The sequence below is a fragment of the Monodelphis domestica genome, chromosome 5 (assembly GCF_027887165.1).
Source record: "Monodelphis domestica isolate mMonDom1 chromosome 5, mMonDom1.pri, whole genome shotgun sequence".
Classification (NCBI taxonomy): domain Eukaryota; kingdom Metazoa; phylum Chordata; class Mammalia; order Didelphimorphia; family Didelphidae; genus Monodelphis; species Monodelphis domestica.
This window is the reverse complement of record NC_077231.1, coordinates 228,608,558-228,752,736: the sequence shown is the minus strand read 5'-3', so window position 1 is coordinate 228,752,736 and position 144,179 is coordinate 228,608,558. Positions and strand designations below refer to the sequence as shown.

General features: G+C 37.4%; 2 protein-coding genes across 6 annotated transcripts in view; both read left to right on the top strand.

The window, feature by feature from the left end:
* PRKAG2 (protein kinase AMP-activated non-catalytic subunit gamma 2) overlaps positions 1-4,014 on the top strand; it is a 463,538-nt gene extending 459,524 nt beyond the window's left edge. For all 4 annotated transcript variants that reach the window (XM_007504639.3, XM_007504638.3, XM_016426254.2 and 1 more), the window contains one exon: positions 126-4,014. In XM_007504639.3, the coding sequence (XP_007504701.1) occupies positions 126-157 (32 nt within the window). In that variant the 3' untranslated portion in view covers positions 158-4,014. The remainder of the gene's footprint in view (positions 1-125) is intronic.
* A 52,881-nt stretch (positions 4,015-56,895) lies between these two features.
* RHEB (Ras homolog, mTORC1 binding) lies at positions 56,896-122,894 on the top strand. 2 transcript variants are annotated; one of them, XM_007504631.3, is made up of 9 exons: positions 56,896-57,046; positions 57,315-57,431; positions 85,912-85,983; positions 99,939-100,006; positions 112,211-112,293; positions 116,927-116,983; positions 117,093-117,140; positions 117,836-117,917; positions 122,385-122,894. In XM_007504631.3, the coding sequence occupies exons 2-9, from the start codon at positions 57,380-57,382 to the stop codon at positions 122,475-122,477; spliced, it is 555 nt and encodes a 184-aa protein (XP_007504693.1). In that variant the 5' UTR covers positions 56,896-57,046; positions 57,315-57,379; the 3' UTR covers positions 122,478-122,894. The 2 variants fall into 2 exon arrangements, with proteins under 2 accessions (XP_007504693.1, XP_056655910.1); XM_056799932.1 differs by having other exon boundaries at positions 56,911-57,052.
* The last annotated feature ends 21,285 nt before the right edge of the window (positions 122,895-144,179 follow it).

Genomic DNA, 144,179 nt, shown 5'->3' with positions numbered 1-144,179 from the left:
GCTCCAAGTCTGAGCCTGGGTGCCTGGGGAAGCAAAGGTGTGTTGTAGGCATTCCTCCAGAGAGTCAAATGATCATTGATGTTCCCATGGTGCCACAAAACTCATTTTGCCCTGTATGACAACAGGTGCCAAACAAAAGGAAAGTGAAGCAGAATGACCACGGTGAACACAGAAGCCTTGAGTGAATGTAGGAGAACGTGAACTAAGTTTCTGGGTCAAGTTTTTGCCTCACAAACACTGACTGCAATAGAAGAGAGTAATGGTTATGAGAATGTCGATCGCAATAGCGTGATGGGTAATGAATCTATTTTCCCCAGTGATGTCTAAGCTAAGCATGACAAAGAGCTCGATTGGTTTAAAGATTGTCTTGTATTAAAAAATATATATGCATATATATTTCCAGACCTTTTCTGAAAGATTTAACATACTGTTGACCTCTCAATTGTACTATGGCCTGAAATTCTATCACTTTTTGCAATTGAAAGAGCTCCCTGATAGCCAAGTGACAGGTAAATGTGACATAAGGTGAGTGTATGGCATATTCCTAACCCAGTGCCTTATGTCAGATACAGCAATATGTCATCACTGTTGCCCATCACTGTTGGAGAAAGTATTTGTGTGAAGAGAAAACTCTGTTTGAATGTGAAAGTCTTTGAACCTATTACCAAATCAGTTTAAGTTTTCATTAGATTTGTCATAAAAGCTATACTTTGAATATAAATAGATTTACTTTAATGAGTTTTGTGTTTAAATGTTGCATTCTGGACTAAGATGTAAAACAAGACTGATTTTAAAAACAGCTTTATTTATTTTTACTTTCATGGCAATTTTTTACACATCTTTTGGTGGATAGTTAAAACTTCACCATATCCATTAATAAACTGTTGATTGTTATACAAAAAAAAAGTGGCAGATTTCTCGTTATTTGTTTGGACCTGAAGAGGATATGGCTTCCGGAAGTTAAAAGTTTATAAAAGCATGCATTGAAACCTATTACTCTCTACTGTATTGTAAATAGGCAGCAGTCATTGAGGAAATGAAATGCCAGAGAAATGTCTATTTTTTTCTTGTGTATTGCAATGTAAAATCATGATGTTTGTATGACTGCTGATACTTCTTTTTTTTTTGTAAATTTTATTGTGGCGTATACAATATTATCATACAGTTGCAAGGAGAAAGGAACATTTCCTAATGTAAATGCTCTAAAAATGTTGAGACTATATAATTGTAGCTTTTCCTTTGCAGATGGAAGAAATTAAAGCAAATCCTACTGTCTATGATTTTGTTAGAGTTCTTAAAAAATAACACGTATTTCTGCATGTATTGAATAAGATTCTACATGCCCTTTTTCACTCAAATATTTCTCGCCCTTTAAAGCAGACTGAGTCCTTTTGTCCTCGATCCCAGCATCAAAGGAATCTTTGATTAATTCCTTAATTCAGTTTCTTTACTGCCCCATTATCAAACATGACTATATTTAATTAAAATCTGCCAAGAAAATATTCTTGTAATAAGGGGCCAGTTTTTCTTTTCTCAGTAGAGCAAATCTTGTTTGTGGCTCTGTTCTGTGTGTTGGTCTTTGCACATGTCTTTGTGCATGTTTGCTCTCCCCTATGCATTGATGCTTTGGAAAATAATCACAGCTGTTGAGGCCGAATAGTAGTTGCCTCACGTTATCGCTCATCTTGTGGATTACAGAATACCTGTGCCACTCTTTGTGAAGAATACCATTTTTGTTTGTACAATCTGGCAGAGGCTGTAAGTATGATCCATCGTTTAAATGTTGACTTTCCTTCTGTGAGAAATGGCAGAACTATGGTTTTTAAAAAGAACTTGATTTTATTTTATTTGTGGAGGGAAGCGAGAAAGCTTAGGAAGCTGACATTCAACAACACGGTCTTGAAAGCCTGGACAGTGCCTTAATCCAGATTTATTTCTGTGACAGCATTACAGTGCCCCCTCACTCCCTGCCCCATGCCCCTGATTTGACCATTTCACAGAGCCTCTAGTTCTTGTTTTTTAGGGAAGAACCAAGATGATTTCCCACAACTACTAAAGTAGGGAAGAGTTTCCATTTCAGAAAACAGCAGTTTGAGCCATCCAAAAAGAAATCTCTTAGCACTGACACTTTCCTTACCTTCCTTTCACATGTTCATCTATCCGACTCAGCACATTGAGCAGAGGGCTCTTATCCTTCTGCTTAAAGCACTCATTAGCTCCGGTAGTTAAAAGAATGTCGAGCATAATGAAGATTTACAGAGGTTACTAATTAAGAATGGTTTTCAAAGTGAAGCATTTTTTTTTATCATTAAGGTCCATATTACTAATAGCTACTGCTTTCTTTCTTCCAGAAAAGTAATAAATAGGCCACATAAATGGTAAGGCTAAGGCAATTTAGTCCTCTTACTTACCTGTGCATCTCTTTGGAAGTAAGATGAGTTTGTAAATATTTATCCCCCCCCCCAAGATTGTTGGAGTTATTTTGATTTATGTACAGCCCTATGCCCTTAGCATGACCAAAATGCTGTTTGTGTGTTACAAACAATAGCTACTTCCAGGTTTGAATTTTTTATTTGATTTTATCATCACCTTCTTAAGTGACTAGGCCGGGGTTCATAACACTCTTTGTGTGTTATGACCCTTTTGGCCGTCTGATTAAGCCTATGGATCCCTTCCCAGAATCATGTTTTTAAATGCATAAAATAAAACCATATCAGCTTACGAAGGAAACCAATTATGTTGAAATTTAGTTCTTAAAAGGTTTTTTTTTTTTTTATCAAGTTCATGGACCCCAGGTTTTTGCCCCTGTTCTAGGGTTCTAAAGTGCATATCTATGAAGACTTGGGCAAAACAGGTTCCATGTGTATCAAATACATTCTTAACCACTCCACAAAGCCAGGCCCCAAGAGAGCATTTGAAGGCCAACTGTTGCAATTCCGCAGTGAATCAGGGCTAGGGCGAGGGTCAGCCAAGTTCTTGTTACCTACCCAGAAAGTCAAAGCCCCAACTCAAAAATCATCTTTTGCAACAGAGCGCAGTGAAACAGGCATCAGATAACTCATGTGTCTTCTTGCACCCTTTCTAACCTTCCTCTTCTCTCTGAGCCTCAGTTTCCCCTTCTATAAAATGAGAAAGTTGTACTGGACAACCCCCACTGTCCATCCCCACTTTACAGGTCTGTGAATTCTGTGAATCAATGGGGTCATAAACCTCAGTGTTCTAATAATAGTTTTGATAATACACATCAAATCAAAGTGTTCTTAAAATAACAATAAAGGGACACATACAAAGGGACACCATGACTTTCAATATAAAAATCCCTAGGCAGTCTCTGAGGAATGAGGTTGTACCCTAACTACTCAACTGAAAAATTCACTTACCCTTAGAGGGAGAATGTAATCAGATAGCCTTTAGAGGAAATAAAGTCATTTGTGGGAACAGGCCAGAGATGAACTCTCGGTGTCCACAGAGGCACAACCCTTATGTGCTTTCCTATTCTTTAAGGACTTTCACAGGATTTCTACTCTATGCATTTCTATATACAGACAAATCTTGCCCTTTTCGCATGGACACACTCTAAAGAGAAAATTTCCATCTGCAGCCAAATCCTCTGGGAAATATCTGGAAAATAGATAGCAAATTCCACTCTAGAATATTTTTGCCTTCATGGAATACTACAAAACATAAAGATTGTTCTTTTTCACATGAGATTGCATTGTGAGAGTTTGGATTTGCTAATTTTTAAACAAAATAGACTTGTACTTGCACGGCATACTTTTTAAAATTTCAAACGAAATCTCTTGAAGTTTTTTCTTTTGCATAGTAAAGTGATAACCATAGTTCCCTTTAATAAAGGATCTTCATACTTCTTGGTTATGTCATTTTTTTCTTTCTTGCACAAAATAATATATTAATTTTTTTTATCTTTTGATGGCCCCATTATTGTGATAATTGCTTCAAAATTATATTGTACAAATATTCACTAATAAAGTAGAATGAGTTAAATTATGGTAAGGCTTGTTTGGATTAATAAGTGTGAACAAACATTTTGAAGTGACCCCCACAGAAGGTATCTAGGTTCCTAGAGAGAAGGTCTCAGTAGATGGGAGAAGACTTCAGAAGGCCTTTAAAAGGTCCGATGTAAATAGTAAAAGGTTTTTTCTTGGTGTTCATTCCTGAGAAAAAGCTCAGGTTATCAGCCTTGGACATTTGTAACCTTCTCTTAGAAAATGGGGGGTGGTAAAGTCATATACTATTCACCTGTTAAATGAAGTTTATTCTTCTGGTAAGCATCTCTTGGTTACTGCTCAATGACATTTTACAAAGTCTAGGTCCATTTTGTATCAAAATACTTTTCACTTCATCTCAAGAGGGAACATGTTTCAGATATTCCTCATATTTCTCCTTAGGTTCTCAGTGTAAATGTTTAATATTGCCAAAGAAAAGGTGATGGAAATCAGGACATCTTAGTGAACTGGTACCAACTACACAGAATTACTTTCCCAGGAAACTTTTCATTTGAAACCAGAAGTTAAAGGGGAAAAAAAGCATGAAAATCTCAAGAGAGTGATATTCAATGAAAAATTTACCTGAACCATGGGAAAATATTCTAAATTAACTTAAATTTAAAATTTAAAAAAATTTTACCTGGCTTTCTCAGAACTAGAATACTCTGGAGTGCCTAAAGCTCTCTGACGCCAACATCACGAGGCCTGGGAGAAAGGGGCATGCTTCCTGCCCCAGCACTTGCTGCTGGATTTCTGGATGACCCTCCTAAACCCACACCTGTCCCCCTACCCCCAGTGGCTCTCAGGCCAGCACCACCACATTTCCCTCATGACTCGCGCCATAAAGAATGTACAAGACAAGTTCAGAGATCACAAAGATGCTGGCCACACCAGATGCTACCTTCTTTCTCCCTACAACCCTAATAGAAAACCTGCTACTACTCTACCTTGTCCTCTCACCATATTAGTGCAATGAAAAGATGATTGGATTTGGGGCCAGAGAATCAAATTCACTTGCTAGTCGTAAGCAAATAACCTTTTGGGGACTTGGTTTCTTTGTTTATATAACAAGAGATTTACAGTAGATAACTTCTATGATCCTTTCAACTTTTGAATCTGTAATCTTAGATCTCTTTGTTCCTTCCATATTCTGGTGCTCCCTGAAACTTAGCTTTCTCCTAAAGAGACCACATTTTGGAGTGCTAGCACCTTATCAGTTTTACACAAGGCCTCACATGTCCTCTTATTTCTATTCATGCCACAACCCACATAGTTCAAGCCCCCATCACCTCTCCTCTGAGATAGTCTAGAGCTTCTGGTCTCCATGCCTCAGTTTCCTATCTATCCTTCACACAGCTGCCAAAGAGAGATTCCTTTTTAAAAAATATATATTTTTAAATATCTTGCCATGGTTCTGTGATTCATTTTCTCTCCCTCTCCCCTCCCAGAGCTGACAAGCAATTGCACTGGGTTCTACATGTGGTATCAGTTGATACCTATTTCCATATTGTTCATTTTTGAAATAGAGTAATCAAAGTGATATTCCTAAAGCGCAGGCCATACATACTCTATATACCACCCCCTGCTCCAAAAGTTCTAGGCACACCCTGTTACCTCTAGCATAAAATAGAAATTCCTCTATTTGGCAATTTTATTCCATCTTCCTTTACTAAGATGTTATACACTGACACAACCACCTTGGTGCCTTTGCACAGACTTTCTCCAGTGGCTGGCATGTGCTCCTTCCTTACCCCCAGTGCCCGTAGAATCCCTCCCTAACTTCTCCCAGAGTTCAGCCCAGGTGCCTCTCTACCATCCCAGAAAACCTTGTACTGACTTCGTATATATTTTGTGTTTACTAATATGTGTACATGTTGTCACTCCCTGTATAATGGAACCTCCTTTCATTCTGTGCCTTTTATCCCCAGCAAGCTGGCTAGGTGTTTGAAACGCCTACTATCTAGTTTTTAAATGATTCTTGATTCATTAACCCAATGCTAATTGCTCCTTTTCTCTCACACCCACAGCCCCCTCCCCACCGTAATGGCCTGGGTCAAGAGGAAAAGTTAACATATTCCTTGCTTCTCCTCTATGGCATTTTCGGACCCTCTACCATCATGCCCCAGCAAACACCTTTCTTCCTTTAATACTGTAATACAAATCCTGTCGCTCTTCTCTCTGGACCTCCAGGTCATGGTTCTCAACCCAGGAGTGAGCCAGGTCAAACCAGATCTAGAGACAATTATTAAATTTTCAAGGAGAACATTGACACTTGGGAAATTGACAAATGCTATAAATCAGGACTTGATGTATTGTTTTTGTTGATTTCTAGACAAGAATGTGATGAAGAAGATGCAAATACTGTAGATTAAACTTAAAAGTACATCATGCATACATGGCGGGGGGGTGGGGGGGGTTAGTTGTCTGACGTTTGTCTTCACACCATCTCAACCACACATGGGAGTTAGTTATACCTCAGACACCACCACTGTCCCTTCCAAGCCTCTTCACTAATTTGTCCCAACTCCCAGAATTCCTAATTACAGCCCTGAGGCTCCAGCATAAAAAGTCTGACCTACGCCTTCTACACAGATAAATTGTGCATAGTCGAGGAAGGAAAGAAAATCACAGACTCACCTTGTGTAAGGAAACATTCTGTGGGGAAGAAGAGGGCCTTTGAGATTAGGGTCATGGACATTTTTGGCCTGTTCAATTCCTGAGACTAATCTCAGCTTTTCCTTATCAAAGTCTGGTGCCAGATTTAGAAGTACAGCGGGAAGGGGCCAACCCTGCCTCACTTCCTGAGGAGGGGAGTGGGAGTGAATACCACCCCCTATTCCAGGTGAAAAAATAAAAAGTGGGCTTGAGTTTGGAAGACAGGAAGGCAGAAATGAAGCCTAAAAGCTCCAACAAGAAGTGGAAGATTCAAAAGGACACAACTGACTTCCAACCCTAGGTTTTTTGGGAAAACAGTAGCATGTATATACATCTCTTTGGTTTTATCCCCCTTCTTGCTTCCTTTTTCCTAACCTTCCTATGTGCCTCCTAAGAAGCTCATTAGCGATGGAGATATATTCTCCTCAGAAGCATGGGGAAGGAGGGGACAAAGTTAAAGGAGAAATCTCTGAGGTTTTCAAGAAAAAGAAGAGTGTCCTGGTGAGATTTCAGGAATTTCACCAGCTGGGGGCCATGGCACCACTTCTCTGTTGTTCTTTACCATTCACCACCAAGTTGGGCCAAATAAAAACAAACTCTCCATCAATCAATAAGCATTTGTTGACCTCCAACTACATGCCAAGCATTGTGATGGGTATTGGGAAACAGGTCAAAATAAAACAGTTCTTGCCTTCAAGAAGCTTACATTCTATCATGGCTGCACGTACAAAAGAATATACAAAAATCAATCTATATACAATGTAAATACAAGGTAATTTGGGAGGGAGGGCATGAACAGCTGAGGGGGACCAGGAATAACCTTGTATGGAAGGGGTCATCTAATCCCTCTGCATTCTCCTTAAAGTCCTACTTATTCTTTGAGCAAGTTTAAGTAGGAGGAAGTATCATTGCATTGACCTAGATTGTGTCTCATGACTCTTCCAAGAATCTCAAATCTAAATTCTGACAATAGAGGAACCAGATCAAGAAAACAACAAAGGAAGAAGCATCTTTGGATCTGAACTTGACTATATATAGGATTTGGAGAACAAGAGAACACAGGTTTCTAATCAATCTAACCTCACCTTCAAAAAAAAGTTTGTAAATTAGTCCTGAGTTTGCAATTAATAACTGACTAGAGGAGAGTGAGGCTTTGAGACTTTCCTGTAATAGTGAGCATTTCTGTCTTTTCTAGAACCATGAAATACCAACTCACATTTATATAGAGGTTTAAAGGGGTTTTCCTAATAACCCTCTGGGTTAAGGAGTGTTAAAAATTTGGCTTGATAGATGGAGAAACAGCCTCAGAAGAGGCTCCACCAGAGCAGCTAGGTAGTACAGTGGATAGAGACCCAAGCCTGAAGTCAGGAGGGCCTGGGTTCAAATGTGACCTCAGAGACTTCCTAGCCATATGACCATGGGCATGTCCCTTAACCCTGTTTGTCTATCCCTTTCCCTTCTATCTTAGAGTCGTTACTAATACAAAAAGTAAGGGAAGTCAAAAGAAGATGACAAAGAAGAGGCTCCATGATCTATCCAGGGTCACACAGCAGTAGGTTTCAGAATTCAGACTCAAGCTCAAGTCTTATGTCTGATCAGATAAATTATTCCTTTAGACCACCTTGAAAGGAAAATCGTATATTTCCTTATTTTAAAATTCTTACTCTGTTAAATCAGGGATGGAATTCTGTCCTCAAGAATCACATAGTTTAGGTTGATTCAAAGTAATTATATCATACATCAAAACATTTTTAATAAGGAAATAATCTGGGTATACTATAAGACCACACACCTGAAAATTCTCTTACTTGTCCTGTAAATTAGGTCTGGTCAGCTTTTTAGAAGAAAGGTATGTATGGGCTTCCAAGTCTTATTTTTGAAATGGGTGCAGGATGTACTTTCTCCTAGTATTTGCACTAGGCGTAGGGAAAAGGACATTGCTTTTTTCCAACTGTGGTAATAAAATTATAGCCTTAGTGAGTAGGGAACAGACTCCGGATAAGATAATGAGATGCTGTTCTAGACAATTGTTCCCTCAATAACTGTTTCCTCCTGCTGCTGAGATTGCTGCCAAAGCTGCAGCTTGATTTTAATTGAGTAATTATTTTTAAATGTGAGCTCTGCTAATCTTGGATATAATTCATTCAATAATAAAGAAACATTTAATATGAACACTTTTGTATGATCTTGGATAAGCCACTTCATTTCTCTAGGCCTTGGTTTCCTCATCTGTAAAATGAGAAGGATGGACTTGATGGCCTCTAAGGTTCTTTTCAGCTCTTAGATTTAGAATTGAAAACTCTCTCTAGGTACAAGGCAAGAGGCATTGTGCATGAGTGACAGCCTCAGATGGACAGTCAGCCTCAGAATCAGGAAGTCTTGGGTTTATTGCCTTTCTCTCACACACACAGTGTTCTTAGATAAGTCCCTTAATCTAGTGTTACCTCAAGGTAATTCCCTAAAATGGAGCAATTTGGCAGAAGGATTTTTCTCACCAGGAATTCCCTTGCCAATGAACATTAGAAATGCTTAAGGCCTTAAAGTTGGAAGGAAGGTAAATGTGAGCCAGGCATGGCCCCTGCCCTCAAAGATACCAGGGAGCACTAATAACTAGAATGCAAAATAAAGCTCAGAATATACATACGAAAGATGTGAATAAGGGATCCTAAAATGCTGAGGGGGAAGAAGCCATTTCTGACTACTGAGACCTGGGAAGGCTTCAAATCCATGTAATATTTGAGCTTCGATTGGAAGGATGGATGGAATTTCAGCAGACAGAAACAGGAGCAGGGACAACATACCAGGTATAGGTAAGGGCATGAGCAAAGATAAGTAGGTGGGAAAGCACGGGACCTGTTTGCCTCGTTGCCAATAGTCTGGCCTTGATGAGGTAGAGCCTATGTGCAGGGAAGTCAAGGCAGAAAAGACTAAAAGAGTTAGTTGGAGCCAAGTATGGACAACTTCAAAAGTCAGCTTGAATTAGCATTTGGACCTCATTCAGTAGACCAAAAGAAATCACGAAATGCTTTAAAACAGAAGAGTAATAGGCTTCAAGACATGCATTAGGAAAATTAATCTGGCAGTGGGCATAGAGCTAGGAAGATTGGTTGGGAAGGATGGTAAGAGTCGACATGATGGCTGGATGGGAGGGATGTAGTAATAGTCAAAAATGATTCTGCTAACCTCAGACATTTCCCAGTTGTGTGACAAGTCACTTAACCCCAATTGCCTAGCCCTTGCCACTCGTCTGTCTTAGAACTGATTCTATGGGAGAAGGTAAGGGTTAAAAAATGATTCTGAGCCAGGGCACCTGGGGAAAATAACAAGACCATTCACAGAGACGGGGAAGCCAAGAGGACAAGCATAGGCTTTGGAGGAAAGATGAAGATCTTTGTCTCATAATATGCAGAGAATGAGGGGCCAATGGGCTGACCAGGTAGGAATGTCCAGGAGACAGTTGGAAATGGAGGAGCTTTGGTGGAAGATTCAAGAGATCCATTTGGAAATCGTCCGCTTAAAGCCATAAGAACAGAACAAGTTGATGATGAAGCCATGATACCTTGGGAATATCTATGACATCTGTAATGGCAGTGAGAGATGGGGTGGGGGGAGAAAAAAGAGGGAAGAGGAGGAAAATGGTGTAAACCAGGAGACTACAGTGTCCCAGAAGTCAAGAGAGTACCTGGCATTCAGAAGGTACTGGTCCATAATGTCAAATACTATGAGAGGTGAAAGAGAACAAAGAAGGAGAAATGGTTGGTTCTTTGGAAGTTATTTTTAACCTTCAAGAGAGCAGATTTAGTCAAATGGCGGTCATGGAAAGCAGACTGCAAAAGAGTTGAGAAAGGAATAAGGAGTGAAGAGGTGGAGGCAGTGTAGCCATCTCACAAGAAATCTGGAGAGAAAGGAGGGAGAGATGTAGGACAATAGCATAAGGGAGTAACAGCCAAGGGCAGATGTTTTTAAAAAGCTGTAATTACCTGAACAGACCTATTGATGGAAGGCGAAGAGACCATGGAGAGAGAAAGAAGATGGAGAAAGGAGAAGGGATATTGATAGGGCCAGGGCCTTGATGAAGGTCCCAAAGGAACTAGGAGGACATGAGTTCCAGGGGAGAAGTAAAGAAATTAGCCTTGGGCAGAAGAGAAAGAAGATAGAGTCAGTAAAAACACAAAGGCAGCTTTGAAGAAGGGGGTAGAGGGATGACTTTGGTCTCAAGTAAGGTGGAAAAGACTTGTAATAATAAGAGCTACCATTTTACAGAGGGAGAAACTAGATAGACAGAAATAAAGTGACTTGCCCAGGGTCACACAGCTAGTTAGTGACAAGCTGGATTAGAACCACTGTACCACTCGGCTGCCCCAGGGATGTTGCAGCGATTCTGATGGAAACGTTGGGGGCAGGAGTAGGATTGAGGTTCTTAGGCTAGAAGAAAAGGTCTAGAAAAGGCACTGTAGAAAAGGCTAGGACCAGAAAATTGGGCAATAGCAAATTTCCTTGCAGACTACATGAGCAAAATCCTCTATACCAAGTTGAAACTCAGGTTTGATGCTGATGCCTTATCACAGCAAGGAGGTGGTCCCAAATTATCCGAGCAGAGCATAATCTCTGGCAGGTCCTACCAAGCTGTAAAGCTTCCTCGTGTGGGCATGGTAATAGAGGGTATTTCCATGATCCAAGGACCAGGCTAGCAAAGTTCAAACTGTCTTATTACCAGAAGTTTGTCCAGGATCTTATAAAGCCACTTTCTAAGTAAGGCATGGAGGCCATGTCATCAGTTTCTATGGAGAAGAGAACTCCCATAGATGAAGCCACACGTCCTTGGTCCACTGACATTTTTTAAATGCCTAACAATATCTTGTGGGCCTGGAAGTCTTCCTGACCCCAGCTCAACTGATAAAACCCCAGAAGAGAGCAGGTAAGAGAGATGAATTTTGAATGTATTGAAGTGAAAAGGCATGTCTATACCCTGTGGTTACCCTTTCCCAAAGGTAAAGGAATTAGATGGTTAATTTGCCTTTGGCTGGCAAAAGATTAGCCATTCTTCTGGTGACCTTAAAATCAATCTTGTTGAGGCATTTGGTAATTCAGTGGATAGGGAGCTAGGCCTCAAGATGGGAGGTCCCAGATTCATCTCTGGCCTCAGACACTTCCCAGCTGTATGTCCCTGGACAAGTCACTTGACCCCCATTGCTAGCTCTTGACTTGGAGTCGGGAAGAGTCGAGTTCATCTCTGGCCTCAGAAATTTATTATTTGTGTGACCTTTAGTTGTCTGCCTCAGTTTCCACACAGCAAAATGAGGATAACAATAGCATCTACCTTCCAGGATTGTGGTGAAAATAAAATGAGATGATTAATTTCTGCCTTCTGCCCTGGAACCAATATTTAGTATAGATTCTAAGATGGAAGGTAAAGGTGGATTTTGATTTTTGTTTTTTAAAACAACATCTTGCCAGCCCTGAGGTTCAATGGAGGCAGGAAGCTTTGTGGACAGTTACTTTGTGCCTCTATCTCTTTCCCATTCATCTCATAAATAATGATGTCTTACACAGGTATAATTGGACCAGTAGGAGACACTATATCCAACACAAGTCAGAGGGAAAGGGAGGAAGGGAGGGATGGATGGCTGGGAGAAGAAGGAGCAGAGCAGAGCATTTAAGAGAGAGCCTGAATACAAGTTAACAGTCACAGAAACACTGACACCTACCCTGCGGAACAGTCCCAAGGATCAGAGGTGATGGCTCCAAAGAGAGAGACTGTGGGCATCCAAGAAAAAAAAACAGTTACAAAAGAAGGAGGGAGTAGCTGTGTGAGCTGTGGAGAGGACAGGCCAGTGGAGCCCAGCTGAGAGATCTGCCTGTCAGAGATGCTACTTCCAGGGGGAAGTAATGTGAAGACCCCCCAAAACAGAAAGAACTCTGGGGCCCTTGTGCTTGGACCACATTATCGGTACACTCTGCCCATTCATCCCATGGAGAGACACACCAAGATTTGGAGGTTTATAGGGAGAGTGTTTTATAGCTATTGTTCTTTTCCTAACCAATGCCTGTGCTTTGAACTCTTTGTGTCATCTGGTGGTTAAAGGTAGGTACACTATGGATGGAAGACACCCAAAAGCAAGGACACCAGGGTACCCCGAAACCTGGAAGGAGAAGCTTCTCTGGACACCAAGCCTTCAGCCTATGAGTGCCATCTTGAGGGGCTGCCCTTCAATTTGTCACTTGATTCTTTTCAAAGCACTTTCCTTCACACCATCTTCATTCCCCAACAAGCCTGGGAGGTAGGCAGGTCAGGGATTACCCCTGTCCTTCTGGAGAGGAAACTGAGGCAACAAGTGACCAATATCCCCCAACTTGGGATCACCCCGGTCAGGCACAGATTATTAGAGCTGGAAAGGATCTTAGAGATCATCCATCTTACATGTAAGGAAAATGGAATTTGCAAAGGTTAAGTGACTTGCCCAGCACTTAATTAATTTAATGGCTGAACAAAGATTAGAAGCCAGGTTTTCTGACTGAACTAGTGTTCTTTCCATATACCATGATGCCTCCTCACTCCTACCCAGCCCGAGGTCTTCTTACTCCCAGCCTTCTCTTCTTTTTACTATGGCACCCTTAGATCATTTAGAATTAAGCTACATATTATTAAAGGCTTTCAAAATACAGCTCTATTTCCAATTTTCTAGAAACCAATACCTTCAGCTACTCAGAAACAACATGGCTTCTTTGGACAGTCAGCTAGTATGACAAGTTTTTGCTCTGTCCCATTTAGAGGCTTCCAAGCTTAATAAAACCGAAACAGAAGGCAATTATGATAGAAAATATAAAGACAGTAGAACTACTGTGTATGGGCACGTGTGCTGGTGGAGGAGGGGAGAGCAAGGAGGGCTGTTCGTGGACTTGAGTGTTGTTTGATACAGGCTGACTTCACACCCATGGCACAGAGTGGGTCTTCTACCAGGATGACTTCTTAATACAGCTGGCAGCAGAGGAAAATACCCAACTTGGAGATAGGGCAAAGAGGGAGGGGAAACTTAACAGCTAATCAGAGGGGAACTATGAATGGCAGAAGAATTTGCCTGGTGTGAGTCATCTGAACTTTGTCCACTGAGGCTCTCCAAATTTGGGCTCATTGATGGGAGACCAAATGTGGTATTTCAGTAAAAACCCAGAGGTAAGAATGTGTCATAAGACTGACAATCGAATAGCTTTTTGCCAGAGCATTTGTTTAATTAGACTAAATTAGTAGAATTAAAGCCTTTCTCGTAAGCAATGATAAAGCTGTTTAAAAGGTGAGAAGAAATATCCTGGGAAATGAAATTTGGAGGTCTTTGAATTTAGGCAATCAGGTCAGGCTGACCTCTTTGTTATTAGTTCATTTACTTTTTATTTATTGCAAATTTAAAAATATTAACCACATTTGCCTTCCCCAAAAAAATATTTCTTTTTTTTTTAAAACCTTTGCCATTCCAAGGTAAGGGTTAAGTGACTTGCCCAGGGTCACACAGCTAGGATGTGCCTGGGGCCATATTTGAATTCAGGACTTCCTGTCTCTAAGCCTGGATCTCTGTCCACTGAGCCACCTAGCAGCCACCCAAAATTTCTTTCTGAAATTTTATCCTTTGTGATATATAGGAAGAGTCTCAAACAACTTTTTCCATCTATAACCTATAGGCTCATGTAGACACACTTTTATTTCCACTCTCATTCCTTCCAAAATCAGATTATATCTAACAGCATACGTTTAAGTATACTCAATTTTTTTTTTGACCTTAGGAAATCTCAATCTCAGTTCTAAGTCACTACCATCTCTGTTTCCTACACACAGGCATGTTAACTGAGTATGCCATTTCTTCTTCTCTCTGTCTCTCTGTGTCTCTGTCTCTTTTTCTCTCTCAGAAAGCATCATGGCATTCTACTAAGAGTATTATATTGCTCTCTAGGTTTCTAGTCCTAGCTGTCGCCAACAAGTCGAGTGTCCTTAGTTGGTCACTTCAACCCTCTGATCTTCAGTTCCTTCATCTCTAAAATGAGGGGATTAGACTCAAAGAATAATTTCCTTTTTCAAATCAGAGACCATTGTGAAGAACTGCTCTGCTGCTACAAATCCAACCATTAAGGGGGGAATGCTGTGCTTCCTCACTTCTGTCTCCATCTTTCCTTGGTCTTCTTCAAGTTTCAGCTTAAATCCTGCCTTCTGTAGGTCTCTCCCACCCTCCCCAATAGCTGATGCCTTCTCCACCCAGACAACTTTCCATCTACTCTGGATGTATCTGGCATGTACCTTGTTGTCTCTCCCATTGGAATGCAAGCTCTTTTTTTTTTTTTTTAATATATTTTATTTGGTCATTTCCAAGCATTATTCGTTAAAGACATAGATCATTTTCTTTTCCTCCCCCCCCCAACCCCCCATAGCCGACGCGTAAGTCCACTGGGCATTAGATGTTTTCTTGATTTGAACCCATTGCTTTGTTGATAGTATTTGCATTAGAGTGTTCATTTAGAGTCTATCCTCTGTCATGTCCCCTCAATCTTTGTATTCAGGCAGTTGCTTTTTCTCGGTGTTTCCACTCCCATAGTTTATCCTTTGCTTATGAATGGTGTTTTTTTCTCCTGGGTCCCTGCAAGTTGTTCAGGGACATTACACCGCCACTAATGGAGAAGTCCATTACGTTCGATGATACCACAGTGTGTTTGTCTCTGTGTACAATGTTCTCCTGGTTCTGCTCCTCTCGCTCTGCATCACTTCCTGGAGGTTGTTCCAGTCTCCATGGAACTTCTCCACTTTATTATTCCTTTTAGCGCAATAGTACTCCATCACCAACATATACCACAGTTTGTTCAGCCATTCCCCAATTGATGGGCATCCCCTCATTTTCCAGTTTTGGGCCACCACAAAGAGCGCAGCTATGAATATTTTTGTACAAGTCTTTGTGTCCATTATCTCTTTGGGGTACAGACCCAGCAGTGCTATGGCTGGGTCAAAGGGTAGATATTCTTTTGTCGCCCTTTGGGCATAGTTCCAAATTGCCCTCCAGAATGGTTGGATCAGTTCACAGCTCCACCAGCAATGAATTAATGTCCCTACTTTGCCACATCCCCTCCAGCATTCATTACTTTCCTTTGCTGTTATGTTAGCCAATCTGCTAGGTGTGAGGTGATACCTCAGAGTTGTTTTGATTTGCATCTCTCTGATTATAAGAGATGTAGAACACTTCTTCATGTGCTTGTTAATAGTTTTGATTTCTTTATCTGAGAACTGCCTATCCATTTCCCTTGCCCATTTATCAATTGGAGAATGGCTTGATTTTGTGTACAATTGATTTAGCTCTTTATAAATATGAGTAATTAAACCTTTGTCAGAGGTTTCTATGAAGATTTTTTCCCAATTTGTTGTTTCCCTTCTGATTTTAGTTATATTGGTTTTGTTTGTACAAAAGCTTTTTAGTTTGATGTAGTCAAAATTATTTATTTTACATTTTGTGATTCTTTCTATATCTTGCTTGGTTTTAAAGCCTTTCCCCTCCCAAAGGTCTGACATGTATACTATTCTGTGTTTACCCAATTTACTTATGGTTTCCTTCTTTATGTTTAAGTCACTCACCCATTTTGAATTTATCTTGGTGTAGGGTGTGAGGTGTTGATCTATTCCTAGTCTCTCCCACACTGTCTTCCAATTTTCCCAGCAGTTTTTATGAAATAGTGGATTTTTGTCCCAAAAGCTGGGATCTTTGGGTTTATCGTATACTGTCTTGCTGAGGTCGCTTTCCCCCAGTCTATTCCACTGATCTTCCTTTCTATTTCTTAGCCAGTACCAAATTGTTTTGATGACTGCTGCTTTGTAATATAGTTTTAGGTCAGGGACTGCAAGGCCCCCATCATATGTGTTTTTTTTCATTATTTCCCTGGATATCCTTGATCTTTTGTTCTTCCAAATGAACTTTGTTATGGTTTTTTCTAAATCAGTGAAGAAGTATTTTGGTAGTTCAATGGGTATGGCACTAAATAGATAAATAAGTTTGGGTAGGATGGTCATTTTTATTATATTGGCTCGTCCTATCCATGAGCAGTTAATGTTTTTCCATTTGTTCAAGTCTAGTTTTAGTTGTGTGGCGAGTGTTTTGTAGTTGTGTTCATATAGTTCCTGTGTTTGTCTTGGGAGGTAGATTCCTAGGTATTTTATTTTGTCTAAGGTGATTTTGAATGGGATTTCTCTTTCTAGTTCTTGCTGCTGAGCTGTGTTGGAGATATATAGAAAAGCTGATGATTTATGTGGGTTTATTTTGTATCCTGCAACTTTGCTAAAGTTGTTGATTATTTCAATTAGCTTTTTGGTTGAATCTCTAGGATTCTTTAAGTAGACCATCATGTCATCCGCAAAGAGTGATAACTTGGTCTCCTCCTTGCCTATTTTGATGCCTTCAATTCCTTTATCTTCTCTAATTGCTACTGCTAGTGTTTCTAGTACAATGTCAAATAGTAGAGGTGATAATGGGCATCCTTGTTTCACTCCTGATCTTATTGGGAATGCATCTAGTTTATCCCCATTGCAGATGATATTAGCTGTTGGTTTTAGATATATACTGTTTATTATTTTTAGGAATGACCCTTCTATTCCTATGCTTTCTAGTGTTTTTAATAGGAATGGGTGTTGTATTTTATCAAAGGCTTTTTCTGCATCTATTGAAATAATCATGTGATTCTTGCTAGTTTGCTTGTTGATGTGGTCAATTATGTGGATGGTTTTCCTAATGTTGAACCAGCCCTGCATCCCTGGTATGAATCCTACTTGATCATGGTGAATGATCCTTCTGATCACTTGCTGGAGTCTTTTTGCTAGTATCCTATTTAAGATTTTTGCATCTATATTCATTAGGGAGATTGGCCTATAGTTTTCTTTCTCTGTTTTTGACCTGCCTGGTTTTGGAATCAGTACCATGTTTGTGTCGTAAAAGGAGTTTGGTAGAACTCCCTCTTTGCTTATTATGTCAAATAGTTTGTATAGTATTGGGATTAACTGTTCTCTGAATGTTTGATAGAATTCACAGGTGAATCCATCAGGCCCTGGGGACTTTTTCTTTGGAAGTTCTTTGATGGCTTGTTGGATTTCAATTTCTGATATGGGATTATTTAGGAATTCTATTTCCTCTTCTGTTAGTCTAGGCAGTTTGTATTTTTGTATATATTCATCCATTTCTCCTAAATTGGTGTATTTATTGCCATATAATTGGGCAAAGTAATTTCTAATGATTGCCTTAATTTCCTCCTCATTGGAGGTGCTGTCCCCCTTTTCATCTTTAATGCTGTGAATTTGCTTTTCTTCCTTCCTTTTTTTAACTAGATTGACCAGTACCTTGTCTATTTTGTTTGTTTTTTCAAAGTACCAGCTTCTTGTCTCATTTATTAAATCAATAGTTCTATCACTTTCGATTTTATTAATTTCTCCCTTAATTTTTAGGATTTCTAATTTGGTTTTCTGCTGGGGGTTTTTAATTTGATCGCTTTCCAGTTTTTTCATTTGCATTTCCAATTGATTGATCTCTGCTCTCCCTTGTTTGTTAATATAAGCATTCAGGGATATGAATTTACCTCTGATTACCGCTTTGGCTGCATCCCAAAAGGTTTGGAAGGATGTTTCGCCATTGTCATTTTCCTCGATGAAATTATTAATTGTTTCTATGATTTCTTCTTTAACTAAACGGTTTTGGAGTATCATATTGTTTAATTTCCAATTGGTTTTAGATTTGGTTTTCCATGTACCATTACTAATCATTATTTTTATTGCCTTGTGATCTGAGAAGGCTGCATTCATTATTTCTGCTTTTCTGCATTTGTGTGCTATGTTTCTGTGACCTAATGTATGGTCAATTTTTGTGAATGTGCCATGTGGTGCTGAGAAGAAGGTGTATTCCTTTTTATCCCTATTTATTTTTCTCCACATGTCTATTAATTCTAATTTTTCTAAGATTTCATTCACTTCTTTTACCTCTTTCTTATTTATTTTTTGATTTGATTTATCTAAATTTGATAATGGTTGGTTTAAGTCTCCCACTAGTATGGTTTTATTGTCTATTTCTTCCTTCAATTCTCCTAGTTTCTCCATTAGAAATTTGGGTGCTATATTATTTGGTGCATACATATTGATTAATGATATTTCCTCATTGTCTATAGTCCCTTTTAACAAAATATAATTACCTTCCCTATCCCTTTTGATCAGGTCTATTTTTGCATTGGCTTTATCAGATATCATGATTACCACTCCTGCCTTCTTTCTATCAGTTGAAGCCCAGAAGGTCTTACTCCATCCTTTAATTCTGACCTTGTGGGTGTCAACCCGCCTCATGTGTGTTTCTTGAAGACAACATATGGTAGGGTTTTGGATTCTAATCCATTCTGCTATTCGTCTACGTTTTATGGGTGAGTTCATCCCATTCACGTTCAAAGTTATGATTGTCATTTGTGGACTCCCTGGCATTTTGATTGCCTTCCCTAATTCTAACCTTTTCTTCTTCGGCTCTACCTTTTAGTCCAGTGATTTACTTTGAAACAGTCCCCCTTGTCCCCTCCCTTGATGTTTCCCTTTTTAGTCCCTCCCTTTTTGTTCCCTCCCCCTCCCCCCTCTCTTACCCTCCCTTTTTGTTCTCCCTCTCCCCCTCCCCCCCTTGGTTTTCCCTTCTCCTTACCCTTGTTGGGTAAGATAGAATTCAAGATCCCAATGGATCTGGAGGTTTTTCCCTCTCAGAGCTGATTTCCCTGAGATTGAGGTTTAAGTAACCCCCCCCCCTCTCTTCCTCTCCTTCTTATAGGAGTTTTCTTCCCCTCCCCTTCCCATGTGAATCTTTGTGTGAGAATGATTATTCTATTTGGTCTTTCTTTACCCCCTATTTATACATTACATTTTCCCCACATGTTAGTATACATAGGTTGATATAAATGTAGTCCTTATAGAAGAGAGTTTGAGTAAAAGAAGAAGATAACATTTTCCCCTTTCCTTAATGTTTACCTTTTCAGGTATTCCTTGCTCTTTGATTTTCGGTATCAAACTTTCCACAGAGCTCTGGTCTTTTCTTTGCAAAAAGTTGGAAGTCTTCTATTTTGTTGAATGCCCATACTTTCCCTTGGAAGTATATAGTCAGTTTTGCTGGGTAGCTGATTCTTGGTTGGAGACCCAGCTCTCTTGCCTTTCTGAAGATCATGTTCCATGCCTTACGATCATTCAGAGTAGAACTTGCAAGGTCTTGGGTGACCCTGATTGGCATTCCTTTATATCTAAATTGTCTTTTTCTGGCTTCCTGTAGGATTTTTTCTTTTGTTTGATAGCTTTGGAATTTGGCAATTACATTCCTGGGAGTTGTCTTTTGGGGGTTTAGTGTAGAAGGTGTTCTGTGAGCTCTGTCAGTGGCTGTATTGCCCCCTTGTTCTAGGATCTCTGGGCAATTTTCTTTGATTATATCTTGTATCACCATGTCCAGTTTGGTGTTTATTTCTGGCTTATCTGGGAGTCCAATTATTCTTAAATTATCCCTTCTCCCCCTATTTTCCAGATCTATCACCTTGTCGGTGAGATATTTTATGTTCTCTTCTAATTTCTTGGTATTTTGGCTTTGCTTTATTGATTCTTGCTCTTTTACACGATCGTTGTCTTCCAGCTGCCTGATTCTGGCCTTTAAAGCCTGGTTTTCTTTTACAGTTTGGTCAAACTGGTTTTGTAGATGCGTGAATTTCTTTTGCATTATTTCCAACTTTTCCTCCCAGAAGGCTTCCATCTTTTTGGTCATTTCTGATTCAAATTCTTCATAGGTTTGTGGAGAGTTTCCATTTCCTTTGGAAGGTTTTGGAGCATTTTCTTTTATATTATCTTCTGTCTGCTCTGTATTTTGTATTTTGGCTCCATAGAATGTGTCCAAAGTCGCCCCTTTCTTCTTATTTTTCTTGGTATTTTGGGGCTTCTGTGGTTCTGTGGAGTTTGTCATCTCTGAATGTGGAGGATTAGTTTTTCTTGTCTCTTTCTGGTGTTCAGAGGCAGTCCTGGGCAGATAGTTCTATGGGCTTTCCCTGGGTTAAACTGAATATGCCTCACTGGAACTGGAATGGAAGGGTCGGACCACGAGGCCACACTCTCCCCCCGGCTCGCTTTCCGGAAGTTGCCTTCAGAATCGCTGGCCGTGAGGCTGTTTCGTCAGCCTGCGGGGGGGGATGGGCTGCCGCTTCCCCAAGCTCCGAGAGCACAGACTTTCACTGAGACTTGGATAGCAGGATCCAGCCTGTGAGGCTGTCTTGCCCACCCTGAGGGTTGCTGTTGTTTTGACCAGCTCTCTGCAGCGGAAGCCCCAGGCAGTAACTTTCACCGGGACTGTAGAAGGCCCTGAGGGTTGTTGTTTCCGAGGACCCTGCTCTCTGAGCCGGCCGGGCTGCGGCTTCCGGGAGCCTTGGACTCTGCGCTCCTACCCCTGAGGTCCGAGTGATCTCGGGTTCTGGCTTTTAAGGGGAGCCGTACCTTTTGAACCGGGTCCAGGTCCAGGAGGAGGGTTCCCAGGGTCTGTGCTGTTGATCGTTTTGAATTTCGGCGCCTTAGGAGCTTATCGTTTGAGATTGGTCGGGAAGGGTTTTCCGGAGATCTGAGCTTTAGCTTTCTCTAAGCCGCCATCTTAACCGGAAGTTGGAATGCAAGCTCTTTGAGGACTGTTTTGGCCTCCCTTTGTAAATACTTCCTCTCTGCCCAAATAGGGGAAAAAATGGAAACTTTAGGAAGAATGCCATAAGATGATCATAGAATCATAGATTTAGCATTACAGGCTCTTGAGAGATTCCAATGTTCTCATTTTACAAATGAGAAAACAGAGGCCCAGAGAGAATAAGTGACTTGTCTGAAGTCCCACAGGTAACAAGTAACAGGGCCAGTACCACTACTTTCATATTCATTCTTAATTATTTTTTGCTTTCATTTTTTTTTTGCTTTCATTGTATGTATATGACTTTTTGAAATCTAATTTGATCCATGAATTCCCTTTTAATGTACATTGTTTTTTTAGACAGTTCTCCCTGCTCTTCTTCACTGGAATCTTCTGGTTATTATCAGAATCCTCTGTTGAAAGAATCTCATCCTTCTTGGGGTTACTTTTCTGTAAAATTTTAGGCCATGGGATCCAATTTACATTTCTTTTAAGCTCTTTGAGAGTCTTTCTCCCAAAATCTAGGGTACATGTCAGACTATGTCCACAGTTCCCCTCTTTATCCCAAATTCTAAAGTGGAGTTTCTGGGTGATACAGTAGGAAAAAGTACTAGATTTGGAACTGGAAAATGCCTGGTTCTAAAACCTGGCCCTATCTCAAAAATTCCCAAAATAATGAGATAAAGTAGAAGACCTATTTAAGGTGTCAGGTCTGGAAAGCAGCTGTGAGTCCTATTTTCTACTGCCAGGGTCATGAAGTTCCAGTACAAATGAAGACTCAGTTATTCTCAATTGAAATGACTGTTCCACTTTATAAACTTAAGTTTCATAACAATCATATAATTTCAAAGCTCTCCTTTTTGATCTCTTCCACTGGTTTATCTTCATCCTCCCAAAACTCTAAATGTAGCTGATTCCCAAGGAGAGATCTTCTTCCTCTATACTCTCTCTTGGGAATCTTATATACTCCCAGGGTTTCAATTAGTATCTCTAAGGAAACGATTATAAATCTATAATTCAGTCCCAACCTTTCCTCAGAGCTCTAGTCCCACGTCTCTAACCATGTGCCAGATGGCTACACCTGGGCTTCCTGCACACATCTCAGATTCAATATGTCCAAAACTGAACTACTCATCATAAACCTGTTCCTCCTTCTCATTTGTCTATTTCTGTTGCTGGCATCTGCCAGCATCCTTCCTAGTCACCCAAGGCCCCAAATGGATCATCTTTGACTTTATCCTCATTCTCACTTCACATACTCATGATTATTTGTTGATATCAAATAGTCAGGCAATCTCAATTAGCTTTTAGAAAGGGGTTGTTCTTTTTTTTAATTGAATTTATTTTTTCCATGGTCACATGATTCTTGTTGTCTCCCTCCCCTTTTCCCTCCCCTCTCCTGGAGCTGACAAGCAATTCCATTGGGTTAAACATGGATTATCATTCAAAACCTATTCCCATATCATTCATTTTTGTAATAATCTTTTAAAATCAAAACACCAAATCCTATACCCATATAAACAAGTGGTAAATCACGTTTTCTTCTGGATTTCTATTCCCACTGTTGGGAAAGGGGTCATTATTAAAGTGATGGGAAGAGCTGGTATAAAACACTGCCTCAGAAGATGATCCACTCTTCCACCAAGACACAGAGTCCAGGGCAAAGGGGCTTAAAGAAGAGGGTATATGAGGCAAAGGGGTAACTCATAGCTCTTTAAAGGTCTTTCGCTGGAAGATCAGGAAGTTGCCCTGGAGTATATTAAGTAAGGCTTTTCCACTGGGCTCTTGAAGGAGCTTGGATTGTGCTTTATTCATCTTTTGAAGTCTATATTTGGCCACCAGTGCAAATGCTGCCACCAACTATTATAGGAACACTGTTTAGGATCCTGGTGGAAAGATGGAAGGTTCAAAATCCAGTGGACCTTTCTGGGCTCACAAGGTCTTCCTCTGTCCAAGGAAGTGAAGAGGTGGCCATGGGCCAGGCGATTCTGTTTCAAAGCAGCTCTCTCCTCCTCATCACTAGACACTCAAATCTTGATTCTACCTGGTTTTTATGCAGGCTCCAGAGGACAAACAACAAGTCTCTCAGCAAGTCTTATCACCCAGGGAGGAGACCAGGTTCTGTTCATACCTCGTGAACATAACATATGAGTTATATTCCCACGAGGTAAATGTATCAGGGCTAAACAGGGTAGAGGAGTTTCAACGGTAACCTTAACAGAAGTACAGCTGGTCCCTCCCACATTGCGACTTGCCCTATCAGGGGTTGGCATAAGAAATTAAATGGGAATTTTGGCGGAGCTTTGTGGAAGTCACAGATGATGCACGAAGGTCAGTAGATGACACAGAAAAAGTTTAGAAATTCAGAAATGCATCAAATACATGCATAGTATTGTATAATGTCAATAAGTTTTATCATTTAATACCATAATTATATATAATTTTCCAAATTTTACCATAAGGTATTGCAAAACTCCCATTATAAGAAAAAGAAAAAATTCAGACTTTTAATATAGAGAGAGCACCAAAAAATTTTACTCAGATTTTCCAGATCAGGGTACCACATCCCTAAGCCCCGTGATATGGGATACTTATACTATATATATAGATTCAAGTTATACCTAGAGAGTAAGGCAGCTAGGAGCACCATGGTGCACAGAGTACCAAGTTTGGAGTTCAATCTGAATTCAGTCCAGCCTCAAACACATCCTAGCTCTGTGATTCTCGGCAAGTCACTTAACCTGTTTGCCACAATTTCCTCAATTGTTAAATGGGGACGATGATGGCACCTACCTGCTATAATTGTGCTGAGGATAAAATGAAATAATGTTTATAAAGCTCTTTGCAAATCTTAAGGCACTTTATAAATACTATTAATGTTACTTCCAGAAATGGCATAGGGAATAGTTAAATAGAGATGTTTCATTTCTTTTTTTTTTTAAACCCTTACCTTCCGTCTTGGAGTCAATACTGTGTATTGGCTCCAAGGCAGAAGAGTGGTAAGGGCTAGGCAATGGGGGTCAAGTGACTTGCCCAGGGTCACACAGCTGAGAAGTGTCTGAGGCCAGATTTGAACCTAGGACCCCCTGTCTCTAGGCCTGATTCTCAATCCACTGAGCTACCCAGCTGCCCCCCTAAAATATTAGCCATCTTGAAACCTCCTGCTTACCTTCCCAATTTCTTTGGTGTGCTTACTGTTTCAAGCCACCTCCTCCTACGGGTAATGAAAGGGATTATAGGAGGTATTATCTCCAAGAAGGATCACTCTTGGAGTCAGGAACTGCAGACACTAGGATGCAGAGGAAACCAGGGAGAAATGCCAGGGGTTGAAATGGTCTCTGAGCCTTTGCCCCAGTCACTGCAATTTCTGAGAACTATCCCTGTTCTGTCTCCAGCCAGCACTCCACCTGCTGGCTCCTTATTGACTGTTCTAGTTCCTAGATCCAACTTTCTAGTCAAGGGGTTTAGTATAGACCAGACTGCAGAAAGGACCACAAATTCTAGTAGTAATTGCAGTGAGGCAAGAACTCCTAACTGGAGTACTTTTGCTTTCCCTGTCTCTGTACTCAAATGGTGGCAAGAAGTCACTCTTGGACTGAGTCCTGATTCCCAACATTGGTGACTGTTAGTCCAAAGGGCCATTCTGTGACTCACCATCACCCAGAAGCAACCAAGTACATTCATATCATGCCTCCACATCCCAGGCAGACTCCTCACCCCAGGCAAGAAAGAAAATACAGTTCAAGTCTCAAGGGGAAACCAAGGGAACATTCAATCTGGGTATACCCACATCGAGGCTTTGACAGGACTCTCACACAGTTTTTGGTCAACACTCAGATCTCTTCCTCTCCATCTCTGCATGTGTCTCTCCCTTACACCATCCTTTCTCAAGAGTTGTGCCAAGGCTTACAATAACTCTAAGGCTTTTGGGTGGCAGGGAAAATATGACACCAGTCAGAGACCAGACACCCGTGGGTGGAGGGAGGGAAAGGGGTGATCCTTGGGAGCATCTGGTCAGTTATCTGTTTCCCTAAAACGACTATCAGCTGAGGCCCTGGGAGAAATGATTATTAGAGAGTAGATAAGGAATCCTGGCAGGCGCATCCTGGCATGGGCACCAGTTAATAAGAGTAAAGCAGAAAATTAATTACCTCCTTTCTAGAGAAAAGGGAGAAAGTCCTATGCTATTCATAGAGATGCTCTGCATGGATTTTCTTTTTCTTCAATCTATGGCATAGAGGGAAAAGAAAAATAAAAATACAAAGATTCAAAAAGAGAAACAGAGTTTGTTTCTTCTTATGGCAGAGAAACAAATGTACCTCTGGTAGCTGAGGAAGAATAGCACCTGCCAGCAGCCCAGGAAAACAGAAACAAGTACTTTTTTTTAACCCTTACCTTCCACCTTAGAATCAATACAGTGTACTGGTTCTAAGGCAGAAGAGTGGTGATGGCTAGGCAATGGGGGTTAAGTGACTTGCCCAGGGTCACACAGCTTAGAAGTGTCTGAGGTCAGATTTAAACTCAGGTCCTCCTGTCTGTAAGCCTGGCTCTCAATCCACTGGGCCACCCAGCTGCCCCCTGCAAGTATTTTTAATATCAAGTTGGTCTGAAGTCTCAGTCTTCTGTATCAACTCCAGGAAGATTTGACTAGAAGATATGACTGAGAGTAAGTTTGAAAGAAGTATTGTTGTAAAAATCTGGAGTTATCTTGTATTACAATACAAGTCTGGAGCAATTAAGTGGTGTTTGGTAATGATTATAGATTAGTAAAAATAAGTACTAAACTATTTGGGTGTTAATTTTTTTAAGTTTTTGAAATTATTTGTTTGGCTGTTTGATATTTATAAGCTTGTTTCAAATAGTTATATTTTTAGGTAGCATTTCCCTTTAAACTACTCCCCCAATTCTCCAGTTGGGCCCCAGACTGCTACCCAGAATTCTAAGAGTAAACCTTTGGGACTACACTTCTAACACTATATAGTTCATGAGCCACCACCAGTGTGTTTTCCATTTACAGTAATTCAGTTAATTCAATTAGCTCTGAGACAAATAAGAAAAGTCATTTAAATTATTCTGTCCACACCTCCTGCCCCCAAACTGGGGACACTTCCACAAATATAGAACTCATCCATGGAAAGAGTGAGCTAAAACTCTAAATTCAATAGTAGTGAGGGAGGCCCCACATACAGGATACATATAGAAAAGGCAGATCACAACTCCTGATACTGCAGGACCTGAACATCCTTTCTCTTTTTGTAGAGTCCTTGGGGTACAGCATTACTGGTGAGCTGCTTCTTGGGGACCATTCTTCTCCAGTCTGACTCTGCTCTGCTGCCAGTGATCATGTTGCTTGAAGCGGTTACCATCCTTGATGTCTTTCTCTCTGTATTCATATCTGTCTGAAGTAGCTATCTTTGCTCCCTTCTGGATGCAGTGTCTGAAAATGGTCCAGCAGCTTCCCTTTCCAAATTACATGGCCAAGAGGCAGGGGAAAAGAGGAGGATTTCCTTCTTCCTCTCACAGAGGTCTCAAGACCTCCTCAGGTAGCTTCTGGCTTGCAATCTCTCCCACTCTCAAACAGTTTAATTTTAGTAGTGTTTAGCTACTTCAGGTCCTCAGAGCTGTAGCTAATGTGTTTCATGAGCCAATCATATCTCTCCCTTCTTGACTTGGAGAGAATCCATAGTCTCATAAAGAGACCATAGGGTACTACTATCCTCTGTTAAAATCTCAACAGTGAAAGAACGCTATCCACATCCCAAAAAAGAACTGTGGGAGTAGAAACGCAGAAGAAAAACATTTGCTTGATCACATGGTTCAATGGGGATATGATTGAGGGTGTTGACTTTGAATGATCACACAATTGTAAATATTAATAATATGGAAATTGGTTTTGATGAATGATACATGTAAAAGCCAGTAGAGTTGCCCATTAGCTATGGGAGGGGAGAGGAAAGAGGTGTAGGGAAAGAACATGAATCATGTAACCATGGAATAATATTCTAAATTAATTAAATAAATAGATTTTTAAAAAATAAAATAAAATCTCAATAGTATGGCTATATTCTATGACTATATCTACTGGGGTGGGGTTGAAATAAAGAGAATAATCACCTCCTCCTTTCCTCACATTTACAGAAAAGAAACTGTTTAAAAAAAGAGAGAGAAAATCTAAGTTGAAATCTGAATTTCAGATAAAGCATATATGTTGAAGTTCAGAGTTGCTGGAAATAGTAATCCAATAGACTATGAATTGTTGCTTGGAGGGACTCTTATATTTCTCATTGTATACTCAGTGCCTAGTAGACAGTTCTTCACATATGGCAGGTACTCAATAAATGTTCATTGAGTTGATTTAGTTCCAACACCCACAAAAGTCCTGTTCTGTTTTTCAAGAGTATTTTATTTTTTCCTCATTTACAGGAAAAACCCAACCCTCAAACTTCAAGAAGTCAGCATGGATCAGTGGAAGGAACACTGCTTCTAGAGTTGGAGGACCTAGGGTTAGACCCTGTTTCTCTACTTTCTGTTGGGTTAGATCCTGTTTCTTCACTTTCTGTCAGGTTAGACCCTGTTTCTCCACTTTCTGTTGGTGTAACCTTGGGCAAGTGATTTAACTTTTCTGGTTAAGTTCCTCCCTCCTCATCTGTCAAATGAAGGACTTGGACTGGATGGTCTCTGAAGTGATGCAATGGATAGAGTGCCAGTACTAGAGTCAGGAAGACCCAAGTTCAAATATAACTTTATATATTTACTAATTGACCTCACTTGCACAATGGAGGTAATAATAGCATCTCCTTCCAGGATTATTATGAGGAATGAATGAAATAATAATTGTGAAGCACTTAGCCTGACACAAGGAGAGACCAAACCAAATGGACAACTTGGTTCTGCTTAATTAATATCAAACAAGGTATCACACATGGACAATACACAAGCTAAAGGTGTTCGCCACTGATATAAAGTAGTTCATCTCTGAAATGTCTGCCTGTTCCTGTTCTGGAAAGATATTATAAAGTCCCAGAACATGACAGAACTCCTTCAAAGAGATTCACTCAAAAGAGTTCAACACAGGAAAAAACAAATGGAAGACAAATGTTTATTGCCTACACTATAAAATGCAGTTAGATTGATAGTCCATTGAATGATGCTATCAATACATTTATCCTGGGCAGTCACTAATAGTGGAAAATGGACTCAGAATTGAATAGAAGGAAGAAAAGTCACTGGATTGCATATCAGAAATAACAGTAATTTTAACCTAATATATGCAAAAAAATCTTTTCAATAGCACATTTTCCTGGTGATGCTATATGGCTATGAATCATGGAGAATCATTTGAAGAATTAAGCTGCAAGTGATCTAAAGGGTCAGAGAAGAACGGTGGTTTTCAGCAGGTTTCTGCACATTACCAATATTGTCTTGCTTGGAAAAAGTGCCTAAAAGATATCACGTAGAAAATGTATGGTTAGAAAAGAGATGGATTGGTCATTTAGCAAGAGAACAGTAACAGACCAAGTACCACTTTGATACTCACAGAATATCAAAATGCCAAAAGTAAGACCTTCAGAAATTGGGTAAATCTTCCACAGAGGATTTATGAGAGGATGTAGACAAGAATCACCCGGGATATGTGGCAAATTGTTCTAATCTGCATTGTTGCAAGAACTGCCTACATGGATGAGATTGGACACCCACTGAAGTGCAGAGAACTTTCCAGTGGATTTCTGTATCTAAGCTAACACTGAGCAGCATTTTTCCTACTGGCTTTACGATTTAAAACTCTCTCCTGATTCCAAAGGGATTTCAGGCAGTAGAAGAATCAAAGGATATATCTAAATTTCAAAATGAAAATACAGCAGGACAAAAAGTAGTCCAGAGAAGCTAAGATGTGTATGACAGATTCCTGGAATGAGTTAGTTGTTGCAACTGAATACTGAATTTAGCTTTGAGCTTTCTGGAAAAGGACGAAAGTTAGATTATATAGTTTTTATTACTTGTTAAAAAGAAAGCATACAAGGAAGTTCATCTGAGAGAAAAGCTATCTATACATACTATCACACCGTTCAATGGGGGAACAAAATTTAGTAACCAAATTCCCTTGTTCAAATTACTTTACAGCTCAATAACTTATATAGGCTCTTTTATGGCACCACCACATGCCAAATTTTCTGGAACTATAGACAGTTGGCTAATATTTTGCTTGCAGTTAATTTGAAAAGTTGAATCTTTTTGCGGATTGACAGTCAAAATCTTCCTTTACACAATAATAGCCATTCTATAATCTCTTATTTGAAGCATATATTTTAAATTAAACTAATATTTTATCTCTTCTATTACTATATCAGGGCATATCCGTACTTTCTATCCAAAACCTGTTCCTTGTCTGACCTTGACATTGCTAATCCTGGCATTTGACTCACAGGGAAGATTTACAAAGCCAGCTTGGATCTGCTCATTTCAATGGAAGGCTCTTTGTATAGCACACTGAAGTCACACGGCTTTCTTCCACTGACCTTGTACTGTCTCTAAGACATTTCTTTGGTTTCTCTCCAGTTGGCTGTACCGCTCTCCCCTATAGCTGGCTCTCTTTTCTTCTGGACTACTTCTTTTAAGGTCAAGGCGGTAAGAAACCTTCTATCTTTACTAATATAGGTTGGGATGTACAGTTTTTCCTTTGGAATCAGAGGAGTGATTGGTATCTCTTTTGTTTTGTTTTGAATTTAACAAGAGGCTTAGGCAACACTTTCTTTGCCAAAATCAAAGGCATAAAAAACTTTTATACACTAATAAAGCACTTAAACTTGAACTTAAACACACGCCTTGGAAGACAAACCGACAAGAAATTAGGCATGACTGTAAACCAAAGAGAATTAAGTGACACAGACTATTTTGAAAACCAAGTATGGAGGAGATCTCAAAATCACAGTGTTATCAGATATACTGTCTCACCATTAAGAAGAATTCATACATGTAAATCAAACCCTTTTGGCCTCTATTCTAACCATTTCTGAAAAAAATCCAAGGAAAAAGTTATGACCTTTCTAATAAAGTGTTTTGTGAACTTCACTGACATAACCGTCAAACTTTTGTTTCAGTGTTTAAAAACAAATACCTTTTGTTGAAGTTTGAACCTACAATATCTTGTTCTTCCCTTGGACTTGGCAAATAAGTGACAAGCTTTAATCCTATCCTGCAAGAGCAAGGGGTGATGCCTGACTACAGGCTTTACAAGAAAACTCTCCTAACAAGAGTCTGTAATAAAAATCTCGACAATTAAGTTCCAAATGAAAATGAAGAATTCCACTTGATGTTTTTTCCGAACTCTTTATTGCAACTGTTCCAACTTTGCTTTGAAAATACAGATCTGAAGACAATTAGCTTCACATTCCAATAATTCCGGGGGACCATTATACTAGGAATTTGTTAGCTTTGCTAGTTTTATGATCACAACTGTACTGCTAAGCCTAGGTCACAAAGACCTCTAGGTGAAAGGCTATGGGAGGATCAGTGCAAATATGGTACTGCTATTAAGAAAGCAAATGAAAGATTGCTGACTGATAAACATCATGCTTTTATTATTTTTAACCCTTGTCTTTTGTCTTAGAATCATTATTAAGTATCAATTCTTTTTTTTTCTTTTTAAAAAAATATTTAACTTTTGTCTTAGAATCAATGCTAAGCATTAGTTCTAAGGCAGAAGAGGTGAAAGGGCCAGGCAATGGGGGTCAGGTGACTTGCCCAGGGTCACACAGCTAGGGAGTGTCTGAAGCCACATTTGAACCCAGGACCTCCCATCTGTAGGCCTGCCTTTCCATCCATTGGGCCATCTAGCAGCCCCCTAAGTATCAGTTCCAAAACAGAAGAATGGTTAGGGCTAGGCCACAGGAGTTAAGTCACTTGTCCAGGGTCACATATCTAGAAACTTTCTGAGAACAAATTGAACCCACTCCAGACCCATCACTCTATCCACTATGCTACCTGGCTGCCACTAAACTTCACACATTTATACAAGGATAGTGTACATTATTAGATCAAATTCATTTGTTTTCAGTGAATGTAGAAGACAAATTAAAAGTTAAAGTACATATTACATTTATCATATCCTTCCTGCAGGCAAGGTCAGTTGCTTTCTTTTTTTTTTTAAACCCTTACCTTCTGTCTTGGAGTCAATATTATGTATTGGTTCCAAGGCAGAAGAGTGGTAAGGGCTAGGCAATGGGGGTCAAGCGACTTGCCCAGGGTCACAAAGCTGGCAAGTGTCTGAGGCCAGATTTGAACCTAGGACCTCCCATCTCTAGGGCTGGTTCTCAATCCACTGAGCACCCAGCTGCCCCCCAGTTGCTTTCTAAAAGAAAGAAATTAAGTCTGGCATTATTTCTTTTGACTAACTCACATAAGCCATTAATTTGTCAACTTGCTATTTATTCTTCAGTTCCTTGCAAATTGACGTTCCCCAAAATTAATTGCTGCAGATCCTTTCTAGTTATAAAAGACTTGCCATCTCATTCCATATTGTCTGATTTTTTTTTTTGTTATATTTAGTTACCTCCTGAGATGTAGTCAGCCTTCCACAAACATTCCTCTCCTCTCTCTAAGGAAGTGTGCTCGCAAGGGGTTTACAACCTAACTGAAAAGGTGCAAAGTAAAAATGTAAAATCAAAAAGTAAGTAACAGTTAAGGCCAACAATAGAAGAGGGGCTACAAGACAGAGCATGTTAACTGCCAAATACATTCTATGGATTATAGTTGTTCTAACTGGCACCATCTAAGGCTTTCATAAATGTTTTTTCTATAAGAGACTGGAAAAAAGGAAAGGCACTTCACCCTTGGAAAGGCTTCCCGGAGTGAGCTACAGATTTTGAGAGATGGGTCGTATTTGGGTAAGAAGAGGAAATGGCATTTCAAGTGGGTGGAAAAGTTATGGGCAAGAGCAAAATAACAGGAAAGTGGAAGTCTGTTCAACAGAGAATGTGGATCAGCCAGGCTCAAATAAAGAGCCTGGGAAGGGGAGAATTACAGAAAAATATGAAGAGGGTAGGGTAGAGTCAAACCATGCAATACTTTGCTATGATTTAATGAATCTATTAAAAATAACATTTTATTGATATCTCTTGTTTTCACGTCTCCTATATTTTCTAGTACTTCTATCCTCTTTCCCCTTTATATCCCTTGCAACTAAGGATAAAAAAAATGGGGTGGGAAAGTTAATCAAAACTAATATGTAAAAAAAAAAGTCTAACTTTATATACTATTGAATTAATTCTTATTAACACTGCTGCATTAATTTCACTAGGCCTAGCTGAATTAAAAGAAATTGCCAGACATGCTTGCTAGGAAAAATCAGAATAAAAAAGCCTAAACATTATTTGGTAAAATAAAAGATTGAGATGGAAAAAAGTGAAGCTTTGAGGGGAAACTGAGGGGGGGGGTTTCATAAGAAAAATATATCTAGTCAGAGGCTCCCTTCATAAGATTATCCTTCTAAAATAGGCCTAAGTATTCAACTATCATGGGCCTTAGATTCAACAGAAAAACCCCACTGTCTTAGGGGTTCCCATATGTAAAAGTAACTTTTGCTTTCAGAAACCAGTTTTTTCTTTTTTTAATTAATTAATTAATTTATTTAATTTTGAATATTTTTTCCGTAGTTACATAATTCATATTCTTTCCTTCCCTTCCTCCCACCCAGCTTCTGGAGCCAATGAGCAATTCCACTGGGTTTTACATGTATCATTGATCAAGACCTATTTCCATATTATTGATATTTGCCTAGAATCCATTTTTAAAAGCCACCATATGACATTTTAAAAACACATAGCATTTGGAATATATATCTTCAAACAAGTCAAAGAATCGCATTCTTGAGATAAAGAATGGAAAAATCATTACCACAGGCATTTTGAAATTTTGTTTAATGATACAAAATTTAAACATATATATGTCTGCTCATGATTCATATCATAAGTCTTTAAGGGAGAAATTGAGAGAAGGAAAGGGTGTAGTGATTACTCTGGTTGAGAATAGATTTTATAAATATATTAATCACATAAGAAATTATTAACTGTTCATTATATGCTAAGCATTGGACTCAGGTTGCAGTCTGAAACAGAATTAGGGTTAGAATTTTTTTTTAACCAGTAATTATTCAATATTTTTTCCACTGGACCTCCTTTCCCCTTTGAACTGTCCTTTTCTAACAAAGAAAAGTAAAATGACCAACAAAGCAACCAAGCTTGACATTGGGTAAATTCTGCTTCTATAGCCTCCTATCTCTTTATAAAAAGGAGAAAAGTACTTTATGTCTTCTGTTCTTCAAGATTGTTCATTGCAATTAATTTGAGTTCAGTTGTCTTATACTGATGTTCTCATCTAGATTATTATAGTGATTCTTTATATTGTTTTTTTATTCTAGATTTTAAAATTGGCCTAACTTCAAGCAAGCCTGTCTGTGCTTCTCTGAATTCCTTGTATTTGTAGTTACTTATGGGGTAATAATATTCCATTATTTTCATTATACCACAATTTCACAGAATCACAGAATTTCAGAGTTGGGAGGGAGCCCCATGATTTTCTAGGCTATCCTGTACCTGACAAAAAAACTCAAGTATTCAACAAGTGGTAATCCAACCTTTACTTAAAGACTTCTATATAAGGGGGAAGTCATTACTTCCTCAGGTATCCTATTTCACTATCGAACAATCTTTAAACTAAACTAGTACAGGATCCTAGAGGGAGTCTACAATGTCTGCTGCCTGCTGTTTAGGATATCTAAGGGTGTGGATGGAGACTCATCTCCCACAGGCTGGCTACTAGGTGAAAAATTATTGACCCCAACAATCCTTGAAACAAAGCAAAATTTAAAAATGGTTCTTGGTTCTTCACAAACTCCTTATCTATCCACAGCAACAAAGGTAGGCTCATGGAAAAGGGAGTGGAGATTAATAAGGATTGCATAACTTTTACACAATCTCTAAAAGCTAATTTAACAGTTGCTACATCAAATGTGAGATCTTAGTCCAACAACGAATAGATTGGTATACTAATGAAAGAATTCAAATATATCTGTATCAACATTCTCATTATAAATCAACTGTGAATAGCTTAACAATTATCAACAAGGCAGGGATCCAAGACGATTCCAAGACACTCATGACAAAAAAGGCCACCACCATAAAAGGAACAGATGGAGTTCAAATGCAGACAATATATCATTCTTCATCTTATTTCCTCCATGAGTTTTTTTCTAGTGTAAGCAATATTTATCATGACTTCTTGAAGGCAGGGGAAGGTTGGGAGAGAGGAGAAAAAAACAATGAGACAGATTTTTGCACATAACTAATGTGAGAATTTGTTTCCCTTGGAGAAGTATATTTATTGTGATTTATTACACATTTAGAACAAATCAAGTATTATATTATTGTTATATTTATAAAAATAAAAATTACTGGTAACTAAAATGAATGAATGAATGAAACTAGAAGACACAAAGAAATTGAAACTAAGTGGAAGGTAGAGTTTATTTCATTGAGCACTTAAAGGCAAATAGAAGTCCATGAAATGATACTCGTGGTCATCCTACTTTGATTATGAAAATAAATGAAAAGGTCACTATGGGAACAATTGAAGCTTATTTCCAACATCTATTACAGAAGATGAAAAAGTAGAGATGTTATACAAAGGACTTGACCTACAAAACCAGGTTAACTATCTATCTAGTTACTTGGTGACTTCAAAACAAAAGTGGGCACAGAGGGGGCACAAGAGTGAAAAAAATTGGAATCTATATGTGGGGTTAAGTACAGAAAGAAAAGCCAAAGATTTGTAGACTAATAAATTTCATACCTGCATATCCTAAATATTTTCTTCAAGGAGATAGTAAGAAAGTGCCAGACAGGGCAAACATCTTATTACTGATGTGGGAATCACTTCCCAATTAGCTGACTATGCCAAGTCAGATCATCAACTAATAGAAACAAAGGTCAAACACAACATTAAATGCAAGGAATGAATAAAGGTGTGTACAAGGTACAAGGTACCATTGCTATCTCAGGTTCAATGTGTAGTGTCTTGGCTAATCAGGTTTACTTTAACAGTGAACCAGTTAACAGAAGAATGACAAGAAAATTATCAAGGCAGAAATAATTTACAGAATAGTTTGCCACTACCTGTTATAAAATTCAGTAAAGATAAAGAGGAATACAGAAGATTACTCATATTAATTATTGATCAGTTCCAAAACTAACTTTCTGAGTCAAAAGTAACGAATTAATATATTAGTATCTTCAGCATTATACAATGGAAAAACCCTCTGGAAGAAAGGTAATAACTAAAGTTAAGAAAAAAAGACAAGAATATAAGAAAATTCCAGATATCTCCATACTGATACTCTTTTAAGGAAATATACTCCCTTAAAGGAAAGTCATCAAAGTTGAGAAAAAAATCTATCCACCATCAATCAAGGGTCTGAAAATATGAAGACGCAAGGGTGATTTTAGAGGGTGGTAATGCTAATTTTCTGGCTCTGGTTTCAGCTTAATGCTCAGGTGCTGATGTATCAAATAATGAAGATAACTCCAATGATCTCCATTCTCATCGATCTTTTACTCATCAATCAACAAAGCATTTATTAAATATCTACTCTGTGCCAGGCCCTGCTACAAGATGAGGTTTGGGGAAAAGGAAAGCAAAATAGTTTCAAGAGAATAAATACTTTAACACTGTACTCAAATTTAGGTTTCTTAACATTCAGGTCTGGATGAAATTTAGTGTAACTTCCCTACATCTCCCTCTTCCCCTGCCTTTGCTCACCCTTTTTCCCTTTCCCAACCACAAAATACATTTCATCATCTCAAAAACTCCCCATGTAAGTTAGAAACAACAACACAATAATGATAACTCCCTTCAAATGTTTGAGTTATTTAAGAACACTGTAAGATAGACTAAGGATCCTTTCAGTGCTTGAGGGTTATAATGCTATGTTCTCTGAAGAATGATTTTACCAGGCAGATTTTCAAGGAAGAATAGGGATAGCAATGATTATAGATTCTTCTTTCTCATTTTAATTCAATGCAATAAAGTTCTGAGAACTCTCTCTTGGATTGAGAAGAATGATATATTGGGACAAGAATTGTTTGCATTAATAAGACAAAAATTTCAGAGGAAATGAACACAATCTCGTTTATGTTGATGGATCCTTCCCACCCCAAGGGTAAAGTGACTCTGAAAGTAGCCTCCTAAAGACTTAGTGCCCAAGACAATGAGAAGACCAGAAGAAATCAACTAGAAAGGCATAGGAGTGAAATACTTCCTTTGTACCCCAATGTTCTGTTTGTCCAACAAGGGACATATAGAGACTGACATTATGTGAGTAACTTCTAAGTCTTTCTAAGATATTGCATTATATACTGTCTATTTACTAACAATAGACTGTTGGCTCATAGAGGGGGATGTTACTTATTTTCAACCTTAATAACAAAATGTATTGATGTTGGAATTTTGGACTGCAAGGAGAAAAGGCAAGAATGGAAAAGAAAAAGAATCAAAGCAAAGGACACAAACTCTTCTAGCTATGTGTTGTCTTTCTTGTCCCAGGGTAAATATTGCCCAGCTAATCTCTGATCTGCAGGGGCAGTAAGGGTTGAGATAGGGCAGAGAATAAATGTGTGGATTTTACAGCTGACAATGGTTAACTTTTGAAAGGTTTTAGTCTGTGTATGTGTATGTGTGTGTGTATTTATGTAGACTTTCCACTCCCTTGAAAAAGGCCCTATAGAGCTAGAGACACACTGCCTTTGATTTCTGACAGTTATGAACCTACTCAACTAAACAAGTATTTATTTATTGTTAAACCCTTACCTTCCATCTTATTCCAAGATCTCTTTGGTTCCAAGGTAGGAGAGTGGCAAAGGCTAGCCAATGAGGGTTAAGTAACTTGTTGCACAGCTAGGGAGTATCTGAGGTCAGATTTGAACTCAGGACTCTTAATCCACTGTACCACCCATCTACCCCTAAGCAAGTATTTTTTAAGTATATATTCTACACTAGGCACTCCATTAGGCACTGGAAATACAAAGGCAAAAACAAAATAGACTGTGCCCTCAAGAGGCTTATAGTCTATGGGATAGAAATGATATGTATACATGATGTGAAATACATTTGTATTTTCAATTTGTGTTGTATTTGTTTATTCAAAGCCATTTCCGAGGAGAAGACTCAAGTCTTATAAGAAGGCCAGTTGACTAACAATAGAACAAAAGTTACAGATGGCATAATGAAAGGGTAAAATGGAACAGGGACACAGGAAGGATGGGGATAATATTGGTGAGTAGGAGATAATGGGGAGGGGTATCCAAGGAGAGGCTCTTCAATCTAGATAGTAGACAATAATCAAAATTACAAAGATTCTAAGTAGAATTAAAGGGGAGTAGATTGTTGTCTCCTCCACAGTAGCAATGGTGAGGGTGAAAATTTTGTTGTATAAATGAAGAAAGCCCAGCAGCCTGATCTAATTAAATAAGCCATCGGCCCTGAAAAAATAGGAAATGGTTAAAAATCCATATATCAATAATTGAAATTTCCTAAGAAAATCTAACTTGTGAAAATCAGTAACCCACAATGAGGAAACCAAAAGTCTATAAACCATCTTACCCAAAAAATATTTGACCTCCTTGCCAATTGAGGAGATACAGCAGCCAAGGGTAATATTGGTGTCATCCTTGTGATGCTGCATGTTGTATATCTGGAAAAAGACGGATGTGATTCCAGATTGGCTGAGACACTTTGAAGAGAAGAGTTAAGAGAAATGAAGAGCTAGGAGAAAGGGGGGCAAGGCAAAACTTTAAATGACTGATAGGAATTTCCAAGTACTTGGAGAAAGCTGGCATCCCCATATAATCCTGTGCCTAAACCCCCAGATAATAAGAGTAGCCTTCTTGGGTGAGATTGTTCTCTCCTCCATTGAGCTTTCACCTCGCTCTGGAGCCACAGAGCCCCTTTACTTTTTATTGTTGTATTATAAACATATAATTTGTACCTGAGGGGTTCAGACTTTCAATATAGAGGGGAAAGAGAGGAGAACCTCCTTTCTCAAAGCAGGGTTCAGCAGAGACAGCTGATGTTTAAGGTTGGCTCAGAGAGAGGAGAGGGGGTTTGAAGATTTTCCCCCTTCTGCCTTCTATCCTTAGCTAAAGCTGCGCTCTCCAATTCACTCTTGTCCTTCTTGTCCCCCCTCCACTACTCGAGACCAAAAGGTCTCCTCTTGATTTGTTCACTCATACTCAGCTTGGGGAACAGATAACTTGTAGTGTCAATTCAAATAGGTAATACAAAAGGAATAACGGGCAGGAAAGAATGGGAAAGGAATGTAGGAAAGGGGGTCCCTGTCTCTATCTAAACCCTTTTCCTCCCTCCTCGAGTTTGGGGGGAACTCAAGCCTTGGCAGCCTGAGCCCCCTAAGAGAAAGTCAGGTTGACTCACCCTGGGTTTGGCCCCTTGGCCACAGTTCAGACTCAGGGCAACAGGAGTTGAGGTAAAATCTGCTCAGGTTTCTCTTTTCTCTTTCTCCTTTCTCCTTTCAATTGGGAAGTGTTGGGGGGAAAGATTTCTAGTCACCAGCAGGAAAAGTGGGTAACCCTCTGGAGAAAGTCTTTTCCCACCTACTGTATTTGGCTTCTCAAGACCAAGAGCCACCAACTCCTCTCCCAGACAGAGTCTTCTCCTCCAGATGCCAATTCCCTGGGGCCCCTCCCCTGTCGAGGTGATCAATTTCACCCACTCTTCAGCCTGGCACTTTACTTATGTGCCAGCTTCTGTCATATTGTCTAAAGTAATCTACATAGAAATTTTGTATTTTATTGTCTAAACTAATCTATATAACAATTTCCCCAATTTCTACTTCACTGCTTGTTTCACATTCTTGCTAATCACAATTATCTTGTACATGATAAGTGTTTGGTGGGAAGGTAGCTAAAATTGTCAAGATTAAACTGAATGTTATCCTCTTGGCCTGGAGTGGGACTACTTCCAATCAGTCCTTAGCACAATGTCTGAATGTCGACAAATAAATTGTTATTGGTTGATCAATCTAGAGTATCATATGTTAAGGCTAAAATATCTGATGTGTAATTTTGTTGTAATTCAGTAGTTTCAGTTCTGTATGATTCTTTTTGGCCCCATTTGGGATTTTTTTTTTTTTTTGGCAAAGATACTGGAGTGGTTTGCCATTTCCCTTCTCCAGCTCATTTGGCAGAAAAGAAAATTGAGTTAAATGTTAAGAGTTAAGAGTTAAATGGCTTGGTTAGGGTTATGCAAATTAGTAAATGGCTGAGGTCAAATTTGAACTCAGGTCTTCCTAACTACAGGGCATCACCTAGCTGACCATTGATACGTAATAGATAGACAAAATTCTGGTTTGAAATATCCCTTTTGAAAATAGGAGAAGAAAGAAGTGATCACACAGTCATGACCACATTGCTACTCTCCATAAAGATGAAAATTGTAGTATGGAGTGGAACATTCCAGAACATATTTAACTAAGCAGATCTCTACAGCATAAGCTTGTCTGATCCTTGTAGCCTTGTTTAAATTTTTATACTGGTTTAGGATATAAACTCTGTAAAAATCTTTGGGCTACAGCTAAAGCTTTCCTAAGAGGAAAAATGTTTTTCTGAAAGCATGCATTAACAAAATAGGGAAAAGAGGGTTAAGAATTGAGAATACATTTTAAAAACAGAAAATCAACAACTTAGCAGATTTAAAATAAGCACAAGAAATAAGAATCCTTTTTTATAAAAACATATTTTATTTTACCAATTACACATAATAACAAATTTCCACATAAATTTTAGGAATTTATATGATCCAAATTGTCTCCCTCTCTCTCTTCCCTCCCCCCTCCCAGAGCTGTCAAACAATTTGATCTGGATTATACTTGTATTATCAGGTAAAACATTTTCACACTGATCATTTTTCTAAGAGAATAATTATATAAAACCAAAACCCCAAAACAAAACACCAAATAAACTAAAGTGAAAAATTACATGCTTTGATCTGCAATAAGAATTGTTTTTAAATACACAAATAAAATAAAAAATTCTAGAAATGATAAATGAAACCAAAAGCTGGTTTTTGAGACTAATAAAATTGTTAGCTAATCATTTTAAAAGAGGAAAATCAAATTATCTAAATAAAAGAGTGAACAAGTTTATCCACAATAGGAAATTTAAATAATTGTCAGATACACAGCATATGACAGTAAAATGGAGAATTTAAAAAGAAATATATGAGGATCTACAAAAATATGAAATAGTCCATTATCAAGACCTTTATAAGCAAGATCTTAAATAACCCAATCCAAGAAAGAAAAATCAATTAACTCATAGGACAACTACTAAATTTCCTTCAATCAGATTCCACAAATGAATACTATATATAAAACCTTCAAAGTATAATTAATACTCGCACTACAGAAGTCATTTTCAATAACTAAAGAATACACACTGCCAAACCCCTTTTAATAAGACAAAAATGATTCTGATGCTCAAACTAGGGAGGAACCACAAACCAGCTTAACTACTGAATATTTTATTATTTTAAATATAATCTCAGCATAAAGCACATAGAAAAACTTTTTATGGAGAGTTGTTGAAGATTGAGTATTATTTCCTTATAAAACACTGAGAAGTAGTAAAAGGGAAAAAGTTTAAAGAAAATATGGCCTGGGCAGTTCAGTGGTTCAGTGAATAAAGAGCTAGACCTTGGAGATGGAAGGTCCTGGGTTGAAATGCTGTCTCAGACACTTCCTAGCTATGTACAAGTCACTCAGTCACAATTGCTTAGCCCTAACAACTCTTCTGCCTTGGAACCAATACTTAGTGTCAAGTCTAAGATAGAAGGTAAAGGCTTAAAAAAAAAACATATGGCAAGTCACTCAATTAAGCAAAAAATTTCAGAGAGTATTTAACAGTGAAACAAGAGGACAAAAAAAGTAGATTCAAAAGTGGAAATAATCCATCAAAATAACTCTAACAAACTATTTTCTCTGACATGCTGCAAGAACTAGAAATGGCATGAAAGAAAACAAAAATGGGAAGAATAGATAGATGACTGGAGCAAATATAAACATAGGAGGCCTATACTGGAGGCAACACAATTTTGAGGTTTTGAAGGATCAGTTCTCAGATCTCTAAAGGAGGAGGGGCCATCAAAGACTTGGAAGAAAACCTCAGACAACTTTTTGAAAGGCAACTGAGAAAATGGCAATAATTGTTTCTTGTTCAGTTGTGTCCAACTCTTCTTGACCCCATTAAGTGTTTTCTTAGTAAAGATGTTGGAGTGGTTTGTCATTTCCTTCTCTGGCTCACTTTACAGATAAGGAAACTAAGGCAAACAAGGTTAAGTGACTTGCCCAGAGTCACACAACTAATAAGTATCTGAGCCTGAATGTGAACCCAAGTCTTCCTGACTCCAGGTTCTATCTACTGCACCATCTACCTGCCCCAATAATAAAATGATATGCTTATTTTAAGAATAATAATAGCATTTATAGGATGCTTTAAGGTTTACAAAGTGCTTTACAAACATGATGTAATTTGATCTACACAATAACCTTGGGAAGTGGGTGTTATTACTATACTTATTTTACAGAGAAGGAAACTGAGGCAAATAAAGATTAATTGATTTACCCAGGACCACACAGCTGATCAGTGTTTAAGGCTGGATTTGAACTTGGGTCTTCTTGACATAGACTTTTGCAAATGATATTTTATCAGAACACATCTCTACATTCACTCAACTAACTGAAAAGTATAAAGAAGACAAGTTCTCATTGTGCGTAATTGTTTGCTAACTATTTAAAAAGCATTTCATTGAATAGAGAGGGGGAAATTTCCTACAACAAATTTTCTGTGATGCATATGTTAAAAGAGAACAAGATTTCCTGAAAGTTGTAACAACCCAGCACCTTCTGATTATTAATATCAAGTTAGGTGTAAAACAAAAAGCATATGTTCATGAAAAAGGAATTCCCTACCTCTCATGAAGGACATCCAGCACAGACTCCAAATTAAAGAGGTATTACCTAGAGATGGTGAGTTCCTCAAGATACTTCTCTTTGTATATAATATTGTGTGGATTATATCAAACCCAAGAACATTAAAAAATCTTCCAAATGAGATCAACAATCACTTAAAAGAGTTTGGTTAATTATTTACAAAGGAAAAACCAAATGAATGGAGAACGTCCATTTTTCTGAACTCTGACATATAATTAGATGGACAGGCTATAGAGGTGGTCCCCCCAGAGGACAAATCCTGAAGATAAGTAAGAACTAAAGCTAGAATCAATAGAAAGAAAAGAGCAGGAGGACTTTAATTTGGAAAACTACACAGAGTGCTTTTTTTTTTTTATTGACTCCATGATCCTCCCTGAAATAAAAGGAAAATACTTCTTATTATCAATATTATTCTTCAGTGATGCTGTAATGGAATACCACAGTTTCTGAAGAATTCATGTCACTAACCACACAAAGGACAATCACTATATAAGGTGACCAAGATCTAACCATATTAAGAATATATATGTATACATGTGTGTGTGTGCCCATAATATTATTCCTTAATTTCCTCAATAAAATCCTGAAGTTCCTGATTTTTAAGAAAAAAAAGTCTTTAGCCCCTGGTAGGTGTTTGGCTTAAGGGATACAAAAACAAAAAAAAATGACCATACTTCCTGTCCTTAAAGAGCTTCCATTTCCTGTTTGGAAGGCAAGAAGAAGCCACTGAAGATATTTGAACAGAAAACAGTCATGAGCTAAGAACAGAGCAAAACATGGATCTCCCTAGCATTAAATCACCTAATTCAGAGACTGAGGATTTTTATTTCAATACAAGAATCTACTAAAGGCTAGTTACCTATAAATGGTTATCATCAATGAACAGGACCAGAGGGTGTGGGAAAATATCCGAGTTCTGGTCATTGGTCTTCACTAACCTCATGAAAAGCCTTTTTTTTTTTAAATTTGTCTTTGACCAGACATTGTTAACTAGAGAAAAGGTCACCTAACCACACATGGTAATATGGTGAAAACTATCTACTGATTTTCTCTATCCCTCTACCCCTACCATTCATTTGTATACTGATCATCGAGCATTAAACTATGATTATGATTGGGCTATTTTTTTAAATGGCATAAACAGACTATAGCATATTACCTATCAACAAAGAACCATGCAGGGGAAGGGGAAAATGGTGTGAAGTTATCATTAGAAAATAGTATGACCAGATGAGCTAGATGTAAAGGGAGCAAAAGATAATTGATATAAAACCTGAGTGGCTCACTGGTTTTCATGACAATAAGAGATGGAGAGGAAGCCCTCTTTATTGTGAAGACATGAAAACAATTGTGCAAGATGAGAAAATGTGCCAGTATTTTCAAATTGTATCATTGGAGGGAGTACCCACACCAATGAATCACAGATCCAAAGCTTATTCCCATTTTAGGAGAAGGGCTCAACTTTTTGGTCTTGTGATCCTTTATATATATGTACATATATATTTTTTATAAAAATGCTCATATAAATTTTATGTAATTTATATGTTATATTATATATTGTATAAATTATGAAATTTACATAAATTTTATAAAAATTGGGGCGGAGCTAAGATGATGGAGTAGAAGCAGGGAAAGCTCAAACCACTATGAGAATCCTCTCCAACCAACCTTAAAATAATGCTTCAAAATGAATACTGGAGTAAAAATAAAAGAACCAATAAGGAGACAATGAAGCAACTTTCATGCAGAGAACAACCTGAAAAGGTCTGGTTCACTGGAGTGAGAGGGGAGTACAATGTGCAGGAATCTACACAAAGTAGAAAAGTCAACAGCAAGCTCCGCCACCCCACATTTACTGTTCCAGGTTCTGAACTTGGGCCCAAGCCAACATCCAGACCCTCAAACTCTGCCCATGCCAACAGCTGTACAACCCCATGTACATCCTATAAAGTTCCCAGCCCCAGCTGCTGTAAGGTCTGGAATCCCAGCAGATTGTGTGGCACACTTTATCTATGTAAGCTCAGAGTAAGACCAGAAGCCCCAGACCAAGCTTATAGTGAGGACTTGAACCCAAGCATAAGGAAATATGTGTGGCATGCCTGATCTGTGTAAGCCTGGACCAAGACCTAGAGCTAGCCCTTACCAAAGATCAATGTAAAGTTACACATCCCAGGGCAAAGTAGTTCCCAGTGTGCCTGACCTGATCAAACCCAGAGTAAGATCAAACATTGCCACCCAAGCCTAAGGTTAGACTTTGAGCCCCAGCACAGGGTAGCTCCTAGTACTCTGAGCTCTGCAAGTCATCAGAAGCCTCAGGGGGGATGACTGAATCAGCAGTGGGAGTGGCTTTAGGAGCTCCTAGTCCATAGGCCATCATACCACCTTGGAAGAACTGAAACTTGCAGAAACCCAGAAATAGAGCTAAGAGTAACATCAAGGAAGAACCGAAGTCTATGAGAGTGCCCTCTCTACCCTGAAAACAGAGACCACCTTTAAGATAAAAGTGAAAGTCAAGAAAAAGGCTGGGGAAATGTGCAAACACAAAAAAACCTAAACCACCTACCCATAGAAAATGTTTATGGAGACAATGAAGAACAAGGCACAGATACAGAAGAGAACAGTGAAAGCATAGGAAACACACACAAAGCTTCAAAGAAAAATGTGAATTGGTCTTGGGCTCTGGAAGAGCTAGAAAAGGATTTAAAAGATCAATTAAGAGAGGCAGAGAAAAAATGGAGACAAGAAATGAAAGCAATAAAAGAAGAAAATGATAACAGAATTGGGGAAATGAAAAAGAAGGTTCAAAATCTCACAGAAGAAAATCATTCCTTAAAAATTAGAATTGGACAATTAAAAGCTTCCAAGACATCAAGAAACAATAAAACAGAATCAAAAGGAGAAAAAATAGCAGAAGAAAACATGAAATATTTCCTTGAAAAAACAACTGAACTGGAAACAGATCCAGGAGAGACAATTTAAGAATTATTGAACTATCTAAAAAAAGCTGGACATCATAATACAAAAAAATATATATATATATATGTATATATATATGTATATATATATAAAAGAAAACTGCCCTGATATTCTTGATAAAAGACCAGTTCTAAACAGAAAACGTGATGCCCAAACACATGAAGCAAGAAAAGACTACAAAGGTTAATTAAAAAAAGAAAACTTAAGTAATTCAATAAAATCAAACTGTGTATTCCTATGTGGAAAGGTGATATTTATAATTCTTATTTTTTTAAAAAAATCAGTATTAGAGCACTTAGAAGGAATGCACATAGACAGAGTATGGGAGTAAGCTGGTTAGAATGATATAATATGCAAAAAAATATCTAGGGGTGAAAAAGAAGATTTCACTGAAGGAAAAGGGAAGGGAAAGGTGGAATAGAGTAAATTATCTTACCTAAAGGGGTATGAAAAACTATTACAGTGGAGGGGAGGATAAGGGTGGTGGAAGACAATCTTAAATCTTACTCTTATTGTAATTGGCTCAAAGAGAGAATAACAACCACATTTGTTCAGGTATAAAATCCTATCTTACTCTATAAAGAAGTAGGAGAGGAATAAGACAAGTATGGGTGTGGGGATAATAGAAGAGAGGGAGAAGTAGGGGGTGGTAATTAAAAGCAAAACACCTACAAGAAGGGATGACGTGAAAGGAGAAAGAGCAAGGTCAAAAAGGGAAAATAAGATGGAAGGGAACACACAGTTGGTGATCATAACTGTAAATGTGAATGGAGTGAACTCGCCCACAAAATGGAAGTGGATACCAGAGTGGATTAAAAACCAGAATCCTACAATATATTGTTTACAAGAAATACATTTTAGGCAGGGAGACTCATAGAAAAAGTAAGGGGCTGGAGCAGAATTTATTGTGCATCATCTGAAGTAAAAAAAGCAGGAGTAGCAATCATGATCTCAGACAAAATTAAGGCAAAAATAAATTTGATTAAACGATAAGGAAGGAAATACATCTTGCTAAAAGGTACTATAGACAATTAAGAAATATCAGTGCTAAACATTGTAGAAATGAATTCTTTATTCCTTTTTTCAATTTAACAGGGGACCTCCAGGTGTGTAGGGATTGTGTAGGGATTAATCAGCCCACAGTGATAGGAAGTAGGAAATAGGGATCCCCCTGCTGAGCCAGCATCATTTGCAAGCTGTCAGTTGCTGATAGTTATGAGAGTGAGTTGCTGACAGATAGGGCTGGCAGTTTCAGGGAAGTTGGTTGCTGGGTGTGAGTGGGTCATTGGGGGTTGGTTGCTAGTGGTGTGGGTTGGCATTAAGTTATATAAAGGCGTGCCTGAGCTTACTGAGGGGATTTTTGGCTTAAGCCTTGATAGAGCTTTTGCCTCTGGACCTTGAGGGAGCAGAAGTCTATCTCTGAGGCAAGGGGCAACTGGAAGTTAAACACTGGCAATTGAAGGATAAACCTTATTTAAGGAGGTTGTAGGTGGTGGCTGTTTATTAGTGTAGATAGTGAATCAATTTTAAGTAGAGTAGGTTAGATTAGGCCTGGTGTGGAATTAGAAATCTGTTACCCTAAAAACTACATTTCCCAGGAGCCCACAGACTTCCTGTTGTTATGCGCTGATGTAGACAGGACATAAATTTGGTAGTCTTCCATTGCTAGCTCTCTTTGCTTCCTGTTGGTGAAATTGGTGGAGCAGGCTATTTGAGCTGGGAGATTAGCCATGGGCATGTGGTTTTATTTTGTTACTTCTAGTGATTATTAATAAATCTTATATAATATTTGAAATTATTGTATATTAATTTTTATTTTTACATTGATGGCAACCACTGAAGTTGGAAAAAGAATTCTCAATTTTTTTAACATAGCCTAGATAAATTTTGCAAAGCTGCATTTCTCTCCTGCCATTTCTGGTGCCCTGCTCCTGTTGGGATTCCCCCCCCCCCCCATTTTTCCCAGCTTTAGTTTGAATGGCTTGGCCAGGGGCTCTTGGCAGAGAAGGGATAAGCCACTTCTCCCACCCATCTTTTTTGCTGCCCATCCAGACTCTTACTGCTAACTCCTGGCCACCTGCTTCTGCCATTTCTGTTCCTGATCTTCCTGCTGCTATTGCTGTTGCTATTGCTGATTGCTGCTGTCTCATCTTTAGAACACACACCTGGGAGTGCTTGGAGCCACTCTCTGGGCAGCTGGTAAAGTGCATTGCCAACAGCTCAGTGCTTGCTCACTGCTTGCCTTGGAAGCCAAGGTATGTTTCCCTTAGGCAATAATTAGCCTCCTAACTCCTTGCCATTTCTGATGTCCCTGAGCTACTGCAGTCTGTGCTCGAGGATTCGAGAACCATTTAGAAGCACTTTTTTTTTCTGAGAGTGAAATATAAATCCCTCCCCCCTCCCCAACATGGTTTTCAAGCTAGCCCAAGCTGTTTTTCAGTAGGAGAACACTCCCAACCCCACCCCAGTTTGGCTAACCCAGATAGCCTTCCATTCTCTGCCTGTGGGGGACAGGACTGAGGTAGCATGTGGTCCTTGGTGTTTTATCCCTAGGTTAATCTTCCAAACAGGAAGTAGAATTGCAAGCATGGCTCACTCTATGAAAGAGGAGTATGTTACCTATTTCAAACAGATCCCAATTTTAGGATGCTTTTTCTTCCTACCATTCCTGGGTGCACTGGCCCTTGTGATTATCTTGCCTGAGATTCAGGGGAGAAATTTATCTCCCTACAACCCCTTGCCATTTGAGCCTGCCCAGTATCTAAAATACAACCAATTTGGGATTCCTCTATGCTATTTTCAGTGAAGAATTCTCCCTTATTATGGGAGATCCCAGAGGTGTGACAAAAGGAATCTAAATGGATAGGAAAGAAACTTTAAAGAGTCTGGAGGTGAAAATTTTAAGCCTTTTCAGACTCCATTGTTTTATGGAAGTCTATGTATCAGAATTAGAAAAAAGGACTTTTGAATTCAGTGCCTGTACCCTGTCATGCTTATTGTATTTTGCTGATTATTTGCCTTAAGATTTAATTTTGTTGTTTTAAGTTTATATATTAATCTGATCAATACTAGTCTGTTATACTGAATCATTTAATCTATTGTATTTTCACTATTAGATATATTTTGTTACATTATTTTTATTTGTACCTTTTTCCTATAACTGTACTGAACAAAATATGATTATACAAGCCCATAGTCATCTTGCAAAAACCCTCTTTCGTGGCAAAAACTATAGATCCTTAGGGATCCTTAGGGATCCTTGTCACCAGATACATTGAGGTCACATTTGCTTATATAGCCTTTTCTTCCATTTTGCCTTTGTTAATTGTCACACAGATGATGTATGCATTCCATCAACCTGGCTAATAACATTTGGAGAATTTAATGAGCTAAATATCTCAAATTGATTTTAAGGGGTATTCAGACATGATTTTAGATATCTGACTGATCATTTGTCTGCTTCTGAGTTATTTGTAATGTAAACCTTAAAATTTCTTAGACTTATAAATGCTGGAAATTTCACCATTGGGAAATTTCATACTTGAAAAATTTCCTACTGATAGTCTATTGGAATGTTAACCCCTTTGGCATGGGAGGGTCTTTCTCCTCCCTACTTAAGATTAATTTAGGACAGAAACCTTTTGCTGAACAATGGAAAGGGCTTTGACCTATGCTTAAGCATAGAACAGGAAGTTCTTTGAGTCATGATTGATTTTAGAATTGATACAATAGAGATACTTGGAATGACAGAACCAGGTCTTGGAACTTCCAATCTCCACCCTACTCAGGGTAACAGGATTTAGGAAGGGCTGCAGCAAAGGATAAAGATTTAATTATTTGAGAATATGACCTTCAACAGACATGTGCAAAGCCACAGACCTCTGGGTGGTCCTGGGTTAAGCTAGAGCCACCATTGGCACAGGGATGACATGGACAGTGATTGGTAGATGTGAGAACTAAGGGGAGGGAACTTGGATGGTTTCCTTAAAGATAGCGGGGTCTGAGGACTGAAGGTGGTTGGAGAGGTTTTGCTCTAAGAGGTTGTGCTCTGAGAAGCTTGCTCTGAAGGAAGCTGGAGGTGGAGGCCCCTGAGACTGTTTCTCCATTTTGGTCACGTGAGTGATAGGGACTGATCTCTTTTCTTTGCCTCAGCTATCTAAGGGCTTGGGCCTTTTGGCCCAGCCTAAATAGAGGGTGTATTTAAGCCCTATTCCCTTCTCTCCCCTTTCTCTCTCTCTCTCTCTCTCTCTCTCTCTCTCTCTCTCTCTCTCTCTCTCTCTCTCTCTCTCTCTCTCTCTCTCTCTCTCTCTCTCTCTCTCTCTTACCTTTCTTCCTCCTGTTTGTAATTAAACTCCATAAAAGGTTGACTGCTGACTTGAGTTTTCATTTAGAAATTACATAGCTGAGTTCCTTGGCAACCTTAAATTAATATATATCAGTCTTTTAAAGTGATTTCCATGTCACAGTAACAAGACGTAAAGGGTTCATTTAGTAGCTGAAGTGAAGTGCAATTATAATTCCCACCTCCGCATTTATAAAAATGTTATGAATGAGACATATAAATCTCATACCAGAGGAGCTGGGAAGTTGTTCCTAGGGCATGGTACCCCTGGATTGCTCCTAAGAAGGAGCATCTCCCATTTGTAACTCTTCAGCTTACTCTACCCTTCCACCAGAATGATCTAAATTCTTGGTGACCTTTTAGACCCAAAAAGATTTTCATCAGCAGTTCAGAGGCTTGAATTTTCTCTGGGTTCCTCTGCCACATTTTGGAATGATGTCAGTAATCAACTTTGTTAAAAATATTTCAGTCAAGGTTGAAAGATTTGCTATACCTAAAAAACTTGTGACAAGTATCCATTAGCTTCTAAGTTTTTTTTTTAATGTCACACAACAAACTCATGTAAATCCTATATGATAGTGGGTTTGTTTGCTATTGTCATTTAAATGTGCTTTTATGATTTGGGAGATTTTGATACTTCTTGAATGTGTTATACTACTGTTTTATAAAGCTGTTACTTTGTAAAAAATAATTTGAACTCACACTGTGGATCATGGTGAAGTTAAAAAAGGAAATGGACCTCATTTTTGAGTGAGAAACCTTTGTATTCTACCTCTCTTTGGCTGACATAGTGTATCACTGATTATAAGCTATATATATATTTTTTATTTTTAAAGCATTTTTATTATAGTTTTTCCTTGTATATGCAATCTAATATTTGTTTTATTTTTTCTCTCTTTTTTTGAACTTGAAGCACATGTTGCCAATATTAAAATGTTTTTTTTTATTTTGCACTAGAATAAGTTTAAAACGTCTATTAACATTAATGTCAATGCATCCCAAAAGTCTTAGACTATATAAATAATGCCATTAATTGTTTTAAAAATTATGGGACTTTGCTTAATAATTGTGTCTGATTCCAGAAGAAGGGAATACAAAAAGAGCCACTACACCATGCCAAAGAAGCACAAGGCTAACCTGCATTGTGCCAATTGAGCATAAGGTCAAAGAGACCAACCAACCCCAATGGGATTGATGACAAGACAAGAGGGCTTGAACTTGTTTGAGGTTTGAGGTTGGGGCTGTTTTGACATATGTCAGAGGCAGGTCTTCCCTGTCTCACATTCTATCAAGCATTTCACTTTGGATGTCATCCTGGCTCCAGTATCCCTGAGAGAAAAAGTAAAATCAGATCAAGGAATGCTATTTCCAGTTTTGCTAGTGAAATCTAGTCCCTTTTCTGTCTTTCATAGTGTGACAAACTTCCTGTAGTCCTGGCTACTGATTGGTTAAGTGCATAATTGCATAGATCACTTTAATTGGGCCCTAATTCATGGACTTGTTATAGGTTTATTTTTCCTTTACTTAGAATTTTTACGCATAAGACTTTGATATTTTATATTTCATCCACAAGTTACTTTTTCTCTTTTATTTGTATTTTTTAATTTTTCTTTTGCCAGTTGATTTATATACCTCATAACTCAGCCACGTATCCCTGAGTGATCCTTGTGTTTGTCACTATCCTCCTCAAGGGGAAATGTATTATTATCCTATAATGCAAAGTTTCAATTCTTTTGAGAGTAATTTTAGGATAAGAAACTTGCTACCTCCCTGAATCCAGAAAAGTGAATTGTTTGGAGAAGGTGCCATGAAGAGGCCTGCAGAAACCACATGCTACACCAGAAGATCCAGAGTAAACTTTGGGGTGTGATAATTTGAACTGTGGGGGGTTTGAATGCATTTATATTGTATATATAATTTTATGCCAAAGGGGATTGCCCCCAATTGGCTTTTTGTCAATGCACCTAGCAATCCTTGGTTTTGTTCTCTTTTCCCTTTATCCCCAAATTATTGTAATCTACAAGTTGGTTATGTCTACAAGATCCATTGGAGAGACTAGTCTTCCAAGGGATCTCAGGGCTGAATGTGTAATTAGAAATCTGTTACCCTAAAAACTACTTTTCCCAAGAGCCCACTGACTTCCTATCATTATGTGCTGACATAGACAGGAGATAAATTGGGTGGTCTTCTGTGGTTAGCTCTCTTTACTTCCTGTCAGTAACAGTGGTGGAGAAAGATGATTGAGTATGTAGATTAGCCTTGGGCATGTGGTTTTGTTACCTTTTTATTTTGTTACTTCTAGTTATTATTAATAAATCTCATATAATATATTTGAAATTATTGTATATTAATTTTAATTTTTACACTGTCCTTGAAGACAGTTAGAATAGGGTTCCTAGACATTTTAGGTAGTATTAGGAATTTTAGGTATATTTATAGGGTATAAGATTAGTAATCTCTCTTTCCTCATATATATTTAATTGTTAAAAGCTGCTAGAAGTTTTCTTTTCTCTAGCTTAAAGGGATAATATTAATTTACAACTGTACTATTTTCTAATTAAAACTTAAATTGTTAAAAGTTGTTCTCTTATTTTGTCAAAACTCCTATTTTAACCCTTACAACATATATGCAACAACTGGTTAAGTCATTCACAGTTAATCATTATACAATATTGATGTTACTATGTTCTCTTGGTTCTGCTTACTTCAATTTGCATCAGTCCTTATAAGTTTTTCCATATTATGAAATTGTTCTTTTCATCATTTCTTATGACATAATATTCCATTCCATTACATCCTATTCCAATTCAATCCTATACCATAGCTTGTTCAGCCATTCCCCAATTGGTGGGCATCTCCCAGTTATCAATGGCTTCCCTTCTTTTACTCCTGACTTGAATTATGTACTTCCAATGTTTTAGGGAGGTGGTTTTGGGGATGGGATAGGAGTAATTGTATTGGGCTAGTATCAGGTTGTTAACTGTGGGTGGAAAGGCCAACAGAAACTCAAATCAGGGCAGAGCTTGGTCTGAGATCAACACTCAGACCACTCAGTAACTGGGAAAGTATTTTAATTAAATAGGGAAAGGTTGAAAAGGAGATAGGGTAACCCTGATACCAAGTTTCTCTAACTAAAGTCCCCAGGATGTAAATATCTCCTCAAGAAGAGACTTCACAGAATTGGTCTACACTACTCCTCACCTCAATTACCTAAAATTCCCAGGCCCTGCTCTAGATAATTCTGCACTAACTCCCCCCCCCCCCCCCCCTTAGCTGATATTAAAGTACTGGTCTGTGGTAAATTTGGCAGGGCCAAGGGAAAGATCCCATGTCCTGATGGACTCAGATCTCACTCACTAACAGCTGCACTTGACTGGCTCTTGAGTAAGGCTAGCTTCAGTTCAAGGATCTTCTCAGGAATCACAGGTCTTAACAACAAAGGATAGGAAAAAGTAATCCATCAGATAGCTTTGTAGCAAAGCCTCCTAGATGCTTGCAGTCAGCAAACCCTGGGAGAAACTCTCACTGCTTCTCAGTTTTTCAGCTCCACCCTCTTTTCAGCCTTTGAGAATTCTTTCCCTATTTGTCTTCTGCCTCCATCCCCTGCATCTGTCCCCTGTAGACCACTCTCTCATGCTACAACCCTCTTACTTATAATACTAACTTATTTTCACTACATCTCTCCTATTCTATATGAAAAAATTCGGTTCAATTCAATTCCACAAATATTCAGTATATACAGAATGCAAAATATTCTGGAAATATCTAGTTTGACACAACAAATAGCTGTGATTTAACTCTTTATGATTTGCAAAGCACTTTATAATGCCCTGAAAGAGGTTATGATTTATTTGGAGGAGAGGAAAGGCAGAGTATGGCAGAGAGGGCTGAGAAAAGCTAAGTACATAAATATTTACAAGCATAATATAAAAATGCTATGAGAAGTACAAAATGTTTAAGGAATCTCATAGAAAGGAAAGATGATTTGTGACTACAGCTATCATGGAAGACTTCATGGAGCAAGTATTACTTGAACTGGACTTCTGAAGGATAAGATTTTTACACATGAAATGTTTCCAAGAAGAGTATTGAGTTCCCTCCAATTTGAGGGAATAGCAGGAGGAAAGGTATAGAGATTGAAAAAGTGCTTCCAATGTTTTGGGAACAATAAAAAGTCTAATTTGGCTGTAAAGTAGTGCTTAGTTTTCTAATTCTTGAATGCATTTAACAAGTAATAGTGAATGTAATTATCATGAGGATAAACATTATGTCCCATTCCAATACTGTATTCCCCTAGGGCCTAACAGGAAGATTTGTACAGTCGGTATTTAATAATCTTTAAAATTGGTAAGGTGTGGGACAAATTAATTTAACTTCAGTTTATTTCATAAAAGCTCTTGAATGGCAGATAGAGGATTTAGTTATTTCCCCCCTAAAGGACAATGTTATTCTTTTTAATTAGAAAAAAATTTTTTTTGTTATATTTTGAGTTCTGAGCTATATCCCTCTCTCCTCCCCAATCCCACACTAGAGGAGGCCAAAATTTGATACAGATATATATGTGAAACCATACAATACATATTTTCATATATTGGTTCTTTCTCTGGAGGTCCATAGTATCTTTCTTCTGAGAGAAATGTCATTTGTAATTGATTTAAATATTCATTTTACTCAATAGTTTAGTTACTCTGCAAACAATATTCCTGTTTCCATATACAATGTTCTTTGGATTCTATTCATTTCATTCTTTATTATTTCATGCAAGTCAACCTGCTCATTGTTTCTTATAGCACAGTAGAATTTCATCACAATCATAAATCACAACATACTCAGTCATTTCTGAATTGATGGGCATCTCCTCAATTTCCAGTTGTTAGCTACCACAAAGAGAGCTGCTATAAATATTTTAGAACATAGAAATTCTTTTCCTTTTCCCCTGGTAACCTCTGGAAAGACCCAACAGTGGTATTGCTGGGTCAAAGAGCAAACACAGTTTTATAACTCTTTGGGCATAATTCCAAATTGCTCTCCAAAATAGTCGAACCAGCTCAAAATTCCACCACAGCACATTAGTGTCCCAGTTTTTCAACATCACTTCTAGGTTCACAATTTTCCTTTCCTTTGCCAATCTGATGAGTGTGAAGTGGCACCCAAGTTATTTTAATTTGCATTTCTCTAATCAATAATTACTTAAAGCATTTTTTCATATAACTATATGTAAATCTTCCAAAGCTGCCTGTTCATATCCTTTAACCATAAATTGGGGAGAGACTCATATTCTTATAAATCTGATAAAGTTCTTGATAGATTTCAGATATGAAACCATTATCCAAGTAACTATTTACACAATTGTTCCTTCAATTTTCTGCTGTCCTTCATTTGTACAAAACTTTTAAAGTTTAATGTACTCAAAATTATCCATTTTACATTTCACAATCTTTTGTTTGTTAATTTATTAATTCTCCTATCCAAAAATCAATTACATAGTATATTCCTCGTTCTTCTAATTTACTTATAACATCTCCCTTTATATCTAGGACATATATCCACTTTGACCTTATCCTGGTCCAAGATATTGGTTTATATCTAGTTTTTGTCAGACTGCTTTGCAGTTTTCCCAACAAATTTTACAAAATAGTGGATTCTTATCCCCAGAACTTAAATCTTTACATTTATCAATCACAAGGTAAATATATTTGCTACTGTGTTATTATATATTTATTCTACTCTACTGATCAACCATTCTATTTCTTAGTCAATACAAGATAATTTTTATAGTTGTTACATTATAATAGTTTAATAATTTAGTATTTAATATTGATAGACTTACTTCCTTTATATTTCTTTCACTAATTCCTTTGACATTCTTGACCCTTTGTTTTTCCAAAATAATATTTTCTAGCTTAATACTTTTTTTTTTTGGTAACTTGAGATGACAGTGAGTAGATTTAGTTTAGGTAAAATTGTCATTGGCTTTCTTAGAGGCTCTTGAATGGCAGGTAGAGGATTGTTTTATTCCTTCTAAGGCCAGCATCATTCTTTTGAATTAAAAAAATTTTTTTTTGTTAAAATGGTTACATTTTAGTTTTTAGTTTATTGGATGAGGGGAATCCTGAAGGTTTCAGAAAAGGGACATAACTGTAATTTGTTTTAGGAAGGTTAGTCTAGTAAGAGTTGAATAGAAAAGGGACAAAACTGCAATTTGTTTTAGGAAGGTTAGTCTGGTAAGAGTTGATCAGGGGTTACTGGGGAATATATGGACAGAAACCCAGGTAGATTGGTGAGGAGGCTACTGAAGTAGATCAGGTAGGAGTTATGAGGACTGTAATGGGGAGATTTTTATATACAGGTATTTTCGCTGTTTGATGTGGAGTTGAAATAAGTGGTCAGAAACAAGGTCCTTGTCCTATCAAGGTCATATCTTGGAAAACAAAGTCTTGAGGGTACTTTCTGCCAGGAATGGCATTTTTATTATGTGTATCCTCTTGCACCTGCAGACTTTTACATCTCATCTAGGTGACTACAGAAGAAACTATTTCCAAAAAAGGTAGCCTAGCAATAAGTCTGATGTGATCCTAGAGTTAGTGGCTTTTTAAATTCCCAAAATGACATTCCCCATTTGTCGTAATTCGTATTCCTAAAACTATTAAATAGCGCCATTGCATCTCCGCCCACTCCCTTTCAGCGAACTCTGGGTCTCAGAAACAGAAACGCAGCCTCCACACGAAAACATGCTATTTTTACAAGACGCCGAACAAGAAACAGTCCACCGATCCTAAACCTTATCCTAGGAGCCGCGCGCCTGGAGCCTTTTATGGGCTCACCTGGCTCGCGCCGAACCAACCGCCCAACATTCCTCTCCAACCAGAGTTGCGCTCGCTCCTTTCCGCACCGCCCTCTCCGTTCTGCTTTCACCAATCCCAAAGGAGCTCTTTTTCGCCCCGCCCTTCCCTCTCGCATTTCTAAGCCCACTAACGCCACCGGCGCCCCACCGCGCGGCTGATGCCAGGAATTTATTTTTAGCTCGGAGGTGTCGAGACCAACTCACCGCCCAGTCCTCCCGACACCGCCTCCTTTCCGCTCGGCCTCCCCTAGCCCAATGGGAGAAGGAGTTTCCGTCGCGTCATTGCTCAAGTGGGTAGAAGGATGCCCAATCAGCGCTCGAAAAGAAGGAGCGTAATTAATAAGCGGCGGAGACGGGGTGGGGGGGTTGATGACGCAGCGAGTTTTAGTCGTGACTTTTTCGAGAAAATCTTCCGGCGGCTTTTTTTTTTTCATTGAAACCCTGCCCACCTTTCATTGGGGTGGGAAAGGAGAGAGCCAGGAAAAAACGATTGAGTTGGTGTGTGTGAGTGTGGTGGGGGAAGCCTGACACTCGGGTCACGTAGGGGCGGGGCCTAACCGGGAGTGAGAGGGTGGTGTCACGTGTGTGTGTTGTGGGGGGAGGGGGTCGGTGTCTCGCGGTCGGTTCCGGGCGGTTGGGGGGAGTGAAGCGGGGGGGAAACTCAGGAGCGGGGGAGAGAGACCCAGCCCGCTCGCCCGCCTTCGTCGCTGCTTCTCCTCTGTATGTCGCTCTCCCCGGCCGCCGCTGCCGCCGCCGTCGTCTCCAGCACCAGCAGGAGCCGCCGCCGCTGCGGTTGATGTGGTTTGGGCCGGGGCTGTGGAGTGTGAGAAGATGCCGCAGTCCAAGTCCCGGAAGATCGCTATCCTGGGGTACCGGTCCGTGGGTGAGTCAGTAACCGATCTTGCCCCCTCCCCCCTCCCGCTATCTCCCCCTCCTCCGGCCCTGTGTGTGGTAATGGGGTCCTGCCCATGGCACTCCTGGCGCTCTCCTGCCCCTGATTCCCCCCGGAGGCGGCGTAGGCGGCCCCCGGGAAGTTTGCTGCCGCGGCGTGTCCATGTGCGGGGCGGGAGGGTGGGGGCCGAGGCCGCCTCCTGCCTCCACCCCCGGGCGGGGGCTGCAGCGCGTGTTTCATAACCAGGCGGCCCCGGCGGCCAAGGCAACCACCATTTTGAGGGGAAGAGTGGTCACGGTGGCCCCATCTCGGGGTGGGGAAAGGGGTGAACCCCTCCCTCCCGCGTTCCTCGGGTCCCCTGCACTTCCTTCCCTGTCCCCAGGCCCGGGGAGCTGGGCAACCCTCAGCTCCTTCCGCCTTTCCTCGCGTCCGGTCAGACAGGTGGCGGGGCCGGCCTGGGTCGGCCTCGGGAGGCGGGGTGGGAGGAGGAAGAGGATGTGTCCGAGAAAGGGGGTGGGTGTGTGGAAGAGGAAACTGCGGGGGGTGGGGGAGGGAGGCGCGTGGGTGGTTAGGGAGGGCCGGCGGAGGCACTCCTGCTCTAGCTGTCTATGGTCTCTAGGATTTCCATCCTCTAGCCACCCACACACCCCTTGCTGCTAGCTGCCGAGTTTTGACGTTTCCCAGAAGGAAGAAATCACACCTGTCCTTTACAGATCCTTTCCTTTGGACCCCACTTTAAAACATTTTCGTCACTGGTGACTGACAATAACTTTTTAGTTAGAGAAACCCTCAAAATTTTAACAAAGATCTTTGTAAGGTATTGGAGAAAGTGGTGTAGTCCAAGTCATTGTACATTTAACAAATTAAGTCGCCTGGGACTTTTTAAAAATATTAAATGACTCCTGGACGATTGTACTGGTTCGAGGAAATGTTTACAGTCCTCCCAAAACCCTTGCTAGATCTTCAAACTGCCTTTTTAAAAAAACCTGGATGCTACCAAATTTAAGGCTTGTGTAATGTAAAAGCATTTAAATATGAAAAAAAAACCACATACTGGTATCTAGAATAATTAAAAGGGAAAACCTCCAATCCTTTGACATCAAAAATTATTTTTTCCTTAGGCAAACTTGAATAAGGTCAGATGATTGTAACCAGGTTGACTTGAAATATTTCAAAAGTTATTTTTAAAAGAGGTGACATACATTTAATTCTAGTTCTAGAAGTTGCCATCTTTTTCATTTGAAGCCAATAAGTGCTGAAGATCAGAAACTGAACTCATTTTCTATCTTGAGGAAACTGATGTTTTAAAGTCACAATTATAGCATAGTTGTATAAGAAGTATTCTCTGACTTAAAAATACTTTATTTACTTGAACACAACATAAGAGTTTGAGTTCTTTAGTTTACAACAGTAACATTGTCAGAAGAAAGCATGTAACTGGTGCTCTTATTGGATGAACTCTTGGTGACAACTTCATTCTGATTTCTCTCCCCTCCTTTTTTGGCTCTCCTCTCCATACCTTGGGGTCATTGGCTAAGGTATTCATATTTAGTCACTTTTTATGTTTCAATGAAAATGCCACCCCCTCTCCCCCAAATCATGTTGGTAATAGGGACTATGGAGTAAGAATTGATTCTACAAACCTTCAGGTTTTCTTTCACTCCTAGGTGAGACTCAGAAAGTGATGTACTGCTTAATCTGAGAAAAGAGACAAGTTGCAGCTTTAATGAATCCTTAAAAAATAACAATCTTCTTTAGTGCTTTTCCTACAATCCAGTCAGTAAGCATTTATTCAGTACCTACCACTATGTGTAAGATACTGTGCTAAGTCCTAAAAATACAAAGAAAGATAAAAGATATGTCTGCTCTCCTAAGAGCTCACAGTTTAGTGGAGAAGATAATGTATGTACAGGCAATCCCCCCTGAAATATATGGGAACTGGAGTTCTAGGTTTCAGCTCATTTTCCTCCTCCACTTATCTCCTAATTTTTAACTTCCCCTTCCTCCTTTCATTTGGGCAGTGGCACTAGATTTTGTAACTTGTGTTACTATTACTTGTAAAGTGGCTTCTAGCAAACTCCCTGTGTTCCATTAAACAGTAATGGTCCATAATTGGGTGGGTAGTGTATTTTGGGAAACACCTGAAGGTGACATCAGAGAATCATGAAGTTAGCTTTTTTGACCCTGGCCAGCTCTTTTTCCTAAAGCAAATCATCCTCTGAGTAATGTGGTATTGATGCTTCCCTTCCTCTTTTTTTGAAGCACAAAGTATTGGAGGTTCTACAGTATTTCTCTGGAAGCCATTTCAGGATTTTAGAATGCTGATGATTAAATTGTCCCAGGGTAATATCTTCAATGTCAGTTTATACCCTTTCAACTCTTACTTAGTTTTCAGTGAATATAAACCAATGTAAAACCAATCACCATAATAAAAACCCAGATGATATGTCATTTTCTATTCCACAGCATTTTAGAGACTACTATTTTGTACAGTACAAGATACTATGAAGAATACAATAGGAACTCTAAGACCTGTTTTCTGTCCCTTTCCTTTTTTCCCCTACATATTTTGGGACAATCTCCCATTCTTTGTTTTCTTTTTCAAGTTTGATGACTGAAACTAGATTCACTACTTTAATAAAAGTCTGCCTAAACCCAGATCTTGCATTCAGCTAGACTGTTTACATCAGATATGCCCTGCTATCCCATGTAACTATTGTTGACCACCAATAAAAAAAATTTTTTTAATCACCTTTTCATGTGTCAATTATGCCAAAAAATAGTTAATAGCTATGTACTTTTGGTACTCAGAATCTTTTTTAAGGTCAGGTTTAACTAGACAGGTTAATTTCCACATAGTTATTAAAAGTAATGACTTTATTTTTGAGTTCTAAATATTGAATATTGCTAATAATAGGGAGAAAACATGTACATGGTTTAAATATTGCTTTTTTTTCTCTCCAAAGCAAAATCATCTCTCAATATATCTGATTCCTTTTTCTTAATCTACTTTTTCTACTTTACTGTAGTATTTGATACTCTTGACCATTCTCTTTTTGAGTATTTAGTTCTCTGCTGTTTTATGACACTATTCTCTCTGGGTTCTCTTACCTGTCAAGATCACTCCTCAGTCTGCTTTATTGGATTGTTAGCCACATCACATTCTGTAACTATAAGTGTTCTTCATGACTGTATCTTTATATTCTCAGTGATCTTACCAGCTTCCAGGACATTGATTATAATCTATACAGATGACTCCCAAATTTATGCATTTAATATTGGTCTCTGTTCTGTGCTTCTCTTGGACATTTCAGGTGATTTTCCTATAAACATTTCAAACTCCTGTCTAGAGTATGTCTTCACAACTGTTTCTGTGGAGGGCACTCACCTTCTTACATTCATCTAGGTTTGCAACTTCATTATCATCCTTGGACTCTTTACTCTCAGTCAACCCAGGTACATAGCTAATCATTTGCCAAGTCTTGTTATTTCTTTCTCTCTAGCCTTTAAATCTGTCCCTTTCTCTATACTATAGTTCAGACCTTTAGCTGAGGAGGTTGGGACCTGCCAGTGCTTGCCATTCTTACTAATACAAACTAAAATTTCATTCTAATGCCCTACTTGGTTACCACCATAATTCAGGCTTTGGTCATGCCTTGGTTTGTCTATCATCTTATTCTTAGACCCCAGTCCATTCCTAAAGTGTAGATCTGACCAAGTACCCTCCCTAGTCAGTAAATTGCAATGGGTTCTGATTGCTTAAAGGATTGAACTCTTTTGGCATATTAAAGCCTTTCGCAACTTAATCTATTTTTCTGGCCGCTTTATACATTATTCTAAATATGTTTTCTTGCTGGTCTTGACACAGTGCCCGCCATCTCCCATCTCTACTTGGGCTATCTTCTTTGTCTGCAATATACTCCCTTTCTCACTTGTCTCACTTAAAATCCCCTCTCATGCCACCATTCTACATAACAAACCTTTTCTGACTTCTACCCTCAGTTGTTAGTAGTGCTTTTCCTCTACCCTTCCCCTTCCTCATATCATGTATGTCATATATACACTTAAGTGTACAAATTGTCTCCACAAATAGATTGTAAGTTCCTTAAGAGTAGGAATGTTTTCATTTTTGTCTTTGTATCCTTTGTGCCTGGCAAGTAAGTAATAGGAGTTTATTAATAAATGCTTGTTCATTGATTGGTATGTAAAGTTACTTTTGAGGTCATGACCTAAAATTATGACTTCCAATCTGTATTTAATTGGTAGTTGCTAAATTTACTGACCATCTTTAGATGCCCAAGTATTCTAGTACTCTCTAAGGAGTTAACATCCTTCTACTATAATATTATAGGGAATGAGCAGAAAGAAAGCTTAAATCATTCTTTGGATTTATGATTTCCCTTATGTAGGTTCTTTGATTTCTGGAAATCATTTCATTATTTCCCAACCTTTCTTCTTTAATGCTTCCTTGTATTAAAGAAAAATAAGTAGAACAAATAGATGAAACATTCATATTTTTACATGTCATCCATAGGAATTTCATTTAATTTATTAGAAACATTTGTTCCTTTCAACCAGTTTAACTTGTGAGGAAATAGAGGAATGTCAAAGATGAGGAATGCAATGTATCAAAAGCCATTTTTTGGTTGATTTAGTAACATTAAGTGCCTACTATGTACCAGGTACAGTGCTAAATATTAGGGATACAAAAAGAGGCAAAATACAATCCTTGTTCTTAAGGAGCTTCATTATAATCTAATGAAAATTAGTCCTCTTTCTCCCTCAAATTGCTAAATTTATTAGCTTGCAAAGAAGACCAAAATGAATCATTGTAGGGGAAGCTGGGAGTAACTTTGACTCATTGGATATTTTAATAGGGCTGATATTTTACATAATACATATTCTTCTGAGGTTACTAGGTGATTGAAAAGTAAACTATAGCTTCTCCTTGTCATGGAAAAGATTTAGTAATCTGAAAGTAGATGTTTTTAGAACCTCTTCAAAGACTGTTTCATTTTTCCTATCATTCCAAACCTTTTGGTTACATATTTTCAGAACAATATTTGGATGTCCTTATGCCCTTTGTAAATGGTTTGGTCTTTATGTTCTTGTGTAATAGTGTGTGTTTCAGAAAACGCTTCACAGCACAGACCATGCTCTTGTGTATTAAAATTATTCATTAATATTTTTCTGAAGTGCTGTGATAGCAATTATCCCATATAGTTTCTTTGTTTCCCCCATAATTTATTGATATTGTCATTTACAGGACAGCTCTTGTGATCTCAAGCTTTTCTTCTATTATGAAGAAAACTGCTCATTTAGGCTTCCCTCCTTAATGACAAAAAATATGACCTTTGTTACTAGATTTTAGATTTGCCCAAGGGCTAATCAGACAAATATAAATACAGGTGGTAGCAGGATTCTGAAGGGCTAGAAATATTTGGAATCTTTTTTTTTTTAAGTTTAAAATTTTCTCTTAATTCTGCCTGCAAAATATTTTTTATTTTGGTTGTTTGAATTTTGAGTGTTTTATTAGTACTCATCTGATGGCACTACTTTAGTTTTTTTATTGGAGAACTGAGAAGATAGTGACATATAATTCTATAATCAGAAATCCATTCTAACTGCTTTACCCTTTTATGGTTAAAAAAAAAAAAGATCATGGTGTGCTATGTTATCTACTCATGTATATCTACCTAACTTCTTTGTATAGGGATCTACCAAGTGTGATGGTTTTCCTCCTATCCTTCTGGGATAGTAATTATCTCCCACCCCCACCCCCACCCCACCACCTCTAGAGTATCTCTAACCCTCTGGAGGAGCCTTTTAGCCATATGTTAGAACTTCAGTGGCTGGGTAGACCTTCATCTCACCTCAAATTCTTAAACTCCAAATGCTGAATTTTGAAATAATAACTAATATTTATTTAACATTTTTCCTTTAAAAATTTTTATTTTTTATTTTAATAACAAATTTCCACATAAGTTTTCTGAAGTTATAGGATCCAGATTGTTTTCTTCCCTTCTTCCCTATCCCCCTCCCAGAGCTGGCAAGCAATTCAATCTGGGTTATTTATATATGTATTATCACACAAAACATACTTCCATATTTTTCATTTTTGTAAGTAAATAATCTTATAAAATTAAAACCCCCAAACATATACCCAAATAAACAAGTGATAAATCATATGCTTTCATTTGCATTCCTACTCCAACAGTTTTTTCCTCTGGAAATGGATAGTGTTCTTTTTCATAAGTCTCTTAGAATTGTCCTGGATCATTGTCTTGCTGTTAGTAGCAAAGTCTATCATATTTTAATCATTCCTCAGTATTGCTGTTACTGTATACAATGTTTTCCTGGTTCTGTTTATTTCACTCTGCATCTGTTCATGTAGGTCTTTCCAGTTCTTTCTGAAATCATCCTGTTCATTATTCCTTCTAGCATAATAGATCACCATCATACGCTACAATTTGTTCAGCCATTCCCCAATTGAGGGACATCCCTTTTAGTTTCCAACTCTTTGCCACCACAAAAAGAGCAGTTATAAAAATATTTTTCCTATTTTTTAATATCTCTTTGGGATATGGGCCTAGTAGTGTTTTTTCTGGATCAAAGAGTATCAGATGCTGAATATGAAAAGGAACTTTTTCTAAAGAGAAATACTGCCTTTTAAATAATCACAAATCATGATTTCTCTATCAGATAGAAACTTCTGTTCAATATGAATGCCAAGAAGCTGCAGGAGAAAGGGAGAGAATTGGCATACCTAAATTTTATCTAACTTTAATTTTGCCACTGACTTCAGTGTAATATAAGACTAATAAAAATCTTCAAGGCTAGCAACAAGAGTAAGCATCACTATCATCTCTCCAATTTTAGAGTGAAAAGACAGGTGGGAAAGGGAAAAGGAAGGACTTTATTTTTTACAGTGGAAAGAGAACTGAATTTAGAATCTAAGCATATGAGTTCAAATCCTAGCCCTGCCATTTACTATGTGTCCTTAGGCAATTGCCTTCATCTCTCTGGTCCTTATGTCATCTATAAAATTAGGGACTGACCTCTGAGGTCCATTTTAGCTCCAAAATCTATATGAGAGTTGAGTGCAATAACTTGATCCACACCTAAAAAATAGCCACATCTGGCTAGGATATGATTGTGATGTCTTCCTTTCAGAAATATCAAGCTCTTTTTGATCTCCAGAAATTGTCTCCCCAACTCTCCACCTACTTTGTAAATTAATAGGGGGATTTGAAAGAATAAAAAGCATGTTTTTTGTGTTGTATTAACTGAAATCAATAATTTTCTAGGATTTGCACTCTACTGTAAATACGAATCACATTAAAATAGGTTTTGAACAATTATATAACCCAGTGGAACTGCTTATCCCTTTTGGAGGGGGGAGGGGAAAGAGATGTAGGGTGGGGGTAGATCATGAATCATGTAATCCTGGGAAAAGATTTTAAATAAAAAAATAGTTTTCTAGGATTTGTAGGCAGACTTTCTTAAGTGTTATAAATTTGTAGCTTGTTGTGGGATTAGAAGCAATGGCAGAATAGGTAACTCAAAGGATGCTGATGTTCCAGTTTTAAAATCTCAATAGACTGTAATAAAGCACTGCCACCAAGAAAATGACCTTTAATAGAAATGAATGCAAAGACCTAAATTTAGATTTTTTAAAATAGGACTAGATAGGGGAGAATCTGATTTAGTTTGTGAGAAAGATATGATTTTGGTTAATAAAAACTTATTTAATTTATTACATATTCTGCTTTGATAAAGTGCCTCACTGTTCTTGTTATTTAAGGAACTTCTGTTCTGCTACCATTTTGTATAGGGCTTTACATTTTGTGAAGCACCTTCATATATAATATTCATTTGAACTTTGCCAAAACTTTGAGAGAGGCAGATACATAAAAATACTAACAAAGTGCAAACTAGTATTTATTGTGTACTAGGGATACAAGTACAAATGTATATTTGATACTGACTAATATACATGGTGTGGGGGGGTGTTGAGTGGGAGGATATAAGAATGTTCACAAATAAATATTGGCTTATATAGAAAGTAAATGGGTTGTAATTGGTGATTGCTCTGAAGAAATACAAGCAAAAACTAGGGGAATCAGGAAAGACTTTTTGGAAGTTGAGCTGAGCTTTGAAGGGAGCATAGTTCATTCCAGGACCTGGGGGGGGGGGTGCTTTCAGAAGGTCTAGAGGAGGGAAATAAAGTGTAATGTAAAAGGAACAAACAACAGGTTGATTGGTATATGGAGTACATGATGGGTGTAATGGGCAGTAAGCCTAGAAGATAGGGTTCACTGGAGGTACAAATAGAAAAATTAAAGACAGTTCTTCTTCTGAGCAGCTCACACACTTAATCATGGGAACAGTACTGAAGAGAATTCAGTTGCAGGATGGATGGACAAGCCAGGAACCCAGATCCAGACTGTGAGCAGCTTTAATTGTCAAAATAAGGAATTTGTGTGTATATACATATATATATATGTATATGTATATGTATATATGTATACACATACATAGGGATAATGGGTGCCACTGAAATTTCTTAAAATCTGACTTGTGCCTTAGAAATATCACTTTGGCATCTATGTGGAGGAGAAAAATTGGAGAGGTGTAAAAGAAAAAAAATTAATATTTTCTGAAAATCATCCAGAAACTTTTTATTGCTGTGACTTTCTAAATTCAAGTATTTCTGAGAGAAATGTCCAATCTGTAATAGGCTCCCCCCATATCTTTGCCTATCTTTCTCCTCAAGACAATTTTTAATAATTTAAGCATTATGAAGAAAAATCACAATATATTAAAATAAAGTTTTGAATCAACATTCAAGGATAGTAGTAGTAAACAACAATTACTTAATGATTGATGCTAGTGAACTGGTACTATTAAATTCTTTGCTTGACCCCTCCCCTCAGGTATTGAAAGGATCTCCTAGGGATTTTCTGAACAACAAAAAAAAAAAGGGACAGGGAACTTCCCTCTTAATGCAAAAGTAGTATTTCCCTACTCTTCTTTCTAGGTTTTCATGACCTTGCTGTCTCTGGTTCTTCTAGTTTTCCTGTTCTTCCATTGACCACTTCTCGGGTCTCCTTTTCTGGGTCTTTGGTATCCAGGTTATAACTTAACTTTGAGTGCCTTCCAAGGCTTTGTCCTAAATTCTCTTCTCTTTTCCTTTTTGTCTTGGTGATTTCTTCAGCTCAGTAGTTACAGCTAATTTTGCCTTTTGCAGTCCAAATGCTTTATAGTCTCAAACATGTCGACAGTTGTAAAGCAGTTGGTTTCCACCCATGATCCATTTTTGACATAACTAATCTTCTAAGGTAAGTTGTCTGGAAAGAAATTTTTAATTAGAGAACTACTTAATGATATTTATAGAGAAATTGAGAAGGAGGTTTCCACAGAGGAGATATTGGGGATAGAAAGACTAGTTAAGAGACTATATCTTAGGTGATAGTTAAGGAAGGCATAAAGTAGAGTGGTAGCTCTGTTGAGTGGAAAGGGATAAATGGAAAAAAATGTTGAATTGATAACAGGTGAATGGTATAAATATTATTGCCACCTTTATTAAGATAAGGAAGTTGAAACTTAGAAATTGTAGCCCGCATATTGCCACATAGCTTGTTTCTGGTTAGAATTAATATTCAAACACAGGTTTTCTGATTCCAATGTTCCTTGTTCTTTCCACAAAACCCACACTAACATTTCTATACAAGAAAACTGGGACTCTGAGAAGTCAAGAAACTTGTCCAAGATAAGATCACAAATGTGTCAAAACTGGGGCTCAGTCCTGAGCTCTCTTTTTTCCCCAAATTGGTAATTTTATCAGCTTCCATCAGTTCAATGATAATTTCTATACAAATGACTCTCAGATCTGTTTATCTAGCCCTAACTTTTCTACTGATCTCCATTCTCACTTTGGACATTGCTGTAGACATCTTAACTAAGCTTAGCATGTCTAAAATGAAACTCAAATGTATCCCTTCAAACTCTCCCTGCTCTCCAACTTTCCTTTTACTGTCTAGGTTACCACCTCTTCCATATCCAACCTGTTGCTAAGGCCTGCCAATTTGCTTTCATAACATTTCTCATACATACCCTTTCTCTGTTGGCACTGCCACTGCTCTGGGGCAGGCTTTATTTTCCTCAATTCTGGACTATCCTACTTGTTGCTATCCCTCCCATAAGTTTCTCCCCACTCCAATCCAACCTCTGCTCAGCTTGCCAAAATGATTGTCCTAATATGCAGGCCTGATTATGTCACCTGCTACTTAATAAACTCCAGTGACTCTTAACTTCAGGATCAACTATACAATTTCTCCTACATTCAAAGTCCTTGAGTACCTGATCCTTTTCTTTCCAGTCTTCTTAACCCTCCCTTCTTTCCCATGTACTCTTTAATCCAGTAACAGTGACCTTCCTATTCCTTGAACAAGAAACCCCTCCACCTGGGAATTTTCACAGGCTGCTTATTGCCCAAGCATACAATTCTCCTCTTTCTCATTTTTGTGCCCTGGCTTCCTTCCTGTTTCCATCAAAGTCTCAGCTAGTTTCATCTTGTATAGGAAGCCTTTCTTGATCTACTTCTAGCACCTTCAATCTGTTGGATATCTCCAGTTCATCCTGTACCTGTTTTATTATACATAGTATTTGTTTGTTGCCTCCCCCAACAGACTGTGAGCTCCTTGAGGCCAAGGAAAGTCTTTTCTCTTTGTATTTTCTGCACCTAGCACTAGCCTATTTAATGTGAAAAGAAGATATAGAGGGATTCAACTCTTATTTTAGTGTGAAATCAAGAACCCATGGAAATGCTAATGAATTTTATACTGTGAAATTCCATGTCTCAAATAGTAAGAATTAAAATTCATATAAATTCATATAGTGCAGTGTAATGGTAAAGAATTTAGTAAGTACTTTTCTGTCAAGCACTGTGGCAGGCACTGGGAATTCACATAGTAAAAATAAAGAGCCTCTTCTCAGATCTCACATTCTAGTTGGAAGAGATAGCTCTTTAGAAGTTCATCCCCAGACACCAAAGGGTTTGGTGATTCTTAGACCACAGGTGACCAACCCCAAGGCTCAATGATGCTTGGGCTTTAGGCTTATAAATTACTCTCCCCACAGTAGCTATATGGTAAAGATAATTGGTCAACTACTGCTTAGCATAATACTTGATACACAGTAGGTTTTTACTGTAAATATTGATTGAATTGAATGACATAATTTAAGGACCTCCTTCTGTGTTCTTGTTCTTTTCACCTCCTTTACTCTTTGAATCCAATAAATATCATTCTTCTGTGTAATGTAAATGTTTACTTCTTAGAATAATGGAGCTGGTAGAAATATTTAGAGATTATCTAGTCCATATTCTTGGCAAGCATTCATCTTTATTATCTTAGGATGACTTAATCTTATTTTAAAGAGTCAGAGACAATTTCACATTCTTTCTTGACCATCTTTTTTACTGTTATTGATAGTAAAATTCTTCCTCTGATATAACCTAAATTCTTCATGCTTCAGTGTAAACTAAATTCCTTTTATTTTCCCCTGAGGAATGTAGTGTGTGGGGTCCACTTATGTCACTGGGAATTTGGAGGTACTTCAGTATGGTGCCTCACGTTTCTGTGTTTTAATCTCTGATACTTGGAGTTCTTAATGTTTACCTATCATTGTATTTTCAGCCTTTAGTAGTTTTTCTTTTGTCTTGTGGAAAGATTTTCTACAATCTTTTAGGGAGAAAAAAGCATTTGTTTTTCACATTCCTCTTAAATTCATTTAAAAAAAAAAACGGGATTGTAGAGCTGCAATTCACCTTAGAGATATCTGCCTTTTATATTAGAGGTGAAAAAGTTGAGGTGTAGCTAGATGACTTTTATGTGGTGTTTTAAGAATCACAAAGCTTTCCTCACAATCATTCTATGATGCTATCATTGTCATCATTTATAGTTGAAGAAACAGGTTGAGAGAGACCACGTGACTTTCCAGGCCACAAAAGTGAGAGGATGTGAATTCAGGACTTCCTGAGTCCACACTTACCATTCTTTCCACTATAGTGCCTAGCTGCAAGTGAGCTATATAGCAAGTGAGATATAGCCGTTTGAGTTTAAGTGGGTTAGTATTTTAGTTAAGGGTTTTTTGACATTGAGTGTAGTGAATTACTTTGTCATAGGTCTGTTTACATAGCTCATTGTTACTTTTTGAAAATAGCAAAAGAGGGGGCAGCTAGGTGGCTCAGTGGGTTGAGAGCCAGGCCTAGAGGCGAGACGTCCTAAATTCAAATCTGGCCTCAGATACTTTCTTACTGTGTGACCCTGGGCAAGTCACTTAATCTCAATTGCCTGGCCCTCACTGCTCTTCTACTTTGCAACCAATACAGAGCATTAACTCTAAGATAGAAGGTAAGGGTTAAAAAAAGAAAAGGTTATGATTTTAGTGATGCCTCCACTATCCATCTTTTCCCCAATTCCCTACAACTTCCCCCTATTGGCCCATCATTTTTTGAGTCATTGTTACATTGCCATATGCCTCCTCCTTGCCCTCTGAGTTATTGTTAACTTATTCGGCCAGTCATTTATAAAACACCAGGAGGAATATTGGTTTTAATAAAATGGGCCTTTCTTTTAGGGAGAGGCTTAGAAAGAACATACCTATTTCTTAAAGGCAGTCCAACTTAATCTCCTTTTGTTCTCTTCTTTCCCTAGCTAATTGGTCCCTTCCACTGCCTATCTTGGTTATATGTAGTGATAGATAAATTATACAACTTTTTCTTCCTCTAATGTGTTATAGTTTGGACAATAGGCTTTCTTTATCCACTTATTTTTTTCTTCTTTGTATAGTGAAAAAAAAAAACTTGAGTGGTTATGACCATTATTTAGGAGGCTCTGTAGTATTCTGAGGCCTTATTATTCTTATTCTTATTATTCTTATTCCAAGACCTTACTAAGTACAGGTAATCTCTCCAAGCTGACATCTTGTTGGAGGAGAGTCTTTAGTATGAAGTCTTGTTGTGGTCAGTTGATAAGAGCATTGTTAAACTCCCTGATACATGCCTGGCCTGTGCTAAGCCTTGGGAATATAAAGAAATGCAAAACCAGGGAACTTGCCCTTAAGAAATTCCCATCCTAATGGAGAGACAGCTATGTACATACCAGATAAATATAGGATAAATTGGAGGCAGTCTCAGAGGAAAGGCAGAACTGGGAGAAGCTTCTTATAGAAGATAGGTTTGAGCTAAAGTTTGAAGGAAGCCAGAAGGGAAAAGTGAGAAGAAAAAGCATTCCAGCTAGGGAATGGGCACTTGTCAGTACATAGTCAATAAACTTTCTTATTACTCTGTCAGGCACTATGCTTAGAGCTGTGGATACAAAGAAAGGCAAAAGACAGTCCCAGTCTTCAAGGAGTTAACACAAAAATAACTGTACAAACAAATTTTATATAGGAGAATAATGAAATGATTAACAGTAGGAAGGTACTAGAATTATGAGGAATGGCAAAAGGCTTTCTATAAAAAAGGTGTAATTTTAGCTGGAACTTGAAGGAAGCCAGGAGGCACAGATTCATAGGTGAGCATTCCAGATATACTCAACAGCCAGTGAAAATCCTTTAAGTGTCCTGATGGAACCACAGCAAGGCCAGGGTCACTGGAGTGAAGAGGTGGTGTTGTAGCATTAAGTAAGAAGGTTGAAACAGAGAAATGAGGGGGAAGTTATGATAGGGAATCTGGGCTTAGAGACAAAATGGAGGCATCAATTGTAAATGGCTTTTTCTGGAAGTTTAGCCAAGAAGGGAAGATAAAATATAGGGCAACTAGCAGGAATTGTGGGATTTAATGAGGGTTTTCCAACATAATGGTACAAGGATATCTGTATTAAGTTTTTTTCCTGGACTGGAAAAAAGCAATAAATGCATGCATTTTAAACTTCTGAATCTTCTCATCTCAGAATTTAAACACTTAAACCACTATGCATTCACATGGTTTGGCTATTAATTAGGACAGGTAACATAAGATCTAGGAGTAAAATATTATTGTTCATTATTTCTTAAAGCATCGAAATAACTCCTTAAAACTTTAAAAGTATAGGGTAATAATTAAAGACGAAAGGGGATAAGCAACTACAAGGGAACTTTTTCATGAACTAGTCATTAAATTTTTCAGGCTTCAGTTTCTTATCGTACTAGATCAGTGAGTTTAAATTCAGAATAGAAGACTACTAACCCATGCATAAGGATCCCTGTGCTGTTAAGTGCTACAAATATCATCTTCCTATTTCACACAGGAAAAAAAAAAGAGGGGCTGAGGTTGTAAACTTTGGCCATTGCCAGTCTAGTCTGTGTCAGATGTGGAAATTGAAATCAGGACTTCCTCTTTACAAGGCAGCAATCTAACTCTAAATAATGGATACAGTAGTAGGCAATCCTAAAATATATTTGGACTGAACAATTGCCTTTTCAAAATCTTCTCTTTGGTAAAATTTAATTAGCTTTGAAGTCAGCTCTTTGCATTTCTTGCATATTCTTGAACCTTGAAGAAGTATAAATATTCAATAATTGATGAATATGAAAATATAAGTAGTTATCAGTGATACTTTCTCTTCCTCTTTCCTCTTGTATCAGCACCCTGGAGAAACCAGTGCCTTGAGGTCCCCCTGTCCTAATTGGTAATTTTGTAATTGGGCCACCATTGTCTGAAGAACCTCCCTCTAACTTGGACTCATTCTCTAGACCTCTTTTCACTCCTTGCCCCTTGCCACCTTCTTTCCAGCTCTCTCATAAGCTTCTTGAGAGTAGGGATTGGCTTGTTTGATTGTTTACCCATCTATGTAAGTACAATACTAGGTACATAATTAAGTTCATTACCTATTATCTAGAAATTGGTGTAAGGAATCCTCAGAAAATAAAACGGTATTTAAAAATCACACTGTTGAGATATGAGAATAACATTTTACCCACTTCAATTAATTATGAAATATTAAGATAACATCCTTAGAACTAACTGATGAAATTTCAGGTTGTTTTTTCCCTAGTTTAATATGACTCCTTTAGTAATGCTAAAAATGCAATTTTTACTCAATGACCACATTTTAAAGTTTTTCTTTTATGGCCTTTAATTGCTAGGGCTAATGTAGATGATGTTATTATGACCCAAAATAAATTGTAAAGCTATTTTCAGTTCTGATGATGGAAGGGACTATACCTTCTCAAGTAGCAGTAGAGTATTTGAGGTTTTTCAAGTCCTCGGTTAAAATGAGTGATTAAACACTTTTTCTTTCTTATATGGCACATTATAAAAATGTTATAACTATTTGAATAATGAGTCCCTTTTTAAAAAAATTTTTTTTGCATTCTTTTTAGTTTCAAATTCTCTCTCTCTGGTCCTTCTCTCACCCATTGAGAATTCAAGCAATATGATATGAATTATACTGTGAAATAATATAGAACACATTTCTATATCAGCCATTTTGCAAAAAGATGGGAGCAAGAAAAATAAAGTTTAAAAATTTATACTCAAGTTTGCACCTAGAACTTATCAGTTCATTCTCTCATCATTAATCCTTCAGAATTGTCTTGGATCATTGTATTGATCAGAGTATCTTAAGTCTTTCACAGTTGATCATTATTACAGCACTGTTTTTATTGTGTACAATGATCTCCATGTTCTGTTTACTTCATTCTGCATCTGTTCACATAGATCTTCCCAGGTTTTCTGAAGCTATTCCGTGCATCATTTCTTATAGCACTTTTAAAAACACATACAAACTCTTACTTTCTGTTCTGGTGACAACTCTTAAGACAAAAGGGTAAGAGCTAGGCAAATGGGGTTAAGTGATTTGCCTAGGGTCAAAAGCTAGGAAGTACTTATCTGAGGACAGATTTGAACCAAGTTCTCTCAACTCCACGACCAGCACTGTATCCACAGAGTCACCTAGATGCCTCCACAATAGTGTTCCATCACAACCACAACTTGTTTAGCCATTCCCCAATTGATGGGTATCCTCTCAATTTTCAATTCTCTATCTTCACAAAAAGAGCTGCTATAAATATTTTTGTACATATTAGTCCTTCCAGAGTCTTTCCTTTGGGGGGGAAAATCTGTAATCTCTTCTGTTTTGTCTTTCTTAGTATATCAGATGTTTATTTGGAATTAGTGTGACACAAGATGGTAGCTAGTAAAAAAAAAAAATCCATAATGAACATGCCAGCTAACATCTCCAGTTCATTGCTGCTTTTTAGGAGTAGCATGCTAGGGATATTACAATAAATTTGTGGAGCTGGGAGGATCTTATTCAAATCCTAGCTTTGATGTTTGTACATGACCTTGGACACAAATTTTAACCTGTAGTCCTCAGTTTCAGTTTGTATAAAATGAAGATTGGGCTAAGTAACCCTACTTTCTACCTCTAAATCCAATGAAAGCCTTAAAAGGATATTTGAGTATCCTTTCAAAGATCCTAGTAGTGTCCTCTGAGGTTAATAGTTTAAAAAAAAAGAACCTGTAAGAGAGGAGTTCTGCTTTCATTTATCATCCTTTTTCAATCAAGTTCTGAAAATTCTCCCCATCAGCTTTCCCTAGGTTAATACCTTTCCCATCATTAAATTTTTTTTCCAATATATTAGTCACTATTAGTGTCAGTAGTATCTTTGCTTAGTATTTTCATTGCCTCCCAAATATTACAGAATTTGTGACTACTAAAGACATGTTGTTTGAGGTAATTGAGATGAAAATTATGTTTGGGCAGGAGTAAAAAAGAGGGAGGAGGGGGCAACTGGGTAGCTCAGTGGATTAAGAGCCAGGCCTAGAAACTGGAGGTCCTAGGTTCAAATGTGACCTCTGACACTTCTCAGCTGTGTGACCCTGGGGAAGTCACTTAACCCACATTACCCAGTCCTTACCACTCTTCTGCCTTGGAACCAATACACAGTATTGACTTCAAGATGGAAGGTAAATGTTTAAAAAAAAAAAGGAAATTATGACAACATTTTTAAGAACAGTGACTAAAATAGCTCCCCTAAATTACTGCTATAGTTGTGATTTCCCTTTGCCTCTTTTGTTAAATAACCTTGACTTTTTTTTTTAATATCAGAACATTATTAGAACTATTGAATACCCCAGTTGGGTAATGTTTTTGGTCACTTAATCATTTAAGAAATTTCAATCACATAATGTTGTTATATGTATGTGTGTGTGTGTTTCCATTATGATTCTTTGAAGATCTTAAAGCAAGCTTATTTTTTAATAAATGCCCTGCTCAGTCTTATGTAATAAAAAATATTTGATCTTTCCATTACTTTTGGAAACTGTAGTTTAAATTCAATTAAGTAATGAAGTTCAGTCTTCTGTGTTATATTTTTGGCAGTACAGTGATTGCTTTGAGTGATTTGGTGTATTAAAAAACTGAACTGAAAGTAGAGAAACTAGATAACTTGTGTATCTATCATCTGTGGTATAACATTGGAAGAGAAAATGTCTAGTCTGAATTCTCTCATCTTTAAAATAGAAATTTCCTGTAGCTGTGCTGTAAAAAATTAACTGTTAATATTCATAGTCCTTGGTATGCTAAAAGAGGTAGGACATAGTTTTTGGCTTTATTATTAGACTATATCTTCTGTCACAGGTCACTTCCAAAAAGTCTCAGTTAAAAGTACCTGGAGAAAATAAATCTGGGTTCAAGGACCCCAAGCACTTAATAGTTGCGTGATACTTAACAAGTAAATTAGCTTATGTGTGCATCCGTTTATTCATATTTAAAATTAGAGTTGGACTAGATGGCCTCTGAGGTACTTTTCAGCTCTAAAATTTTAATTCTATAAGACATCCTTGGGCTTTGACATTTTTTTAAAAATGTCATTTGAAATGACATGTGATAGGTTCATGTTAAAACTTTAATTGGTATAATAATGAAAATGGAAGCTACAGAAATATATGTTAAATATGCAGACTTTGGTGACCCTTTGACCACTTCAAGAAGTCTTAGTATAAAAAGGAGACAAAAAAATTGGTAATACAGTAGTGGAATAGATAGGAATACTTGAATCAAATTCTTTCTCGTACACAAACTAGTCGAAGGATCATGTTGCAAGTTGTTTAATTTCTGAGTGCCCCAGATTCAACTCTGAAACTTCAAAGAAAAGTTCCAAAGCAGCAATAGGGGAAGATGTTCCCACAGCAGAGAATTCCCTATCCTAATAAAATCGCAGATTGGACCAAATGAAAAAAGTCTTGACTGATGATAATTCATATTTTAATTTCTTGTGATTTAATGTACTCTATGGACTTTGGACATTTAATGCTGCTTCTCTTTTGGTTCCTTTTCTGTAGAACTAAGAACTTGTACTAGTTAACTAGCCTACAGAATGGTTACGAGGAAAGCATTGTAAGACTTAATGCGCTTTTAAATAGATAATGAATCTCTAATACATTGAGAAGAATTTCAATACTATATATAGGAAAGGCATCATGAAATATGGGAAGTGTTGATTTATAGCTTCTTTTTTGTATGTAGTGAAAATTGAGCTAATGTTTTAACAGGCTACAAAAATAGCACTTGATTCATTAAAGTTCTGGTATAACAGAGGCAAATTGGCCTAAGAGAGTTGTTCTGAAAATTTTTGGTCTCAGGACCCCCTTTTAACATTTAAAAATGAGTGAATTTTGTTTTATCTGTCTATCTACAGACGTGTATATGTCTATACATAATACACATGTATTTTATATGTACCGTATTAGAAATGAAAACCGATACATTTAAAAGATTATTTTAAATTTTTTTCTAAAATAAATCTATTACATTAATAATGTTAACATAAATCTTTTTATAAATAATAACTTTCCCAGAATAAACAAAATTTCTGATGAGAGGTACTGCTTTGCATTTATTTTTACAAATCTCTTTAATGTCTGTTTTAAAAGGAATTTCTACCTTCTAAGAAGATAGTTGGATTCACATTTTGCTCTTAGTCCATCGTGATGTTATTTTAGTTGAAATAGGAGAAGGAAATCTGGTCTTATAAAGATAATATAGTTGAAAAAAGGAGAGATATTTTAATAGCAAATAATGTCATTTTTTTTAGTTCTTAAAGCAAACCTACAACTTGGAGTGAAGTATTATTGTAAATGGAAGTTATAAAAAATTGGCAAGATAAATATTCTGGTTATATAGAAGTCAAAGCAATAAAAAGTTATCATCCCTCCCAATTGAAAAGCATGGCGTACCAGGTTATAAGGGCTCCACTAGACAAATGGCTTTACTATGACCCTACATCCCTTCTAAGAAATCTGACTAAAGTAGTGCAGATGTATATTTTCCTTGTATATGTAAAGTTTCTTAATCTGATAACCAATATAGACTGGGAGAATAATAGAATAGAAAATGTGGGGATCAGTCAGCCCAGCCAACTCCTTCACTTTGAAGATGAGAAAATTGGAAGTCCAGTGAAAGCAAACACTTACGAAGCACCTGCTCTATGATGGATGATGCAATACAAACAAATATGAAATTGCACCTGCTTCAAAGGAGCTTTTGTTCTGTTGGGGAGTCAACATGTCCACATAAAGGATATGAAGGCCATTTTGGAGAGGAGTTACTAGCAGCTTGGGAGGATTGTGAACATCCTCAGTGAGGTGCCATTTGAACCAAATTTTGAAGGAAACTTTGGTTTCCAGGGAAGCTATGATGTGGAGTTCCATCTCCTTGCTGAGTAATCTATTTTATAAAGATGTTTGTCAAATAGTGATTATTCCACAGGCATATATTTATTTCTTTGGATTTGGACAAGACTTAACTTCTCCAAAACGATCTAAGCAAATAATTGTCCTATATATGGAATCTGAAGAGGAGGAGTCTACTTTTATTTACATTGAACAGAGCCAAAACTGGTTAATGTTTCTTTTTAGTTCTGTCAAAGGGGCTAACAAAAATGCCCTGTGGATTCTTGAAAGCCAATAATACTAATTTTGGATCACATTTCCTTTTGGATGTCTGTCATTAGTTGCACTAGTTCTGAAGCTTAAGTTCTTTTATCTCCCAGAAAGAGCAAGCATTTTCACAAAGATTTGTCCTAAATTTTCCCATTGACTGCTAGTTTCAATACTTGGGACAATAGCCTTATTTTCAAAGCCAAATCTGAATCACTTTATGGCTAGAATAGCATCTTAAAGTCATCTCCATATTTTCCCTGTTCAGAAATTTTTCTTTCTCCATTCTATTTGGGCAGAGGCTTGGAGAAACTTTGTTGATTTATCCACCTATTTCTGGGTCACTGGGAACTCTGAGTTCCAGAAGTTCCTGGAAAACCAGTTGGACTAGGATGTGCCTTTTTACCATGTAGTGCTGATAAATCCTTTCCCAGGAAACATAATCCACTAACATGAAACAAAAATAGGTCATTTTGGGATATCAGAAGTTAACTTTATACATATATGTGATTTAACATTTAACTGCTTTTTAAATATGCCAGGAATTAATGATAGCTATTATTATTAGTTTGATACATTGAAAGATCCATTATTTCATTACTATGGATTCCTGCCATTTGTTCAATTAGCAGCATCTCCACATTTCATTAGTATTATGGCTGAAAATGTTATCTTATTGTTGCTAACTTAGATGACTCTTTCCATACTTATTTGGGGTAGCCCTCCAACTTGTGTCACTGGCCTCATCTTTTCAGTTTGGTAAAACTAGTGCTAAATACTACCATACCTTCCAGAATTTGTGTTCCTCTGTTAGCATTTGAGTAACCAGGGTCATTTCCATACTGCAAGGTAACATTGTATTTGGACTTTAAAACAGGTGTTCTTAATCTATTTTTTCTTTGGCAGAAGCTTATGAACTCCTTCACTGGAGGATGTGGTCTGTTTTAATAATTGAAGAAATCCTAAAATTTCAGTTACTTAAATACACAAAAAACCTTAAATATACACACAAAAAAAACCTATCAGTGGATACCAGATTAAGATCCCCTGCTTTGGGTTCCCCCTCCCCCCCTTTAACCCTTACTTTCTGTCTTAGAATCAATACTGTGTATTGATTTTAAGGCAGAAGAGTGGTAAGGGCTAGGCAATGGTGGTTAAGTGACTTGTCCAGGGTCACACAGCTAGGACGTGTCTGAGGCCAGATTTGAACCCAGGACCTCCCATCTCTGGGCCTGGTTCTCAATCCACTGAACCACCCAGCTGCCCCCAAGATCCCCTGCTTTAAAGGATTATTATATATTTGATTGAATATTGTGCCCTTGGGATATTGCTTCCAGTGATAACTGCTTTTATTTACAATGTTTCAGATTTTTTCTTAGAGCCTATTGCATATTCTTGGGAATATCTTTAGTGATGGCAAATTTTTATCCTTTGAAAGTGAATGTTATTTTTGTAAATAACCAAAAATTATTTATTCTTAAACAATATTGGGAGATTGGGTATGTAACCAAGCCATGTTCAGTTCAAAAGAAAGTTATTAGGATCAATGGAATGCTTAATGTTCTTGTGGTTCCAATGCTAAATCCAAAAGTAGAGTTCTATTGGCAAAGCATTGACAAAATTAGTAGAATGTTCAGTATCCCAAGGTGGTTAAATTATTAGTTTTTTGAAATAAGTAACATTTATTTGGAAATATATATTCTATTGTATTTATTTAAATGAAAGTAATCCTTGTATGTCTGTTGTGTTATCTCTATAACATGCTCTTAAAAAAACATTTTTAGAAATTTTTGTTTTATGAACTTAATCTTCAATCACAAATATTTAAATATACAAAGAACAAAAATAGATTGCATCTGAAACTTTGTTACCTTTAGATTGTTTCAGAAAGTGCAACTTATATTTAACAAAGTTGTAACAAAATTGTCATATTTGTTTGCATTGCCTTTTGGGCTTTTTCTTTTTTCTGTGTATTTATTGATGTTTCTTTTATTTCTGTCATATCACATTAACTTATTTGTTCAAGCCCTGGTAGAAGGCATGTTTCCTTCTAACAAATAAGTATAGTCAAGTGAAACGAGGCTTCATTTAGAAAATGGTACTTCAGCTTCATCTTAAAGGGAGAGAGGGACTCCACATTGTAAGGAGAAAGTTCATTCCAGACGTGAGGTAACCAGGACATGGGCAGAGGTGGAAGGCATATTGTCCTGGATGAAGCCTACTCACTCCTATGGGAGAGGGCATAATGTCCAGAAAGGGTAAAAAAAGGTAGTTGGGGGCTAGGTTGTGGGGTTTAAAGCTAAGTAGCTTTTTTTATCGTGGAGGCAAAAGGACGCCACTAGAATTAATCGAGTAGAGAGGAGTCATGTGGTTAAATTTATACTTTTAAGGATAATCATTTGTCAGCAGTTCATAATTTATAGCATTTTGTAGATGGACTAGAGTAATGAGAAATTTGAGTCAAGGAGACTATTTAGGAGACAATAATCTAGACTAAAAATAATGAAGACTAAGAATTAAGGTGGTGATTTGTGATTAGAGAAGGAGTCATATTCTAGAGATGTGGTAAGAGGAAAAAAGGGAAGACGTGTAACCCCATGCTACAATTTTGTTGTTGTTGTTTCAGTCATATCCTACTCTTTTGACCCCATTTGGGGTTTCTGGGCAAAGATAATGGAGTGGCTTACCATTTCCTTCTCCAGCTCATTTTACAAATGAGGAAACTAAGGCAAAGAGTTAGTGACTTGCCCAGGGTCACACAGCTAGCTAGTGTCTGCAGCTTGCATTTAAACTTGGGTCTTCCTGACTCCAGGCTCAGCCTTACCTGCCCTTGTGCAGTTTTTACTTTTATCCTTATAGAATTCTTTCAGAGACCACCTTCTCAGTACAGACAGTTTCCCACTTACTAATGTTTTTATGATCTCTCTTTGTATCCTTACTATTGTTTATGCCACATCTAATTCTAATGATAATATGTGCTGAAATCTCTTCGCTTTTTTTTCTTGTCCTTTGGATCACTTATGCAAGTTAGATTCTTCTGAAATTATGATTTGTAACCACATAGCATCATTAGAATAACTATTAGAGGCTATTATTGCTGCAGGGGACTGAGGAAGGCCTTAGAAAGCACTTCCCAATTTGCAAATACCACCTAGCTTGATCTTGACTACTTTCTTTGAGTAAGTCATTGACTTGGTCCAAAACCTGTGTTTGTGTTTACTTTGATGGACTAAGTGGAGTTTTTTTCTATAGGTCAAGGGTTCTTAGAAACCTGGGACTTTTTAGGAACTGGATTTAAATAGAATTGCTTTCCTTTAAAATCCTGTGTGTTTTATTTTATACACTTAAAGGCATTATTCTGAAAAGATGTCTTGGTTTCACTAGATTGCCAGAAGAGGTCTATGATACAAAAAAAGGTTTTGAATGCCTCATCTAGCTGCATCCTTTCACAATTTGTAAAAGATGAGGAACGTGGAAAACCCACATTCTTTCTTTCCCAGACCTGGTGATCCTAAAGCTTATGGAGTTTATTCATTCAATTATCAGCTGACACTGAAGTTAGAAGGCTTCAATGCCAGTTCTATCCATGAAGGCCTAACAGTTCTTACAGCTTTAGTTGTGGGAGGTGAGGGGTGATGTATAGCAGAAAATAGACATGCTCTATCAGCACTTGTCTCTGCTGAAATGTAGGAAAGAGCAGGTGTAACCTTCATTTCTACTTTAAGTTTAGTATGTAGTGCTTGCTCCTTGAAGGAAAGGCCAAGGAAGAAATTAAAGTCCCATTCTATATCAGACTTAAATTGGTATTGAGGAAATTTAGGTCATTCTCTCAAGAAAAAGTCCTGTGTTCCTGTGCTCTGATTCATTCATGAGAATTTTTCATTAGCTACCAAAACATCATGTCCATTAGAGTAGATTATCTCCTGTTGCTAGTACTGCTGCTTATTGTTGTCAGGGTACATGCTTGATTTTTTTTTCTTCTTTAGGTATTAGACTATCCTTCTTTATGTTCCCATAGGTTCATACTTTAAAGGATTATATATAGTGAACTTATCTCATTCCAATACTTAATCATATTTAGATTTTCATTACTTTATCTTTGTTTTGTGTTTGTGTTTGTATACCTTGTCTCAAATTGGAATATACTTTTCTGAGGGTGGATAATGTTTTATTGAGAAACTCACCAAAAACTGAACATTTGACAGGTAGATGACTCCTTTATAGTAATGACACCATTTCCTCCTACATTCTGAAAGAATTCTCTATTTGCCCACCTCAGTTTAGGAGGGATATGTAGTCTGGTGAATTTTTCAGTCTGATACTTCTTCTCTACCACCTTCTTTCCCCTCAAGGTAATCTCATTTATATTTGGTTCTCTTCCTTCTTTCCTCTGTGCCTTTTACTACTTAGAATTTAATTCTACTTCCTGAGTTCCTTCATTACCTTCCTTATTTCTAACCCATATCAAACTTTGTTTCCCAATACACTTACTCTCCTTCCCTCTTAGAACATCCTTATAATAAATGTTGTGTTTTTTTTTTAATAAGGGGGGGAGTATAATTGTTTAATGGGAAGATGCAGAATTTTATTGATGTTCTGTCATTGTTTTGTAATGCCTACCTTCAAAAGATACCTATTGACATAGATTTTCCAACATATTTAGCAGTGAGATAAGAGGTTGTGTGTAGCCAAACTCAATAAAAAATGGACTACTAAACTATAAGTAAGAATCTCATGTGGCTTGTATGTCAATTTAAAAAAACCGCATTAACATTATCTGTGTTCTGTTGTGTTTTTATTTAGTTAAATATTTCCAGTTGCATTTTAATCTGGTTCTGCCTGCACAGGCTCCTGTGTTCAACACCTCTGGTTTAGTAGAGAGGTAGCATTGGAGCTAGTTAGATATACCTCTGACATAAACTGGTTCTGGGACTCTGAGAAAGTTAATTAACCTTCTACTGTTTTAGGTCAACTCTCTAAGAAAGATAAGTTGCAGAGAAGGTTCCAGTCTGCTTTGACAGAGGAAAATTGTTCCCTAGGCTGACAAAATTACAGATCATCCTCTAATTGAAAAATTGTGATCTAAATTTTTAACTTTAATGTGAAGATAGTTTTGAAGGTAATTTTTTTAAAGCTACATTTTAGTTTTTGTCTCTGAGCATAATATAATGTCTTGATCAAGAAGGAAGGATATTGACATACTATCCTCTCTCCTCCACCTCTTTCCTCTAGCTTCACCATTCCTTCCCTCTGAGATTACCTGACACTTTGCATGTATCATAGTTTTTTGCATGATACCACTCACATTCCAATGGGAGCTCTTTGAAGAAGAGACCATTTAAAAAATTTTCTTTGTAGCCCTAGTTTATGCCTTGCAACATAGTAAGTTGATAATATAGTCTTGTTACCAGTGACTACCATCATTTCATAACTCCCTGGAACAGGAGTTTCTTCTTGATAGTTTTGGGGAACGAGTGCTTGATGCACTTTAGGTAGACTAGAACTCTAGAGACAGAGCAACAAGAATGGTTTGAGGGGATGACAGAGGTGTCTTAATCTAATAATAATAGTAATCGTTATAATAAAATCTAGTTGGGAGAATCTTGGAACTCATATGTAGAATCTGCTTGAACTTAAGCAATATTTTTCTTTTTTTTCTCCTAAATTTCTTAGAAACTCTAGGGATTACGTGAGGAAAATTCTATTTCTTATAATTATATTTTTGAACTGTAAGTAGCCCCTTCTTATTCTTAAAGTCTTTTCTGTCTTAGGAGGATGATATATTTACTAAACTATTCTGGACTCTTAGTACTATAATATAATATGCATTTAATAAATGCTAGTTGACCTGTGTGTGTCCTGGTCAGCTAGAATATCTTGAGCTTTTAGATTTTTTAGAACTTTTCAGTTAGCCTAACTAGTTGGTACAGAAAAGAAAAACTTCATAATCAATTTGCTGGGCTGTTTTTAAATGCTCCCTAGAGAATAGGTTCATAGATTTAATACTAAAGGAAATTTAGAGGTTAGTGATCTAGCTCCCCAATTTCACAGATGTGAGCAGAGGGAGGTCCAAAAAGAGGAGGTGCCTTCCTCAAGATTACGGTGGCATAGCTGGTATTCCAGCTAAGGCCATCACTCTCCCAGATTCAAGGCATATAATAAGGAATGTCTCGCCAATATTATATTTCAGTAATGTTATTAATCCATTTTTTCAAAAGCCACTCATTGTCAGTTTATTCCTTGGAATACTGGTTGATTGCTTAAAATGCAATCATCTTTTGGAACTAACTAGTCCTTGTATGTTTATTCTGTAAACATTGTAATCCCTATGCAATTTTTATATTACTTGGGAATTTGGTCACTATTGTTTATTTATGATTAATGAAAATTCCATTAGCTCTTGAACCCGTTTCTCTATATCAACATAATTTGAAGGCTTAAACTAGATAATTGGGTTGTTTTGGTCTAACTGAAAAAACTAATTAGTTAAGTTGGATCTTGCACTTATTGTTCTCAAAAAGAGACTGGACTTACTTGCTATTCCCAGTACCTGACATATTTTCTACCTCTGCATTTCATCGTGGAATACTTGGAAAACCTAGTTTCCTTTGAGCCTCAGCTCAAAGGCCATCTCTTTCAGGAGGATTTTCTTGACTCTTAGGACACTAGGACTGTGCCCTAATTATTCTGTATGAATTTTATGTAGGTTCTATGTCATCTGTGAATGTATATTCTCTCTATTGTCCCTCTGCCCCTACCTCTAGAGTAGGACTCTTACCTTTATATATTTGTGACCCCAGTGTCTGACATCTAGATGTTTTAACAAATGCCTGTCTATTGATTTGTATGAGACAATGGCATCGTTTGCCAATTTGGGGAGGGAAAGTGGCACCACCATCACTTACGTTCCTGACCTAAATCAGTAAGTTGTCAAATTCTGTTGTTTCTCTCTCCACAGCATCTTTTTCATCTATCCACTTGTCTTCACTAATAGCGCTACCACCCTAAGTTCAGCCCATCATCATATCTTACTTGTAGTATTGCAGTAACCTTTTAATTGGCCTTCTTTTCCCCATCCATCCTTAAGCTATCAAAATGATTTTTTAAAGTATAGGTCAGATCATGTTACCCCTTTCTCAAACCTCAATGGCTTCCTGTTCCCTCTAGGAACTTCTCTTTTTGACATTTAAAGCCCTTCATAATCTTGGGCCTGTCATATTCTTTCCAACTTAATTCATTTTGCCCCTTTCCAGACACTCTTCCATGCCAATATTCTCTTGTTCATACTCAATATTTTTTCTCTAGTCTTTTTTTGGGGGGGTGGAGGGGGGTACTTGCTTTCCTGTGTCTACAGTATTCCTCTTCACTTTCACCTGTTGGAATCTCTGGTTTTCTCAAAGATTTTAGCTCAACTGTCACCTTGTGTTTAAGGTATTTCCTTATCCCAAAAGGGTAAGAGTTTTTCCTTCTAAAGTTATCTTGTATCAGTTTTGTATTTTTAAAAATATATCTACATATGTATATATTTCCCCACATAGAATATAAACTCCTTAAGGGTTAGGCTGTTTCTCTTTTGTTCCTGTCCCATCCCCTCAACCCCAACATATTAAATAGTCACTTAATAAATGCTTGTTGATTAAGTAATGTTTAATTTTGTAGGATATTGAGGCACTTTATGATGGAGTCTCACTATATTTCAATTTCCAAATTCACGTAATTTGCCCAAAACATTTCCATCACAGTTACACAAAAGCTGAACTATTTTATTACATCTAAGTTCTTAAGTTCTAAAATAATAACCTTTTGAAAGAGAACTCAAGTTGTAACCACAAGAGGAAATTTCACTTTTATAAATGTGTTTTGAAAACATGAACGAAGTTCTAATTCTGTTCATCTTCAACACTTAATGTTGGAATTGTTACAGGAACCAAATGTGTTTAGCTAAATTTGGCTCTCAAGTATAAGCTGACTCATGAAGGAAATGGCACAAATTATAGCTAAAATCGCCAGTGGAAATATGGAATAGGACTTAATTTGCAAGAATTTAAATTTCAATTGCAAGATACTAATGAATTGTTAAGTTTTTTTTTACAATATATATGTTTTTATTTCAAAACAAAGACTCCTGGCATTTTCCTCTTTAGAGCTATCTTAAAAACCAGGCCTTATTGAGCTTTAAAAGGCTTGGTTTGTATTTTAAAAAGCAAGGTTCCATGTTGTACAATCAAAAATGAATAATGATGTATATGATATTAGACATGTTCCTCAGATTGTTATTTAGACTTAAAAGGTAGCTTACATTTCATAGAAGGTTATCACTGATAAACTTTTTAAAGTTTTGTTTGTTTTTAACCCTAGAACCAAAAGGTAAGAAGTATAATTGTGTGATTGTTGCTTGTTTGAAGTTATTTAATAAATAACAGAATCTTCTCATTGGCTTATCTTCATCTTTTTTATTAATAAGTTAACATTTGAACGACTGAAAAATAATAAAATATGACTCATAGCATTTTTAAAATAATGAACTATTTTCTTTTATAGGGAAATCTTCATTGACAATTCAGTTTGTGGAAGGCCAATTTGTTGACTCTTATGATCCAACCATAGAAAACAGTAAGTAGTATTTGTAAGTATTTATAAACAGAGCCTTTATTTTTGTACATAATTCTGAAAAGAACCATTGTTTTCTGAATCTTGGAATCGTAGAGGTAACTTACCTGAGTATGAACCCCCCTGATAACACTTCAAATAAAAGCATCAGCTTCCAGTGATACGTAACTAATTACCTACCAAAGGCACTCACTTCATTTCTCTATTATGGTTAATTAAAAGTTTCTGATTTAGTAAATGAAAATTTTTTATTTACTAGCATACCTAGCCTAATTTATGTTCAGTATAATCATCCTTAAAATATTTGAAGGAAGAAACCATGCCTTCCATCTCCAAAATATCTTTTCTAAGCTAAATCTCTCCAACTTCTTGGAACTAATCATGGCATCACTTGGTTTTGAATCTCATTACCATTCTGTCCAAGTTCTTTGCGGTAGACACTATATATGAGTGCAGTCTAAGGTCACATTTGCTATTTTTAGTGGTATGCCACATTGTTGATTTTCATTACACTTGTCTACTTAAATTTCCTACTTTTAATTCTTTTTAATTTTTGAAAAATTATTGATCCATCTTGTTTTGTCACAACAGACACTTCATGCAAATCTCTCACAAGGAAACAACTCCCTGGAAATTTTAATCTTGTTGGTTTTTATACAATTAAGGGCTACATCCCTTACCTTAATTAGTATGGTACTAGCCTTGATCATTATTTGAATGAAATTTTATTGTTTTTCCATCTTGTCTATTACTTACATTGTCATAGTCGTTTTGCTTCTGTTTTGTTAATTCTCTCCATCTACATCTTCCTGTATACCTCTGAAATCAACATTGTTCCTTAGGATCTAGGATTATTTCCTTAGGCTCATATTGTAAGTTGTTTAATCATTTCCCCATATTTAAACATTCTATATGTTTAGCTACTTGAGTTCACATCCTCCACTGCCCTACCACCGTCCCTGTTGACTTTCTTGGGAGTAGCACCCCAATAATTGGCTGATCAGTATAGCAATTTAGTAATTTTTCATGCATAATCTCAAGTTTTAGCAGAACAATGTTAAGCATTTCACATTTCTACCAGGAATGAATTAATTCAATAGTATATCAAGCACTGAGTATGTGTGAGATAGATACTCTGCTAGCTGCTGGGATACAAAGATAAAACTTGAGTTGTCATGAGGGCTCTTTGTCCTCAAGGAACTTATAGTGAAATGAAAGATAACAATATGCTCCCAACTAATAGGAAACATCTGGAGTTAGTTGAACAGAGGGAATACTTGGTCCATCTTAAGATTTAGGAATGCTACTTTAGCAGCTATTTAGATGATAGATTTAAGAGAGAGACTGGATTAAGGGAGAGCAATTGCAATATTACAGATGAGATGTGATGAAGTCTTAAACTAGGACAGTGTAACCATGATATGGCAAGAAGGGGATAGATGTGTCATGTTGCAGAGATACAAATGATGATTTTGGATCTCATTTTATATGGAGAGTGAGGGAAAAAGAGATTGAGGATGAGGCCAAAGTTGTGAAGCTTGATGATTAGAAGGATAGTGGTATCCTCCACAGAAATAGGGAGGGAAGAAGAGAGGCAGGCTTAGAGGATAAGATGAGGTTTCTTTGGGGGATATTGGGATTGAGATTCCTATGGAGTTGGTGGTGTGGGACAACAGTTCTGGAGAGAGAATATGTAAATTTGGGAGTCATCCGTATAATGATAATTGAATCCCTCTGAGGGATGATAAGATCACTGTGAGAAGAGCCCAGGATACACAATACACACCCATACCTGTTGTATATGATAGAACATACATGATGAGCCTGACTAAAGAAAGCAATAAAAATTGCTTAAGAATCAGGAAATATTATCCATGGAAGAAATCCAAGGAAGGGAAGAATATCTAGAAAAGTGGGAGTGAGTAATCAACAGTTTGGAAAAAGTAATAAAAACGATGACTGGAAAAAAGCCTTTAGATTTAATTTGGTGTACCTGTATTTCTTCTCCTAGCCCCATAATAGGTTTTTCTACAATATAGGAATTTTGTTTATTCCGTGCTAGTAACTGCAAAATTGTTTTAATTTGTATTTGTCATAGCAGTTGTGATTTTGAGCATTTAGAAATTGCCATGTTCTTTGTCATTTCTATTTCTTCTTTTGAAAATTGTTCTTATCCCCTAGGACTTTTTCATTTTCAAATGACCTGTTGTCAGAGCCCCATATACTGTATCCTCTATGTATGCTGTTGACTTTTTTAAGTTAAGATTTTCACACTTATTCTGGAATTTCATATCCTGTCAAAATCTTTGCTGTCTCTCATTCAGCTGTCCTTCCTAGCTTCATCCCATTTTCTTATTTGATAAGCATCCCATCTAGATCTTCATCCATGTTATTGATTAAAAAGTGGATGAAAACAGGGTCAGCCTTTTCTTCTTTGCAGATTGGGAGGACTATGGGGTAGAACTGATGCAGTGTCAGACTTGGTTAATATGTTGGTTAGTTATATGGAGCTGCTTCTCCCTCTTTTATCTTTTGCTATAAAATGGAGGAGGTGGGGATTATGTGTTGAAAGAGAAATGTGATCTAAAAAAACAAAAGATAATTATAACTTTTTTTTTTGAGGAATCTAGTGCTCACATCAATTTATAAGCAATCTAGGAGGACCAGAGACTCCAAAATGAATCCAAAGATTATCGTGGTACAGTGGAAAGAACACTGGATTTGGAATTAGAGACTTTCTATTTGAGGCCTGACTCTTCTACTTAAACTTATGTGATCTTAGGCCAGTCTTCTTCTCCTGGTTTCAGGTTTCTTATCTATATACCAAGGGAATTCTACTAGAGAATCACTAAGGTTCTTCCAATTCTAAATCTATAATCCTGTGATCATCTTTTACTGTAATAGGATTCTACCACTTGAATTTAATGTAGGAGTTCATTATGACCAAAGGCCTACATACAAGTGGCTTCAGGAGAAAGAATAGGGACATTCCCTTCTTCCTAGACCTAATTTCCTTTTTTTTAAACCCTTACTTTCTGTCTTAAAATAAGTACTAAACATTGAAAAGCAAAGGAGCAATAAGAACTAGACAATTAGGATTAAGTGGCTTGGTCAGGTTCACACAGCTAGGAAGTATCTGAGTTCATATTTGAACCCAGGGCCTACTGTCTCCAGGCATGGCTTCTGTTCCTTGAGTCACCTTGCTGTCCCCTAGATTCCTTTTGAGGCATTGAGGTGGGGTGGAAGAAATGATATAAAAATAGATTCATATACCACCTCTGATACTTCTTAACTTTTTGTGCACAAGTAAATAATTTAGGATCATACAGATCATAGACGTAGAGCTGGATTTGTTAGTCGTCTGTAAAATGGAATCAATACCTGTAGTACTTATCTTACAGGTTTTTTAGGATCAAATGAGATCATGTATGCAAAGTGTTTTGTGATCCTTAATACTAAATGTCAACTTCAGTTAAGGATAAGGGAGTAAGAGTAGGCCAAGGCTTGGACACAAAGGACTAAATGGGATTGCTTGGTTAATTGCCTTCTTCTAGCACCTCACCTTCTCTGTATTGGTCATACTTATCTTTTCTTAGAACATAGTAATATTCTATTATATTCATTTACCACAGTTTAACTATTTCCCAGTCGATGGACATCTACTTACGTCTTTGTTCCTGCTTCTTTTTTATTACAAATATATTGGTGTATATGGAGCTTTTTTTTTTTTCTGTCAGTGACTTCCTTAGAGTCTACCAGTGGAATGAATCTCTGGTTCAAATGGTATAGATATTTTAGCTACTTTATTTGCATAATCCCAAATTACTTTCCAAAATTGGTTATACTCATTCACAGCTCCATCGACAAAGCATTTGTTACTTGAAATGAAACCTTATTGTTGTTTTGATTTATGTTTGTCTTATTATTAGTGATTTGGAACATTTTTTTCATAAGGTTATTAATATTTTATAATTCTTTTAGGAGCAATGTATTTTACATCGTTTGACTAACTTATCTATTGGGGAATGGCTTTTGGTCTTGGATGTTGTTGTTAGTTGTCTATATAGCTCATATAACAAACTTATCCAAGAAATTTGGTCATCACTCCTCTTATTCTCTATTCATTTTTTTAATGTGCAAAAGCTTTTCAATTTCGTATCATCAGAAATTTTTCTTGAATTTGTTTTTGATAATGACTTCTTATATCCAGTTCATAAATCTATTTTGGATCTTTATATATGGTATGAGATGTTGATATAAACCTAATTCCTGCCAGACTGGCCTCAGATATTTTTCAACTGCTTTTATCAAATAATGAGCCTTACCTCTCTAGTAGAGGTCCTTGGATTTATTATACCCCATGCTACTAATATTTATTGCTTCTGGATCTCATGTACCTAATTTGTTCTGCTAATGAACTTTTCTATTTTCAAAATAGTACTAGATTGTTTTGTTGACAACTGCTTTGTTCAATAATTGGACATTTCATAATTCTAGGTTCTATTCCTTTCAATTTTCTTTTTCTTATTTTCTTTAAGATTCTTGACCTCTTCTTCCCTCCACATGAATTTTATTATTTTTGGCCAAGTGCACAAGTTTTTTTGCTACCAGCATCCTTGGCACAGGAGGTACACTTTAAATGTATTAACTACTGCACTCTGTCCCCTACAAGCTTGGGGAAGATTGAGCATTATCAACTAATAAGGTCTTACAGTGAAGGGAGTTCCATATCTTTTTAGGTAGATTTTTTTCCTAGCAATTTTTTTTTCTGCCTAATTCTTCTTAGTACAGAATGAGGAGCTGAGATAGCCACAGAACTCCTGATTAAAAAATATTTTCTAGTATTATTGCTTTTTTGAAATAAAATGAGTCATATTTTCATTATTTAAGTTTCATGGACATAGGAAGATATAGTAAACTGAAAAATACTCTTATTATAATACAGTGGTGATAAGATTAAGAATAAAAGATTTGTTCTAATAAGCAGCAATAGCCACCCTTTTCTATTGTGCAGATTCAAAAGTTTTGGGTTTTGCCTATATTAAGGATATTTGAATCCTTAAGTCTCTTTTAAAGGAATGGGATTAGGCCAACATTTTCCTCAAAGGGAAGGCCTTTGATATAGTAAATCCACCTTAAATTTAAAAACATAACTGATTTGTGTCCTCCTGAAATGCTAATCCATTTAAGAAATTCATCCTCCCCCCCAAAAAAAAAAACATTATGCCCAGAAAATTTTCTTTTCTCTTTCTAATAAAAACCCTTACCTACCATCTATAAATCAATACTATATATTCCTTGATTCCAAGGCATAACAGTGGTAAGAGCAAGGCAATGGAAGTTATGTGACTTGCCCAGGATCACACAGCTAGGAAGTGTGTGAGGCCAGATTTGAACCTAGGACCTCTTGTCTCTAGGCCTGACTCTCAATCCATCAAACCACCTAGCAGTCACCAATTCTATTTCTTTTATAAAATGTGTATCTTTTAGTTAAGTGGTACAGTGGATAGAGTGCTGAGCCTTGGAATCAGGAAGACTCATTCATGAGTTCAAATTCAGTCTCACTAGCTGAATAAAACTGGGCAAATCACTTAACCCTGTAAAAATCAACAGCGAAGGAAATGGCAGAACATTTCAGCTCTTTGCCATGAACAGCATCTTAATTGGGAGTCACAAAGAATCAGACATAAGTAAAATAACTGAATAACAACCTTACTGACTTCCAACAGAAGTATTCCCCAAAGATCCTCACTTTTAGTATGAAGATCATTGATTCTCACAACTCATAGAGGACAAGTTATTTAATTCTTTGGTCATTTTGTCAGCCTGTAATTTATAAACTTCACTGATAGAAAGAATTTCTACTCATGGAATTCCCTACCTTGATATAATCATAGATCTAGACCCCAAACAAAAATCCATTTTACAGATGAAGAGAAAGTGTTATCTTTCTGTAATTGGATAACATTAAGCACAGGGCTATCCATTTCTTTCTCTCTTAAACTCCCTAATAGCCTATGTTTTCTGCCACACATTTCTCTAATAAAAATTCATACTACTAATTGAAATTTTTGTTGTTAATGTATTATATATATAGCCTTCTTATCTTTATATACACTTTTTCATTGCACTTTAGATGATTCTTAACATCACTTCTGTTCTATTTAAATTAATAATTCCAGGTTCTTATTTTCCATAGAGTTTATTAATAATCACTTGAAATAGAAAAAAAGCAGATATATAGAGATTTAAGTCTAATCTAACCTTATTCTGGCCATGTGTTTCTCCACATGACTGTCTCCCTCAGCCATGGTCCTTCCAAGGGAATAGTGAGAATGGGCATGTCTCACCCCACACCTTTATTCTTTCTCTTGAACCTGGACCCACCATAACCTTTAGTTCCCGGTCATGTTCTTAGGGCTCTTCACCAGTGACCTGTTTGGAGCCTTCATGTGACATCCAGCCATGAAGCCAGGTGGGGACGAGCTGGGGGGGGGGAGGGGGGAGATTCTATCTATATACTTCTTAGGAAACAAGTAATTCTGTGTTTAAACACAGAATTCAGAGTTTAAAAGATGAGCCTTTCAGTGAGGAGCCTGGCTTTTTTTAGTTTCTCAAAGTCGATCCTAAGACATCATCATTCAAGAGATGATGGTACTCAAATGGTGAATCTAAAACTGAAACTTGAACTCAAGTATTCTGACTCTTAACTTTCATGCTTGTTCTAAGGTGAACCTGCCTGGCCGTTTATATTCAAGTATGCAGTATTATTTTTGGTGGAATAGGATGGTATAGGGTGCAAAGTAAAGTCCATACCTAAAGGAATTTAATTTCTGTTTGGGGAATTTATAAATGCAATGGCACATAGTTAGGGTATGATAGTTCTTATGGGAGGATTTCAGAGAGAAAAAATGTTTTTAGATTAGCTATTCATCAGGGATGGTATGATAGAAGAGATAGGTAGAATTTCAACTAGACAGGTGGAATTGAGAAGAGGAGGGGAATTACAGGAAAACTTAGGAGAGAAAAACAGAAAAGTATGGAGTATATTAAGATACTGCATATCATTTAGGTTTTTTTTGTAGGGTACCATTTAAGTGAATGAATGGTAGGAAATTAATGTTAAAAAGAAACAGATTGCAGTGTCTTGGGTACCAGGTTAAAGAGGTTTGAATAATAGCCAGTGGATAAATAAGCATTGAACATTTTTTGTTGTTTGTTGATCTTACATATTTTTATTTTGTTCTTGTTTTTAAGTACAGAAATGACAGACTATGTAGACAGGTTAATTTGGCTACACTGTATTAGGATAGTTGGAAAAGAGAAGAGGTCCATAAAGTGATGAAGTCATTGATGACACTTTTAAGGAAACAGAGTAATGGCAGCAAAAACCAAATTACAAAGACGTCAGGATAGACAGATTAGTAAGGAAGTATGAAGGAAGTCATGGAAGACAGTTCTCTCAGAGTTCCTATAGAGCTCAAGTGGACACCAGCATGGAGTAGTGAAGAAATCTGATCAGGAAGTCATGTTCTCATTGTTACTTTGCCATTAACTAGCCTTGTGATCTTGAGCAGGGCACTTGGATCTCTCTGCTTCACTTTACTCATCTATAAAATGAAGGGGTATTTTCTTGTTTTTAAAAGAAAAAATATATTAATACTGTACTCTTTTAAGATGCACAAATCTGCCAAAAACAATTTATTATTAATTTAACAAGTATATCTAGGTTAGAGGGAGAAATGTCTACACTGATACAATTTTTCTATGCCTTCAGACTATTGTAAATAGCCAAAGACAATTTGAGGTAACATTTATAAGAATATTGAATAAGAAAAAAGTCACAATATATTAAAATATAATTTAAGCTTAGTTATTTTATTCTATAGAACTATAGTCATTTTAAAGTATTCAGTTCCTTTATTGACTATACTCCCATCAAAGATTGGAAGGACTTGCTTCCCTGAGATCAATCTTAATCTTTTCTGACTGGAAAAGAGGGCAGTATCCCTAGGTAGGTCTTTTAGCTCCATTAGGTTGGGAGGAGGAAAGGCTTCAATCTTAACCAAAGAAGATCCTGGAACCTTAGCCCTTGTTTGTGACCTTGTACACATTTTCCTAAAGGGGAAAGTCTGGAAAGAACTTTAGACTAAAGAAACATTTATTTCTCAATATTTTCAGTTAAGCTTAAAAGGAAATTTTAAAGTATGCTTCCATAAGGAGTTGAACTAAAATAACCCTTTCCAGCTTGGAAACTGAATCTGAAATTCAGGGGTTTGTGTATATCCCTTATTTCATTTATTTATTTATTCATTTATTTTAAGACCCTTACCTTCTGTCTTGGAGCCAATACTGTGTATTGGCTCCAAGGCAGAAGAATAGTAAGGGCTAGGCAATGGGGGGTTAAGTGACTTGCCCAGGGTCACACAGCTGGGAAGTGTGTGTTATCTTTTTAAAAGATGTAATGTTTTGTGTGTGTGTTTTTTTTTAATAATTTAAATTTAGAATATTTTTCCATAGTTAACATGATTAATGATTTTTCCACCTCTCTTCCCTCTCCCCTCCTGGAGCTGACAAGCAATTCCACAGGGTTTTACATGTATCATTGTTCAAAATCTATTTCCATATTCATATTTGCAAGAGTGATCTTTTAAAGCCAAAACCTCAATCATATCCCCATTGAATCACATGATCCATCATGTGTTTTTCTTCTGTGTTTCTACTAAGATGTAACATTTTTGAAAGAGTTTGTTTATTAAGTAGAGAAAATCTTGAGCTTGTTTTGAAGGTAGAACTTGATAAGAGAGAGGTCATAGAAATATTTAAATAGAAAGAGTAGATGATTTCCTGTAGGAGGAAAGGTTAACTTTAGAAAGAATAGGCTTCCTTTGAGTTAGGAGAGACAGGGATGGGTAAAAAGAAATTTCAAGAAGTGCAAGGAGGGAACATAAACTTCTCACTTAATAACCTTGCTATCAGTATGTCCAGGAAGAATCCATCCTTGTTTGCCTTCTGAGTGCAAGGAGGAATTGGGACTTGAGGAAAAAGGAATGTGAAGAATGCCAGTAGGATGCCAGTGAAATGAATAGGTTGCCTAGCAGCCATGAAGATCCAGCTGTGGTTCAAATGAATTAGAAGTGAATTCCATCGAAACAGTTTTACTTTAATGATATACAAAAACTTGAATAGAACAAATAAATGATAGGACTTTTTCGGGTTTGGTGATTGGCAAAGCAAGGTGATAGGAAACTATATACTCTTGCTGTGCTAATTAAATATCATTGCAGTGTTTGGCCTTGGGGGTCTACTCTGGGTAAGAGCTATAGGAACTCAGAAAGGGAATGATGGAGTGGGAGAATAGGTAGGAGTTTGGAACTTTGAAGGTCACGAGGAAGGTCAAAAGTGGGTTTAAAAGGAATGAAGAAAGTGGGAGAGATGGAAAGTAAAGACAATGAGGTCAGAGAAGGCAGTCTTAGATCTTGGAGGTGGATCTATTCTACATAATGACATGGTCCAAGGAATTCACAATCTAATGAGACAATATTCAAACAAATGTTAGTAGACAGTATGGGGCAAGGAGCTGCAGTTGTTGGAGAGGGTTTAAAAGGGCAGTGGTAATAAAGGAAAAGACAGATTTCAACTGAAGTTAGTGGAACTAATGCTTATAGAAAAAGGGATTTGGATGAGCTCATTTGCAAAAGATCAAGGGGTTTTATCTATGACATTCATAGTTTGACTATTCAATTACTTGAAACAGTTTATCCATGTAGATCAGCAAGGCACCTAAATTTTAAGAACTGTTTTGAGTAGATTTGAACTGAGGGCTCAAAACTGGATACTTTTAAATTTTTCTTTGTAAGAATGAGATGTATTTCATAATATGGGAAATTCCATCTTCCTGCTTTATGGAAGTGAAATTCTATCCTTTTTATTTGCAAAGATGTCAAGAGCTTATTAATGTAATGGTCGTTTAAATATTTGACCTGAATTTTGTATATTACTTTAAAAGATCATTTCATTCCTTTTTTATAAACTATGGTCAAACAAAAAATTATGTATATTTGTTTGCCTTTTTCCCCAGAAATTGAATTAATAAACATTAAGCTCCTACTCTGTGCCAGACACTGTGCTAAGGGCTGCGGATACTAAAAGAGGCAAAAGATAGCCTCAGTCATCAAAGAATTCTTAATTTAATGAGAGACAAACATGCGAACAAATATATGTTGAAGGAGACAGTATGGAATGATTGATCGAAGGGATTCACTTGAGCAGGTAGAGGATTTAGGTATGGAGTAAAGCCACCTCATGTGACAGTAGTTGAAGGATAGATAGTGGGAGAACATAAATGAGGAAGAGGCAAGATGAAAGAATTCACTGTGAATATTTTTTTTACCTGTAAAATATGATGCAAGGTTCGTGGGGAAAAATGAGGGATTGGAAGAGGGAAGAAAAGATTTGGAAGAACCACTTGAATTTAAAGAAGTATATAATAGGAATACTTGGCAGTGAGAGCAACGTTGAGGTTATGTAACAAAAATTTGTAGTGGACTGGATTAGGACGATTACATGATCTCCGTCTTCATTCAGAAACACAAATCAAAGGTAGCAGATAGTGGGCTTGGCAAGGCACAACTGTTGATATGATAAGGAGACCAAGGACTTGAAGAAAAGGTAGTATAGACTAGAACTGGTTCACCAAGGTGTTGATTAGGACACTGCTAGCTTTTTGGATGTGGTTGGTTATTCGTTTAAAGTCAAGACAGCCTAACTCATGACTTTTTTTTTTTTAAGTTGTAGCTTATCTAATGTTATAGTTTCTCTTGTTCCTTAACAATCACAGCCCTATCTTTACCACTCTGGCAATTGATTGTTTCTGCCTTGTGGTATTTCTTAATTAATGATGACTTAGAATGACAGTTTTGTAAGCCCTTTGCAAATGTTACCTCATTTTATTTTCATAACCTTGAGTGAGAGGGGGTTGCTATTAATGTCTCCATTTTATACATGAGGACATTGAGTCAGATTAAGTAATTGCTCAGGGTCACAATCTATGAGATTAAATTATCCCTTGTGATCAGGGGCTTATGCCTTATAATGTGTACCTTATAGCACCTAACACAATACTAAGCATATGGTAAAGACCTCACAAATATTTGGTGTGGATTTTTCCCCCTGCTATTTAACATGCTTTTTGTTTGAGATATTCTTTTCCCAATTAAGCTACCACTCTTTTTAATCCTAATTTTCCCACAAAATGGCTCGACATATAACTGTGGAGCAATTTATTTTCCTTAATTATTTTATCTGTAAACTCTTAAGTAGAATGCTTAAAGTAAGTTTCTGGTTAATTGATTTTTTTTTTATTAAGGTTTCAATCAGGTTGTGATACTTAACAAAATATTGATGAAATTCCCCTTTCATAGATTAATTGAAGTTTTCTCTTGGGGACAATTTTGCATTACTTAAGGGTCCTCATTATGAAGATCAGTTTTAAATTTTACATGCATATATAGGTGTATGATATTAAGACTGAGGACTTCTGTTAGGTTCCAGTTACCTGAATTTTATAATATATTAACTAGACTCGTGGGTTTAAAAACTGCATATATTGTTAAAACTATTGGAATGCAGCAAATAAACAGGCTTTGAATTAAAGAACAACCTGGCATATAATTGACTTGGGAATAGGAGTTCAAAATTCTATATGTTCTAGTACCACATTATTGCTTCTGGAATAAAATAGAAACTCCAGCCTGACATTTAAAGCTCTCTGTATCTGGCTTTTCAGATTAACTTTGTTTTCCTCCCCTTAATAAACTCTCCATTCAGCCAGATTGGCATTCTATCTCTAATTACCAGGCCCTCACACATATGCTCCCCCCTATTTGAAGACTTCAGTATAGAGTAAAGCCATTTTCATTTTCTTTATACTATGTCTTTTGCTGTCTAGTTTGCCTGAAAACTCATTTTAGATATCAAGCCACCTACTTCTTCTGGAAGCCTCTTTTTTATCCTTTCCTTCTTCTCTCACTCCTATTAATGTCCTCTCTTCCATATTCATTTATCTGTCTATGTTAGCTCTTCTCCCTTCCTTCCCCCACAAATTCCTTGAGAGCAAACTTTGGCCATTTTGGCTTGTTCATTGTACCTAGCACAGTCTTGCCTGTGCTTTAACATTGAGCAAATGTTTGAATTGCACACTGCCATTTTTGAAGTAAAAGACACAGTAGTAATAATTCACTTCTGAAGAAGTAAAGGTTATGACAATCTCTGTTTAGTCATCCATTCCATAACTTTTATTGAATGCCTATAGGGTATGTTGAACATTGCCTAGAAGTGTCCATTTTATTTCTGATTTTCTTAATCTTTTGACAATATTATATACCTTTATATTATTAGCTATTTTTACTCATCATTTTAAAAATAATTTTTTTCAGTCATGGAAATTAATATTGAAATCTGGTTGTTCTTTGTATTCATATCTGTTAATTTCATTACTTGGTGATTATTGATTTCTTATCCAACTTTCCCCCTAGCATTCTAGGGTTTGTTACCTTTTCTTTGTGAAATCCACTGTGCTGTTTTAGCATTAGGAGGAATTCTGTGAAGCATGCAAATTGCTTAGGCATAATGGGATTTTGAGTGTAAAAATAAACCTTTATTAAGTATTTACTGTGTTCAGGCATTGCTCTTTTTCTAGGAAATTAATGAATCAAAAAGGGTCAGTCCTGAGTAGAGGAAATTAGTCCTCTTTCTCTTCAGCTCTCCCCTCATCAGCCTTATTTTCTTCCTTCTAGGCATTGGGTCTTTTAGTTTTGTTGTAGGTGGTAGGAAAGTAAAAAAAAGTTGTCATTTGCCAACCGACTGAAGCTACTTTGAATAGCTCACATCTCTCTTCTCAGTGTAATAGCCTCACTTTGCAGTGGCAGTTGTCACAGTACGTTTCCAAATAACTGTTTTTAGGATTTATTTGGAAGATTAGTTATCTAAAACTTTGAACTGATTTCACATTAACTTTTATTTGAAAATCAAAGTGAAACTATAATTGTAGTAGTACAAGGATTAAAATCTAACTCCAAATCTAGCACTTTCTCCATTGAACATTCTTAATGATGTTAGAACTTTAAGTACTTAATATTTAAGTAGGGATATTAACAGTTGGTATTTCTTTAATGTTCTTGGATTTTTTTTAATGTATAGGTACTTAAATTTTTTTTTCCTTGATAAAGAATTGTGACAGGGTGCCTAGTGTCTTTAACTTGAGTGCATATGATGACCATAACTCAGAATTTTTAATTCCTTTTGCAGTTTTATCATGCAGTGAAAATCTTTAATCCTTTTTTTGATATGGAATGTTCTTAGCACTTTAATATAGGACTTTGTGTTTGAGAACCAGACTTTATATAAATTAATACTTATTTTAGCCTTTCTGATTGAAAACCATTTTTTTCTCTTACGTGAAAAAACTCACAAATAACTCTAACACTTTTATGAGTTATGGATTGACTGATTATTTTCAAATCTCTAAAAAATTATGAGTTCATTGGTAATTTGATATGTAAGAATGTGTTCAGGGGGCAGCTGGGTAGCTCAGTGGATTGAGAGCCAGCCCTAAAGACTGGAGGTCCTAGGTTCAAATCTGGCTTCAGACACTTCCCAGTTATGTGACCCTGGGCAAGTCACTTAGCCCCCATTGCCTAGCCCTTACCACTCTTCTGCCTTGGAGCCAATACACAGTCTTGATTCCAAGATGGAAGGTAAGGGTTTAAAAAAAAAATGTGTTCATAGTGAATATAGCTAAATGATGAAAACTCAAAAGAAAGATGGGTTCTTTTCTGTATAGAGGTATTTTAGGTATTTTAGCTTAATTATTCATCACTGATCAAACTTTAAGTGTTTTAGGTGGATTTAAAAAAAACTGTAGATTAATATTTAATTCCTTTTGGTTTTTTTTGTAGCATTTACAAAATTGATCACAGTAAATGGACAAGATTATCATCTTCAGCTGGTAGACACAGCTGGGCAAGTAAGTAATCTCTAGTAGTTTAAAGCTCCACATATTTAATTTGTCCATATTGGCACTGGTTTTGATTGTTTAATGTCTAGAGTTTGGAAGTTGTTTAAGCTGACCACATATTAATGATATGGGGTAAATTTTATATTTCGTTTTAAAGCAATTACCTTTTCCAAACAAAGTGTGGATTTCTTTGTGCCTTTTAGAATCTTAACCTATTCCACACAGCACTGCCTTCCAATCTTGGTGAGTCTTAATACCAGCTAATCTTACTTAAATGCGCTTTGAGGGTGATCTAAACTAATTGTAGTAATCATACAGTTCATGTGATTTCTGCATAGTTACATGCACATAATAGTTCAAGTAATTGAATTTAATTGAACAGTAATTGAAATATAAGATTTTGATTTTCTGAATGTCACTAAAGAATTCTACTTGCTAATTGTTCACTAAAATTACTGTTTGTGTAATAATGGAAAAAGTTCAACTTGTTTCCATTGAAAAATTAATAAAGGAATAGTGATTTAAATTGTATGACAGTTGTACGAAGTCTGTTTGTGTAATAATGGAAAAAGTTCAACTTATTTGTTTCCATTGAAAAATTAATAAAGGAATAGTGATTTAAATTGTATGACAGTTGTACGAAGTCAGATTTGAGTTAACTTTCTTCTTTGGGACCAGTAAAATAAAGACAGAAACTCCCAAATATCATTTTCCCTCTAAAATTATTTTAAGAAGTCTTGGAATCTTCATTCTGCCTAAGTGTTGTTGATAATGTTTCTTTTAGGGGGGTGGTAAATAAATTTTAACTTGCCCTAATTAATATGACTAAGAATACAAAATGGACAGGGGGCAGCTATGCAGCTATGTAGTTCAGTGGGCTAAGAGCCAGGTCTGGAGATAGGAAGTCCTGGGTTCATATCTGACCTCAAACACTTCCTAGCCATGTAACCCTGGGCAAGCCACTTAATCCCCATTGCTTAGCCATTACCACTCTTCTGCTTTTAACCAATACTTATAATTGATTCTAAGACAGAAGAGAAGGGTTTTAATTTAAAAAAAAAAAGGAAAGAAAAGAAAAAAAGAATATGAAAAGTACAGAAGTAAAAGGTCTAAACTCCCCTCGTGGGGGGGGGGGGGGTGTAAAGTATAAACTTATAAATGTGCAGTTTCCACTTTTTAGTTCATTTGTAAGCACTTACATTTGAAGGCTCCTTTCTTTTCCATGTACTGATTTTAGATTCTTAGCCCTATGACCAATTACTCACAGGATATAGAATCAGTATCATTTAGATCCAGATTCTCATGTTATACACAAGGAAACTAGAGCCCAGGTAGGCTGTGACTTCTCTAAGGTCCCACAGGTGGTAATTGGTAGGGTCAGGATTTGGGGACCTATGGCTCAAGATTCATGCTCTTTTCATTGAGCCACTGAGAAAAATTTGTTTTTAGTACTGTATTTAAAAACATAATGTATTAGTGTCCTTTGCCCTCAGAGTTAGGCCTTAACAACACCAACATAGTACATGAGACAAATAAATGTGTGTGGATTCATATTTCCTCAATTTCTCCTCTGTCCTTCATTCTCTCAACCCTCCCAGAAAATTTGGGAATTATAACTAGTTTTATGTCTAGTAAGTAGAAATTTTGTAACTAGTTTTATACTACCAGTCAGTGGTAATTTTAAAAAGTTCCTATGTGTATCCTTCATAAGGAACTAATCTTTAAGTTACATGGTCTTTATAAGACTTGGGAAACCAATTCCTACTCTAGAAGTGGTACTCCCAGAAAGAATACTACTCAAGAATATTACATTGGGAGGGCAGCTGGGTGACTCAGTGTATTGAGAACCAGGCCTAGAGAGGGGAGGTCCTAGGTTCAAATCTAGCCTCAGACACTTCCCAGCTGTGTGACCCAGGGCAAGTCACTTAACCCCCATTGCCTAGCCCTTACCTTTCTTCTGCCTTGGAACCAACACACAGTATTGACTCCAAGATGGAAGGTAAGTGTTTTTAAAAAAAAAAAAAGGATATTACATTGGAAGGTTCCAAAAGAAATTTACTCTACTTTTGCTTTATGTTTGGTTAATATTTGTGAAATTCAAACAAATTAACTTTTTAGGTTTAACATTTACTCATGAAATGTTTAGTAAATGTCCACTTTGTGTACAACTTAGTACACACAGCTTCATTACATGAGTATAGATTTACTTACCCCTCATAGAAGCTTCTCATCTGTCACACCCCTTGTGTACATGGTATACTCTCCCACTCTGTTTCTTTCTACTTCTTGCTCTAGAACATTATCAAATCAGTACCACTATTGCTTTGGAAAAGAGCAGGATGGTGGTTCCACTCACCATTCCTATGATTCTCCCTTTCCTTTTCCCTATTCCCCCTGACACAAACTCCATTCTTTGGCCCCTGCTCCCTTATGTGATTTGTTGTCTTTTACTATTGGAATCCTTGAAAGCAGAGACTATTTGACTTCTGTATTTGTATCCCTTGCACCTAGCACAGTGTCTTACACAGTGAAGATACTTAATAAATGTTTCTTCCTTTATTCATATAACAAGATATCATACCTCTCCCAGGAAGAGCACATAGTCCTTAAATAGCAAAATAAATGTGAATTACAAAACAACAGAAATAACAACTAACAACTGCAAGACTAGAGTAAAAACCTATAAAAGGAATGATCAGAGCAGTATATTGATGAAGCAGTACCTACTCTCCAAAGTGTATAGTCTAGTAGGGGTTTAGACAACAAAGATAACTGGTACACAGTATGACATGATAGTTACATTGTAAAATCTGTGGAGAGTTAATTTGGCAGGCAGTAGATCAGGGGGAAAGATATCATTTGAGTTTGGGGTAAAAGCTTCTAGGAAGGTTCAAGGAATGATTTTTTAAAGAAGCTCAAAGTGGTGGAGAGAGCCATCTATATAAGGGAAGAGACATGGAAGCAAGATTGGGCTCAGAGCATCTTGATTGTGAGAGTAGGTGATGAGCAAAACTGTAGCACAGAAGTCAGTTTAAGTGCCAGGTTTTGTGGATAAATAAGTATGGTGCATCCAGTTAAAGAGGATCTTAAATACTAATGCCAGAATTTGTGATGCTGTTTGTTCTAGTGACAGTAAAAATATGAGCAAAGGTCATTGTATAAAAAGATCAATATGCTATGGGTTACTAGACATGTAGGATTAAGGGGATATTTGAGTGCTGGAAGAGGAAGGAAGAGTAAATCCTTTTAAAATCTTGAATTTCACACCACAGTGGAAAGTAGCTGTTTCCAATGGGAACCATACCATTGACCCAAAATAATAATAGGTGTAATATCCAGAGATTAAACAAAAGGGCTGAGGTTTTGCTAATACTCCAAATACACATCTTATTCTTACAAAGGGATCAGGTAAGCAGAGTAAGTTTGATTTGAATGTAAACTGGAGGTTTTCCTTATTTCATTTTTGTTTTAGACAGAAAGTAATGCATTATTGACTTAAAAGTCGCTGTAGCTGATTTTGTTTGTCGTTTAGTCATGTACAACTCTTTGTGACCCCATTTGAAGTTTTCTTGGCAAAGATATTGGAGTGGTTTGCCATTTCTTTCTCCATCTCATTTTATAGGTAAGAAACTGAGATGGTTACATGACTTGCCCAGGGTCACACAATTAAGAAGTATCTGGGGCCGGTTTTGAACTCATGAAGAAGATGAGTCTTCCTGACTCCAGGCCCAGTGCTTTATCCACTATACCACCACTTAGCTGCTAGCAGATTAATATGATGGAATTACCATGAACCTTAAGTCAATTCTTATTCCCTTCTTGCCTTTTGGTTTAAAATTAATGTGGAATGGAGGTATAATTTATGATGACAGCAGGTCATTGGCCATTTTCTCAAAGTAGTTTGGACATTAGGGGGAAGGAGAGGGAATTTCAAAACTTGGGGCTCTCTAGGTAGTCAACAGAAATAGCAAAAGTTTAGTTTCATGTACATTTATGTGTGTATACAAATGAATAGAAAAATATACCCTTGTAACTTATTCATATCCACTATGTCCTCCCCAACATAATGTTATCTAACTCATATGTTTATTGTATTGAAGAAATACATTTCTATAGCCATATACTAAGTAGACTACCTCATTTCATTGTATTTCCAATTAGTGACAGTTTTGGTTCATAGAGCATGAACAGTGTCTGTGAGGAAATGAATGTGTACAAAATTTAGAAGTGTAATAGTTAAATTAATGTCTAGTACTTCAAGTATTATTTTTACAAGTTTATCATCTCACAAAATAGAATCACGTGACTAAGTTTTCTGCCTGCTCAGAATGCTCGCTCCACCGAAGCTGCTGACAGGAAGGAAAAGAGAGTGCTAGACACTATAAGGGGTAGAAATGTGAGGAGTTTTTATAAAAGGTTGGACTGGGTTATTTAAGAATAGGGTTGCTAGGAATTTGATTAATTCCAAAGAGATTTCTTTTAACAATTTGTAAAATATAGAAAGAGTGAAAGTAAGGAAATCAGAGAGGATAAGGTAAGATATCTAGCCTAAGAACTAAATATTTTACTACAGCCCTGGCTCAACCCAGGCAGGACTTTAGTCCTTAGCCAGAGGAGCCTCGGCCTTGAGCCGAGGACATGGGGATGCAGGGAGCCTCTCTCAAGAGGATAGGTCTCTCCTGAGGCTAGTCTCTTCAGAAAATCCAGCAGTTAAGAGGCAGCTTTTCACTTGCCACATGTCAGTAGAAAGGAAGCAGTCTGAGATCTCAAGCCTGAAGAGCCTCCTCACAGGAAGTTCTTAGCATTTTTAAAGATCATTCCTTTTCGTCACTTCCTGTGACTCCCTTCCATTTGACATGTACCAATTACAGTTAAAGGTTTGCTTAGGACTGCCCAGGGGGTAGTCAGTCATTTCTGATTCGTCACCCACTATTGCGCACATGAGTCACAAACCTCCCCCACTCAAGTGTGAGTGAGATGTGTACACTTTTGGTGATTAAATCTAAAAATGGGCAGGGGAGAGTTAATGTAATCATCACAACACAGAACTCCACCCAGTTTATATTCTGTCTACCTCAGCAGGTAACACAACAGGAAATGAGTGGGGTTCTGGGAATCGTAGTTTTGGCTGGGGATTGCAATTTTTATGGTAACATTCTAATTTCACAAAAGACATTACTGAAGATATATCTTTGGAAGAAAGCTTTTAATATTTTAAGTATTTTTATCTTTCATATGTAGTAGGATTCACTGTTACTGGGGCTGTATACATTTCTCACTTTTGTTTTCTACTGTAATTTATTCATGAATCAGAAAGAGGACAGGAAAGACCTTTTTTGTTAACACTGATGGTATGGGTTTTGCTGTGGAGGGTAGTTGACCAGCTAGTCCTGGCTTCTTTCTGCTCTATCCTTGCTAGATAGAATAGAATCAGATCTCAACCTTTTCCAGGCCTTTCCTCTTTTCTTCCTACCTCCTTTATTTCTGGAGAGTTAATCAGTCATGCCTTGTTAAAACAGTTTGCATTTTAGTTTAGGGCAAAATATAATAGCCTTTTAGGGTTCTAGTCCACTCCAATTTTATGGAGTACAAGAAAAAAAAATAGTAGTACAATCTTAATAACGCTGAGCTCCCATTTAGGACAACTCTTAACATTGAAGCCAAGGTTTGGCTCACTGTTCAAATTTAAATTTTTTGTTTATCTCTAGGAAACCTAGATGTAGGATAGGTTTGGGTAAAGTAAAGCAGACTGTATTATAGCATATGTTTTTGAATATGCAGAGAGAAAGGAAGTTAGGAAAACAGAACTTTGGAATTGGTAGCTTCATCCCAATCATCTGCTCTTAGATGCTGGTATAAGGACCTGATAACCCTCTAGCTTTTTTCTCCACTACCATGGCTTGGCTCTCTTTTCAGCCCCTCCTTTTGCCTGGCTCCCTTTTGTATTAAGTCCTGAGCAGAATGGGCTAGTTGGAAGCAAAATAACTAAGGATATTATGACCCCACTGCTGCTGCTGTTTAGTTCTTGAATTCTCCATTCTGTGAATTTTAAAACTACTCCACAGATTTGATTTAGCTATCTACTGATTGTAACAATGAAGACACTCTTAACAGAATCAGGAATGTCTTGTAGTACTTTACATTACTCCACCCTTCTTAGACATACTTTAGGGGAAGATAAAGTTGTAATCTCCTAATTGAACAATGAAAGTACTTAGTTCTCACTTTATAGTGAAGCTAGAACTTTAAGCTAAGTCTATTTTTAGACCTTAATACTAAAAAGTGTTAAGTAACTATAAAGGTTAAATTAATCACAAAAAGGTCAAGTAACTAACAAAAGGTGAACTTAACAAGGAAGTGTGAAGTAGCTCAAAAGATATAAACTAATAAAAGAAGGTGAGAACTAAAAGTATGGGCAGTCCTGTAGAAAGCCTTTGATGTGATTGGTAGATGTGAAAATTTAGAGGTGGAGACACAAGGGTGAAAGGTCTATATATTTGGGATTTTTTCGTCTCTCAAAAACTCTTTCCCCGGAAAGTTGGATCTGGCTGATCACTTCCTGTGAGCATCCTGGGCGCCGGTTCGATCCTGGAACTCAGCCTGGAGGAGCTCACTCAGACAGTTTCCTTGAGACGGTCTCATGGTGAGTGATAAGACTGACTTCCTTTTCCCTTGGGCTCAGGGAGGCCCCTTTGGCCAAGGCCTTTAACTCCTGCCTGGCTCAGCCTGAGCCAGAGCAGTTTAAATTAACTCTTTTTCCTCTCCCTCTCTCTTTTCCTTAAATTCCTTCCCTCTATATTAATTAAATTACCATAAATTTCCAGACTGACTTGGGGAATTTTATTTGGCAACTATTTAAATCTAGATTTAAAGTCACAATTCTAAATTCATCTTTACAATTCCTTTCAGTGTATGTATTCCAGACTATGCCCCTTCAGAAAGTCCCAGATAGGACTCTATATTCTGTCTCAAAGATCAAGACAGTTTCTTTCTCTCAGAACCAAAAGGAAATGTTTGTCCCTCTGAACTGCAAAAATTCTCAAATTCCTATTAATTGTTTCTCTCTAAAAAACATATCCCTGGATATATCTTTTCTTGTGGCCTATAGACTACCTCTTAAGGGTCTGTGCCTTACCTTTCTGGCCTAATTTCTCATTTTATTTTTGTTCTTATTCTTTAACTCCCATTCTAGTTAAATTGGACTAATGCTATCTCCTGACCTTAACATAACCTCTTGCTTCTATTCATTTGCACAAGCAGTTTCCTATACCTGGAATATAGAGTTAATCCATCCCCAATTCAGATTCTTTTATCTTTTTTATCAAGCCTTTCTTAGTTAAGGTTTTATCTCTGGAAAACCATAGTAAGTTATTTTGCTATTTGTCCTCAAATTACCTTGTGTTTGCTTTTGGGTGTATATGTTGTACCTTACCAGTAAAATGCAAGCTTTTTGGCAATAGTAACTAGTTCTTCTTTTTTTTTTTATACTTTCTTTGAATTCCCATTGCCTAGCTGGTATCTAATAATTATGCGCTAAACTGGTCCCTTAAAATATAACTTTGTGTCTGTAATACAGGTGTTGCATTGATATGTAGACTAGTGTTCCTGAAAAGTTCTATAACTCAAATTTATGCATATTTCTTATAAAAATGGGAACTGAATTTATATGGAAATGGATTTAAAATATAAGATATCATAAAGTTATTTGCAGATTGAATTCTAAGAAATAAGTCATAAAAGGAAAAACACCAGAAATGATGGTGATTATATATGCAGTGGTGGTAAAGTGAGGTGTGATAAGGAGAATAATAGGTTTATCTCCCTTCAGCCTCTTTCTATTTTTGTATATTTACCAATGGTGAAATACTTAGATTTGGATTCTCTGTGTGTTTTTATATAACATCTTGCTAACATATTGACTGTATATAAACATTATGTATTAAACACTATATCACTGAGAATACAAATAAAGTAAAGCCCATTTCTGGCTTTATGAGCCTAAGTTGTAATGGGGAGGGGGGTAGGGGGGGGATGGATAGTGGGAAGAATGGTGAAGTAGAATCCAGGAAGGGATATTTTGGCCCCAATGTTGCAGGGATAGTGAGTGCAGCTATAGAGTATACACGCCCCTTCTAAGAGATGATTTCATCGTGATTCTAAAACTTGAGGGAATGTGCCAATAAGGCTGCTGCAAGTAAAGCTGTTGAGAAAAAAAATTCTAAAGTAGGGAATGAATTAAAGCATAGCTGAGGTCTATTTAAAATAGTGGGTGAGTGAAATAGTCACTATTCAGAACAGTGGGAACCCAGGGCAAATGTTGTAACTTGCTTGAGATCATACAGCTAGTTAATGGCAAAGCTGACTAGAAATGATATTCTTCTGACCTTTAATCTGATTTTCATTTTTTAATTATCAACTCTTTCCTCTCTCCTCTGTTGGACTAGACATTTTAAACCTCTAGGGTTTTGTTTCTAGTTCAGGTGTCAAGAAAAACTGGCAAGTCTGTGGACTTGTCTAGGGGGAGTGAGGAGTGAAAAATAAATATAGGAGTAAGATTTATGCAAATTCAGCTGCTTTGAATGTCTCTACCCTAAAGTATTAGTGTCATATTTTATACTTTGTGAGGTGGTCAGTGTAAAAAGGAACTCTTTATTCCTTTCCTCTAATTTAACAGAGGACGTGGAGATCCTTTTACCACAGAGTAGGGATAAACCAGGCCACAGTGACAGGAAGTGGGAACAGGGAGCCTCCCCTCCCCTCCTGGCCAGCATGAGTTGGTCGGCCTGTCAGTTGCTGACAGTTAGGAGGATCAGTTGCTGACAGGGCTGGCAGTTTCAGGGAAGTTGGCTGCTGGGCCTGAGTTAGTTGTGGGGGTGTTGGCTGTGGTGTGGGTTGCTGATTAGTTGGTAGTTGGGATACGTGTGTGTGTGTGTGTGTGTGTGTGTGTGTGTGTGTGTGTGTGTGTGTGTGTGTGTGTGTGTGTGTTGATTCTGCCTGGTAAGCTGAGCTGAAGGGTGATCAGCAGTTGTAGGTAGATATAGGCATTTTTTGGTAGTAAATTTAGTTAATTGTTAATTGTTAAAAGCTGCTAGAAGTTTTCTTTTCTCTGGCTTAAAGGGATAATATTAATTTGAAACTCTACTATATTCTCATTAAAACTTAATTATTAAAATTTTTTAAATTATTAAAAGCTGCTCTCTTATTTTGTTAAAACCCCGATTTTATATAACCTTAAAACCCTTATATATCAGTAAAACAAAAGACTTAAATACATAATTGGACTGGCCACCATTGAGCTGTCCACCATACATATTTGTAGGCATAATTGTAATAATGGAATCATAGTGAAAACATGTTTAGTCTCTTTCCACCTTTTTCTCCCTCCCTTTCTCCAAGCTTGCACTCACTTCTAAAAAATATATTTTCTACTCAAGTTAGTAAGCATTTATTAATACCTACTATGTGCAAAAGCACTGTGTTAAGAGCCAGGGCTACAAAGGAAGACAAAGACAGTCACTTGTCTAATGGGGGAAACAACATGTAAGCAACTATAGAGAAACAGGATCTATACAGAATAAACTAGAGGTACTAGTTTAAAGGGAAGGCACAACTAGCATTAATGGGGATTGGAAAAGCCTGTTGGGGAAAAAAAAGGGATTATATCTAGGACTTGAAGGAAGCCTAGGAAGCCAGGATGTTGAAATAAAGAGGGAGAACATTCTAGTCACAAGGAAGAGCTAAGTGAAAATTCACAGAAAAGGGCATATGAAAGAACAGCAAATAAACCAACGTTCCTGGAGTTTGGAGGGAATTAGTGATTGGAGATAGGCACAAAGTTTAAAAAGAATTGGAAGTCAGAGGAGGAAAGGTTATCAGAGACTTAAAGTCCAAACAAGATTTTGTATCATGAAAGTAATAGGGAACTTAGGAGATTATTGAGTATGTGAGTAACATGGTCAGACTTAATAAAAGGAGGATCAGTTTGACATCCAAATGGGGAATAGAGTGAATGGAGAATAAACTTGAAGCTGGGACACCAACCTCGTCTATCATAATAGACAAGGATATTGGCAGTGGCAGAAGAAAGAAGGGTGTTTAAAATAGATTCTGTGAAGATAGGATTGATAGGACCCAGCAAGCAATTGGCTGGGAATGGAAGAGTGCAGAGTTGAAGGTAACACCTCCATGTTGAACCTGTGTTATGAAGGATGGGTGGTGGTACCCTGAATTGTGAAGTTGAGTTTAAGGTGTCTATAAGACGTCTAGCCATACCTTCAAGGAAACTTGCAGCAGTCCAGTCAGTAAACAGTAAAATCCTACTATGTGCCAGGCATTGGGGATATGAAAAGCAACAAAAGACAGTTTCTACTCTTGAGGAGATTATATTCTAATGGGGGAAAGAATATGTGAACATATTAAATGATTTTAATGTAGTTTATTATATTGAGCTATAATTCTGTTTCATAGGGATAGCTACAATTAACTATGCAACTTGAAAAAAATATGCTATATTATAGCATTGGGACAAATTAATTAACTGCCATTTATATGAACAAATTGAGGGGAAATCAATCAAATCAATATTGACTTATTTTCATGAAAGATTATTTTATTTTAGACTGATTGCTAGAGATGTAGGAGGGAAGAAAGAGATGATCTTCAAAGGTTAACAACTGCAGGAGGTTAGGTGGCTCAGTGGATTGAGAGGCAGGCCCAGAAAGGGGAGGTCCTAGGTTCAAATTTGACTTCAGGCACTTCCTAGCTGTGTGACCCTGGATAAGTCACTTAACCCCCATTGCCTAGCCCTTACCACTCTTCTACCTTAGAACTAATACATAGTATTGATTCTAAGAAGGAAGATAAAGGTTAAAAAAAAAACTGTAAAAGATGCCATCTGCTTTCTAATCCTAGAAATTCTTTTAATTTTGTGTAGACTTTTTGATTTCAAATAATATTCTTTATATTTATCCATTTAAAATGGATAGTTTCAGAATATGCCTATTAGAGGTCTTGGGGGTTTTGTGTGTGAGTGTTTTGGGGGGGACACCTTTCCCAAAAATGAAAAATAAATCATGGAAAGCATGTGATCTGTGCCCTTATCCAAAGCATTGATAAAAAATGTTACATATGATAGGGGACCAGACACATTGAGCTGGGGGAAGGGGGGACAGTGTGTGGCATGTCTGAAGGCTTCCTGCAACATTGACATGGAACCATTAATGCATTAATGAATGCACTGTTCCCTATCTTAATTGGATATAACTCCCATTTGTTATCTTGTCCTTTAATTTTCATTATTTTTAAGAGCTAATGTATGGAGAATTTGAGCATTTATTCTTTTCCCAATAAGTTAAACTTTGGGGAGAAAAGCAATGGAAGAATAATCAGTTGTTTGGCCTTATATCTCAGATTGTTTTCTTTGATCTTAAGAAAGCCCAGATTAAAATAAACTTGATGTTACAAAGAAAATGAATCTTTTAACATTCATTTCTTGACATAGACTTCCTTCCTTATAGGTTTATAGAACCTATTCTTTTTTTTTTTTACTTCCTCTCAGAAACTTGGAGATAAGTTAACAATTAAATTGTTATTTTATTTTTTGAAATCTTTATTTAATTAGTCAATTTAGAACATTATTCCTTGGTTACAAGAATCATATTCTTTCCCTCACCTCCCCCACCCCTTCCCAGTCAATTAACTCGTCTTAAGCATTTACCAAAAACCAGTTTTGTAAGATAAGATACAGTAATATTTAGATGCTGAGTTAGACTACATTGGGGAAGTCACTTAACATCTGAGCCTCAGTTTTTCTCATATGTTAAATGAAAGGATTACTTCTGGTGACTGTCAGAATTATTTTGAGGCTTAGATGAACATTATGCAAAACACTTTGCAAACCTAAAGATGCTATATAAATGTCAGGTATTAATTTCTACCCAGCTTATGGGTACTTGCTTTTAAAATATGTCTTCCTTCCCTACTCTCCACATGTAGACATGCCCCAACCTACTCTAGATGCATTTGGCGAGTAGAAATAGAATAACATAATATAGTAGTCTTGCTTTAGAGTATAGTCAACTAAGTACATTCATTCTATGTGTTTATTTCAGTATAACAGTTAACAAATACCCTTTGGAGAAATGTTTGTGGTGATTGCTTTTTATGTTACATAATTTCCTTGAATATAATTGTGGGTTTTTTTCCCCCCCACAGGATGAGTACTCCATCTTTCCTCAGACGTACTCCATAGACATTAATGGTTACATTCTTGTGTACTCAGTTACATCAATCAAAAGGTAATAAGTACTCATTGCCATTATGTTCAGTTCTCCTTGCCAAATGTAGCTGCTATTAGTTTTTTAGAAAGAATTCATGTAAAGGTTATCCCCCCCCCAAAACCAAATAAACTATGGGAACTAGTAGTAAGGAATTTTTAGAATGATCAGATGGAATACTTTTTATTGTCCTTTGAGTCAGACAGTCTATGAAGTAAAAAATGATAAATATTTGTTGCTCATGTAATCAATTTGAACCATAGAATTCATAAAAAGGATTTCTGTTGATTTTTCAGATCATCTTCCTTTCTAGTTTAATGGACCAGAGTAAATAATTAAATACTGATTAGACAAGCTCTGTGCTGCTTTGCCAGTTTAAACAGTATAAATCTAAACATTAATTTTCTCTTTTTTGTACTATTGGTGCAAAAAGTCTTGCTTTGATTACTTTGAATCCAGGATTGATATATATTATTGAAACACATTATGAAACACATTGTTTTTAGTAAGTGCTTTTCAGCACTCAAAAAAAGAATACCTTCAACTCTCCAAAAAGTGTAGGGCATGTAAGTTGGATTTAGGGTTTAGTGGTCTGTAGATGAAGAATGGAATGGAATTAAGTTGGCTTTTGAAGGATCCAATCTACAACTTTAGTTTTTTTTTTAAAGTATGATCATCCAACAAGCCAAATAGACTTGGATTGATCTTACTGTAAAGACATATATTTCCATTTCATATTTCCATTTGTGAAACTATTGGAGGGAAACAGGGCAGAAAACAAAAACCACAAATGTTCTACTAGCTTAGCTGGGAAGCTTTGTTTACCTGGGTAACATTTACTTGGGTTTACAGGGTATTCTTGCTAGAAGAAATTGAGTTTTAACCATCATAATATCCTAAGGGCCTGGCAGCTCTGGACAAAGGAACTGTTTGACAGACTACCTCCTCCCTGGATTACTCAGAAAGTTCTTAAAACCCCTTTTGTTAGGTAGTGACTACATTTTAAGATAATAGGGTCTTAAGTGATTTAGGCTGTGTATCAGGATCCAAAGAACTATTCATCATCTGGCTATGGGGGAGGGGGGCATTGAAAAGAATTATTTTTAAATTTACTTTTAATTTATAAAACAAACTGTATAAGTTACCGCTTTAATCAGTACTAGCCTAGCATCATCTGAGAAGCAAATCCACAATTGACATTCCATCTTACAACATTGCCAGGTAGGCAATTGCCTTCTTTCCCCAAACCATGGAAAATTAATAATGTGTCCTTCAAGCCAACATGTCTGCTTTGCAAGGCAGTGTGGTGCTAAAATTTCTCCAGAGCTTCCTATTAACTTAAGTGAAGCTCAAATCCCTTAATCTAATACTTAAGGCCTTCTTCCATCCTACCTACCTTTATACGACCTGTTTTTCCATCCCAATAAGACGACTCGCTGTTGTCCCAAAAAATGATACTTTCCCACCTTTGTGTATTTCACTTAGAATACTCTTCTGTTCTTTTTCCCCTGCTCTGCCTATCTAATTTTCACCTTTCCTTTCAAAGCCCAATTCAGATGCCATTGCTTACATGCCTTCTCTGATTGTTCCTCTTCCAACTTCTATTCTTTTAATTACCATAGCCTTGTCTTTTTTTGTTTATTATTATTTTTTTTTTACCCTTTACATTAGTTCTCTGTCCCCATCTCTGGTTTCACTTTCATGGGTTTCATTTAGCAGTTTCCTGGAGGTCCATCTGGACAAGGTCCCTCCTTGTCAGTGCTGCTTTGACTTTTTTCTTTTTTCCACTTACTGTTTTAAAATATGTTAGGATGGGGGGAAGCAGGCATATTATAGGTGGAGAGGGAGGTTATAGAGCGAGGGGACAGGAATGGGAAGAGAAAACACATATATATGAGGTTAACAAATGTTCATCTTATAATATATTTCCTGTGGACATAGCCCTACTGGATTTGCTTTATATGCACATCATATCTTCTCTGCTTTTTTTTTCTTGTTATATAGAATTTATTTATTTACATTTTAAGTATAGATTACTTTAGACAACTGAAAGTAGTATTTTGCAGGGAAATTTGTCTTTTAAACAGATTTCACAAAGCCCATAAGTGAGAAGATAAAGGTTTAATTGGAATTTCTCTTAATCAAATGTGATGGTTTAGAGGGGTTTTTTTGGAGGGCACTGGTGTCAGGAGGAGAGGAGAAGAAAGAGGATGAGAATCCTGAAATAACTTGTAGGTGCTGAAAGGCAGGGTGGCATAATGAAAACGCTGGCCTGGGAATCAGAAAGTCTCAGAACCCTAGCCATCATCTAGTCTATTGACCTGGTTTTACAGGTAAGAAAACTTGTACGCAAAAAGTTGTGACTTGTTAAAAATCACACAGCTAGTAAGTGACAGAGCCAGGATTGTGAACATATTTTATCTGACTCCAATTCCTACTTCTGATTCTGCTGTTTACTGATTTTAAAAACAGGACTCTGGGCAAGTCATATAATTTCACTGGGCCTCAGTTTTTCTAATTCATAAAATGTGAGGATGTACTGAGTCATCTCTAGAGCTTTTCTAACTGGCAATCTGTGAATCTGGTTGCCAACATTTATGGGTAGTACCAGGTTTGATTGTAGCTATAAATTTTTAGAATGTTTGTTTAATTTGTCTGCCAAATACTGGTCCAAATTTACTTAATCTAATATGGATAGTAATAGAAAATTAGATTACTTTAGTGCTATTATTTAACATGTATTTGTTTGCAAAGGGCAAATGATTGTTTCAGTAGTTTTTTCATCACATATCTTGTATTTCTTTTTTGTATATTTTCCTTTTCCCCATTTATGTTCATAACTGAACAAATCATATCAGCACTCTCTCTTCTGAAAGGGTCATATTGTCAAGCCTACATTAAATAGAAATTTGGAATTGAGTTGGAAAGTATTCTATTTTTTGTTTCTGGAAAAACTGAGAAAAAACTAAGCTAGATTTAAAAATGTGGATATGCAATTTGCCCAAGGAAATTGGCTCCTAATAGTTAGCATAGCTCTACAAACTCACTTGCCTTGGATAGGCAGACTATCCCTGTTTCTCCATCGAGTATTTTTTAATGATTGTTTTTTCTTTCATCGATATAATTCAGAGGCTTTATGGGCATGGAGTCCAAAAAGCAGCAGGTAGCATTATTATTTTATCTGTGTAAACTGATGTCCTAGTTGTTTCCTTGGGAATGTTTTTAAGTTGACAACACCCTATGGTCTTTTTTCATGACTCAGAAACAATTGTTTGAAATTCTCAGGCTGAATCACAACTATTGTTCAATATTTTGAAAATGAGACAATAGTGCCAGAATGGCATAATTTAAATAGACAAGAATGCTAAAAACACCATTCAAATTGAATATCCTATTCTCTAGAAATCTCAAAGATTAAAATTATTTTAAAATTTTTTTTACTTTGTGATTAGCCTTTCATTGTTAGATAGGCTTGTCTTTAATCATCAAGTTAAGTGCCTATTATGTTTCAGGCACTGAGTTCAGTGCTAGATACAGAGATCTACCCCCTAGGACTTGACAGAGTTTGTATTATTGTATTGCAACAAAATAGTTACCTCTTCTGGAGTCACTTTCTTGACAATGACCAAGCTGTTAAGTCCAATATGACAACTCAGTTGACTTTGTTGAAAATAGTTTTCTAGAAAAATCACCAAGTGGAATAATTGCGTGTCAGCTACTGGGGGGGGGGGGGTAAAAGAACGTGAATCATGTAACCATGGAAAATATTCTAAATTAATTCATTAATTTGATATTTTCAATTATTAAGAAAAAAAGTCACTGAGCACAATGCCTGAAACATAGAAACCTAACTTGATGATTAAAGACACAGTGCCTAACACTTGTAGTCTAAGCATATTTGCCACTTTATGGAATCAATAATATTCCATTATATTTATATACCATAAATTTTCCAGTCAGTAACTTTCAGGTTTTTTTTTCTCTACCACAAAAGGTGCTGTTACTACATTTTTTTTTTATTTGCTTATTTATTTTAACAGACCTATGACTTAATAATATAGGAAGTTCCCTTTCCAGTGCATATTGGCACTTAGGATCTTAAGAGTTTCCTGGAGTCCTGAGAAATCAGGAAGAACTGTGCTCAAACCAGAGATTACTCAATAACCAGCATTTATTAGTCAATAAGGGCCTCCCACCTGCCAAGTACTGTGCTAAGTGGTGGGGATACAAAAAGAGACAAAAGACAAATGCTCAGGCTGAATGGGAAGACAACAAACACACTATATACAGGATAATTGGAAAGTAATTCACAGAAGGCACTAGAATTAATAGGGGTTCAGAAAAGCTTCCTATATAGTTGGGATTTTAGGGAAGTTACCGGGAAGAGTTGAGGATGGAGGACAACTAGACAAAATGTCCAGAGTTAAGAGATGGAGTATCTTCTTCATGGAATAGCCAGGAGGCCACTGAATGGGAAGAGACCATGTCAGGAAGTAAAGTGTAAGAAGACTTGGGAAAGGTAGGAGAGAGCAAAATTATGAAAGGCTTTGAACCCAAACAAAATTTTTCATTTATTGACTCCTTTATAGTCTTACCTTTTAATATGACAACCATACTAAAATGAATATGTGCTTTCATCTTTTTTATTTTGTAGTTTTGAAGTGATTAAAGTTATCCATGGCAAGTTATTGGATATGGTGGGGAAAGTCCAGTAAGTAGTAAATTTCATCCTGTCTCAACTTAAATCTTCACAGTAATATGTACTTTCAAGATAAAATTTACGGTTTCAATAGGTTTTGCCCTTTTTTCCTCTTAAATAGAATCCCTATTATGTTGGTTGGGAATAAGAAAGACCTACATATGGAGCGGTATGTAATTAACATTGCTTTCTGAATTGTAACTTAGATATTATTCTCTAAAACATTCATTATTTATGTTCTCAAGTCAAGGAATTGTACTGTTGTTTTTGTAATAATTTGTTTAAAATTCTAAATTTCAGGAACTATGCAGAGTAATAGGATCTAAATTAAAATAGAATACAATTTTAAACCTCTTTCCTTGATTATTCGTAAACACTTAAAATGTTCAGATTATGCATTATTGAAAACCATTTTTTCTGTGTTTTTTTTTTTTAATTTTGTCTTACATGGATAAAATATCAAACTGTATACATGTTGGTGTAACAGCATTTTACTGCAAAAAAAAGTTAGAAATTTTGCCTTTTACTGAATTTAAAATAAAATTTACCTTAGATGTAGTTTATTCCAAATGCTGGGAAATGTCATTGTATAAATGTTGTCTAAATAAATAAAATGTTATATGTTTTAAATGTAAAAATAGAAAACCCTTTAGCTTAATGTATTAGTTCTGATTCAACATAAGAGTTTATACCTCAGCTTCTTATAAAAAATTGTGCTGAATATCAAAGCTGATCTGCTTTGTAAAAAATGTTGCTCCATAACTCATTGGCAGATATTATATCTTAATTTAAAAAATTATATCTTAATAAAAAGTGATTATATCTTAATCACTTTTCTCTTTTTTCTACTCTTCACCTGTCTAGGGTGATCAGTTATGAAGAAGGGAAAGCTTTAGCAGAATCTTGGAATGCAGCTTTTTTGGAATCTTCTGCTAAAGAAAATCAGGTATGTATTTTGCTTTTTATATGATATTGACACTTTAATTTTTGTTGTAAAAGAAAAATTCATAATTGTCATAATCTTCCATTATTATTCTGTGGTATGAATTTGAGTTTTCTCACATTTTAATTTGATATTCCTTGAAGGATCAAAAAAAAAAAAGACTTTTCAAAATCATTATTTCAAAGACACCAAATAAGTAGAAACTCTTCTGTTAGAGATTTTATATTCTTCACTTTTCTAAGCTTACTTTTCACGATTCCCCTTTTTACATTCTTTGGTTCAGCTGAACTGTCCTTCTTGCTGTTCCTTACACCACATTCTCCTGTCTCTTTATCTTTGGACAACTTATTCCTCGTGCTTGGAATGCACTCAACTCTGGGTTTTCAAATTCCTAATTTCCATCATAATTCAGTGTAAGTGCCACTGCTTATGTTGAATTATTGGCCTTTCCCAATCTCCCCTCCTCCTAGCCTCCTAGCATAGCACTATTATACTTCCTTCCAGCTCCATTACTTGGTAATTATTTGATGTGTGCTTTTCTGTGTATATAATTATCTCTCTGAATAGAATGTAAGTTCCATCAAGGCTGAGATTTTTTTACTTTGATCCTTGTGTTCCCAGCACTTAATGTAAACAAAATGGGTGCTTAATAAATGCTTGTTGAATAATTATCTATTACATATTTTTAAAAAATAATTTAATACAAATTTGGGTGTAGAATGTCAGTTTCAAATAAGATTTATTTCTGAAGTACCTTTAGTTAAGGGGTAGACATAGTGATTTCTTCAACTTCCTCGTCTCAGAAAGATTTCCTGCATTTCAACTTATTTGAAAAATTTTATAAACCCTTGTGTACCTCCCCACCATCTGATTATGATTAATGAGTTACCAGACTACTTCAGAAGTAGTTAGGAGCTATAATCTGGCCACAATATGTTTAGTTTGGAGCAAGTAGAAGAAATGTCTTTTGTCCTGACTATGATAAACAATTAGATGTACAGGCTTTAATGTACCTAAGCTTTTCCCTGAAACGCTCTTCTACTTATTAACAAAATATCTTTGGTGATATTTATGTTATTTGACTGAGAGTCAGGGTAGCATACAGTCTTCAAAGAATTCAAATTTAGAATCACCTCACAGATAATGAAGAGCACATAGACTGATGGGCATAAGGAGACTACTACATTTTAAAGTTAAGGATATACAGGGTAAAGTTTTAAAAATGTATAAATGCAAAAAATTTGGGCCAGATTATAGGATAGCATGTGCTTCACTAGGATTCTCATAATATACATGTTGTCTATACCCCTATATAAAGTAAGCTCCTTGCCTTTAGAACCCTAATATCTAACAATGCCTGGATAGAGTAGGCAGTTTCTAAGTACTTGTAGAAAATTAGATTTGGAAGACCTAAGGTACCTATCTAACTGACTAATATGACAGAAAAGGAAAATGACAGATGTTGGAGGGGATGTTGGAAAATGACGGCACTAATGTACTGTTGGTGGAGTTGTGAACTGATCCAGTGATTCTGGAAGGCAATTTTAAATATACCTAAAAGGCTATAAAACTGTGCATCCCTTTAATCCACTACTAGTCCTGTATCCCAAAGTCACCCAAAAGAAATGGAAAGGACCTCTTTGTACAAAAAAAAGAAATTATAGCAACTCTTTTTGTGTGTGTGTGTGTGGTGACAAAGAATAGGAAATCGAGTAGATCCTCATCCTTAGGGAATGTCTAAACAATTTGTGGTACGTGATTGTAATGGAAAAATATTGTGCTATAAGAAATGGCAAACAAGATTTCAGAAAACCTGGAAAGACATGAACGGATGCATAGTGAGGTGAGCAGAACCAGGAGAACATTGTACACAGTAACAGCAGTATTGTATGATAACAAATGTGAATGACTTAGCTATTCTTAGCAATACAGTGATTCAAGACAATCCCAAAGATTCATGGGGGAAAACATTATTCATCGGGCACCTAAGTGTCAAAGTGAATAGAGCACTAGACTTGAAATCAAGAGGACCTGGGCCTCATGAATTTACTAGCTGTGTGATGCTGGGCAAGTCATTTACCTAGTCTTACCTACCCCTTCTATTTTAGAGTTGTTAATAAAACAGAAGGTAATTTAAAATTAAAAAAAAAGAAAGATGCTATCCACTTTCAGAGAAAGAATTAATGGAATCTGAATACAGACTGAAGCATACTGTATTTTACTTTCATTTTTTTTGTTCAATTTTTCTTCCACAAAATGACTAATACTGATGATCACACATGTAAAACTGGTGTCAGACTCCTTAGTCTCAGGTAGACTCTTAGAGAGGGAGAGAATTTGGAATTAAAAAATATTTTTTTAATGTTAAAAGTTATTTTACATGTAATTGAGGGGAAAACAAAATATTATAGGGGTAGGGAGACAATTATGATTTTAAAAAAAGGCTGAGAGGATATTCCCAACCCATCCCTGCTTGGAAGTGAAAGGTTCATAGGTTTATTGCATACATTTACAGACTTTTTTTTAACATTGATAGATTGTACTGACTTTTTCTTTTTTTCTTCTTTTTTTTGTCTTTTAAAAAATACTATTTTTATGTCATATGACTCTCCAGGAGGGTAAGAGTTAACTAGAGAAACTATAGGAAAAAAAAGAGTCATTGGTAATAAAGTTGTAGCCTTGAATTAAATACTATTCTAGTGGCCTGGAGTACTTTTAATCTTCCTTAACTCTCCAATTCGATACAAAGTAATATAATATGGGTGTTGGGTTGAAAGAGGAAAGAAAGAACAAGTACTGATTTTGTGCCAAGTGTGTGCTTGACAAATATGTCGCATGGAAAGAATGGAATAGTAAATGTAATTAATAAACTGTTATTCTGAGGACAGCTCTTTGGAATTTTTGGATTGTTTAAAGCTTGTACCAAAAAAAGTATACTTATTAATTCTTTTACTTAAGTGGATGAAGGTTTAGGTTCTGTTTATACCTGCCATTAAAATAACTATTTTAAATTTTCAAATATATATTAGATGTAGAACAGAATCCTTAGAAACTCAATGGACAACTCTCAGGCCTTTCATTATTGAATTGGCTTCCTAGAGGAAATATATTTTTATAAATTTGAAGATCAAGTGGCTTGAGTGGATCAGTGACATATTCCTTCTACATTTCAAGGTCTTATATTGAATTTTTTTACTTCTTTCAAAAGAGTGGTAAAATCATGGTGTTTTTTTTTTTTAGTATAAGCAATTAAAATTGGACTGTGATATCACAGAATATCTTTAGAAAAAAAATATTGAAGATGTTGAAGACAATGACATTTTTCAGAGGCAATATGATACAGTAGAAAAAGTATTAGAAGTAAAATGGCCTGAATTTAACTTTTTGCAGTACTAACCTGTGTGTCCTTGGGAGCAAATCATTTCACCACAATGGGCTTCAATTCCTCATCTGTAAAGTTAAGGGCCTGAGCAGGGGTTCTAAGGTCCCTTTCGGCTCTCAATTTCCTATAATCCTTAGTACAGCCCTGCATACCTAAAATGGAAAAAAGAAGGAAACAGATGTGATCTCTGAGTTCTTTTCAATATTGAACATGAACCCACATTCTTAAATGTGGACATTAAAATCAGTGATGTTTCCATTTGTAGTATTATGAAAAGGAAACACATTTCAACTTAATGGGAAAATAAGTAAAATTGGGGCAACTAGGAATCACAGTGGATAGAGCTCCAGGCCTGAAGCAAGGGGAACTAGATTTAAATCTGGCCTCAGGTACTTCCTAACTGTATGACCCTGGTCAAGTCTCTTAATTTCCATTGCCTAGTCTTTGCCCTCCTATGTTGAATTGTTACTAAGACCGAAGGTAAGATTTAAAAAACAACAACTAAGTAAATTAAGTCAGTAGAACTATCCTGAAAGAAAACCAAAGCTGTGGTAAATGATCATAGACTTGAAGCCACAAGGAGTCTTGGAGATCACCAACCTCCTCATTTTATGGATGAGGATACTGAGACTATCTCTCGAAACCTTTTTAACAGTAAGAAAAGATGAAGCAAACTAAACAGCTAAAGATTTTAGATGAAAAAATATATTTTGTTATTAATGCTTCCTTTCCAGTAATGGAAAGTTAGGTAGTTCTTTAAATGAATATTAACATAATTAAGATTTAAAGAAATCTTAGGTACTGAGTTTAATCTAACGTCCTTCATTATACATAAATTCAAAAGTACTAACTTAAATCCATTCATTTAAAATGGAATCATTTACAAAATTTTTACTCAAAAAACTGGAACTTCAAAACATCTGCTATTTTTGCTTGATTTTTGTTAATTTCTATACTTTCCCATATACCACCTTGCTCACTGCTTAGTAAGCCAGTGACTATTAAATTTAGCTATATCTGGAAGCAATACATATATATTTATCAGAATCCTACTTAAGATTAACAGTCATTGCTTTCCTCTTTTCCAGACTGCTGTTGATGTATTTAGGAGGATAATTTTGGAGGCAGAAAAAATTGATGGGGCAGCTTCACAAGGAAAGTCTTCATGCTCAGTAATGTAAATTCTACTGCAAAACCTGAGGACACTGGGAATATAGTCTACCTGAAGAAGCAAACTGCCCATTATCCTTTAAGATAAACTATGCTTCTTTTTTCTTCTGTTAACCTGAAAGATATCATTTGGGTCAGAGCTTTTTTTTCCTTCCCTCCAGATTATGTTCAACTCTGACTTCTGTCCATATGGCTTTACTTCCATTTTCAAATTTTAAACAATCATATTTTCAATTTATATATTGTATTTCTTAATATTATGACCAAGAATTTTACCGGCATTAATTTTTCAGTGTAGTTTGTTGGTTAAAATAATGTAATCATCAAAATGATACATATTGTTACACTACTCTTAACCAGGCTTGGATATCAGTGTTTCTTTCATTGTGTTAAATGTATACTTGTAAATAAAATAGCTGCAAACCTTACGTGTTTTGTTCGGTTTGATGTGATTTCTTGATGAATAGCTACCCTCCTCAATTCCCACTCCTGACCTTTATGAAATGTCTGGATTTTTTTCCAAGAACCTGTGGAAGAATGAAGGAAACTGAAAGAAGGAAAACCACATCCTGACCTAGTACTAGAAACTTAATGAATATTTGGTGGCAAACTATAGAAGAAAAAAGACTTCTGTTCCCAGCTGGATAATTTGAGAAAAATCTAGAAAAATGGGGATGAGTTACAGCCCTTAATAAAACTTAAGTGTTAATTTGTTTTAAAATAGTATTTGCCATATTTTCTCCTTTTCATTTAAAAATCCTGAAAGTTGATTTTAGGCATTCAATTAATGTCAGTGTTGCAGTTGTTACTTTCAACTGATACTGAACAGTTTTTTTTTATTCTAGTAATATTGAAAAATTTTAGCCTTTCATATGCTAAATGTTTTCTGCCAATACTTTAGGGTGACATTTTCATTCATTTGACATAGATTTATTTCTTTTGTTTCAGTAGTCCAGAATTGTTCATTTGGACATGAATTGAGGAACTGATGATACTTTCTTGGTGATAAGGAGGTTGACTTGTTATGTCATCTTCCTAACCACCTGAGAGGGCCAGGCTCTACGATTATCTGTGTACAGCGTTTAGTACTTTTTCTAGAGGTATCTAATCCAAAAACTTTTGCTATGAAGTTGGATTTTGAGAATATTATCCTTTCACTTAACCCAACATATGCCTGACTTGTGACAGTGTAGAAGCATCGTTACTCACTGAGAATATCTACATAAGAATTGTGATCTTATTAATTTGTATGGAGATTTCGGATCCTAATATTTTTGTCTCCAATTTATAATCTGAAATTGTTCTTTACAGGTTTAAAGTTAAGTACTTAAAAGACTTCTTGAAATCTCAAAACATTGGGCAAACCAATTTAAACATGTTGATGTTCTAAAGAATGTATGTCTCCCCAAACAGATTTAAACTTGACATTTTTAAAAGTCTTGAGTATTTTTCAACTTTTGACTTGCCTCTACTTTCTGAACCTTATTTCCTCATATGTTAGGTTTATATCATATTTTATATTTTCTAAAATCATCCTGTTCATTATTTCTTATAGCACAACAATATTCCATCACAATCATATCCCGTAATTTGTTTGGCCAATCCCCAATGATGGGTATCCCTATAATTTCTAATTCTTTGCCAACACAAAAAGAGCTGCTATACTTTTTTGTACAATAAGTCTTTTTAACTTTTTTTTAAATCTCTTTTTTTTGGGACACAGACCTACTAGTAGTATTGCTGGATCAAAACTTATGCAAAATTTCATAGACCTTTCAACATAGTTCCAAATTGCTCTCTAGAATGGATGGATCAGTTCACACCACCACAGTGCATTAGTATCCCAATTTTCCTACATCCTCTCCCAACACTTGTCATTTTCAAGGAGCTCATTCTAATAGTCTATAAATATGTACATACAGAATACAGGGTAGATAGAAAGTAATCTCAGAGGAAAGCAGAGGGATACAAGGGCTGAGGAAATGGGATTTGACCTGAATCTTAAAACCAGAGAAGCTAAAAAATGTAAGGGATGAGGCATAGTATTCTAAGGGGTGTATGTTGGTGGGAGGAGGAGGATTGGTTGGTCATTTTCAGTTATATCTGATTCTTTATTGGGGTTTTCTTGGCTGAGATATGAGTGGTTTGCCATTTCCTTCTGCAGCTCCTTTTATAGGTGAGGAATTTGGGCAAACAGGGTTAAGTGACTTCCCCAGAGCCATAGGTAGTAAACTGAGTCCAGATTTGAACTTGGCTTTTCTTGACTCCAAGCCCTAAGCCATCAAATCATCTAGCTGCTGTAGGTATGGGGTAATAGTCATGTACAAAGACAGCATTGGGAGATAGAATAATAGTGTGAATGGAGAGGGATTTAAGACAATAGTCTGAAAGGCACTGAAGAACTACTAAGATAAGTGGCTGATTAGAATGGTGGAGATTTATATAAAATAGGTGAAGATTGAAACAACTGAATGAATGGATTGATGGGAGGTATATGAGGTTAATAAATAATTCAGTAGCAGATTGGATATGTGGATTCAGTGAGTGAGTAAGGAATTGAGGATGGCACATGGGAATAGAATGACTTCTTTTCCCGGTCTCAGAAAGAGCAACGTGGGAGGCAGACTTCCATCTTGGGTCCTCTGATTCCCCCATCAGTGCTCCCTCTACCGCGCTACCGCTACCGTCTAGCTTTCCAAAGACATTCGTTTCCTGAGAACTCGCTCTGAATCCCGAAAAGATGACCGCTTTGGTGATCAGACCTTTCACCTAGTTCCTGCCCCTCTGCCCTGACGGGTCCCTTGTCTCACAGCAGGGAGGGTCTCCTGTGTCCCTGCTCCTTCCAGGTGCTTTGCTTTGGCCTTTTATTAGCCCCTGGCACCGCCCTCCCCATGCCATGACCGGGAGCCTGAACGGACTCAGAAGCTTGGCGAGCCTGGGTGCCGCACGGCTGTGACAGCTGCAGCGGCTAGAAAGGTTACGTTCTTTTGTTCTGGCGCCTAAAATGCTCATCCTAGACTCCAGCAGAAGCGCTTGCTAAGGCCTCTCTCGCTGCCTTCTGTAACTGGAGCCCTGACGATAACCAGGAGGAAACCGTGCCCCACCAGCATCCTAGTAACTGACATCCTTGGGATCTGTGGGGAGGGCTGCCGGGCGGCTCCAGGCCTGGAGAGGGGAGGTCCCGGGTTCCGGGGTGGCCTCACCCGACCCAGTGTGGAGTCTGAGACAACCAAGATGTGTCTCTGCATTCGGGCAGCTGTAGTTTAGGGGCATGAATCCCGCATGCTGCAAGGTCCTGCACTAATGTCTAAGCTCCTGGGGCCGTTTCCCGACCTCTTCGCCAGAGGGGACCCCTGGGCCCCTTCTGGCTCTCGATCCCCTCTTATTCTTCCTAGCCCAGCTCCAATTCTTCTCAGCTGTGTGACCACAAGCAAATCCCCCCACCGTCTGAACCTTCCATTCTCTGTAAAATGGAGCGAACCACGGAGCCTCACTCCCTGCTATGGACTTCAACACTGGAGCTGAGCACCAGAAAAAAACGAAGACTGCACAAGCCGGGACCGCGGAGGTGTAGATACATTAATATCCGGCATTTGCCTAGCGCCCCCTGGGGGCCAGGCACTAGCTGAGTGCTTTACAATGATTTCAAGCTCTCAGCCGCCCTGGGAAGGCGATGCTATTATAATCCACATTTTGCAGATGAGGAAATATCCAGCTGGACTGGAATTTATCATTTTGCTGACCTGCTTTTTCTTTTTTATCCTATTATACAGGAATGATTTTCTAAAAGTAGGAAGAAGGGGGCAGTTGGGTGCTCAGTGGATTGAGAGCCAGGCCTAGAGATGGGAGATCCTGGGTTCAAATCCGGCCTTGGACACTTCCCAGCTGTGTGACCCTGGGCAAGTCACTTGACCCCCATTGCCTTGCCCTTACCACTCTTCTGCCTTGGAACCAATTCACAGTATTGATTCTAAGACGGAAGGTAAGGCTTAAAAAAATAATAAATAAATAAATAAAAGGAGGAGGAGAATGATATATTAGGAAATGGAAGGTGACATAAAGACATCTGTAAGGATGTCTATAAAATAAACTTTAAATGGGCAAAACTTCAGTGGGGATATGATGAGGGTTTTGGTGTTAAGTTCACTCTATTACAAATATGAATAGCATGGAAATAGGTTTTGAACAGTGATACCCATAGGACCCAGTGGTACTGCTTGTCGGCTTTGGGAGGGGGGAGGGAAGGGGGCGTGGGAAAAACCACTAATCATGTAACCATGGAAAAATATTCTATATAAATAAAATTTTTAAAATACATAAATAAAAAATAGACCATTAAAAATTAAAATAAAAAATTAAATGTGAATTGATCCTAGGATTATAGATTAATTGGAAGAGACCAAATTTGGGTTGCAAAATGACAGGAAAATTAATTTTCAAAAATGTTTCTGTATGCATTCATGGGGAAAATACAATTAAAAAAAAAAAGAGAACCCTTGAGACCATCGAGTCCAGGGGTCTTGATGTTTTTTGACACAGGCCCCTTTGGCAGTCTGATGGAACCTATGGATGAACCCCTTCTCCAAATGATGTTTTTTAATGCATAAAATAAAACACATGGGCGTATCAAAAACCATTTTTACTGAGTCATCAACATATTAAAAGTTCCAAGTTCACATCCCTGAAATCTATCCACGGACCCACTGAGGGGTTCTGTGAACCTCTGATGTAGTCTGTGCCTCTTTGGTGCCAGTTTTTAGTCTGTTACATCTGAAACTCACCCTAAATGAATTGTCTCCTGGGAGAGTGCTGGGCTTGGCGGCAGCAGGGTTGAGGAGCTGTCTCTGACCTTTGCAGGTTTTGTGATATCGATTGAGTAACCTCAACTCTCTGAGTCTCCATTTTTTCATTGGTAAAATAGGGAGAAGAAGATTTGTAGCAGTTGCCTCCCACAGTTGTCAGGATCAAAGGGGATAATATTTGGAAAGTGCAACAATTATTATATGATCGCCTTGTCTTCTTTCAAGTAAAAGGCAAACAGGAGCTGGACCTGGAGTCTGGAAGATCTGAATTCAAGTCCAGCATCTTCCTGAACGATGCCAACCCCAGACAGGTGTCCGTTTAGGCCAGCTTGTTCACACTGGCTCGGTGACCTTTTCCTGCTTCCAGATCTCTTCGCTCACTCTGGGTTTCCAGACTCAGGAAAAAGGCATTCATCTGACAGCCTGAATTCTAGCATCCCGTGCTTCCGGAGTTCCCAAAGGAGAAACCAGCTAGGAAAAGCAACAACAGCACAGCAGAGGCCTTCCTGGAATCACTGGGCACCGAGATGTGGCAGCCAGTGAGACGTCGCTCCTGGCCGGGCTGCGTGTTTTTCTTACTTTGTGCTCTGCAATCAGGCTCTGGGAAAAGGCTGGCCAAGGCTAGGGGAGGCAGGGAGAGAGCCATGGACGGGCTTGGGCTGCCCCTAGTGCACGGTACCCTGCAGAGGCTTCATACAGGCTTACTAAATTGAACTGAATTGAAGAAGGGTCCTATAACTGGGGGCAGAAGCTTTCATTCCATAAGGAGGGAATCCATGGACTCCATTCCTTCCTCCCCCCTCCCCCAAATCAAATCAATAAACACTTATTAAGCATCTGAGCCCAATACTGAGTTTGTAATCTAATGGGGGAGGAGCAGCTAGGTGGCTCAGTGGATAGAGTACCAGGCCTGGAGATGGAAGATCCTGGGTTCAAATCTGACCTTAGACACTTCCTACCTGTGTGACCCTGGGCAAGGCTAACCCTGACTGTCTAGCCCTTCTCTTCTGTCTTAGCGTTGTAACAAACGTTGTAAACAATTCTATAAAAATAAGATATGCAAATCTGTATGTGTATGGAAACATAGGTGCGTGTGGGAGAAAGCTGGAAAAAAATCTCAGAGGGAAGGCACTATCATTGAAGGATTTGGGGAAATCTTACAGAAGATAGACGCCACTAGGTGACACAGTGGACAGAACTGTGGGTCCAAGTTGGAAAGATCTGTGTTAAAATAGTGCCTCAGATGCTTAACCACGTGATCCTGGAAAAGTCATTTAATCGCTGCCTCAGTTTCCCCATTTGTAAATTGGGGATAATAATAGCCTCTACCTCCCATTGTTATGAGGATCAAATGAGATGGCATACAATGTGCTTGCAAACCTTAAACCATCATTTAAATGCTAGCTATTTTTATTACTCAGTTCAACAAATGTTGACATCTTCCCCTATTCCTTTGACCTAGCAAAGAAACTGCATTGCAGTTTTGGCTATCTTTGAAGGTAGAAACAATGAGTTAAATAAAATGCCCTCCTGGAAAAATATGCCAGAGAATTGCCCCCAAAGGGATCAAAGTCTTCTCTCTCCTATTGTCACAAGCATTTGTTGCCAAATGTTTGTTAAACTGCCAGAGATTTTAGGGAAGATAGACTTTTCCAGTCAGCCTTAACGTCTTGGTTAAGCACTATGGCGTCTTTCAGAGGTCTTTGATCAAATACCATCATTTCTTCCCTGAATCTGCTTGTGTAACAGCATGGAGGTCTACTACAGCACCCCAAATCCCCAGAGCAACGTATTAAAAGTTTAGGTGCTCAGGAAGGTCTAAGATAAATCAAGCAGGGTCCCTGCCTTTAAGGAGCTGACAGCAAAATAAAGTCATGTCCTAGGGAACTACAAAAAGCAGGGTCTAGGCGGCAGCTGCGTAGCTCACTGGATTGAGAGCCAGGCCCAGAGATGGGAGGTCCTGGGTTCAAATGTGACCTCAGATACTTCTGAGCTGTGTGACCCTGGGCAAGTCACTTGACCCCCATTGCCTAGCCTCTCTTCTGCCTTAAAACCAATACGTATTATTGTAACAGTTAAAATTTAGGGGAGACTGAGGCAGGTAGAAATTAGTTTCTCTCTGCAAGGAGTATTATATTTTTTTAGAGGTTTATTGAAGATTAAGGATTAAAGAAAATACAGGACAAGAAATACGTGGTGCCTAGGCCACAGGGGCCTAGACAAGACCTCACCTACATTATGGAAAGAGCCGAGTCTGCTCCAAAACGGAAGTCCAAAAGAGAGAGAGAGAGACCTGCCTATGGGGAAGACCTTTAAATAAAATTTTGTTCTCGTCCCAGGTGAGAATTCAGTGAAATTAGAGGGCATTCTGGGAGCTAGCAAGGACTCCTGGGGAATGGGGTCCAGAGTTCAAATCTCAATTTTACATTCCCCCCTTTTGATCCTCTGGGAAGAAATCCTTCCCCAAAGGATCGTAAAAACATAATTTAAAGATTACAATAATTTGAGGATAAGAGAAAAAAACCCAATAATTGCAGGACGCATTGACAAAAAGCCGTTAGGGGGCAGTCCCCTTTGGCATAAAAGTATACATACAAATAAATGTTCAATCAACCACACCCAAAGTTCAATTTTGTGCAACTTGTGGTCTGGAGGTTTCTTCATGGTGGCTTCTCCAACGGTTCAGTTCTGGATTCAGAGAGGTAGCATCTTCTTTACCTAAAATTCTTCTCAAAAGGAGTTTAAACTTTGTAATTTAAAATAATATTTTTTACATTCCCCCCATAAGTCCCCCCCCCCCCGTTAAGAGGGTGATTGACAAATACAGAATCACTTAGGGAATGCATGGCTGAGGGGTGAGGTATATGAATCAATTGGCAAGAGATATTAAAAAGACATCAGAAAAATCCAAATAAAAAAAGAAAATACTGGATGAAAATATAGACTAGCAAAGTCTTATGTGTAAAAATTCTAAGTAAAAAGAAAAATAAATCTATAACAGGTCCTTGAATCAGGGCACAATCAAAATGATCTAAGCAATGATGCATTTACCCAGTCAGTAGCCAGGACTACAGAAAATTACCACACTATGAGAGGCAGAGAAGAAAGGGACCAGATCATAGAAGCCACGTAGGAGCCAAGATACTCATCTGTGAGTATCTTCAGAGTGAGTGTGGACACAAGGAAAGCCTATGTCTAACAATGTTAAACACAGTAACCTCGAGTCTTCACACTAGGTTCAAGACCTTTGTATTGTCCTAGAAGTGCATCAATCCATCCTGGATTGGCTTTTCTTTGGCTCTGTGAAATGGCTCTTGTGTGTATCTCTTGTCCTGGAATCAGACAGAATCATTAAGCAAAGTCCCATAATTTTTTAAAAATAATTAGTGGTATCATTTTTATAGTCACAAGCTTTTTAGGGCATGCATTAGCAAATGTATTTCAAACTTATACTGAAAAGTCAAAAAGTTAAAGAAAATCTTAATGCTGGTGACATGTGCTTCAAATATAAAAAGGAGAGAAAAAATAAAAAAAAACTAAAAAAGTATATTGCACATGCAAGAAAAATATAATAATAAAAGAGCTTTTAAAAATTCAAAAATGTAGCTTATAATCATTGACACTGTGTCAGCTAAGAAAATATAAAATGCAAGGCTTTCTCACCAAAAATGAGATCCATTTCCTCTTAATATCTGGCCATGATCACTGTGAGTAGAAGGCAAATGAATTGAACAAGGTTAACAATTTTTTCATTTTTAAAAATACAGTAGTACAAATATGTAGTTATCAAAATCCCCAAAATTCTCAATAGCCCAATTAATTATGATAGCAAACAAACACACTTTCATATTTCACATAAGTTGCTGTATGACATTTTTAAAACCTATGAATTGATGGACATTTGTCACAATTTTTACAAACATAGCAATCTTTTAACCTTGGTATTCAAACATTTTTTAAAACAAAGTAGAACTCATCTTGGGTTAAGAACATAATCAAGAAATCTATATATCATTCTGGTGCAAATAAAGTAGTGAGCTGAAGAGCATAAATAAAGGGGTGCTCCTTTTTTTGGAGGCTTATAGGGATACAAATGCCCAGAGATTAACTGCCCAACTTCCATTCACATATTTAGAAATGCGGGAAGGTTGGGGGTTATAAAATGTATTTCACTTCAGCTACTAGAATGGGCCTTACCTCGTGGTAGGGGCAGGCAAAATAACCAGAGATTGTTTTAAAAAATTACAAAAATCATATTTAAAAAACCCTTAAAATCATTTGAGATATTTAGCACACTAATTTTCCAAAGGTTGTTCTACAATTATAACCAGTCCTGAAGTCCATCTATGTGATAATTTACAAAGTCAAAATAGAAAGGCTGTTTTTTTTTTCATATGGGCTTAATTACAATAATATTTGTTCAATAGTTATAGGGGAAAAGCAACAGAATTTCAAAACTCAGTACATTCAAAATAAATTCGATCAACCTTCAGTGTAACAGAATATTGAATCCAGTAATATATGAACTTAAAATCACAAAGTTAAACCATAACAAAAAATGCAATAGAAATACAGAGAGTTTTTATAAACCATTGGAGTCCAAAATGTCTTAGAATATAGCCTCTAGTCTTAAAGTTCCTTAGGTGTGTTTATCCATTTAAATATCTATTGTCCAAAGGCAGAATGGTAAGGGCTAAGCAATGGAGTCTGAGCGATCTGCTCCCGGCCACACGGCCATGAAGTGTCTCAGGCCAGATTTCAACTAGAGACCTCCCGTCTCTGGTCCTGGCTCCCAGTTCACTGGGCCACCCATTTGCCCCTTCAAAGTTAAAGTTGAATCTTTTGGCTGAGTCGGCTCCCTGGCAGGCAGGTGAAGTCAATGAAATTACCAGAAGAGTCAAAAGGTATCCTTTTAAATATCCCATTGCTATTAAGTTTCTGTTTGAAAAATCTGTTTCTTCTTCTCTCCCTTTTTCTCTCCCCTGCTATGATCCCTCCTCCTGCCCCAGTCCACGTGGAGCCCAGGCCGCCTACGTGGAGCCAATACCCCCGTTTTGTTACCAGCTGATAGAAATGAGGCTGCTCCAAGGATCTGGGTTTGTTGGGCAGGCAGGTCACCAGCTGATTGCAATCGTGGTTGAATCAGGTGGGCCAGGTGAGCAAGAGAAAGACCCAAGGGGTGGGCAGGGCAGGTCCGGGAACTGGAGCACAGACAAACAAGGCTGAGAGCTTGGGCACCAGGTGAGAGGCCAGAAGCAGAAGCAGGAGCCGGAGAGGGCCGCAGGCAGGAGCTGATCAAGATGGTTTTCTAAAAAGCATCTTGCAGAAACGTGGCTTAAAAAAATGATTATCTAGGCTAAAAATTTTGAGAAGTTCTCATCCAATCTAGTGGTCGCCAACAACTGTAACAGTTAAAATTTAGGGGAGACTGAGGCAGGTAGAAATTAGTTTCTCTCTGCAAGGAGTATTATATTTTTTTAGAGGTTATTGAAGATTAAGGATTAAAGAAAATACAGGATAAGAAACACGTGGTGCCTAGGCCACAGAGGCCTAGACAAGACCTCACCTACATTATGGAAAGAGCTGAGTCTGCTCCAAAATGGAAGTCCAAAAGAGAGAGAGAGAGAGACCCTCCTACGGGGAAGACCCTTTAAATAAAATTTTGTTCTCGTCCCAGGTGAGAATTCAGTGAGATTAGAGGACATTCTGGGAGCTAGCAAGGACTCCTGGGGAATGGAGTCCAGAGTTCAAATCTCAATTTTACCATATTAAGTCTAAAATGGAAGGTACGGGTTTAAAAAAAAAAAAAAGCAGGGTCTGCCCATGACAGAATTATAAGCCCATTAAAGCATCCTCCCATGTTCCTTTACTGAGTCACACTCCTCCTCTCCTTCCTAGTGTTTTCTCTTCCCAAGGTGCCCTGTGCCCTCATACTCCCCCACTGTGAGATCACACATCTAGACTATTCCTGCAAAAAATAGCAGTGCTAATAATTTCTATTTTTATAGTCTTTAAGGCTTACAAAGCATTGCTACCAGAAAGGTCCAGATAATCTGCTGTCTTATCTTAATGAATTCCCTAGACAAAACCCCCTGTATGTGTTGTCTCCCCATTAGACTATAAGCTCTTTGAGGTTAAGGAGTGTTCCCCTTGTCTCCAGTGCTAGGTACCATATTTGGCACATAGCAGATGCTACACAAGTACCCATCCATTCAACAAAATACATGTAATTCTTCAGTAACAGGGCAAGCATCTTGAGGGCAGGAATCGTGTTCTGGTTTTGTATCCTCAGCACCTAGCAAATAATAAACACTTGCCACATTTGTTATTATTGACACATTTATTATTATTGTAAATCTGACCCTGGAAGATATCTCTAGCCTTTAGGTCCTCTCCTCCAGTTGTTAAGTTTCTCCATTTTGAGGAAGTTCCCAGGCCAGCCATATTCACTACTTCACATCTCTCCTTGCTCTACTTCTTGCTTCTCCTTCATTCCCCAGCAGCCCTCTCACCCTGGAAGATGCCTATACTCCTATGGCTCCCTCCTCCAATTAGTTCTTCATGGAACCTCCATTGTGAAAAAGTGCTCAAGCCAAGCCATTCTCCTTCCCTCCTCTTCTGGTTCCATTCCTTACTTTGAACTTATTCCACCATGTTTTCCCCATGGGTACCTTCTCCCTACCTTACCCTCCTTCCCTCTTAGATTTTGTTGCCTTAGGAACAGAAGCTCATTTAGCTCATTCGGGCATGGCACATACCATCTAATGCTTGTGGGCTTCATTTGTTGGATTAGGTGGGATTTAGTTCTTCCTCATCCGTAAAATAGGGAAGAATAACATTTGCTTCTCATAGCTTGTTGCAAGGAAATCTTAAGCCTTACGTTAATGTGAACTGACTTATTCCTATTAGTATTCCTAGTTGCTAGTTAGTTCCAGAACCTAGATCCTCCCATCTCTAGTCCCGGGTGCCCTTTCCACTGAAGTCTCCTATTAGAGTTTAGGATCATTTTATTTTAAGCTTTTTGGTAATTTCAGGAAATCAAAGCATCCTCAGATACTTCAGGCACACACTCCTAGCCTATGAAGACTTTTCAATTGGTTCACAGACTGTTGTCCTTTGGTGTGGTACTGCAGGCATCTCCTTACAGGATTCCCCAATCATTTTGAGCTCAAAAGATTATAACCCTGGACAGTTCCATTTGGGGATACTTATTCATCCAAGATCAAGATGGAACAAATACAAAGAAACAGCTCACAGTTGCCACAGACCACTTTTCCCTCACCTAGTTTAAGAGGCAACTCGGAGATCCTACTTCATTTAGACTCTTAAAGGAAAGAGATTTATGAAGGGGTGGATTTCTCTTTGCATGTCCCCCGAGTTCTGGTTCAGTAATCTCTGGATCTCGGCTCAGTAACCTTTAGATCATCAGGTTTTTTTGGCCCAATGCTCAATTAGAGAACTCTTCATCTCCTACTGCAAATCTTCAAGTCATCAGGTCCAGAAGGAGGATTGCCCAAAGCTTCTATGCGGTTGTTTGGATGGGAGCCAGGCAAGGAATATGTGGAATGTATAAGAACTGTCTCCTGTAGGCAGTTTGCCTAAATTATAATCACATGGCATCAGTACAGGTATAGAGATCCTGCTTTATTCTTTAAAACAAAAATGTTTTAAAATAAAAATAATAATAATTAAAAATAATGTAATTTAAATGATTTTATTTTATTTTTCCAGATTATATGTATATACAATTTTTAATAATCATTTTCTGACATTTTGCAAGCCATGTTCTTTCCCTCCATCCTCCCCAAGACAGCAGGTAATGTGCTATAGGTTGTACACATGTTATCATAAAATACATATTTCCATGTTTGTTATTGAAAAAGAAGATACATAATATAAACTAGAGAAAAACTTTATAGAGGAAACAAAGTAAAGAATGGTATGCTTCGATCACTTCCTTCTTTGGGAGTGGACAGCCTTTTTTGTCATGCGTCCCAGTCCTGCTTTATTCAAACCAATATAGTCTCATGTACCAATAACCATTTGAGAATGGTTGCCCACACCAGGAATTCCCTCTTCCTTCCCAATTCCCTGCCAAAACCTCCTTTCTCTTCTTTCCAAAGACTTTCCCTCATGCCAGATCTCTACTGCTTACTCGACTAGTGCCATTTTGGTTGGGTACAGGACTGTGGGTTGATTAGTACATAGCTCCAGCTAGTTGTATCCAGTGTTATTGCTTCCCCCAGTAACCCCAGCCCTCTATCTCACACAATGCTTAGAATCCCTTTTTGCTCCTTATCCAAGAGCCCAATCCCTAGTCCTTGTGATAAGGCATCCATATAGACGACCTTGTTTTCCTCTGAAATGAATATAATCTTTATATATATATATATATGTATATATATACATATATACATATATATATATATTAGAGGTTTATGAAAGATTATTAGAATCAAGAATTAAGGAAAATACAAAATAAGAAAGCACATGTCTAGGAGGGCTGAAAAGCCCATTCACAGCCACTTACTCTACATCTTGAGAGACACGTGTGCCTAGAAGCGGAAGCAGAGAGCGAAATGAATATAATCTTACAAGTCAGGAGCAGGTTTTCTGAGGGTGCCCTAAAGGTATTGTGCTGCAAATATATAAGCAGGCATTATTTCTGATTGCCTCAGAGAAGGCTGAGCCTCCTTTGACCCAGCAATACCTCTATTAGGGACTGATCCCAAAGAGATCAAAGAAAAAAAAAAAGGCCCTGTATGTACAAAAAGATTTATAGCAACTCTTTTAGTGGTGGGAAAGAATTGGAAATTGAAGGGATCCTCGTTGGTTGGGGAATGACTGAACAAGTTGTAATAAATGATTATGGCAGGATGCTACTGTGCTATAAGAAATGACGTTTCTATAAGCAAGATGGTTTCAGAAAAACCTGGGAAGACATATTTGAACTGACGCAGAGTGAAACAAGCAAAATCAGGAGGACGTTGTACAGGTAACAGCAATATTGTAAGGAGAATAAACTGTGAAACCAAGACAATTCTTTAAAAAATGCTGTCCACCTCCAGAGAGAGAATGGAGGAACTGAGTGCAAATTGAAGCATTATTTTTGTCACTTCATTTTTCTTACTTTTTTGGCAACAAGGCTAATATGGAAATATGTTTTCTATGATTTCACATGTTTAATCAGGTATCATATTGCTTGCCCTCTGAATGGGTCGGGGAGAGATTAGCAGGAGGGACAGAATTTGGATCTGAAAATTAAAAAAAAAATTAAGACTTAGAAACGCATTTCCACAAACTAAGACTAAAAATATAATTTCTTTTTCTTTTTGAAAAAAAAAAAGAATTCTGTGCCTCAATACTGCATGAGTAGAAGAGACACTTCAGTTTGTTGGATCTCAAGATTTAAGGAGAGAGTTAAGAGCAGCAGGTCAAGAAAGAGGAAAGACTGGAGGCATGTCAAGAGAGAGGGTGGTAGATAGAGAGGTTGCAATCCATACTCTTGGAAACAGGAGGAGAGGTTGCCAGTCATGCCAGTCTTAGATCTTGCCTGCCTCTTCCCCCAACTAAGCTGCTTACCATGCCAAAAATGTAGGATAGATCCCTGATATTTATCCATGCCACCTGTCAGCTATATGTTTATATAAGCTACTTATATAAACTAGACAGTAAACACATGTACACTCACACATAGTCCTTTATGTACCATGAGCCAACAATTATAAGTAATAATAGCTCATTTATATGGAATAGAATCTTTTCTCACAACAACCTGGTGAAGTAAGCAATGAAAGCATTAGAGCAGTAGCACCCCCATTTTACAGATGAGAAAACTGAAGTCAGAAGGCATAAATGGAAAAACAGCATGGTATTATGGGAAAATAATGGGATATGGACTAAAAAAAAACTCCCTTGGTCAGAAGCATAGTTTTTCTACTTAAATTGAACAAGTATTTAATAAAGTCTTACTGTGGGCAAGACACTTCGCTGGTTGTAAAGGGTTTAAAGACAGATGAAATAGTCTCTGCCATCAAGAAACTTGCACCCTACGCTACATGTACACAGAACAATAAGTGCAAAATCATTTTTAAAAGGAGAGCCCCAGGAATCTGTGAAGATCAGGCAGAACAGAGAAGGAAGCACAACTGAGCCGAACCTTGAAGAAAGTCAATCATTCAGAGGAGGGAAGGAAGGAGGGCATTCCTGGCAGGGGGGGAACAGCCTGGACAAAGGTACCAAAATAGAGAATGGAATATTGAATTTAGGGACAAGTTTGGCTGGAGTGAAGAGGAAAGGGGGCATGGAAAAGTAGGAGGGGCACAGATTGGAGAGGATTTGAGGTGTCAGGCTAAGGAGGGTACATTTTATTCTAGAGGTCATGGGGAGCCATTGAAGATGTTTGAGCACTGGAGTGACATGGTCAGGCCTGTGCTTTGTTGGGAATACTAATTTGGGAACTGGATGGAGGGATGAATGAAGAAGGGGATAACTGGAAGCAGGGATGTGGCTTGAGAAGCTATAACAATAGCCCAGGCAATATCAGAAGACTGGAAACAGGAGAAAGGCTATGTGAGTGGAAAAGTGCTTGGTTACTGTATTTGGAGTCAAAATATTTGTATTTGAATCTTGGCTTTTCTACTTACTGAATGATCTTGAATGAGGTCTTTAACCTTTCTGCACCTCAGTTTTCTCATTTGTTAAAAAAAAAGTCAAGAGGTCACTCTAGATAATCTTTATAGATTCTTCCAGCTCTAATGTTCTGAGCTTATGATCAGGCAAGCAAATTTGATAAGTATCTACTACATGCCAGATACTGTGCCAGGAACAACTATAAAAATCAGATCATTCCTGCCCTCAGAGAATCTATATTCTTTTAAGAAAATACAACACCTATCAAAGACTAGTTAGTAGGAATGAATAAGATAAGCACCATTAGCATGCCCAGCTCTTACCTGAAACCTTCTTTACACCATTCATCAATCTTCCTTTCTGGTAGCAAGACTTGCTGCGCCCTTTTCAGGACTGCCTATGCACCAACTCCGGCATCTACCTGTCAGCCAACTCTTACCTGTGGCTGTAGCACATGCAATAAGCCATCATGACAGACAGGCTAAACCATGTGGGGTTAACCCACAGGCCCCCATCTCACTGACGAGTGAGAGGAATGTCTACCCCAAGCATGAGAAGACATTCCTTGGTAGAATGGATGGATGAACACAATTGGTTACAGCAGCTAAAAAGGCAAGTGCTGTAGAGCACCTAGAGCTTGGTCAGACATCAAAGGTGCCAAGGTCCTCCACTGTAACAATTAAATTTAGTCTCTAGTAATAGAAATATTATAATTTATGAGTTTTTTTAAGGATTATTAGAAATAAAGGATACAAAATAATAAACCACATGCCTAGGGCTGATGAGCCCATTCAAAACCCCGCACTTAGCTTACCCGCTACATCATTGCAATGGAAGATGGCAAAGTAGGCGTTGCTGCCAGTTAAATACTCCTTGTGATCTCACCCAGGTGGAGACTCAGGTGAGATTATAGGGAATTCTGGGAAGTACTAAGGACTTCTGGGGATTGAAGTCTAGGGTTCAAATCTCTATTTGACATTCCCCACCCTGAGGACTGAGGAAGACTAGTCTCTCCACCAGGGCTTGTAAACATACCAACTTTGAAATTACAATAATTTGAGGATAAAAGGAAAAGAGAACAAAACCAATGATTGCTAGGCGCATTGACAAAAAGCCAGTTAGGGGGCAGTCCCCTTTGGCATAAGAGTATACATACAAATAAATGTTCAATCAACCACACCCAAAGTTCATTCTTGATCTTCTCCTGCAGCTTGTGGTCTGTGTAGGCATCTTCATGGTGTCTTCTCCAAACAGTTCAGTTTCTGGATTCAGAGAGGTAGCATGTTTCTTAATCTAAAATTATTCTCTCAAGGAATTTAATTTTAATTTGCAATTTAAAATAATAATAATTTTACATTCCCCCCTGAAGAGGGTGATTGAAAAAAACAGGATCAAATAGGGATACATGGCTGAGTTATGAGGTATATGAATCAATTGGCAAGAGAAATTTAAAAAACATCAGAAAAATCCAAATAAGAAAGATAATTTCTGTATGAAATATAGACTATCAAAGTCTTATGTGTAAAAATTCTAAATAAAGGAAAATTAAATCTATAACAGTCCTTGAATCAGGGCCCACTTAAAATGATATAAGCAATTAAACATTTATCTAGTCAGTAGCCAGGACTACAGAAAGTTGCCACATTATGAAAGACAGAGTAGGGACTAGATTATAAGAGCCAGGTAGGAGCCAAATTTTGGTACTATCTGTAAGTATTTTCATGAAGAGTGTGGATACAAGGAAGGCCTACATCTTAATGTATGTCAAGCATTGCAACCTCGAGTCCCACATTAGGTTCAAGTCCTTTGTATTGGCTTAGAAGTGCATCAATCCTACCTGGATTGGTTTCTTCTTTTTTGACCTGTGTGCCCTTTTGGCACAATTCAGGTTTAGCTTTGTGCTTCTTTGGCCCTATTCAATGGCTCTTTTGTATATCTTGTCCTGGAATCAGACAGAATCATTAAGCAAAGTCCTATAATTTTTTAAAACAATCAATGGCATCATTTTTATAGTCTCAAGCTTTGGGGGCATGCATTGATGTTATAGCAAATGTATTTAAAACTTATATTACTGCTAAATCAAAAAAGTTAAAGAAAATCTTAATACTGGTGACATGTGCTTCAAATATAAAAAGGAGAGAAAAAATAAAAAACTGAAATGGTATATTGCACATACAAGAAAAATATAATAATAAAAGTTTTAAAATTAAAAAATATAGCTTATAATCATTGGCACACTGTGTCAGCTAAGGAAATGTAGAATACAAGATTTCTCTCTAAAAATGAGATCCATTTCCTCTTCATACCTGGCCATGATCCACTGTGAGTGTGAGCAAATGAATTTCACAAGGAAACAGTTTTTTTTATAAAGAACAGTAGTACAAATATGTAGGTATCAATATCCCCCAAATTCTCAATAGCCCAATTAATTACAATAGCAAACAAACCCACTATCATATTTCACATAAGTTGCTGTATGGCATTTTTAAAAGCCTATGAACTGATGGATATTTGTCACAATTTTTACAAATGTAGCAAATCTTTCAATCTTAGCAAATATATTTTTAAACAAAGTAAAACTTATTTGGGTCTAGAACATCATCAAAAAATCTAGAGATCATTCTGCCACCACAAAGAGTGCCGCTATGAATATTCTAGTATAAGTCTTTTTCCTTATTATCTCTTTGGGGTAAAAACCCAGCAGTGCTATGGCTGGATTGTATTTCACTTCTGCTACTAAAATGGACCTTACCTCCAGTAAGAGGAAGGCAAGATGATCAGTGTTGTTGAAAAAAAATCTAAAAATCATGTCTAAAAGACCCCTTAAAATCAGTTTGAGATATTTAGCTCATTAAATTCTCCAAAGTTTGTTATACAATTGTAACCAGTTCTGATGAAGTCCATTTATCCTCTATGTGACAATTTACAAATTCAAAACAGAAAAAGGGCTGTTTTTATATGGGCTTATTCAATAATATTTGTTCAGTATAGTTATAGGGGAAAAGCAACAGAATATAACAGTAGTTAAAACCCAGTACATTAAAATGATTCAGTATAACAGAATAGTGTTGAATGCATTAATATATGAACTTAAAACTTAACAAAATTAAATCTTAAACAAAACAATCAGCAAAATGCAATAAAATACAGATATTTTTATAAAACATTGCAGTCTAAAAAGTCTTAAAAATATAACCTCCAGTCTCTTTAAAGCTCATTGATTTTTTTTTAATCCATTTAGATGCCTATTGTCAGAAGGCAGAAGATTGGTAAGGGGTAGGCAATGGGGTTCAAGTGACTTGCCCAGGGTCACATAGCTAGGAAGTGTCTGAGGCCAGATTTTAATCCAGGACCTCCTGTCTCTAGGCCTGGTTCTCAATCCACTGAGCCACTCCCCCATACTGAGGGTGGGTTTTAGGAATCTCAAATTGGGCCAAAGAGTTGTAGGGAGATGAAATTCTCTCCTGAATCTCAGGTGAGATAAGTAACAGAATCAGTGCAGTCAAAAGATACCCTTTGAAATAAGCTATGCTTGTAACTTCCTGTTTGGAAAAGTCTCTTCCTTCTTCTTGTTCCCCTCTGTGGTCCCTTGTGGAGGATAATTATAGCCTAAGGAAAGAACACCCCCGTTTTTACCAGCTGGTTTGTGATTCCTGAAGAAACTGGGGCAGCTACCAGCAGCAGCCTGGGTCCTGGGGCTGGCCTGGGGTGATGTGGCTTGGAGGCTGGAGATCAACTGGGGCTGGGCTGGGGTGGGTCAGGATTGGGAGAGTGATCTGGGTCAAGCAGGTCCAGAGCAGATGAATGCAGGCAGGAGAGGATAGCAGGCAAGCAGGCAACAGGAGCGAGCTGAGTCAAGAGGCTTTGCTGAAAAGCCTTGGAGAAATGTGGCTTAAAAAACATTATCTAGGCTATCTCATTAAAAAAAAAATTTTTGTGAAGTTTTCATCCAAATCTTGTGGTTGCCATAAACTGTAACAATTAAATTTAGTCTCTAGTAATAGAAATATTATAGTTTATGAGGTTTATTAAGGATTATTAGAAATCAAGGATACAAAATAATAAACCACGTGCCTAGGGCTGATGAGCCCATTCAAAACCCCGCACTTAGATTACCCACTACATCATTGCAATGGAAGAGGGCAAAGTAGGTGTTGCTGCCAGTTAAATACTCCTTGTGATCTCACCCAGGTGGAGACTCAGGTGAGATTATAGGGAATTCTGGGAAGTACCAAGGACTTCTGGGGATTGAAGTCTAGGATTCAAATCTCTATTTTACACCACTGCAGCCCAGGCCATCGCCAGGAGTCTTTCCACTGGACTTAATGACTCTGGAAGAGAGAGCAAGGCTGAGGACTTTGTAGACTCTGCCTCACTTAAATCCAATTTGTGAGCAAATCAAGCCATTACCTGGTGGTCATCAGACCTTTTCAAAATGAAGGACAAACAATATTTTGGTAGACAAGAAAAAAATCATTTAAAAACAAACACCAGTAAACTTTTCTTCCAGCTGTCTCTAAAGAGGATTAGTAAGGGGTCCACCCTGGGTAACTCTCCTGAAAAAGTCAACATCCAGTCCTTTGAGGGTGACTCAGGCACTCTGCTTCCATCAGCAAGTCTGGCTCCAGGTAATGGGCTCCTGGGGCAAATGAATGAGACTGTAGCTGTGCTCACATCTGCATTACTGCTGTCGCTAAGACCTGGGCTGGAAGATCAAGGGGATAAGAGTGGTGACGGTGACTCTCCAGAAGCTTAAGAGGCAGAGGGAGAGTGATGGGAATACTGACACTCATGGAGACACTTGGGTTCCATCTGGGTTGGCATGTGCTGTCAATTCAGTCCAAATCCAGCCAAGGCATCTGAATTAGCTCTGGGTGCAATGTCTGAGTTAGTCTCTAGGTGACACTCGACTCAAGCCCTTCCTTCGTCCTGCCTGGGACCATTCATTTTCAACAGGAGCCACCAGAGGCTACACACCTGACCAAGCTCAGGCTTCTTCCTTCTCCATTCCCATCCCTCCTCCTCCCAGAAGGCACCAGCTCTAAGGTAGGAAGCATTCCTCTCTTTTTTCCCTCTGGGTCCTAGTCTAGGAAATGAAATGAAATGCTACAATTATGCTGCTCGAATAATGTTACAAGTGTTACAGTTATTGTCTCTGCTCCCACTCCGCAGTGTTGTTCCTGCTCTCTGCTTTCTTCCCTCAAGACCCATGGATTTAAACACCCATAATAATAGAGGCTCACTACAGCTTTAATGGAAATCAGATGATGAAAGAAAACATATAAAGCCTTCACATCAATAGAGATGATAAAAATAAATACCTTTTTCCTTTTGCAAGCCATATCTAAATAACCAGATGACTAGATTCTTCTGCAACATGGGGAGATATCAGATGGAGCCCACCTCGATCTCATCTCTCCAAGGGAGACTACAATTTCCATCTTTGTGGAAAGCAGGAAGAAAGTGGTGGCTGAGCACTTGCTCTTTCCCTCCCACCCCTGCCTCCAAGATAGTTTGGGGCTAGAATTAGATTTATCAATCAACCATCAAATATCTGTGAGTCTAGGGGTACAATCGATTCTGAACAAAAGGCACTCTCTCCTATTGCTCCCAGGAGGAAGGTGACCATTTACTATGGCCAGCTAGTGTTCTCCCACCAAACCCTGGAAGAAGAAGAGCATCATGGATCTTGAAAAGGAGGAAACTTATTTAGCCAAGCAAAAGAGTCAACAGAAGTTAGACGAAAGAACACAATGGGATAGTGAGGAGAGCTTTAGCTGAAGACGAGATAAACCACCTGAGCTCAACCATGGAGAGAAGGAACTATCCCACCAAGGTGAGTCTATTCTTGGCAGTCTCTAGGTCTGCAAACACTGGAAATCAAGGGGCATTGGGGAGGCGGGGGGCTTCCCCACAATGTCATTGATTCTTCTGGTCTGGTAGTCATTCAGAAGTGTGTGCTTGCAAACTGAGCATGTCCCTACAAGTCCTACTTTGCAGTCTCTACCTTCAATCTGCCATCCTATCTCCCTGACTATACATACCCACTCTTCCCAGCATCACATTGAGCATTCAGAAGTCTTTCGGGCAATCCGGTGTCATGTGTCCTCGCACATATCCCACCAAGCCTGGGAAAGGAATTGCTATCATGTCACCTCCCTTCCCTTCTCCAATCTTCAGCATAGACAGATTAATTCTTCAAGCATGAACTATTGAGGAGCATAAATGAAGAGCTCCCCTTCCTCTCAAAGATAAAGGAATCTGGGGAGAGAGAAAGCT

Bases quoted from the DNA above. Each gene is read 5' to 3' on its own strand.
- RHEB (XM_007504631.3), top strand. From the start codon at position 57,380: ATGCCGCAGTCCAAGTCCCGGAAGATCGCTATCCTGGGGTACCGGTCC. The intron at 100,007-112,210 runs GTAAGTAATCTC...TCCCCCCCACAG, and splicing joins TGGTAGACACAGCTGGGCAA to GATGAGTACTCCATCTTTCC. The intron at 112,294-116,926 runs GTAATAAGTACT...TTTATTTTGTAG, and splicing joins TCAGTTACATCAATCAAAAG to TTTTGAAGTGATTAAAGTTA.